We start from the raw sequence: 144,179 nt of genomic DNA, 5'->3' as shown, positions 1-144,179 counted from the left end.
ACGCGACCCCAGCCGGATTTGCGCATCATCGACGGGGGCCACCACGACCCGATCATCCCTGCGCGACAGATTATATTCGACATCGTTGAAACGTTACCAAAACAGCTGCATCGTGAACGACAATTAACGAACCGGTGGAGCGCCGCGAAGCATGAATTTTTCTCGTGCAACAAGTTGGCCCACAATGACGGTTCCGCGCCGCGTGACGTCTTACGAGGGGGGAGGTCTCACCCCCGTAAGAATTCGGTAAACCGTTTACTAACGGATCGATGAATCGCTCAAAATATTTGTCGCGCTTGTCAGACCTTTGTCGAAACGACGAAAGCACACGGCAAATCCGGTTGCCGCGTATACACCGGATCATCTTCCGGGGACAAGCTTGTTGGGGACAGTTTTGGATTAGTCTCTTTCTCTCTCTGTCTCTCTCTGGTTTTTCTGATTCTGCTTTTTCTTTTTTCTTTTTTTTTGTCGGGGTATATAGCAAGTGGTATATAGAACGTTTCTCGGTTTGATCCGTACGTGGAAAGGACACGATTGTTGTACACGCTTGTTCATGTTGAGACGTTTATTTTTTGAGAGAGATGAGGAGGAGGTCGCGGTTGAAATCTTCTTGTATTCCTTTGAGATGTTTGACAAAATAATATATAATATTGTAAACGTGCGTCTAAATCGTTAAGAGATGTCGGGAATATTTGCAAGAAATTATTCCTATTGTTTTTAATTTTATAAATTCGAAATAAAATTTCGAACGACACCACGAGAGTTTCTCGAGGGAAGAACGTTAAATTTTGCGCTCTTTTCTTTCTTCTAGTAGACAGTGGAAAGAAAATCTCACATTGCGAATTCATTTTCTCTCTTTTTTTTTCTTTTTTTTTTTTTCTCAAATTATCAATTAAACAAATTATCCGAGTTTCAAAGATCGTTCGTTCCGGGTATCGACACGTGCCGGCTCGTTAGAAATCATTTCTCACGGCGGGGAACGCGTGCAGCCCTCCGGGTTAGATCTATTTACGGGAAGCGAGACGTTGTTGCACCTGGTGCCGCCGAACACGGCGGCGTTCCCGCGCCGGTCCACGGATTAACCCCCTTATGTGGAATGGACGAGTCCCGATGAACGTTCGTCTATGTTATTAGAATAGCACCGCGTTTAATGAGTAATGAGACGATTTACTACGGGCATGCGGGAATGTTGCTTTCGATGCTTGGTAATTTCGTAGCGAGTTCACGAATGCGGGACATTTTACTATGCGGAGGGGAAAATGTTAGCTAAAAAAAAAAGAAAAAAAGGAAAAAAGAAGAAAAAAGAACCAACTGGTAAATCTCTGGATCGAGAATTGGAAGAAAAACAGATTTTTTTTCGAATAATACTCTCTTTCTTCGATTTTTAATTTGATTTTAATTTGATTTTTAATCCTTTCTTTTTTTAAATGTAAATGTAATTATAGATTAATAAATTGATAACGTATGTTTTTCTTTTTATTCGATCGTTTGAGTCATCTTTAACAATTTTCGTGAAAGCACGATAATATTACTTGCTAATTTCTAAAAGAAACTAGTTTAAGGTAAGACTACCAGCAGACCAGTAAAATATATGTACATAAATTAAATAACGAATTCTGAATGTTTGGTCGAACTGGCAATTAAGAATTACGTAGGCAGGTATATTTTGCGTATATGGTTGGCAAAAAATAATTGGAATCAAATTATCCGTAAAAACGGATGTATACCTTTCGTTCTGCCAACACCTTTTCTTTCTTTTTTTTTTTTTTTATTATCGTTACAAACGCAAATATTTTTTCATCTTCTTTCGATTGAATAAAAAATTTTCAATCCGATAAAACCAAAATTTAATCAAAACGAAAGAACGGGAGTTAGAGTTGTTATAACTTCTGCCCCGGCATTGCTCTATTATATTATATTATATAGTATTTTCCGATACTTCGCACCTAATACCCGAATTTATCGATGCAATACATCGCGATTACGATGCAATTTGTAACAATAACGATAGTGTTAATTACAGCCATTCTGATAATTGGTTTAAATTGTTCGAATGATCTTTCGTGGAAACCAATGAGCTATAAATGAGAAAAAAAATAGAAAAAAAATATGTGCCCTGTATTACTATATTCACCACCTTATTTTCCACCCTTAACAACCTCCATTTCCGAAAATATCGAGACTCTTTTATCGAGGAATATTAATTAACTCGGATCGATTAATCGACTTGCTTTTCATTTTTCATCCATTCCATGATATGATTAAATAAATTAAAAGGGAAGGAGGGAAAAAATTAAGGAAATCGGATGCATTTTTAAGGAAAAGGGGAATCGATTGATTCGTCGTATAATCAACAAACACGAGTTTGAAAAATCGCTTCATTCCGCGGATTCGTCCGATCCAGCAAGGACACGTTCCAAACGTGCGCTTCCCTTCAGGATCTCTCTTTTCGTTTCTTCAGATCCGTGTACACTTGTTGAGCGCAACATTTTCCCTGGATCCGCGCCGTCTCGTTTTCGATACGTATAGGAATGTTTTATCGCGTGCGCATCAAGCATCGCAGGGGCACGCAATTGCTAAACAACGAAATTGTCGATGAATTATTTATGTCAGCGGCGTTTTCAACGACTTCTTGGAAACGGTGGATCCCAATTAGAATCCCCATTAACAATTCAAATCTGGAATATATAGAATATTTATAAAAAAAAGGAAGAAAACGATTCTCTGTTGCATTCTCTCGAAAAATCGCCGCCTGGGACAAAATAGTAGCGATTGTCGATATCAAATAACTTTGTAAAATTATTCAATTCGAATTGTATTGGAAAGAATAATTTTGCAAAAATACTCTCACTTACAATAGTAAATTATTAGTACATTTATACGATTAATGAAATTCATTTTAATAAGATACGTGAAAATTGTCACCTGTCAACCTTGCGTAAATGCAAATATTTCGTACACATTTTACTATATATAATAATATAATTTTATAATATATAATAATATAATTTTACTATACACCGAAGTACATTAAACATTAGCCCAATGCGATAAAAGTTTGGCGAGAAAAGAAAAAATTCGTAGCTTAAAATTATCATTCGAAACCTCGAGACCATCTCCTCTCAAGAATAAACCCATTCGAAATAAAATAAATCCGATGAAAAACCGATGATAATCTCGCGCAACAACTGCACAATTCCCATTCCCGCGTTCGAACTCGAAACCTGGAGAAAAATCTTCGCCAACATCGTGGCGAGATATAATACACATCCACAATCGGGATACAACTTTCCCGTCCTGCGGGCCCCGCCATCCGGACAAATTGCGTTGCACTCTAATTATACAACCCTGCACGCACACCCGGGCCCCCTCCCCCTACTACCCGCCGGCATCCCGAGACTCGTTCTCTCTCCAAGATTCCCTAAACGGCGTTGGGCTCGCGCGTTCCTCTGAAAAATCCCCGCTGAATGGGCGAGCACGGACGAGGAGGGGGTGAGCGTGGCGCGCTGAGGATGGAAAAACGCCACGCTCGGGACAAAGACGGGGATATGATGCCCGTTTCGCGTAAGCGGATCGGCGTCCGCCTCTTTTTTGCCAGGTCTCACCTTGCTCGACGGAAAAAGGCCGAGCCTTTTCGAGGAGAGGAAAGGAGGGGAGGGGGGTGGGTGGGCAGGAGGAGGCGAAAGCCGGGGATATATACGAACCCCGTAGGGCAGAAGCAATTCTCCGCCGTTTCTTCCGTCGTGCTGTTTCCATCGAAAGGATTTTTCTCCCCTTGCAGCGACCGCACTCCCGATCGAGGAAGGGGGAGGGGGCACGCGCGCGAGGCCATTCGTGGAAGAATAAATCGCTGCATGAGTTCCTCGAACATCGTCACGGTTGGTCTTCATTAACCCTCGCGCGACGATCCTGTTTCGCTTGGCCGAGGCTAATGAGTCCGGGGTCCGGGGTTTTTCCCCCGCCAATCGTTGATACTGGATTTTGTGGCCACGCGCGCTGTGCCAAGGAATCGATGCCTACCGATTTTAGAACGGTCGAGAGTGGAGGGGAGGAGGAGGGAAGGGGTACTCTCGCGATCCTTTCTTTTCTCCTCGCGCGGGACGTTCTTTTCGAGGGGATGCGTTCGTTCGAGATTTTCTTCCTATGTTGAGAATCCGCGAGAGGAGTGAATAATTTTAGATTATAAGAGAAAGCGTCAGAACGAATCGAACATCTCTCTCTCTCTCTCTCTCTCGTCAATTTTGTTTGATTGTTTGCGTTTCGAGATAAAAAAAAAGAAGAAGAAGAAGAAGAAGAGAGATTGGAGAGTTTCGAGAAAATATTATTATTCGAGGAGGTAGACATTTTGAAGAGATATTTCTACGCCCTGTCGTAAATCCTCTTTCTTTATTACTATATAAAAATAGTCGTTATTAAAGTTTTTAAGAAAGCGTACTTTAATTCATTCATTCGAGTCCTTCGAGATAAGAAAGTGCGCGTAAATGCATTTTATCTTTAAAATGACCCTATACAGGATGTACCGCCTGAAACGTTACAAGGTGTCTTCTTTCCCCGAAACTATTAAAAGGGGACAAATTTTGTTTCGGTTTATATTAGAACTCCCTGATGTCGTTTACATAACTTATAGTGATGGTACCAGCATCTACTATAAAGGGAAACGGAGCGTATTATGATTCATAAATATTTATGTATTTAAACATCGTGTTTCTCTTCGAGCTCGATAATAATCGTTTCGCGTACCATTATTACGAACAATTAAACAGTTAATGCTACAACAAGTTTTGTATAATAACAAATATTGATGAAAGATAATTAAATACAGGGAAGATATAATAATACCTACATATTATGTGGTATAATGTAATATCAACGAAACAAAGGAAAACAAAGAGAGAATAAATTATCGGGGAGACGGGCTTGAATTATTTATCATAATTTTTTTCAAGAATCATTTAAATTATATCCATTTTACGATTTTTAATATTGATTCTTCCAATGATATTAAATTTCTCTATTTCATTTTTTCATAAGATAAACAGAAAAATAATAAAACTTTAACTTTAGCAAAAAAAAAAAAAAAAAAAAACTCTTTTTACGAGATAAGAGAAATTACAAAGATTTTATACAAAGTTGATCGATATTTATATCGACAGGCGAACGCTTTCGAAAGTACGAACGTATACAAAAATGGTATCGGTATAGATGTATCATTAGCGATTCTCCACGTTTGAGCAGAGGCAACAATCAAAAAGGTTCGCGGCCCTGTTCAAATAGACAAATGCGCGGAAGGCGTCGTGCGACTGCGAAATGCGTCGCGACGCCTTGCTGGCGTGTATCTGACCGTCATAATATTTGGAATTGTCCGAGGTCTGGTTGAACGGGGTCGGTCTCCCGGGTTACAATCGGCCGTTGTGAATGCAAATGCAGCGTCCCGACGTCGATTCGCGACGCTGCGCATCCGTCAGACATTCTGGTGCTGCTTATTAACGTACGTAGAATCGGTATTTTCGCAAAACCGAAATTCCTCTCTTTCTTATATCTTTCCCCTCCATTGTCTTTTTTTTTTTTTTTTTTTTCGTTTTCGACGGAAGAAAATCTATTGAAAATTGCGGAAAAAGAAAAATAAGAAATTAGACAGAAAAAAAAGAATGTCCATCTGATTGTCAATGATATTAAAACGAATGATATCCTGTTTTTATCCTCGTTCCTTGATTATTCGTATAATTATTGTCGAAGAAGCGAAGATTTGGAGATTCGAAAGTGTGAACGATGAAGAAGAACGTAAACTCTATATATAATTTCTGTAGTTTCGCGTTAATTATCGTACGATGGAAAGTAAGGAGGAGGAGGATCGAAAAAGATGGCTCTAATTATAATTTCAAATCGAATCGATTGGCACGAAAACCGGACTCCAGGACACGATTTCATTCACCGGGCCAGATTTCCACGAACGAATATCACGGTGCCGTGATCTGGCACGCGGAGGTTTATTATCTTAACGCGAGAACAAATCAACGTACGATGATGGAAGATCGTTTACCGGGGAAGTTAATGAATAATCTGCGGTTTCGGATTCTCGAAACGGAACCATTAATCTTTTAATATCACTGGCAACATTAACGACCCACCCAAGGCTGCCACCAGAAACAATTTCGACTATAAATTCGCCGTTGTTTTGACGTATCTGTCGCGAAATGTTATAAATGGGATGTATACTAATTATGACACGTAACATCGCAACTTGCTAGTTACGAAATTCTGAAATTCTCTGCATTTATTCTTCCAATACCAATACTCTTCAAACTTTTAATTTTAACGTATATACGAATTAATAATAACCCTTTGAATCTGGATCTTCGCATAAGATTCTTCTAGCAACGATGTAAAATCGAAATTTATCATTACCTTGCTTCTAATCCTAAAGAAAACTTCTTCGTCAACCTTCCCTGCTATATTATCCCAAATTACCCTCAAATCGAACGAATTCCGATCAAACTCGTTTCATTTCGAGCAAATTATTCTTCGTTATTCCAACTTTAACTTCAACTTTTATCTTTATTTTCCCTTTTTCGAAGAAACTTCTCCAGCCACGCAAAATCCCCCTCAGAAAGAAACAACAAATTCCAACTCGAACTCGCCTCACGAGTAAATTATTACTTCCTTATTTACTTGAATGATGATAAAAAGGGAAAGAAGAACGATATATCGATAGCGAAATATAATATAATGTAAAATTTCGAGCAGTAAATCGAAAATTTTACAGCGCCGCCGCCTGGTCGGAGCACGAGGGGTATATTGTCCGGGCGAGTTCTCGCGGGCGAGATAGGATCGGCGCGCAAATTTACGGCCGTCTTCCATCAGATACGCGGAAATCCCTCAAACTTTGATGACGGCTATTCGAAGCTTTTTAAATGTTCATGCTTACAAACTGGTTCACCGGTGTAAGGACCATAAAAGCCAATATGGGGATGGGGGATCCCGGTGAGCCGGAACACCCTTTACGCTCACCCGTACCTTTATCTTTATCGTTATGCGTCGTTGTTTCAAGCTCTTTATGTCTGACAGGGGGCTCCCATTAACGTTTGATTTACAACTTTCTACAAATCTATAAAGGAGCCCTCCCTCACCCTCCCTTCCAGGGTATAGATTTCTTTCGTTTTCGTCGATCCAAGATTTCCTCCCTCCTGCCCTGGCTACGATTTCGAGATTCGTCGCTGTAAACTATATTTCGCTCGTGAAACGATGGTTAATGATTCGGGTTTCACGTGAATTGAACGTTACGTTTTCATCAGCTGAGGGTAAAACTTGTAATCTTTTTGTGATCCAAGCAGATGAAAAGCTTCTTTCCGCTCTTAATTCTTCTTATATCTTGAAATTCGATTTAAAAAAAAAAGAACTATGTATCGGGTTTTAAGAATAGGATTAAAGTCTAAAGAGAATTTATTGGATGTAAAAATATAATAGGTATTAAATTTTAAATTTGTAATAAAGATTGTGACCGTTTAAATTTCTTGCGTTGTCACAAGAAAATGTGAAACGTATTAAATTTCAAGATAATATATTACTATCCTTTCGAATCTCGTAAAATTATAATTATTGCTCTTCGATATTTCAAAAATTCTTTTCCCTCCAATAATCCTTTTTCTCTCTCTTTCTTTTTTTTTTTATTCTAATAATAGGATAACGAGGGGGGGGGATGGGGAAAGTTTAGAAGATTTCATGAGATTCGTCTAAGAAGATGGTGCACCAGCCCCGCTGTCGAAAGTAAAAGTATCTTTAACCGATCCCTGTAGGATCAGATCCCCCTTGCTCTGTTGTCACCTCCGTTCCACAGGCGGAGAACAATATTTGGCCTGGAGGGCCGTGGCCAGATCGGCAGGCACGATAAAATTATACATCGGGGCCCATAAACGGGCCCGAAAGTTGGCCGTTAAAATTAAAATCTGCCGTAAGACGTTGTCCACCGATGAATTACGACTAAGCCGTATCTTACGAGGACCACCCTTGCATTATTTGCTTCGTCACCTCCGACGATTAAGCTTTTTCCCCTTAATAATTTTCACTTTCGTGAAAGCTATTTCGATCAACTTCATTTATTTAAAGAGGATATATAAAAATCGATACAAACTGGATTTTTTTCTAATAAAATATATCTTAGATTTTTACGACGACGATATTTCTTTCTTTCAATTAATTCTCATAATAATGCACGAGAAAAACATTCTACAAGTTTTCGTACGCTCGAATTTTGCATAACGAGATGTATAAATATCCGTCTGGTAATAAGATACAACAGATAAAGAAAGAAAAAAAAATTGAAATATTCTCCGCTTAAACATCTTAACAAAATACCAAGAAGGATGATCTCGATCCACGATCTACGATCATCTTTTTCCTTCGCTCACCCTCGCGCGCGAAAAATCACGTTGGACAGGAGGAAGGGGAGAGGGGGCGCTGATAAACTGGACTCTATCTACGCCTCGAATCGTCTGTTCCTTTATCGACTATAAACCGAAGGGGGGGGGGGAGAAAGGCGAGACGTGGTAGTAGAAGGTTGCAGGAATAAAGGCCTCATTGCCGTTTACCCATAAAATCGGCGGCATCGCGTCCGCTGCCTCGTTGCTTGCATATAATATGCCAGCTAGTAATAAACTCCCTGTGGCGTGTCTGCGAGACGATTGGGCATTGCTTTTCGTTTTATTATCACTTTATTATTACCGCGGCTTTGCCTTTATAGCCGTATTAAGGCCGGAACGCGCGCGGGGCCGTTCCTCCGGGGGCCTTCCAACTGCGCGCGCGCGTGAGAGAGACCCGGCGCAGTGATTCATTTCTGCCGATCGTTCGTGGGACGCGGCCACTCTTTACCACTCTATCAATTATAGCACGCCAATGAACCCGAGCCGAGTTTTTAAAGACTCGAGAGACCGGGTCGGCCTCGGTAGCGCCTCGAGGTGTTCGTTTCTGCGCGGTTAATGACGCGGTTCGTGGCGGGGGCGGGGAGGGAGGGGGGAGCTTGATTTTGTCGTGGTGCTGGCAACACGGCAATCGTTATGCGTCACATTGTGCAAAGAGAGAAGATGTATAGGTTTAGGTATAGGTTTATCGAGAGAACGGTAATTTTATTTATTATTCGCGATTAAAGTTGTAGATTGAGTTTTGGTTGAGTCCCGTGCATTTGATATTGTTCGAGAAGTTACAGATTGTGTGAGGTATTAGGATTTCGAGGTATTGAGATAGAATTCTGCTCGATTTATTTGATTTTATTCGGGAAATTTGGCAAGGTATAGGAGGAACGATATCGATTGTGATAATTTTTGTCGTATGCGGAGGAGTGAAGATTTATTGTAAATTTTAATTGAATACGTTTAATATTTATTTTGAAGATTTAAATGTTGTTTCTTAATACTTCATATTTTAACGATTGGTAGTTTCAAATGTATTCTGTATTCAACAGTCACGCTTTGCATTCTATCGCTGTTCTAACTACGTTGTTCTACATGCAGTGGCTTATATGGCATGCATTAAATCTACAATCTACCTGATAATGGTAACTGTATTCGCTGTTATTTATACAATTTCCATCCTATAAATTCCCTATTTATTCAAATTCTTTTTCTTTTCAATAATTTCAACTATTAAAAAAAAAAAAAAATACATCTCAATTTATTGCTCTCTTGAATAAAATTAAAGTCAAAAATACTTTCGAAAAATTCTATTTTCAAAAAATTGTTCATTTCTTCCCTTCTTCGCCTTTCTTTCTTCCTTTCATCGATTACACAAATACACCGTATATAATTTCACCGATCATCAAAAACGCCCGTTCTTCTTTACACCAATTTACGAAGCAAGAACGAGAAGGAGAAAGAGATCAGTGACTCTCGAAATTAATTTCCCCTAGGTATTCCCCAAGGCGACTGTGAGCCGGCGAAGAAGGCAACGGCACCAGAAACAGCGTGAAATCGATAGAATAAGAATGAGATGAATATGAGAGCGAGGAACAGGACCCGGAGGCTACCGAGAGATCGAACGAGAGGAACGAGTTGGCGAAGGGTAGGAAGGATAAAACGAAAACGTGGAGCAGGGGGTCAAAGGTGAGGCCCGGCCTCTCACACTGGCCGGCCTCAGAGATCCAATCAGGTTCCTTGCTAAGCTCCTTCATCCTTAGCCCTCGACTGGCGTCATGCTCTCATTATACTCGTATCGCGAGGTGCGATTAGAGGTGCAAATTTGTTGGAATCGTCGTCGCTGAGCTCGGTCTCAGGCTTCCCCCGGCTGTGTCGTGAGTCCTCCTGTGTGTGGATCGTTCCCTCGAACACGTTCCAATGTTATTTGTAGCTCGGAATTGTTGCCAGGAATCGATGAAATTGGTGGGAAGGATTAATCGCTATTTTGTGAGAGGTATTTATACTATCGTGTACGTGTTGCTCGGAAATTTGAAAAAAAAAAAAAAGAAGACGAACGCAGGATATTTCGATATAATAATTTAGAAAATAATGCATCGATCGTTAAGAATTAAATTTGTAAGAAATTTTCAATAATTATGAATTCACTATTATCTGTGTAAATTAAAATTAACGGTTAATATATTTTATTGGAAAGAATTCCTTTATAGTGATAAGTACATGATATAGGAGTAAGTAAAAATCAAACAATGATGTAAACGTGTAAAAATGAATAAATAATGGAAACTAGTGGAAATTAACATTAATATAAAAACATGAAAAAAATCATAGTTACTGCGTTCCATTCGCGGATTTTCTCTTTTCATTAATTCTTCGCATTAAAATTCTAATGCGATTTAATAATTCATATAGGAGATACACTACTAGGCAACTTCTGGCGAAGAGCAGAAACGCGAAAAGCGACGATGTGAACGCCGATCCATTGAAGAAGAAAGGGTCCCTCTCTCGCGTGTTAAGTTGGTTCACGTTGAAAAACGAACAGCCGCGCGCGGATAAAGATCTTTATGCAGAGCGGAGGGCTGGAGTAACAGCGGGTCGTTAGAGAGTCTGAATCGGGCAGCCACGGGCATTTATAATTTTCACTTCTGTATTTGATGAAATGAATTTACATTTGACCATCCGCGCGCCACCGCGCGCGCCATAAATACGCGATTTTATTTCGCGGCAAGGATTTTACGAATCCTGGTTGATTCTAAAGCGAGATAGCTCGCTCGATCATGCGAGCTTATTATAACGGCTCTCGTTTGCTTGTTTTTTCTCGGGATTCGCGGTGGTATCGCCAGATGCCGTTTTCCTTGTTTCAAAATTTCGATTGGTCGCGAATTGTCGCAGATCTTTCGAAAGAATCTTCGTCGAAGAATCTTTCCTTCTTCTATCGAAAATCATCTCGCTCGTTGCGTTGCGAAAAGGGGAAACCAGTTTTTTTAATGGAGGCGTAAAAGAAGATTTAAAAGGAATAATTAATACAATAAGATCGAAGTAAAAAGAATCTTAACGAGTTAATAGCCGATCTCATATCGGTCGAAATTGTCTCCGATATTTTTTTTAACTCCTTTTATCGGAATAATCAATCAACAAAAATAAATAAATAAATCCCTCCATTTCTCTCCCTGTATTAATCTTCGCTTCGATCCAGATTCTTCAGAAACGGCTCAAAAATAAGCGAAACCCCAAATCGGCAAAATCAAACGGACAAAGAATCGACCGGATTCATCCTCCTTGAATACAAGTATATATATACGCAAGTTCGATTTGCAGAATTCCATAAAAATGATCATCATCCAGTTTTACATGGAAGGCATCGGTCGTCACTCCTTATCCGCGATCCCGGCCGCTTCCGCGAAAAAGTCGTCGTCTGCCGCCGCGGACCGGTGTCCGCTTCAATTTTTCCATTTTCTTGCGGCGCGGCGACGAGAGGCGAGGCGAGGCGAGGCGAGGCGAGGCGAGGCGCGGCGCGGTGGCAGCGCGAAGAGAGAGGGGGCGGAGGGTGAGGAAGGTGAGGGGCGCACGGTAGCAGCTACGTATCGACGCTCGGGATCGATGAGGATCGATAGCGACGCGGTCGAGACACGATCGAAGCTTCCTGGGTCGGCGCGTCCCGCGGCAGGACCACCGGCATCGAGCCGGTTGCATACGTTTAAAAAGAACGTTGGACGGCCCGTTGTTGTTTTTAATTATGTTTATAATCAACACGCGGCGTGTCTATGGTAATCGGTGCCCGCCTATTCGAGATTTACGGCTCGCCCCTCGATTCGAAAAACTCATGACTACCCTCTCCCCTCTCTCGTTGCTATAATCGTTGCTTTTTAAACGACGCGTCGTTTTTTCCCCCCTCTCTCTCTCTCTCTCTTATCCTTGAAATTGATTAGACGTGACACGATTGCACTATGAATTTTTGAAAGGATTATTTTACGACGAGCGAGAATGAACGATAATTGGATATTTCTTATAATTCTATTTAAGATAAAAATATCGTCAAAACAAAAATTTATAATTAAATCCACAAATTCATCCTATTATCGAGAAATACAAAACTCCAAAAAGAAAAAAGACTACTCGTTCAAAAAGGAAGCGTCATTGTTCCCCGAACAAGAAAGAAGAGAATCCAAAAATTATCGAAATACGTTATAAAAAAAAAAAAAAAACAGCAATCCCTTCCACGGGTGGATGGGATGAATTTCCTCTCCGTGGGTCCCCGTCCGATCGTTCAAATTTTAATTCCGTTTTTTTTCCCCGAATTACATCTTGTTGATTTAAACCCGCGCCGACTGCGACAAGCGACTGACCCGCGTAAATTGGACGTCACCGGCACGCAACGGGCAGCCCCGTGAAAAAATGAATCATGCCCCCCTCTCAGGAGCGAGGGGAGGGGGTAACGCCGTGGGGGCAGGGTGGCAGGGGAGGCGAGATTCGCCTAAGGGGTCCCGGTCATGCGAGGTTACACACGTGTACCCCGCCAGCAACGACAGCGACGCCCGCTAATGACGCCCGGAGATACCAGCGATACCTCTAATTAATTCTTCCTATCTTCTCGATATACAAATGCCCACTGTTCATGCCGATTGCCAGGCCAGTGTCGATGGAAGAGATTTATCGCGTTCCGTGACCGAAGGGTTGCCGGGGGAAGGCCCCGCGTTTTGTTGCAAGTTTCGCTGATTTTTTGACGGATACCATTCGAAACTGGTGGTTTGGGAAAGGATTTATCAGGAAATATACCTGTGTTCCATTGTTCGATCGTAATTTTTTATCGTTTTTTTTTTTTTTTATTCTTCCTCTTAAATTGAGAATAAATTGAGATTAAATTTGAGAATAATATAGAAACGTGGTTGGTGTTTTGAAGAGATATTTCTTCAGAAAGATTCGAACGAGTTTCGTCTCATTTTGAAATGGTAATCGTCTTGAAAATTTATACAAAAGCAACGTATTTGATACAATTGAACGTGTAAAAATTCCACGTTCTATCTTCCTTCCTTTCTATCCTTTCCAACAAATAAAAAAATTATAGATATATCTCGTTGTAGTACATATAAAAAAAAAATCATTCCATCCGTCCACTTACATCCTCGTCGAACGCGAACGAGCGTGCAGAGGGAGAGGTGTGGCAATTTTCAGCAGAGATCAGAGAAGAAATAAAAATTCACGTGGCGCGGTGTAAAGAAAAGCTTCGATCCGCGCGCAATCGTGAATAGTGAACGAGCGCGATATATCGTAAATCGATAAATTCGTACCATCAAATTTCCTTAGGCGGGCGAAAGTCACCAACCGGATATGTTTCGAACGGGTTTGCTGGCCACAGACATGTTGGATAAAATTCACGTGTCCCGCTTGGCCGGGCAGGCATACAGGCGACAACGTGTGCCGACATTAAAGCATAAAGTATCGCGCGACAGCCGTGTAAACGAGACATTGCTTTGATGCCCGTGACGACAGAGAAAGGGTTAGAAAAAGAAGGGAAGAGCGGCCGAGCGCGAGAGCGAGAGAGAGAGGGAGAATCGGCGTGGATAGACGGAGAGGGGAAAAGAGAGAGGAAGGGAGAAGGAGAGAGGGACGAAGAGGGAAAGAGAAAAAGGGGATAGGGCGCTGGTTGAGGAGGACGGATGGAGACGAAGGAAGGTGAAACACCGATAGAGGTGCTCAGTCAGGGCAATGGAGTTTGAAACAACGTCCTTGCATCCTGAATCGACCAAAGTGGAGTAGAAGGCTGCAAGTTTTGTCCGTTCAAGGTTATTCAGGGGCAAGCCCCGCTTATACTTGTTCGACATTTCGGCGTTTCTTCTCTCCGCCGAAATATCTCTTTAACGAACGATATTAAACTGCTCGTTTATCGATATAACGAGTATTTTTTTTTAATTAATTCGTATGGAATTAAGATAATTGATACTCGATACTACAATATAAATCAAGGATAAGAAAATATTGTAGGGGAAAAGAAAATAATTTCTTGGGTTGGGTTCTAATAAGATACATAATGCAAATATTGGAATATCATTTACGGTTTATTACGAATAATCGGGAATATATTATGCGATTCGAATATCATCATTTACATGTGAATTTAATAAGTCGATCGAGTTATATAAAAAAAAAAAAATTAATCTTTCGCATCGAAGAAAACGAAGGAAAAGTGAAAATTTCGGATAGAAGTGTGGATGTTCTCTCGATCGCGTTTACTCTCCGGCGTTCGCTCTCCGGTCGGTTCCTTTCAACCGGTTCCCAGAGAGTCCAGGCGCCGACCTTAACAACAATTTAATCACGCCGTCATCGAGGATAGGCGGGAATCGTTTGTTTGGCCCCCTATTAGGCAATAATAACCGGGGTGCGGCGGCTCGTGCCCGCGAGATAATTTATTCCCGTCGGAGGCGCCCTGGGGCCCCGCCACGCCCAGAAGCACGTTCTGCAGCTCCATCGGCTCGTGCCGCTGCTTCTTTATGACGGCGGGGCCCTGAAACGAGCGCGTCATAAACACACCCCCTTGTTCGGACAGATTTTGTCAAGGCACGGGGAGGAAGCGTGGCAGACCTGTTTCGTTTCCTGTCCCGTTTCCCCCAAAAATACTCTCGTATATTCTTATTGGTGCGTGTCTCTTTTAAGAAACGAGACGAAAAGAATAAAACAACTTTTTGTCTTGCTAATTTCCAAATTTCTAATAATAAATAAAATTGAAATATCCCCTTGAATCTTTTCGAGAAATGCGTATAAACGAACGAAACGAAGAATTTTGTTGAAAAAAAAAAAAATATTTAAATATTGATAAATTGAAAACTCCTGAAAAAAAGAAGAAGAAGAACAGGAGGAATTTTCTACTTCCTATTCGCTTCAGTTTTGCACGGTTCCGTTCTAAGGATTCGTCAAAGGCCAATCACTCCTTCGAACACCTCGGCTCTCCTCTCCTCGGCGATCCTCCGATCCTGCGAGTCTAGCAATCAAACGCAGCACGCACAGCCATCAGAAACGTCTTCGTCACTGATGCAAGCTCCCCCGTCCACTCCCGAGGGATCGATCGGAAAAAAAGGTCTGTTCGATGAGGAGGGGCCCGGGAGCCACGAAGACTGACTTGGACGCTCTTTGATTCGGCTTCAGCCGCGGTTCTCGTCGCCAAGGCCGCCTCGAATCTGGACGCATAAACATGCCAGGATCGTGGGACGTCACTCCCCATAATAACAATAAGAATCTGTCGGTCCCGTTCCCGCCGCAATGGGCCCCGATAAGGCCCTCTCGCTCCCTCGGGAGCCCGGAGATCCCACGTGATTACGACCGCGGGAGCGTCTTCACAAATCACTCCGACCGCTTCGAGACCTCTCCTTCCGTTCCTTCCGCCCCTCCGACCCCTTGCACAGATATTCCTCTCCGCCTCTCCGCCTCCTTCCTTCCTTCCTTCCTTCCTTCCTTCTTCCTCTTTCGCTCCCTCGAAAAGAGAGAGAGAGAGAGAGAGAAAGGGAGGGAGGGGGGCTGCGCTCGCTCCCTCGATGTCGCGAGCTATTCCATTTGCGGTGCGCTCCTGCGCAACTTGCCAATAAGTTACGTCCGGTAGCCTCGTTTCGCTTATCGGAGGACACTTAACCGCGCCGCCGAGGAATGCGTGGGCCGCGGATTGATGGGGGGGCAGAATACGCGCCACGGAATGTCAAGAGTTTTTGAGCTCGCGACGCGTACGGCCGCGAGTCCGCCGACCATTTCGAATCGGGTAAGCACCGAGCTTTTCTATTCTACAGGGGGTGGAGACGCTGGAATCAAGCCCAGGTCAACTGTTCTCGTTTAAGGAGGAGGATTTTTTTTATCGAATTAATCTCTCGAGAGACAGACGCTTCGAGTTATGTATTCTCGGAGAACGAAGTAACAAATAACCTCTTACTATTTATATTATAAATATTTTCAATTTTCCAATTTTCCGAACCACGTGTTATGGAATCGTTCCATATGATAACGAGCGATTTCTTAAGATCGAATCGGATAAAACCTATACCTATACCCGCACATTATTTTAAACGAGAGAGAGAGAGAGAGAGAGAGAAGAGGGTAACATTACACGTGCATTTAATGCAAAATATCCTTTTCGGGTATTACTATCGGGCACGGTGACGCGAAATCGGAAGAATGCAAAGGATCGGCCTCCCTGTCCCGCGCCGCCTAATAAAACATTCACTCACTTTATCCACTTAAAAAAGTCCGGGGTCCGAAGGAAACAGAGGGATGAGACGCCCGATTATAGCCGATCGCTTTGCCAACGAACGCTGAGACACGTTCGAAGATAATATTGGGAGAGGAAGGAAGGGGGAGGGAGGAGGGCACCGTCCCCCGTCCGGCGGAGGGAGAGGATGGAGATCGCCCCCGCATAACACAGCGGCAGCGTTCGACGTCGCGCCGCCGCGGAGCCAATTAAATAAATATTCGTTGACATCACGGCCGCGTCGCTTCTACAAACTGGCCCTCTTCGCTCTCGTCCGAAAGGAACTCTCCCCGCCTCCCTGTTCATCCTGCTACCCCCTCCTCCCCTCCCATCCTTTCGATCCCGGTAAGATGCTTCCGAGGAGGCAGAAGCAATCTCACAGCTTCGAAACATTTTAACGATTCCCTTGAAATTTTTCGTCGCGTGAATCATGCAGCGATTAAACGATATTTTTATATTTTTATATTTATGAAAAGTGTTTCTAGATTCGGAACAGAGATCGATATCTTAGGATCAGGTGGTCAAAGTTCGTTTAACGATTCGTTTTGCGAAAAATTGATCGAGATAAATGTGTAACGTAAACGGAAAGAAGAGGGATTTTAGAGACGAGGAATGAAGGATAAGTAGATAAACATCTTTTTTATTATTGTAAATTAAGATTAAATGGAAAATTTTTTTACCTCACAATAATAGAGCCTCGTACATTTTCTCGTGAAATGCTGTGACAAAATTTGTAAATACTGTAAATTTAACTTAATAAATTAGAATTTATATTTTTAAAACGTTTCGAATCGAGCACACCTGTGATAAATAAATCTCACCTACTAATGAAAAATATTAAAATCGCTTTGAACTTGCGCGTAATATACGTTTCAAAACACCTTAGAACAAGTATTCCGGCTCGCATCTCTACTCAAACATGTATCCCCGAAATCGATCCCCTTATTATCCCCGGATCGCGTTCCCATCTCTCGAAAATGCCCCATCTCGAAAAATCCCAATCACCAGGGCCGTTTAAAACCGTTGCCCCGAGGATCGCGTTCGTTCAAGTCGTCGAGGAAAAATGTTACCCCAAACCGTCCGTGGGCGTGCGCCCGCGTTGTCCAAAGCCCTCTATGACACCCTGTCCTTTCCCGAAGGTGTCGGTAGATGTTCCAGGAGGCCGTGCGGCGGGGACAACCGAGATATATCGTCCGGCCGGCTGTTAATAAGACGAGACAATGCCGGGGCCCCGGGTTTGTGGTGTGCGTGTGTGCTTGGCCTGGTCTCACGAGAGAGGCCACGGGCGTTCATATGTTTATTAGCCGGACCCCGCATAAATAACGCGGCTATAAGAACGAGAGAAGAAAGGGTGAAAGGAGGAGAAGAAGGAGGAGGAGGAGGAGGAGGAGGAGGAGGAGGGGAGGGTGGGCCGGGCGAGGGCCCTCGAAGAGATCGGCCGAGTAAATTGTCACACGCTCTCTCCGTTCTGAGGGAACAGGGAATTGGGGTGGTGGGCCCGGAGGGGGAGGGAGGGGAGGCCCGATCGGCCGGGAAGAAAGAGGAGCGGGTGGAGAGAAAGATCCTATCCCGGAGGCTGGACCCCGCAGAAAACGGGCCTAGTGATGAGCTCAAGACGCTTCGAGTCGGTTCTGCGACCGGTTCAATCTCTGCCAGACATTTCGATGAGCGGTTCGACGAGCGTGATGAGTAATCGTCGATCAAGATACAGGTATCGATTTCATCGATCGAGCTCAACGATACCATGCTTATTAATACTAAGGATTAAATGAATTCCGATAGGAGAGAGAGAGATATACACATTGAAATCGATCGTTTTAATTGATGATTGATGAGTTTTTTATAAGCTTTATGAATATGCGATAACGTCTCGCGTAATTTTTCACACGAGAATGATATATATATATATATACGAAGTGATACAAATATATACGTGTTTAAATTAATCAACGTACTGGGAGATACTACGATTATTTCACGAAATTATTTTACTGCTCGTTCGTTTATTTAGATCGTTCCAAGATATTTTTATATCGGAGATACTTTACGGAAAGTTTCGTGTAAATCGAGGAATTGCACGATGCGAGGTAAGAACAGGAAGGAATCGAATGCCCATCACTAGAAGCGAACTGTCCCCGGGACAGGGGACAGTGAGGGCCCGAGGGCCTCGAGAAGGGATGGGGAGGGGGGAGGAGGAAAGACGGGAGGGGAAGATGGACCGAGAGCCGGGCCTACCTAATTTACCTCCCAGATAATGCGGCATAATTAAAGCAAAATGTAACGTCGCTGGCAATTAAAACAAATTTATGCGACCGAGATCCGCGATCGGCCGACCTGGGCCCCTTTCTGCCGGCCTTGGCCGCGTCCCTGCCTCCCGTCGCCGCCATCGCGAGTCCCCGACGGGCATTATTATTGTTATTGCCCCTGAGAATGGGGAGGGAGATATTGGCAGACGAGTGTCCGGGAAATGTTGAATCGGGTTGGGGGTGAAAAGATCGAACGCTCGAGGAGGACACTTGAAAAGGAACCGTGATGAACGAATGATGGAAGTTGTAATCTGGATTGGAAAGAGAGAGAGAGAGATATTTGCGTTATACATCTTGTATTTCTTTATTAGATTGGCATAACGAGACACCTAAGTATGTAAAAGTGTAATTTTTTTCTTCTTAATAAAAAAAGGAATTAAGAAAATGGTCTGGGTTATTATAATCTATTAAAATTTTCTTTTTCTTTTTTAATTTATCGTCTAGCTATATATATATATATATATGTCGGCGACTTTGTTCTGGAGTACGGAAGATTCGAGATAAGCACTGGACATTATAAAAAGGTAGATTATTGAGCCTACAAGCTATATTTCGTTGGTATACCGGATACGTAAGTTGAAATTCCTTTAACACCTTTATTCGAATTTCTCGGAATGCGTTAGAATAGAACCATTTGATTTAAATCTTATGTAATTTGAATGGATTCCTGTTTAACGAATCAAATCTTAACTGTTTGTTATAATTTCTTTTTTTTTAATCTTCTCACGATATCGATACTTTCTCTTTTTTTTTTTTTTTTTTTTTTTAGCTTCATAAATATTTAAAAGTATCTTAATCGAACATGATAATTCAATAGTTAATTTGAAAATTAACGATTTTCGAGAATAAAATTAAAGGGATAAATAAATATGATGTTGCGAAATAAATAATTAATATAGAAACGGCGAGTGTAAATGTACGACGAGGCAACAACAAGAAGCAATAATCTTGATCGTTGATCAGAAAAAAATGAACGAAATAATTTCTCGCTTCTTCTCTCCTCTCGATCGTTACAAAGCTCTCCGCGAAACCAGGAATCGCATGATTTCGCGGTACTCCATGGGCAGAACGGCAAAAGGAGCGGCAGGTATTCTCGCAGCGACCTTCGTGGGCAAAAAGTCGAAGTGCGCGAGAAAGAACGAAGAAGGAGGCAAAGAAGAGGAGCGGGAGAGCTCGAAGTCGCGTAAGAAAGCGATCTGACGTAGCCCGCTCCTCCTCGGAAGACACGATCTACCATTTCGCCGCGACCATTTCGAACCAAAATTTGCTCGAGGAAACCGGTTTCTCGAGCATTAATCTTTTCCCCATTTCAAAATTAATTTATAAGCCGCGATTTGATCGAATCAACTCCAAACAATCGAGATATTACGATAATTTTTCCGTTTAATAATAATTCCTTTTTCTTTTTTTTCTCAAATTTAACATCGTCACGACCCATTTTCATCGCGCACGAAACTTCAACGAATTAAACTTAAACGAATTAAACGAAGACTATGAAAGTTCAAAATATAACTCCAATCCAATAAGTATCCAAAGTTTTATTTCACCTCAACAATTGGTAAAGAAATATCTCGTGTCTTCCAAAAAAAAAAAAAAAAAAAAAGAAAATGTAAATCACAAGCAACCATCGAGATTCGAGAAGTTTACTTCGAATTTCTGCCCGACAGACTCGAATCCAAAAGCAATTTCGAGCACATAGGGGAATTCACGATCGTTTTTGCCGCAACACTTTCGAGTAACGACTGTTACCTAAATGATCGAAGCATCAGGGAGTCCAGAACAAAGTCCCTCATACAGGGAATTCTCGGCTTTACGACCGTATTTGTTGGCCGTACCAGGCTTTTGATCCCGTCAGCATGCGAGATGTCCACGCGGACAGTGTATCCACCTTTACACCTGTATTTGTATATATGGAGGTTACCGCCTAACGTATATGGGGAGACCGGTGGAACCAGGCCGGTCGCGCTCGTCATATCCAGTAAAGCAGCGCGACTAGTAATGGGACTAGTCCCATGACACAGCTATTAATATTGATGCCTATCAATTCTCGTCTATCATGTTTGAAGAAAACAAACGGATTTATTGATATCCTTTCATTAATTAACTCCGGGCCAGATACACAGAAACGGATTTCTAAACATATATCTCTTACATATAATACCCGTTCACAAGTGTTGGGACATTTATGGAAGCAACGAGGTAAACCTCGTCCGATCATTAGGAAGTTATTAAAATTTCTAAGAATTATTATCTCGTCTGAAATCTCGTGATTGTGGAAATCCATATAGGGTATCCATTAAAATTTCTCAGAATTATTATCCCATTTGAAACTTTAAATTTATAACGAGACCGCGTATGGAATACGTATTACGTATATCACGATAAAAATTAATATTTTCCCTATACTCGATCTGACCATTCGTTATTCCAATTCTTATGTTTATTGATTAAAAAAAAAAAAAAAAATTCAATTTTCATATACCAAATAAGAACTCAACTCTCGAACTCGCTCTCTTCCCCTTTTCTAAAAAATAGAAGAAAGAAAAACCTGCAATTGGTAAAATGCAAAAATTAATATATCCTACCATCGGGAACAACGTTAACATTCTCGAGTCGGAGCGAGCCCGGCGAGTATACCGGCGCCCATTTCCCCGCGACGAGGGAGGAGGAAGAAACAACCAATAAATCCGATTCTCAATATCTCGATCCCTAACGATCCAGATCGGTAACTGCACGATCTTATTAGCGACGCAAGTCCCTTGGCAAAAAGAGGGGGAGCCCCTCGGAGCCGGTTGCCGGGGCGAAATTCATGCGCAACGCTCGCTCCTCCCCGCTCCCCGCTAGGGAAGGAAGAGGAGAAGAAAGAAAGAAAGAAGAAAAGGGGGCCGCCTTGGTCGCTGAAATATCCGTAGATAAATTGACGTCAAATCGGATTTTATTGCGGGGCGGAGGGAAGGGAGGGAGGGGAGCTGGACGCGAAGAAAGGTGATAGAAAACAGGTCCGGTCTCGCCTCGAGCGAGCCGCAACTATTTCGTGTTTTTCTTCGGGGGTATCCGACGCGCCGCTATCGCTGCGCCATCTGCCTGACAAACCCCGCGCGCCACCATCCTCATGAATACGTCATATCTATTCTTTTGGTGTATAAGGGAACGCGGCCACCATAAACCCGTGCGCCTCTCTCTCTCTCTCTCTCTCTCTCTCTCTCTCTCTCTCTCTCTCTCTCTCCCTCTCCCTTCCTCTCCCCCCCCCGTCCCAAACTCGCCCGAATTCTACCAATTCGGAATTCGAAGGGACCAGGCCGTGAGACTTCGACCTGCTGTAACCCCATCGGCGTCGGGATCTCGTCTCGAAGGGGTCCATCGGCTACCGGGCCCCCGATTCTACGGCTACGGTAGAACGAAGGGCTAATTTATTCGAGACTTTCGCCTCGTTTCGCCTCGTGTCGTGAACCGGCGTCTCGTCTTTTGTTTCGCCGTTTTGATCGCCTTTCGAAGCTCGCGCTCGCGATGGCCGGCAAAACTCCATTCTTCTCGTTCCTTGCAACGGGGGGGGGTTGTTTTTTTGTCAGTCAAAGTGAAATTGACCTCAAAGTCAGTTGTGGAGATCGTTTGCATTGGTTTCGTTCCTCGCGGCAGGGGGATTTTATGTATTCGCTCTAATTTCGGAAGAGTTTGTGGATTAGTTAGTTTTAAATGGAAAATGAGCTGGATCGATTTATTAAATCTGGATTGAATCTGGAAAATTTCAGGAGGGTTTATATTTATCGTGGGGATTCGATGATTGGGAGAGATTGTCGTTGCAGGTGTTATATGTGCAGTGGGGAGAATAATGGGGAGAAATTGAATTGCTTTCTTTGAATATTGATTTAATTAGAGATTATTTTTTTGTTTTCGCGGAATTTAATTTTAGACATGGTGATAGTATGGATCTGTTGATCGAATATATACTCGTTTTCGGAGATAAATTGGTATTTTGCAGACGATCATTAATTAAATTAGATGAAATTATTCTTTCAAAAGGAAAACCATTATTAGTTCGGGTTATTTATTCGGATATATATTTACCGTTTGATATTGCATCATTTGTTATCCGAATGTTAAAATATAATATAGGATTAAATATATTTGAATCATTGATTCATAAACTATTTTTTAAAAAAACTCTTAATTTTAGATGATTCGTCGATATTGCTCAACATATAGTAAATATTTTTATTATGAAAATCTATATTACAAATATGATATTGAAAATCTTAAAAAAACAAATTCAAACGCAGAGAAAAATTATCTTACGAAAGTTTTTAAAAATGTTTAAACTTTTATGTTTACAATAGAGCAAAAATCAAATAAATTTCTATTATCACATCCTTTCGATCGACAAATCAAGAGAGCCTTAAAAAAAAAAAAAGAATTTGACACGATTCAACGATAAAAATTTTGTTTCTCGAACAAAGCGAAACGGGCATCCTCGCAGAAGCGAATGAACAATCGAAACGAATGGAAGAAAGGAGGAGAGAACGGAAGATTGTCCGTGAAAGCACGACTCTTTATCCAGCGGCCTAATTGAATGCAGCGCAATCTAAACGAGGTCGATTTGCCGAGCCTCCACCCCTCCGAGGGGTGTTAACACCCTAGGCAGAGACCCGCCACCTGCTGCAGCGGGTTTTCTGCGGTCCTTTAACCCTTTAACAACTTGCTGAAATGTTCAGAAAGGATAAAACGAAAGTTCATACGCTATTGTTTTACAAATCGTATCTGAAACAGTAAACGAAAACAGGGTCTCGCCAGAAGTCGGTTTCAAACTGAAGATGAGAGATTCGTGTGAAGCGTGATTTTCTTTCCAATTTTTATGCGATATTTAAAATTACTCTCACGAGTAAAATAATAAAGCATATAGCTTTTTTAAATTTTACGAATTCGAACACGTTTCTTAGAATATAAATTTTATTTAACATAAACTTTATATATTTGTATTTTATTCTAAAAATATACTATTTTTTTATCATTGATATATTTATATTACACACTCTTTTCACATAAATGAAAAATCCTTATAATCGATTTTAACGAAAGATTTCAATTAAAAGGCACTTGCACACCCCTGACCATTAATTTTTGGATGCCCAAGGATCACGATTTAAGAACTACAATTCTAAAGTTTCTACAGTTTCGTTTACAAAGAACATTCGCAGCAAAGTCAAAATGTAAACGCAGCCTAACCTTAACCTATCTTCTTTCAAATCAACTTTCTATCCCTCCATAGAATTCGAGGCGAGAAAACCTTCAATACCAAATTATTTATTTGCAGGGGAACTTGAAGGAAAAAAGAAAGGTGATGTTTGGGAAAGACACGTGGAACAGGTAGGCGAAGGTTAAGAAACTCACCACCGCAGGTGTCAAAATCTAGCGCCGGCGCCTATTCGACCATTCTTTCCCCCATTTTTGTACCTGCAAGCTGCAGGTTCCCTCGTGGTTGCGCAAAAATTACGGCCCGTAAAACTGATCCTAAACAAAAGAAGTGGCGTCCGAGTGTTAATGCTTTAACCGTGTTCCGTGGGGGTGTGTTTGTTGTTCGTTTAACGCATCCGCACCTGAATTTTATGTCTCACAATGCGAGTACAAATACACCATCTACATTTGTATGCCAGGAAAACGCGCGTTTTGTGAACTGGCTCGTGGCGGTTTCCGCGAATATTGCTCTTCTTTCGAGCTTTGAATAAGAATTGGGCTTCGAATTTTGGGGGAATGGAGAAACAGATCGTTCTTTGATAAACATACTCGTGTATACATATAAGTAAGTATTTTGAGAAAATTTCGAGAGAGAAATAAAAAAAAATGATTTTTTGATGCAAACTTTTGAACAAATGGAAAGATAATCGCTCTTTTGGTATGCTATTTCGAGAAAATTTTGAGAAAGAATTATATATAGAATTAGTAATGAAAAAAGAGGATAGTGAATAGATATCGGATAATAGAAATCAATAGACGTAGTATAAAAGAATAGATCTCGTTATGACATCATAATGTTGTATACTATATTAAAATGCCATTGCGGATGAGCGATTATACTTCTAAAAATGTCTTATTTCTAAACATAGAATCGTATTCAATAAAATAATATATATAAAATAAAATATATATTGTGAAATCCATGATATTATAGTGCAATAATATAATATAACGTGAATATTAATCTTAACCATATTGTAAAATAATTATTTACAAACAGATACTCTCTTCATTAGAATATACTATAATGTTAAAGTATTAACTCTTACACTTTTAAATTTAAGTCACGCAATCAGGCTAACTCGGATCGTAGATAAAAAGAAACGAAAGAGAAGGTAGAACGGTTTAAGGAAATTTAACTTTTTACGTTCAATTCTACGAGGTACAATTTTCCACTTTGTTCCTCATTTTTCAAAGACAATTCCATCGATTCTTTCCATCCTTAAGAAACATAAATGTATCATATCAATCGCGAACTTTTCAACTATGATAAAAAAATTAACATATTATCTCAAATCAAATTTCATCGAAACATCCAAACGTAAGATATTTCAAATTTCTTCAACCCTTGCATCTTTTCAAAGCTCGACCTTCCACCATCGCATAACCAACCATCCCGTTCATCATTCCATCATCGACTCTCTATGACCGAATATCTCGTAGCCACGGAACGCTCGGCTCAAAGATCCCGGAGCATCGTCACCGCAAAGAAGCTTGAATCGTACAAAAGCGTAAACCCCCAAAGAAACCCCCGGTTGCTCCCTCCGTGAGGCCGGGTACCACCGCCACCACACCAGGATTCAAGGTGCAGCCCGGAAGGATCGGCACACAGGCACACAAGGAGAAAGGGAGGATGGAACGTGTATATACTTTTCAGCGATAAAAGTGCACGCAACCAGCGGATGGATCTTCGCCCAGCACTTGGACCTTCTCGCCTTACACCCGCCCTCTTCCTTCTTCGAATCGTCGATACTCCTACGATCCACCTGTTCCCCCCCTCCGGGATCGCATGATAGAGTATAACCGGCCGCCTTCAAAGCGGAACGGAGCCGGGTAAAAGGGAGCTGAGGGAGAGGGAGGGGGGCTCTCGAAGATTAAAGCGCGCTGACACCTTAAAGACGAGGCCAGAATGGGCTGTGCCGAGCCGCTGGTAGGGGCGAGTCGGCTTTTTTAGGAGAGAACGTTAAGGGTTGAATGTACCCACCAGGGCCTCTGGTGTCCGCCAGCCACGGAAATTCGGATTCGAATGGAACGATTGTGGACTTTTGGTATGAGCTCTGTTAAAAACCTTCTCTCTCTCTCTTTCTCTCTCTCTTTCTCTCTCACGGTTGTTAAGTTTTTGTCATTAGGTAAATGGAATCGCGACGAGGATCGTTTATTATGAAAGTGGTATAGGTGTATATTTTTATTCGTATCGTGATATTTAAAAGTTGACAGATAGATTGTAAAATCAAGTTTGGTAATGATCAAAGTATAATATATAATACATATTAATGACAATTAATTTGCGTGTGAATGAAACGTTTAGAGAAAATTATATCTAAATTATTGTTTTCTAATTGAAAAAAAAAATACTCATTCGTCTGAGTAGTAAGATCCAAATCTCCTTGAATTATCTCATATATCACGCTACATTATAAATATACACGTTTAATTATCATTAATCATTTTCAAATCGAAAAATCATTTATTTCTTTGTGCGTCAAGGACCCTATATGACAAAAGATTAATGGAATTAACAAAAAGATAATTTTAAAAAGCACGTTTATAAAAAAAAAACATCCATTACATAAGTGTTCATAAAATAAACATAACGTGATTCCATAAGTGATCGGTCAATTTCCAAGGTTAGGGTTTCCCGGCGCTGAAAGGTAACGCGAAGCAACGGGTGAAACGTAAGCAAAACATCAATACTTCCGTCCGCGTCCGATAATGCCGAACGAAAGCGGATCGCGGAAAGGCCGACGCCGCTTCGAACGCCGGTAAGCTCGCAACGTTTCCCCGGCGTTGCTATAAAAACCGCGTCAGCGCGACGAGAATACAATCGGCACGCGCGGTGGGGAAGCCGTGGAATATTCACGCGGCATATAAAATCATAGAGACACGAGTGGCTCGCTATAATAATGCATAAGGGGGCGGGGTCTGGTCTGACGCAAGCCACGCCCCGCGCAGCCGGCCGCGTGGTGGGGGAACACACGCCGGAAGGGGAACCGGCCGCCACCGGGCTCGAGTGGGGAGTTACAGAAACACAACCGAAGCTGAAGCAGAAAATCATCCGAACCCGTCACGCGGAAATTCTCTCGCTTTTCCTTCGGCCTCCCGCTGCACTTAACGAAAACTGTCGATAAGTAATGAACGTGTACGATCGGTGCTTCGGATCGATGATACGAGAAAATTGTTCACAGTCTTTTCTTGTCGTTGCATCGGTGTGGGTTTATATACGTGTCGATATGTCTGACAATAAATTCCTAAACCATTTGCCGTTAAGCTTCTACTTATATGTATGAAAATATTTCGTCGAAGGTATACCGATGATGTGATGTTTAGAAGATTGTTCTAATTGTGAATTTAATTTTTGACACGAGTTGAAGAAAAATAGATGTTCGAGGAAATTAGATATAAGTAGAACGAAATACACGGAGGAACGAAGATAGTGAATTTTTAGTGTCAGATAGAACTCATCCCTTGAAAATTCATCAACTTATAATTTTTATAAATTCATTATCTCAAACAATAGGATCGTAAGAAAGTTTGTATCCTCATATACTCGCAATTATTTATACCATACTTTTCGATCTCGAGTTTCAATTCTTATTTATGATACTGATGGAACAGCGAGGCGCGAATCCTCTCAATAACCTCATAGATTTCTCAGTCCTATTCCCCCCCCTTTTGATAGCGTTCAAAGCGTTTCATTCCCCATCGAATGCTGCTCGTTATGCCGTAATAACGGTCGTGGCCGACGAACAAATGGCGGCAGCGAAGCCGGAGATGGTAACGAAATCGTTAAAACAAATACGCTTGTATACAGCATATATAAAATTACCTCGATTCCGCGAAGTAGAGCGCGCGATTCACGGTGGATAGACGGCCTGGCCTGGCTTGGCTTGGCTTGGCCTGGCATGGCCTGGCCTGGCCTGTTCGGTTGGTAGTCGTAGTCCAGCAGGAGAGAGAACTTTCGGAATTAGTATTTTCATAGTTAAACGCGTCGTCCCGCATAGGCTGCATCAAGTTCCCACGTTCCGAGGCAAGAAGCGATTAATTTACCATCACATATATACGTAAGCTGAATAGCAACGGAAGTCGAACGCTTCACGGTGTACGAATACTTTTTTTCGGCCACTATACTTATCGAATTGATTCAGATTCATGAGTACACATTGAACTTGATCCCACCCCTGGCGAGCGGCGGCCGCGTTGGAGAGGGCTCGGGGCGGTGGTGGGGGCGGCGGTCGCCGCGGTGGTGGGGAGGAAAGCGCGCGCAGGCCTCTCCCCTCCGCCCCCCACCAGGGCGCGACGGTCAGCGCAGGAGAGGGGCGCCGCGACGTCAGGCCCAGAGCTGGTCCGTCCGTCGTCCGGCCGACTCGAGGCACCAGAGCCGCGGATTTCGCGCGAGATATAGAACCATAAACACACACACATAAATATATATATATATATACATATATATACACAGGTTCGCACACGTACGTAGGCCACGCACGCACGCACGCACGCACGCACGCACGCAGCCAGGCAACTACGTACTACTCGGCCAGGCAGCCAGGCACGAACGAACGAACGAACGCACGCACGCACGCACGCACGCACGCACGCACGGACGCGGTGTCCCGCGTGGACAGACGGACAGAGTCGCTCGGTGGTACACGTGCGCACACACAGCCGGTGTGTGTATCGTGGATGGTACACGGGTATAAAGAAAGGAAAAGAAAGGAAAAAAAGTTCAGTGTGTGACACGAAATAGTGTGGAACAGAAAGAGAGTCGCGTCCCACGTGCCGTTTTCGGAGAAACTCGAAAGAGAGATTTATTGTAAGTGCCCGCGGTGTTTCCGGGATGATGATGGCTCGAGTGTGTTATTACTGGCCAAGTTGAAACCGCCGCGTTTCTTCCGCATGGGATCGTTCAGGAAGTGGATTAGCGCGCGCGGGGAGGTGTGGCTCCCTGACAGTGTCGATGGTGAAGTACTACAGAACCAGTGATTCGGTTAAACCGCGACCGGAATCGCCGAGTGCGGAACCGACGAGGTCCTCGCCGTGGCGTGGACCGATCGCGCGTCGGACCGTCTGAGCGAGATTTTTTTTTTTTTACCTGCCCCCCGATATATACACAAACCCTCCCCCGGCAAACCGGATCACCGATCGCCAACAATCGACAGAGATCAACAGGCAAGAAGGGATGTCACGGAGAAAGCAAGCCCGACCGAGCCGTGCCCACCTCGAGGAGGATCTTGTCCAGGGCCCACTGCTGATCAATCCCGTTCGAAACGTGAACGTAACCCGTAAGTGCAAACATCATCGGTGCGAAATTCGTAGGGAAGTAAAAAGAAAGAAAAAAAAAAAAAAGGAAAGAAAAGAAAAGAAACGGAAAGAAAAGCCGGGAAAAGAAAGGGAAGAGAAATTACGGGTGTGTGCGCGCGCTCTCTCTATCGCGCCCGCTTCCAGTGCTCTTGTGAGTTAGGTTAGGCGAGAAAAAGGGCCGGTCGAGTACACTTCTTCTCGAGTAGTGTCGAGCCGTTTCTCGTTAATTTCACCGTATGTCGCCGCGTAATAGGCGAAATTAACAGTGAATCGAATTCTACGAAAATATTCGGTTTTTGTCTGTTCCAATCATTGTGAGATCTGTTACCGGTTAGAGAGATGTGTCATGAAGGATGTTTGTATTTTTTCTTTTGTTATTTTTCTTTCGCGATTAAAAGTGACAGAATCCTGAGATAAATGATTATAATACGAGTATATGAACAGTTTCGATGTTGTAAGGCTTCTATGAACGACATGTGGCGCGTTCAAAGTTCGTTTGGAAATTTTGAAAATTGAAAATTGATAGCATCGACAGTGTTTGGTGTTATCCGTCAGAGTTCGATTCATTATTAATCGGAGAGATTCTATATTTTTTGTGAGTTTTAGAATTTCTGAAGGCCCTGAACAAACGTTTCAAATGTGTTTAAATGCTTGATCTATACTAGTAACGTTACTAGTGTTTAGTGAAAACTTTATAACGTTTGTTAGATTCTTTTTTGTTTTTTCCTTTTTTCAACCAATGTGAAAAAAAATTTCTTTTACGTCAATACTTTCAAATTAACACCAGTTTTTCCATGAAACGAATTACAAATTATTTATTTTGCAATAATAACCCTCGAGTATTCTTTTTCCCCTCGTTCAACAATATCTATCCGAGATTTTTCTCTATTATCACCCCTGATCTAAGATTCATTTGATCTCTTGAAAACTTTCTAAAAGATCTTCCATCCGGATAAGCAAGACATTTTCCATCAGGTATTGAATTTTACATTGTACTTCGGGTAGATCATCCAATTGACGTCACAAAAAAAAAGTTACCGACGAAACGTCCTTTTTTTTAAATTACCTTCTTCAAAATTCTACGTATTCCTCGATTTAGATAAGAACCAATATCAAATTCTACTAATCTGTTAAACTTTTCTAATAAAAATTATCCATCAAAATACCTGTCAACTCACACGTCATTAACAACCGTTATTAGTATAATTTAATTAATACCATAGTACAGAAATATATCATCAAAGTATTCCCATCGAATTTTTACGTTGAATGAAACAAGCAACGCGAAGTGGAGACAAATAACGAAACGGAGGCAATGCAATGGTAGCCGTCGGCGGCAATCAACCGCGAGTGTCATCGAAACTCGTTTCACAGAAGCTCTCCGTCGGATTTCTCGCGTCGCGACACGTGAACCGATCGTTCCGGATCTCCCGTTCACGCCTCGTGCTCGCTTTCAAAATTCGCAACAAATCATCCCCGTCTCTTCTCTGGTTTCGATCGAGCCGAGAAAGAAAACGAGAAATTTTCGCGCACTCGGAGAGCGAGGGATCGAAGCGAGGGGCAAACTGCCAGATGAAGAGAACCAACAACTTTTCCGTGAAACGCGAGCGCCCGGTAAGAAAATATCGGTAAGAGTGAGGATTTCGAAGTCGATCGCCACGCGGGGCTCGTTTTCAAAGTGGCAGCGGCGCGACTCCGGGCTGAGAAAACGCGAGCCGGGGACAGGTTTCTCGTTTCTCGGGTGCGATGACCCGCTCGAAAACGCAACGAGCGCTAAAGCCACTTGTCACTTATGTCCACGCGCGCTGCGGGCGTTATTAGACGCGTACGATTAGGAGCGGGATTAACGCGTGGGATTCTCGTTTTCGTCGATTCAAATCGGGAACGCCATTGTCCAGGATGCTTTTTTCGACACCGTTCGAGGATAACTTGTAAAAAGAGGCGAATTTTTTACGAATCGATATCGAATTATTTTCGGTGATAATTTATTTTACGTGGTGGATCCAGAGATCGTTGATTCGATTGCAATTAGATATTGAAAATTGTTGTTGATTCTCAAAGGAAATGAAGAGAATTTATTTAAATACATAGTTGATTTAGAGATGATTATTCGAATTAAAGAAAATTGTTTTTCTATTGTGGAATAATGAAGCAGATTCGAATTGCTTTGTTTTGATATTTAATGAGAATTCTCCATTGTAGTTTCTCGATACCCCAGTTGCGATAGTTTACTTTGTTTTTACGCCCGATATGAATTGTTCTCGCTAGATCTTTTATTGCTCCAATCCTTTCTTAAAGAAAATAAAGATGTTTCGAAAGATATTTGATTGTTATTTTATATTATATTTTATATATGATTATATATATGATCATATATATTTTATATATGATTGTTATTGTTATAATTGATTGTTATTTCTTATTCTTATTTATTACATTTTCATAATTGATTCCATTGTTGTCTAAAGATAATTACTGTAATTAAAGAAAATTGCCTTTTTTTTTTATAGAAAATGAAGAAAAGTCGAATTATTTTGTTTTGATATTCAATAGATTTTTAATTTTTATTTTTTATTTTTTAACAAATATTTCTTAACTTCTCCTTTGCAATGGACCATTTAGGAATATAATATTTTTCTTCCTAATTGTTTCTAATTTTATTATTTTTAGGAAGAAAACGAATGTGGATTTTCTGAAGTTATCCTTATAATTTTTCCTCTCTTCATTTGACGTAATAGATTAGCTTCTTCTCGACGTTATATTTTATCTTCACGGTAGATTTTTGATTATTTAAGGTTAATTTATCGAACGTTCCAATTACGATTCGAATTATTTTGTATCGTCATTTGATAGAATTTCTCCGTGAAATTTGTAATGCTCTCCTTTTCTTTGTTTGTAAGCTTCGATTTATCTCTTCATATTCACTTCGTCTCGTTTTTCACGGTAAATTTCTCATTATTTAGGGTTAGTTTTTCGAACGCTCTAATTGTGATAGTGTTACGAGGGTAAAGGGAAGCATTCTACAAAGAAAATGATTTCGAATTCGGAATTTCCAATATAAATTCTCCGCGAGATTCGAGCGTTCTTTTTCCTTTGACGTGGTTAGTCGCATCTTGATTCTATAGTTTTAAGTGTTAATTGTTAAAACTACGATGAAAATCTTAAATTAACGCGTTAGATTGATGAATTAGGATTTATTTATAATTGTTGGTAAATATTGTCCGTCTTCCTTGATTTCGACGAAGAAAATTTAAAAATTAAAAAATGTTAAAATTAGAAAATAACTAAATATCGATAAAAGGATATGAATATCGTTGAAATGATAATTTTTCTCACGTCAATTTTCATACGTAATAAAGAAAAGAAAACTTGAATGAGCAGTGTAAACGAAAAAAAAAAAAAAAAAAAAAAAAGGAAAAAAAAAGTGAAATTAACATATGTCTGATAATATTTATGTCAAACAATAGAAATAAATTTCACTCCCCAAATTAACTCCAACGTTCAATAACATTATCGATTCAATTCCTTTGTTTCGTTTCACCTCTATTCTTCATTCATTATCGATAAAATTGCAAACTTCTTAGAAGCCATCAGAAACGTTCTTTTCGAATAATAAAATATTCTTCTTTTCTTTCAAATCGTACGATTCTTATTCCATAGGCTATTTTAATACCGTAGTATTTCACCCGATAATAGATGTTCATCGTATTTCCTCGCATCGAACGAGGCTTCGAATAATAAAGATGGTCGTTCGCACAATCGTGGAGATTTGCAGCCAACTCGATGAAATTATTAGGCTGTTTTGCGTTCTCCTTGGATTTGGCGAAGTTTAGGCGGCCTTGACTCCTAAGGAGCAATTTTCCAGTCACGAAGAAGTTGAGGATTCGTGAATAACAACGACACGCTCTTTAGCTCACACGAAGATAGTCTCTGGTGATATTTTTTTAATCTGGCATAACATCTAGTGTTAGCGAAAGTTGTGAATAAATGGAATAACGCCATTGAGAGCATTTTTGCAGAACTTCGAGACGAGACGTTTTTTGCACAATTGAAAATTGCAATTACATTATTGCAAATTTAATAATAATAATAATATAATCAAATTTTAATTTTAATCGTCGAAATGTCTACAATTTTAATTATAATTTTTCGAATATTTTTTTTTTTTATTTCACTCTTAAACGGTATTCGCTTTTAATTAAAAGAAACACGCCCCCTTAAAGTTTTCTCCAATTGTCTCGACACGACTTTTCAACTGGATTTCGTATTTCTTCTGGATGGAAAGTTATTTGTTACCGAGTTTCATCGAAATTAGTGTCTTCAATTTTCGTCGTATTCTTTAAAAGTAATTTCCAACTAGTTCGTTATTCAGTTTTTGCAAGTAAACTTTTCATTCTTTTCGCAGGGTTCGAAGGCTTTGACTAGTTTCACGCTCAGTTCATATTACACGGGACAACAATCTAGCTTCTCCCGATGATTTTACGGATTTCTCATACCGGTTTCTCTTCTTTATGAAGCGTAATTACGCCAATTTTTTTTTTCGTCCAATTCTTTCTGCATTCGTATTCGTTACAATAAATACCGGCTGGATAAACAAATGAGCGTGGCAAATGAAACGGGAGCAGTTGGAGTAGGAAAAGTTTCAGCGACAAATCGCAAGAAATTTCTTTATGAATCGAATATGAATTGAAATTTAAATAAATTTAAATAATAAATTTTAACCAAATTTAAATTTAATAAATAAAAAATATTTTTCCTATAATTCTTCTATAATTGGAACTTTTTATTCAGAATATTATATTATTTCATCAATTGTATTCCACATTTTATGAAAGGATTAATTTGATAAATAAAACATGAAATGAAAATATAAATATTCTTTTCATTTTTCTATAGGAATAATTAAATTTAACTTTTTATATAATTTTATACACTTGATTTTCTAAAATACTAAATATATATTGTATATATATATTTTTATTATTATAATGATAAATTTAATTTGAAGATCTTTATATCAATTTTCTTTTATAATTTTAAAACGTCGATATAATGGGCAGCTAATGAGTTAATACTTCGTTGAGAATTTCTTCAAACTGATTGTTTGCATTTCTCACGCTGAAGGTTTCATAAGTCATCAGAAGAAGCTTCTTCGTGTTTCGCAAACAAATAATTCTTCACATTCTTCATTTTCGAAAAACCGAAAGAAATAATCTGGAACACGATTTGTTTCAACGTATGAATATATTGATTAAATTCTAATAACAAAGTATTTCATTCAAATAATTTTAATTTCAAAATGGGTTTTTTGCATATTCATTTTAATTGAATTGTCCAACTTCGACTATTTCAACTTTTCTTTTCGCTCTTTTTCATTTCGTTTCAGGACAGATTTTTTCGGAAAGAACGAAACAATTGTTACAAACAATATTTACGAAGCAATTACTTTTACTTTCCTTTCGTTAATTTTCCAATGATGATAAAGTGAATTACTCTTTCTCGTAAGCAATTTTTGTCCAGGAACAAGGAAAGTAAAAGGTTTTGCAGAATGATAATGCAGACTGGGCGAGTTTTTTAAAGGTTTCGATCAGCTTTAATAAAATTAGAAGGCGACAAAGACTTTTAGCCTAAAGTTAACTGTTTAGCTGCGACGGCATAAGTCACTTTCCACTCCCCGTTGAAATTTAAACATTCGCCATTTTAGAATAACGCGTTTGAACAGTGATCGTAATTTCCAAATCGTCCTATTATCTATCATTGATAACAACGTATTAAAAAAATTTCAACAAAAACATTACATTAAAAATAAATATTTCAGTTTAAAATTGGTATGTGACCTAATATTCGATGGAGAAAATTAAACCGACCATTAACTGTAACTATTATTTTTCAAAACATATAACACACTCCTCGAAGTAAAGTATTTTTTTAACCACAAATAAATCGATCCTATAATAATAATAATAATAATATACAGAATACATAACAGATTAAAAAAAAAAAATGAACTTAATTTTCAACAAGTGAGATTAATCTCACTTCTACAACAGAATTCTACGTGTCAATTGTTCATCAATTGTCCATTATCAATATCATTTTTCGAATATCCATCGAATTTTTTATTGAATCTCCGTACAAAATTTTTCTCAACCATAAGTGAATACTTACTCATAATATTTACTCACCAATTATCGAAGGAACAAATACAAAAGAAAATGTTTTCAAATAATAACACTTTCTCTGGATACTACTGGTGCACACACAGTGGCATCCACACTCGTTGTTGGGAACGTGTATCACGATCTATTACGAAACTATTCGCTTCAATACTATTGTACACATACACAAACACGATTAACATATAACCACGAGAGTCACAATCTCGTGCAATATCGAAACTGTACCGGTGCCGGTGAATAGAGTTTCCCCAGGAATTTTTATTCGATAAAGTCGACCGGCTAATTGATTACTCGTACGTGTACCATACGAAGCGGTGAAATTCCTTTGAGATCGAATTCTGTGCGGGCAGGAAGGACGGAAGGGAGGGTGGGCAGAGGAGGATAAAAAAAAGAGAGAAGAGAAGAGAAGAGGAGGAAAGGAAAGGAAAGGAAAGGAAAGGAAAGAAAAGAAAAGGAAAAAAAAAAAAAAAGGGAATCGTTCGCGTGAAATTTCACGGAACCCTCGTGAATCTCACGCGGCACGCAGTTCGAAAAGAAACGCAGATAAGAAGCGCACCGGTGAATGGCGCGATGATAGGCTTTGCTGGATCCTCGTATTTTTTGCCCCTAGCTGGTTCCAGTATTTGTAATGCTAAACTGTGCGATGGAGGGGGTGGATATCGCGAGGAATTTGATGGAACGACGACACCGAAACCGGATTCGACGTCGGGTCGAAAAAAAAAAAAAAAAAAAAGAAAAAGAAAAGAGAAAGAAAGGAAAAAAGAAAATTGGAAATTGCGGTGTTATGTTGGACCGAATTCGAATTTGTCGAAATCGTTAATCGAGCTACTATTTCGGTGATCGGTGGTGTCGATTTGAATTGAGAAGTTACAAATTTTTCGAGAATGAATTTTTTTTTTCTTCTTCTTCTTCTTCTTCTTCTTCTTTGCCACCTGTGACTCGTATTTATCGATTTCGTTTTACGAACTTCCTTCATTTTTATTATCAATAGTCGTCGAGGTCGATACCGGATATTTATTGGTATTGTAAACTTGTAACTTAACTCACAATAGAAACAATAGTGATTTTCTAATTGGTAAGATTTACAAATTTCGAATTTAACGTAAGTTTTTGCTTGATTTATTAGCAGTGTTATTGCGAGCGACGATACAGGAGATTCTATCGATATTGAAATTTCATTGATGATAATGAAACGATGAGAAATTGTAATTTCATTAGTAAGAGTCTGGTAATAGAAACTCGTGCGTATCTTTATTAATAATGAAGCAGTAGTGATTTAATGATGAAACAATAGTGAAGTAATAGGAATTTTTTTTAATTTCGTTAATAATAGTGAAGAGTATTGAAAAATTTCGTTACTTAATTAAATAATAATTATATATATATATATAATTAGCAGACAAAGATAATGCAAAGAGATCGAATTCCTGACCTCTTTTATTATTAAATTTAACGTTTTATGCTTAAGTGCGGGCAAATATAAATTTAGTCGAAAGATATCGAGATTAGAGCACTGAGGTCAAACGTTTCCTATTTTAGAAATTACCTTCTTCGTGTGAAATGAAAATGATCCCTCTATGCCGCGCAATTTATCAAATTATATAAATAGATTTGAATTATTCAATTTACGAGGAAGCTGTTGAATAAGAAATATTTCATTTATTGCAACGATTAAAATTTTCTTTTCGAAATTATTATTCGAGAAAGAATTCGATTTTTCTTTGATTTTGTTTTGACGTGTATAGAAATTATTTTATTTATAAAAAGAAATCAGGTTATATGTTAGTTTATTTCAGTTCTTGTAATAAAAAATTGCTTCGTCCCGTCGAGTTATTATCGTCGCATTGAATTTTTTGTTTGTTCGCGAAAAAAACTGCAATGAAAATTTCGCGTTACCAAAAATTTCGTGGTTATATTAAACATTATAAACTTTACGATCATCGTTACAATGTGAAATTTACGTTCGATAATAAATTGGAGGAAAATGTGGCGACGAATTCAAATAGGGATCAGCTCATTTTTGACATTTGAAACTGAAGCAACTTGAATATTCTTCAAAATATTATTTTTACATTGAAAATTCCTCAAGATTCTATTCTTTATCCAAAAATAAATTTTTCCTAAAATCGTTTCACATGCCTGATTCGATAATTTTCGAGGAACACGATCTCAAAAATAGATTTTGTGCGTATGAAGAAAACGCGACAATGAGTCACGAGAAAAAAGTTTCAATGATAAACACGCCTTTCCAAAGTTTCCGCAAACATTTGTAAGTTATTAGTTTTCGATCGATAATAAGGGATATCACCGATCATAGTGCACATTGATGATTTTTCGTGGAAAAATCTTATCTTCTTTTTTTTTTTTTTTAAACACGTATCGAAAGATGGACGTCGATAGATGTCACGACTTTGCGCCATTTTTAATGATGATTATACCCATTGATCTCCATCCAAACTTAACCTAATAATCTTTTTCCGATCGCGACAGGAAAATTCGAATGGCAAGAAGAAACGAAAAGAGAACGAGGAAAAATCTTTCTTTCCCTCCTCTTAAACGAATTTTCAAAGAAAACGGAAATATCATTTATATGGCCAATTCAAAATTTAAAGTGAAAAATTGTCAGAATTGTCTCATCACGTATGAAAATTTTGTTGCGAAACGAGAAGGAAGACACTGTACGACTTTTGAACGTGACTGTCCGACTCCATTACGTGCACTATCGTAATACCGTATAACAGTGTTGAAGGTAATCCTCAACACGACTCTAAATTATAGCAAATACGTTTTACGATCATTCCAAGCTACATTGAATCAACTTACAACCAAGTTCCAACGAAACTTTTCCAATCATAATATCCCAATAACCGTCCGACTTAACACCGGTTGCAAATCTATCAGTAGCAATGAATATTACAGCCCGACTGATATTACCGGTTTATCTAGCAAATTGCCGTTACAACAATGCTCTACTTTCCACCAATCGAATTTGCAAAATCACCATTACTATCGTTCTGCCCACCTATACGACTTATACTACCCATTTGCCGGTTCGCCTGATAATAAACACGCTCATTCACGTTCAAATTGATTCGTCACGAGTGAAAATTTTTTTCCTCCTCCCTCCTCCCCTCACAGACACGAGCCACCGTTTATTAGACAGATCTTTTAGAAATCATCCGAGTTGATTATTTTTTTTTTTTTTTTTTTTCTTAAATTTCTCGAATTGTCGAAACTCGATCAACCGAGTAGTCGAGAAATGCCTACGCCGCTATTATTATCAGTGGATACGATTCTGCTCGGCCAGAATCCAGAGAGGTTCAGTTTTCCAGCCGCTTGGCAAACGCTTGGATTATTTATTTCACGCAAATTGGCCGGCGCTTATGCGTTCTTCAATTAAACGATAAACAGAGATATCGTCGGGCCGAGTGGGATACGAATTGCCGAACGTCCAGAAGTCCGTGTTTCTCGATTAATCCTTGGACAGCGGCGCGCAGCATCCTTCCCGGCTTTTTTATCCAACCGCCGCCATTCGTAATGACAAATTGTCGCGGAACTATTGCGCGCGCGACGCGAACGGTTTAATCATAATTCACGGCCGATTAAACGTTATTTCGACGTCATTCGAAATACATTATCGGGCACGAGTGGTGGTGTTGGCAATGTTTAATGTATGGTGTGGTAATTAATGATTAGGGATTAAAGTCGGAACGTGTGATCGTTAATCTTGATCGACTATGAAATTTTTATTCAGACGTATGACCGAGGTTAATGGTTCAAATACGTGTTTATCTAGTGGTTCTAGTTGATTAAGAATTAAGTTATTTATTTAATCCTCGAGTAGATTAATTATCGATGGGGGTAAAAATTCTCTCTCTCTCTCTCTCTCTCTCTCTCTAATCGTGAAATTAAGAATTGTTTATTGTATCTAACAAGATTTAGTTTCCTTTTGGTTACCAAATTTGTTAGCGTTGTTGCAAGTGAAGTTTGGTTAATTAATATTAGTTTAATTGTACGTTTTAAGAAATATACAATGGTATACATGGTTAAGGTGAAAGGTTTTTCGATGCAAACAAGTGTGTTTAAATGTTATTTATTAGCCGGTGAACGATAAAAATAAAATGAAATAGTGTAAATAAAATATATATATATATATATATATGCTCTTCTCCTTGAATACAAAATGGAATCTACTCTACTCATTAGGAGATTTTAAATACAAATTTCTAAATTTTTACATAATAACGGGTCTGTTAAGAAATCAATTAAAAGAGATTATCTGATTTATCATCATTTTTATGTTAATGAGATATGACGATGTTAAATCAGTCAAGCCCAATTTAATCGATCCCAGACGTTGAAATTGTCGCATTTTTCGAGTTCAACTTTTGAAAAATTTTTAAAGATTTTTATCTTGATCGTAAAAATTAAATATGAGGAATATTAATCGTTGTACATTACTATTTTATCGATTGACACAACAAATTCCATTTTGATTACACAATTAGGTATTTCTGCATCTTATAAAATATACAATATAAATATAAATTTTAGCAAAATTGAATTATATTTTTTGTAAATTCATCTTTTTTAATTTTTTCCAATGATAAAAATCTATCTTTTTCCTCGCATTCTCAGTTCAATTCTTGGACATATTTTATCACCAAGTTAATAATTTCGTTATTCAGTTTGTACAATTACAAATTACAAATTCGCAACAATTTTGTAATTTGTAATTTTGACACTGCGAATAATTTTAACGAATATTTCATCGGAATAAATTTTCAAGATTTAAATAAAAAACTATCTTACTTTTTACACTCGTATTTATTCTTCGTTCGTTCGCTCAATCCTCGAACTAAGACGATTAAAAACATCTCTGCGTGCAACCATTTTTCATTTTATCCCATTTTCTTTTTCCTTCGAACTTACATCGAACGAAATGATAAAAAATTATCGAAAAACACCGAACAGTTTTTGACAATTGTTACGTCATCCCGCGCTCCCCTTTCCCCTCCCCCTAAGAATCGTACTTATTGTATTCCCGATTGAATTCAAATCGCGGTGAGCACAGCGATGTGTAACGGGTTGGCCACGATTAAATCGACGAATCGAGGAATCGAAGTCGTGAGCCCCGACAGGAAAGAAACTTGTAAATGCCAAAGAATTGGGGGACTTTCTTTCCCGCTAATTGAACGATCCCCCTTGTGACATTATATTAGGTGCGAACCGCGAATAATACGGGTTATAATAGCGGAGAGAATACGGTCTCTCTGAAGTGAAACTTTCAACTCGTGCGGACTTCGTCGTAAAATCTTCCCGACGATATCGAATATATTTACTTACTGTCTTCCGTTCGATTGCACTTGCGTGCCGAATATTTGTATTTATTATTCAAATTTATATCGGAACGAATGGAGTCGCGATACTTGTTGAAACTTATTCCACAGGTGATAAATAAAATTTGTATTCCTTTTAAATCGTTATTGTAACGATTCCTATTAGTTTCTAGTTTTCGAATTTAATACATTGGAACTTATTCAATCCAATTAACACGTTGATATGAATTTTTTTCTTACTTTTTTCTTTCTTTTTTTTTCATTTTTATTATGTTTAAATATTTTAAACAGAACAGAAATTAAAACTTCTCTTTCGTTGTCTCGATTAAATTTCTCAGAGGGAGGGAGTTATAATTTTTTCCTCATTCGTTTGATTACAATTGTTGCATATTTTATAAAATTAATAAAGCACAGTTAATTAACGAGTAAATAGTTAGTTGTAATTGCTTTGTAATTATTGTAAGTCTAATTTTTAAAGAAGTTGATAATGATGAGTCTCGCGATTGTGACGAGATATGTAACAATTCTTCCTTTTTTTTTTTAAATATATATCATCATCGAACGTACGTAAAAATTAATGACACTCGTATTAGTTTCTGAGAAAACGTTATTATAACATTGAAAAATAAATTTTTACAATCGCATGGACAAATTGCGGGATAATGCGACCCGACCATGTGTTAAACCCACGGTTAAATACATAATATGAAATTTACATAGATATTGAACCTGGACTACTAAAAATTCTCGAAAGAGGCTGGACAGCTTTTATTTCCAAGTTTCATTTTATTATGCCATAAATTAAACAAGTTATAAAATTTTTATTCAAGGCACGCGGAGCATCGGCTAACCTATTGGTGAAGCGTTAATATTTTTTCCACGATGGAAGGAAGCATCGTCCATCCATGCGTTTACACCGAATTTTTTGATTTCTTGAAACGTGAAAAAGAGAAGAAAGAGAGGAAAAACAAGCATAACACGAATTATTTGCGCGCATTAATTAATTTGTTGAAAGGGGGATTGAATTAAATTCAATCGCTTAAAATAATTGCTATATATATATATATATATATACTATATATGGATACACGTTTCAATTATTGCGTAAAATTATCCAAAGATAAAGTAAACTTTCGTTTCTCGCATTATTTTTTAATAACTTGATTCTATATCGCGTTCACGTTAAAAAACAAATTACTGATTAATAGCTCTAACTATAACGAAACTCTCGTTTGAACTACTAGCTATAAATCACTATAGAAAACGGAGAAAGTCAATTCTTCACAAGGAACAATCTTGGAAAGTAATTCGAAGAATTATGTGGAAAAAAAAAAAAAGAAAAATGATTTTGTAAGTACAAGTTCCTATCTAGTTTCCAAGATAAGAAAGCGTGAAATGGTATACGATGAACGCGAAAGATCATGTTGCTATAACGAGCTTAACATTAGAGCAAATAGTTTTTATCGTCAAGATCAAAAATTCTGTAAACTGAAAACTATAAGTATTTACGATGTATCATATCTGCATTCATCTTTTATCTTTTTTTTTTTTTTTTTTTCTTTTCTTTTATTCAATCTTCGCCAAAGAGATTACAGTTCTAGATGAATTATTAGTTTTAATACATACATATATGTAAATGTATTTTAAAATATGCTATAGCGAATGAAATTCTAGAGCCAATTAGTTCATTGTACCATGCTCTATCGCATATTTTAAACTGAGCCTATGCAACGTGAAGGAGCCTAGGATACGTACGGAGAAAAGACAAAAAAAGAAAAAAAAGAGAGGAAAAAGAAGAAAGAAAAATAAATCTCGACTAAACGCCGCGTTGCGCTCCAACAAGGTATAAATTCCGGCCGTAAATTTCCGCTGGTGTTGCGTTAACAATATTATATGTGTTATAAGATAACGATATCAATTGAATTTCATTGGAATAAACCGATCCATCCTGAAATTCTTCCTCCCTTCCCCCTTCTTTCTTCCTCTCTAAAAAACTTTTTTCATCTTCCTCTATTATTGCCAAAGTTAAAACGCACGTTTTCGAAAACGTGCGCCTCGCAAGAAACGGAAGTGGAAGAAGCTGTGTGGACGGAAGGAAGGGAAGAGGGCGCCATTTAGAGCTATGCTAATAATGGACGATCTGTATTGGAAAAAATTTTCGAATCTATTCCATTAGTCGCGCGGTAGCGGCGCGCGAATCCTTTGGACGAATCATTAGTTGACGACAGTTTTGTTAAACAGTTTTGCTGTTACGGACGAAAGACCACGGACAGACGAATGGTGGAGCAATCGTGTCGAGTGGCATGGTGTTGACAACGCATTAAGGGGGTGTGCCGGGTGTGTAATACGCGTGACAAGCGACTAAGCACCGTCTAATGTCGAGGTTGACTGCATATTAATAGATCCCAATATAAGTGTCGCTCGGCATCGTTACGTTCGCCGTTTGTTCCGCGAGTTGCGCGGGCCATTCGAGCTTGGTCGACCGTTACACCTTTCTTTTCTTCCTCTTTTTATTTTCTTCCATTTCTTCTTCTTCTTCTTCTTCTTCTTCTTCTTTTTGTTTTTTGTTTCTTCTTTTGGTTTTGAAAAATGGAATGTGAAGAAGACGCGATCAATATTGCAATATTGTTGCACACTCTTCTATCTACGTTTATAATTGAGAAATAGAAAGTGGAAACGCAAATACTTTCCGCAAATAACTTTATAAACTTTCGAAACATAAAAATACAAATATTTAATCCTTCGAGCGTTTTAATGGCAACGATATATATATATATTTTTTTTTTTTTTTTCGTGAATTAAAACGACTCGGTTGGTAAACCGATACTATCAATTTACGTTGCAAATGTATGTCGACTGTAGTAACAACTTCAACATACTCATACTCATAGTATTAAACGGTAACAAGGATCTACTTAACTAACAGTCCGATTATGATTTAATTTGCAATTCGAGCGAGTTCTAGTCGCGGAGGGACTAGATAATATATAAGTATGGTCTGTTTTACGAATCGGCTTACGATAATAGTCTACTTTGTGTATCGGCGCATAAAGTAATCTAATTTGCAAATTGGCCGTTAGTAGTCCAGTTTCCAAATTGACTTATAATAATAATCTAATTTGCATGTCTATCGATACCGATTGTTCATGCGAATGAATCATCGAGAACTTTCACGATGCGACGTAATAATCGTCAATGAAAAATTATTACAAACCATATATACCAATATGATCGAATTATATATACGTTCCATAAATTCCAATTTTATTTATCTCGTATCTTAATCCATCACAACATGTTGAAATTATAATTTCACATAAAATATCAATCCTCCTTAGTTGAATCCCGCAATCGTTCACTTCCTCTCTAAAAAAACTTTTTTCATCTTCCTCTATCATTGCCAAAGTTAAAACGCACGTTTCGAAAACGTGCGCCTCGCAAGAAACGGAAGTGGAAGAAGCTGTGTGGACGGAAGGAAGGGAAGAGGGCGCCATTTAGAGCTATGCTAATATGGACGATCTGTATTGGAAAAAATTTTCGAATCTATTCCATTCGAATCTGGTTCGCGAGATCTGTAAAATTCTGTGGACGATCCACCGTTTTGCGAAAAAAGCGTTCAAAGCGCCTCGAATAAATATCCCTTCCATGATCGGCCGTTGCCTATTCGCAACGTCGAATTCGCGGCCCAACGGAGCGAGGAAAATTCCTAAAATTCTGAGGGGGTGGTCGCGGTCCGGGGCGAGAAGGAAACGAGGAGGAGACGAGGCGAAGAACAGGCGGGAAGGAAAGCGCCACCCCTGTGAGGAACAATTCGCGATGGTTAAAGCCGGCAAACCAGTTCCAAGATCGTAAATTAATCGGTCGGATTCCGGGCGTTTTTCATCGGGCCGCGAAATATACGCCTGCTCGTGCTCCTCGCCCGATATTTTCGTGTATTGCGGCCGTGGGGACGTGGCGGTGGTTCGCACGGCGGATGCCGCTATTTCGGAGCCGCAATAGGTATTCGCGAGAAATATGCAAATGCAGGGAGGAAACAGGCGGTGCGCTCACGAATTCTCACGAATCAACAAACCGGCCCCTGTGGTGATCATCGTTAGTGGCTGTCGGTCGACGATCCCGAACCTGGCTATTGATAGACCGATTTATCGTGTCACGAAACGTGCACACGCTAGAACCACTTATGCATTTGGCCGAGGAGAGGGGGCAAATGTATATGCGCGTCCATCCAAGCGCGTGTATGTCATGCGCGAGAGGAGAGGAAATGGTGGTTCCGAGTTTCCGAGGACGGACTTTTATTTTATTTTCGATATATCTCTGTGTTTCCAGTTGTTTAATTTAATTGGGAGATCTCGATCGGAGATTTCTATTTGCGAGAGAGGTGTGAGAAGGATGATATCGAGGTTTCTTTCTTTTTTTTTTTTTTTTTTTTTGGTTAGTTTAGAGAGAGTACGTTGTGTGTTCTTTTGGAATTATATAAGTTGGGTATATGAAAAATTAATAACCGGAGAAATTTAATTTTTTTCATTCTTTATTTTTTATCTCGTTTATCGATATATACATCTCAATTCGTTTCCGAACGTAATACGCGAGAGATATTTATTCAAATGAAATATAAATAAATCTCGAATTTAATTGATTTAATTCATCGAATTCCTTTGGAAAGGACTACTAATGTATTTATATCTGCATCGATTTTATATATTATTCTTATAATATTTGCATAATTATTCGAGGAATTGGAATATCACGTGTCGGCCCAATGTGGCCAATAATCGAAACGAGAGAACAAAACGAGAAACAACAGAAACGAGGTAACACACCAATGACACGAATGCCGAGTAAGTTCCCCGATAAAATTTCATTCGAAACTCTGGAAACTCTGGGGAGGAAATATTCGTTCGATATTGGCCTCGTGAAAGCGGATGGAATAAGAAAATAGTATCTTGAATCTTCTACAAAAGAATCTAATTACCGTGTATCGAATTAACCAGTCGCTCGAAAATGCCATCGTAACGGCTCCGTTCTCCGTTACACGCACGCGATCCGCGTGGGGAGGAGGAGGGGTGTGCAACCGAAGTTTCGAGAAAACTCGCCGCTCGTGAAAACGGCCGGAGAAACGGCGAGGTACGACAATGACGTTCCGAAGACGATCGATATCGATCGAGCCGGGAAAATGGTGGAAAAATATGCAGTCGAGGGGGAAAGGAGGGGAAAAGAGGGGAGGGGAGGGGAGGAGAAGGCGGGAGGAGGGAGAGGAGTGGAAGAGGAGAAGAGATCGGTGGCGGAGGACGATAAAAAGAGGGAGAAAGAAGGAGGATGAATGGCAGAGCGGTATGGAATCTGGGAAATGCACACTCGCTTCTTTTCTTTTTTTCTTTTCCTTCTTTTTTCTTTTTCTTTTTTTTTTTTTTTCTTTTTTTTCTTTTCCCCTCCAGTCGACAAAGCCGACTTACCGGTTTCTTGACCTCGGTCGCGAATATTTTCGGTGTCATTATCGCATGATTCTCTGATGTACGAGCTATTGTGAACGATCGAGAGGAAGGAGGGATGAGAGGAGAGGGAGTGGAAAAGCATGTCGTGCGGTTTATGATCGATTTAGACGCGATGCGTTGATGATAAATTATGAATTGATCGACGATAAAACTTTACTTATTATTTACTTATTACCTACGTCTTTGTGCTATGTTTATTATTTAAAAAAAAAGAAAGGATATATTTGAAAGAATAAAATATTAGAAAATGAATATGGTGGAAATTCAAATTGCTTTCCCTTGTTGAATTTTGTTTGGATGTGATTGTAAAACGTAAGATAGAGATCGAATAAGAGTTAAATTGGTAAGTCAAAGTCTCGCTGTTTTTAAAAATCGTAAATCTTGATCCGACGTAGTCGTATACGCGCTTGCAGAATTTCTCCGAAAGTTTCGCGATAAAAGTCATTGGAGAATGATTGAAAGTTTTTTTTACAATTTTTATTAAGGATTTATATTATCTTCCATCGTTTTTATTAACCCTAAAAATGTATGGTAGTTTCCAGTTATAATAAATGTGTATTTCATTCTAAGGAAAATTAAAAATTGAATTAAGAATTTAAAAAAAGTCCAGTTTTTCATTTCTTTAATTATACCTTCGCTCAAAAATTGTCATCTTTAAGGCCTAAAAATTCGAAGAAACTCAAAATGGAAACGGAAAATTTATATTTGAATCTTTTTATAGGATACAAGTATCCTATTTTTTGATTTGAAAAATTCAGATCTTTCAAATAAAAACTGATTTACACACACAATTCTCACAATTTTTACATCGAATAATTCTATTTCTCTAGAATACCACAGAAAGAAAGAAATTATTCCAAATTATTAATCATTCTCCCGATTTTACATTTTTCTATTCTCGATTTCAACTTCATTTTCCTTTCCTTTAATAAAATAAAACTCATTCAAAAAAAATTATTTCTCGTCAAATCTACGATTTCCATGATTCCAACAGACGATAGGAATCGAGCATTTTACACGGAAACGCGCAATTTTAATTATAAATTGATTTTATCGAGTTATGACTTTATTAGATATCAGAGGCATTATAATTTCACGTGTGCCTCACCGTAAAATGTTTTCGCTGATCGTGGCCCGATAAATCCGCGGTTCCACTATAGAGACATCGAAAGTTATGACGTTCTTCGGCCGCAATTAGCGGAATCACGTTCTGAAAAGAGGCCTTTACGACGATGGCGTGTTGCGCGAAATTTATGATCGAGTCCTCTCCCGGTACCCAGGAGAGTTCGATCCACCTTGTTAATTATTTCCAATAGATTCGACGACGGATTATCGATAATTTAACGCGAATTAAAATATATATATATATACGAACAATACGATCTTTCGTTTGGAATATTTTTTTTTATTTTTCGCTTCGATGATTTTTTAATGCACCGATGATTTGCGATTGTAAATTTTCAATCGTGATTAATTTATAGTAGTTTAGATTAAATCGTGCCGTTCAATGGAAAAAAAGAAATGATAAATTAAAAATTGTTGCGTTATATTTTAAGTAATAATGAAAGGATGCAGAAGGAGGAATAATTCTTTGCCGGAAAGAAGAAAATTGGGAATAAAAGTTTCGCGCGATACACGTCAGTCGTATGGGCATCAAGTTACAATCAACTTGGATGATCACTCGGTACGTGAGAAAGTTTCCCAGCCTCGGAAGGGTACGTGGAATAGTGGAACAAGCCTGATACTGTCCATGTCGAATCGCGATCAATTTGTTCACGAAAATCTGCCTGTCAATCTCGGCCGTTCCTGACGCATGCAAGAAGGAGCAATCACGATAACCGAACGAAACGAGGATTATCCCGTCCCTAATGCCCGTTGTCTTTTATTCTCTCGGATCCTTGTTACTTCTACTGCACTTTTCTACAAAATATATCCGTCTAATCTCGCTCCTCCGCATAATTTTTTTTTTTAACTCCACGTATAATATATTTATCGAATCTATCCTATCATTATCACAAAATATCGAAACTAGTGCAGTTTAAAATTTCTATTCAACGTTTCATCCTTTCTTCGCTCACTATTCGTAAAAGAAAAATATTAAACTTTTCCAACTAACGAAAGAATTAAAAAAAACAAAAGGATATTTCCTTGAAATAAAAGTACTCACAAGACAGATAAAAATCTGAGACGGGGAGTAAAAAGATTATGTAAAAATATCAGAATCTAATGGGAAAAATAAAGCAGGGATCTTTACTCGCGGAACGGTAACGAACGGGAAAGAGAGCGCGAGAGAGGGTTGGAAAGCCGCTCCGGAGGATTTACGAAGCGGCCGGTACACTTTGACGCCGCGCCTCGAATCGAGCAAAAAGGGGGCTGAATATGACCCGTCATAGTGGCTCGCATTAAGCCGCCTTCGATAATTGGCGACCTTCGCCTCTTCCGCGAAGGAATGCCGCGCTGAAGGTTTTGCGCGAAACCGCCAAAGCGGAGCCCCCTCCCTCCCTTCCCTTCTCCTCCTCGACGACGACTCCTTTCCCCCATCGGGCCGTGATATAACCGCGGCCAGATATAAATAATATTAGTGGATAATTACCGTGGGCTTCGCCACGTCGAAGGTGCTGTGTCCTGTGTACGAGTGGAATTCCTGGAGGGCGGTTTCCTTTTTTTGCCCGTAGGCATTTAATAAATCGCCATTTCGCCGGATACGGGAAAGAAATCGCTCTCGGAGTTTCTTCCATCTCTTCTTCTTTGAATTTTTACCGATTATTATTCTTATTGTTTCCGCCATTATATTCTGCTATGCGAAATATAATACGGGATACTTTCTTTTTTTTTTTTTTTTTTTTGTACGCTATAATATTAAACTTATGCGATACTTATGGGATATTGGGCGGATCTCGTGCTTCTATCTTGTTCTTTGAATTATTATATTTTTTTGTATCGTATATATGTAAAATATTTTTTGAATTTCGGTAAATTTTCTTCTTTCTAAATTTTTTTAGAAGATGAATGGTTTAAATAGATGTTTTCTTTTTTTTTTTTTTTTCTTTTCGATCGATCAAATAGTCTCGAAATGATCGAAAATTTTGTGATTCATGTTGATTATTTATGAGGTATTATGGATTTAAATATAGAGCTGGCCTTGAACCGGACTGATGAATAATTTTAGTAAAATTACTAGGTATTCGGTATAATAATTTCTATGAGATTATCATAAATAATGCAATCACTTGTATAATGTGATACGATATAGATATAATTTATGATAACGAATTGATAATTATCGATTCACGAGATTGATTAACCTCGGGGTAATGAGAATTATGATGATATTATTTTTTTTATTATTAATATTCAATTTCTATTTTGTATTTCATATTCAAATTTATATATATATATATATATATATTGTAATTTATTTATTTATCGTAATAAAATTTCTTATATAATAAATGAAGAGATCTCTTGAAGATTTTATATAAAACATTTATTTATATTTTATATCGTAAAGATAATAAAAATATCAATGAGAATTATTTCAGTTTAAAAATAGGAAATGTGGAAATATACTGGGATATGAATCTTCTTTAAATATATAGCAAACTTGTGAATACAATTTTAAAGACAAGACAAAACATATTGATAAAAAAAGAAATTCGTAAAAAATGAAAAAAAAGAAAATATAAGAAGAATATAAGAAACGTTTATATTTCACGTTTAAAACAATAAATTATGACCTAATCAATATGAAAATGGGTAACATTTATCATTCTATTTATTGATCTGCTCTGAGTCAAAGTAAACGATCAATAACAGGAAAAACGATAACTTAAGCATATACGCTTTAAAATATTTATCTTCGTTGATGATTAGTTGTCAAACTATATTCGAAATTAAAGAGAATGAAATAAATAAAAACATTAAAAGAAAAATGCGTTTAAAAGTAAAAATAAAATGAGTAAACTTTAATTAGAAAAATAAGTATATTTATTTAGAGAGAGGGCGGGGGAAAAAAAAGACAGATTTGGTTGGAACGTAAAAAGCTATCCCCTTTTTTCGAAAGCAAATTGGTATGTGTTTCGTACTGAGTGAAAGAATACAATGATTACTGGACGATATGGCGCTGAACGAGATATGAAAAGCCTGGTACAAGTGAAGCTTTTCACAATTTAAAAGCGAGCTGAAACGTACATTGCCGAAAGGCTCTTTGAAAAGCTTTTAAATTTTCGATTTTTCGTTGATATCGTCGTTTCACCTCTCTTTCATTTCTAAGTTACTAGTCTATTGAATCTATTATCTTCTCGTGAAAAATTGTTACCAAATGTTGATAGAATAAGAACACTATTCAAAAATAATGGAAATATAACACATTTTATGTACCGTTGGAATAAAAGTGCCATTATAAATGAAACTAAAAACTGATAAAACGTCGAATGATTATTTTAATTAAAATTATTTTTTTGAAAAATGTTGCAAATGATGCAAAGAGTATTGAATTATTCAATCGTCAATATCCATAAAATTCCAAAGAAGAATTGTATAAAACTAACGAAGAACGATATAAGAAATGATAATTTTCCATTTATTCATCGCAGAATATTTAAATATAAATGAGAAAATTTTATCATATATTAATAAAAATTTATATTATCATAGTATTCGTTTTACAATTTAAAATATAATTTAAATTCAACTTCGAAAGAAAATTAATAAAAATGTTTACGCGACAATAGATACCGTACAATATTATTTTTACAAAATAGATAATTTACGAGCTTTTTTTGGTGTAGAACGATGTTGTTCAACCGCGGAACAATTATATTTACTGTCCAACAACTACAGTAGGAGTGTAACACAGCTGCTGCGGAATAATTATAGAACAGAGAAGAAGCATAGAATGACTATTGTAGAACAATTACGTAGTAAGTTTCGTTAAAATAATTATGCGAAATATCAAGAAAATTTAAAACGAAATCGTTGAAATGTGGCCGTATATTAAATTAATCACAGAACAAGAGAAGGGAGCTGCGTTCTCGAATCATTATTGGACATCTTGTTAATCATCTTTTTCGAGTGATTCATGTGTATGAAATATTCTTGCCTCGACTATCGCGATTATAATAGTTCTCTTCTCTATAAGTAATATCGCTATTATTAACTTACTTCTCTGCTTGTAACATTGGTTATTATTTGTGCGTCATTGGCATCATTATATTTATTATATATTTTTAAACCTCTTTTCGAATATTAATCATTATTCGTTACAATCACGTTTCTTTAAATTAAATTAAATTGACCATTTCTTCGATAACAATTTCCGCTCAAATAAATTCAAATATATCATTAAAAACAACAACAACTAAAACTTAAACAGAAATTCAAAATATTTCATCCTTCAAATACCACTAAATTTTATATCTTTTACATAACAATACAAATAAATCATTTTATATATTTTGCGCATTTAAATTTTCCATAAATATAATATAAACATCCACAATTTAGATTATTTTCAAAAGTAAATTACGGGTCGAAAATTCTACTATATTACGTGAGCAGAATAAAAAAAGACTTCAAAACAATTGCAAGCATATATTAAACAACTGGTAAACGGACCATCAATCATCTTTCTCGAGCAATTCCGTATATGCATGCGAAGAGTAGTATTTATCTGGCCTAAATCTACCCACTGCGGCACGGCCATAGTGTCGCTTGTAAGTGGATACGCCTGGGACGATGGGAGCTCAGCTCTCGCCTCTTCATCCTCCATTCTTTTTCCTTCAACACTGCTCTCCCCCGCCTCTCTCTCTCTTAACCAGATTCATCCTCATAACTTTCATTCAGAACCCGACCGAAGGAATTGCGGCCTGGCGACTCTTTCTCCGAGAGAACCAGACGCCTGGTCGTCTCTTTCGCTCAATGCACAGAAATCATCAGACGGTGATTTGGTCCTCCTATCTTCGATTGCTTCGAAGACGATTTCTTTCGTTTTTGGTAGAAACGCGTGACAATTCGTGTCGATGATGTAGAAATTGATTTTGAATGGAAATTTTTCCAATCAGAGGGGAAAAGAGATATAAAAATTTCTTTTCTCGCTAACTAAAATTCTTCATTAATTTAATTTAACGTCACTTAACAACGTAGAAAATAAAATTGGACTGTTTTCTATTTCGTTATTAAGTTCTCATTAGAGCCAAAAAATACTTGGCTTACGTTTTTCACAATTTATTCATGAGCGTTTGAAACAAGGTTACTCGAGTTGTATCAACTCATTTTGACCAATCGTATAATAATTCCAATATCAGAAATATTCCTCTCTAATCAGCATCATAGAAAAATTTGTCAAGGATCTGTTATACCGTTCATCTAAAATCAACAAGTCCACGAAACGAAAGTGCAACGTTCGCTCTCATTAATAATCCTGCACAAAAATGTCGGCAATTTTTAACGGCAATTTTGATTTCCGTGAACTTAGATTAGGATATTAAGTCGGCCGATTCTGAATCTCGCGCGTGAGGAACTTTTCACGGAGGCAGAGCACAGGGAAACCAATTTCGTACATCGTTCACTGGCATAGGTGAAGGGCAGCAGCCCAATTGGCTTGGCGCCAAGCGAGCGTTTTCAACGCGCGAACAGAGCCGGGACAACTTGTTTCAGGCCTTCGTCCAATGATCAGAGGGGACGTCATAATATCGCTGCAGTTGTGATTGCCGTAAATAACCATTTGCTGATCGCTGCCGGCGAAAGGATGACTCGGATTGGGTCCGCTTCGAGCTATCCAATCGAACGATCCTTCGCCGGATCCGTTCCCGATTTCTCGAAACTCTGATCTCGTTAAATAGAGCATATTATCAGATTGTTTGGGGATGATTTGATCGAATTCTTAATATATCGACACTTGTTGCTTTATTGAAAATAAACAAAGTATTGTTTCGATACAAAATTTTTATAATTAACATTTTGATGTTAAGTTTATTAACATTGTTACTTTATAACAAGATAATCAATGAAATAATATTGTTATAATAATAAGTTGTGTTCACTCAGTTTTCGAGTGTATTATTTATTCTTCGAATAGAAGAATTGTTATTTATTTACAGATTTGTGAAATTAGACATTCCAATTATAAATATATATATATATATGTAGAAGATTTTATTTATATTTATTTTATAATGTATGTTGAGGTTACTTATGAGCGACAGATATACATTTGTTTTCTTTCTTTTTCGCTTTATTAAGAATTATATCAGTCCTCTAAGTGGTTTGTAATATAAATGAGACGAAAGTATTTATATAATATCGCATTCATTTCATTCTTCCACGTGTCAGTTTCGCGATTTTAAAATTCAAAATTTATTATGCATACCGTAGAAATGAAACGAGGTGTTGATTGTCGCGAAAAGGAAAAGAAAAAAAATTGAAGCATAAATTGTCTTTTAAATTAACGAGCAATAATAATATCGTATAATTACACCGATGATGTAAGTATACCATCATACCATCATATAATAAGATGCTTCTGTGAATTCTTTGAATTAGGAATTCTTCCGTGAACATTTTATTCCAATTTTTTTCTTTTTCTCCTTTTTTTGTAGTTCTTCCTACTTCGCACGTGTTTACTCGTTATCCCTGTTTCTACTATAACATTACATATAATCGTGTAAAATAAAATAAAAAAAAAATCGTATTACGCAACAGATGTATTAAAATTTTCTCTTCAAAGAAACGAAATGATGACGAACGGTAGGAATGATCATCGTGGACAAAAATCACGAGTCCATTAATTCCGATTACGAATCGAACAATTTGACAATATTCTAGTCGAAAAAGCGGCGCGGATTCGCGGATCCGGAAGATTAGAGGAGCGAGAGGCGAGGGTGCGATTATGACACGCGGGGACGTTGAAGAGGGGGGGGGGAGGGGGGTTGCGTGGCGCGAGGACGAAATTGGCTGGGACGCGCGGCGAACCGGCGTCACATCAAACGCCGCTCGTTTAAGGGTGCTATATTATTCAGCCCCAAGCGAAAGGGTTATCATCGACGAGGCCGTATTTGCCTAATAACCGGCGGCGAGGCGGAACTGAACCGAGGCTGCGCGCTCCTTTCCATTTCGCACCCTCTCCTCCCCCCTCCACAGCTCGACTTTCGACCTTTTTCCTTTCCTCGTCGAAATGGTTATCGCAATGGTATTAATAATGATATTAATCTAATGTTTTTTGCAATATTTTTCAATGTAGTTTTTGTTCAACTTGAGGATTAAGGATTGAGATCGATTCGTGCAATATTTATATATTACGCTATTAACGAGATATCGAGAGAATTTGCGAGTCTACAAAAGATAAAAGGGAATTGAATTAATGTTGAGCTAGCAATAACAATTCAATCCCCTTTTATCTATCGGAATCAAGCATAATAGAATAAAATGATAAAATGCTTGAATTTGCATACATTTGTAAACAATGTAGATATGACGTAATAAATATTCAATAAATATTCAGATTTCCCTTTACATTTACATTTTTTAAATCTCCATATTGAAATATAATGAATAATTGGCTGAAAAAATTTATACGTAGATATTATGTATTCGATACATAACAAACTATTTCGAAACCGTGTGAACTTAAAGAAATTCGTTACACGTGTAAATCCGGTGACCCTCGAAAATTCATTCATCCTGTCAAAATATATATCGGAATATTCAACGAATCGAAATCTCCTCTCCGACGTGTCCCTTTCCACAAATCAAACTATTCCGTCATAATAGTTTACACGAAAACAGTGCAAAAATTACATCGAATAATCGGCCTCTCTTCCCTACTTCTCTCCCCTCCTTCTCCAAAGAAGAAGAAGAAGAATAAGAAAAAAGAAAGAAATCACCGAATTCATTCAGGATGGAACGAAAAGCCTCTTAGCTTCACGAGATCTATCGTGAAAAAAGAAAGAAAGAAAGAAAGAAAGAAAGAAAGAAAGAAAGAGAAAGAAAAAAAAACGCGTGTCCCTTTTTCGACAATGGACTTCATAATCGCACCGTGTCCACTGTGCATGTATGCGCGTTATGAGAATGATTCTTCATAAACATTGGACGGATAGGAGAGAAATAGAGGAGGGAGAAAATGGAATAATATCGCGAGAGTGTACACAATACGTTCAAATGTTTCCGATTGAGCGGATATCGCGAAATAATGACAATCCTCGAGCCGCAACATCGACAACGGCCGGAGGCCGACTAATGGGGAGGAGAGCATCCCCCCTGGCCCGTGTTTCGTGCGCATCGTGGGCTGGGGCGCTCTCTTTGCACCGTTTTCCAGCTGACTTGGCTAAACTGGATCGCATTAGCACACAGTTTCCACCCTTCGACGCGAATGGGAGAGATTAGCATCTCTGGTTTTTTCTCTTTCCCTTCCTCCACCGTTGACCCCCCACCCCACGTGATCCAAAATCACCCCTCGGAGCGGAGATCGGTACCAGGTGCTTACGAGCGTGTCGCGAATATGCGAATATTCTCTTGGGATTCTTTTTTCTTTTTCTTTTTTTCTTTCTCTCTCTCTCTCTCTCTCTTTCGAACGGGGCGTTTAACGAACCCGTGATGGGATTTCGACGCTTTTCTGGTTGGATAGTTTTATATAGTCCGTTGAAGATCGGATGTTGGAAATATGGATGTTCAATTTTGCAAGTGTAAATTATTAACAATTGATTTTTACGATGATTAAATAAATATCTTGAAACGATCGGTAATTACAATCTTGTTCTCGATTAAGTTAAAGAGAATTTAGGAAGAAATGATCGTACAACGATTATGGATTTCTTTTCCTACGGATAAGTAGTAAATTAGGAAAAACGAAGCTTAATTGAGTATTTCGAGATAACGTAAGTAACTAATTTCACGTAATTTCTTATTAGGGTGCTTAATAAATTGATCAATAACATCTCATTTAACGTTCTACATTGTTTCCTATGCTCTTTCGTAACTTTTAATGAAAATATATCCTAATGACGACTATCTCTTCCTATAAACTCGATAAAATAATTATATTTAAGTGTTTACTTAAATTTCACTTCATTCCCGAGATAAAATTCTGAAATACTGGATTTCATCTCGTAAAATTTTGTTTCACAAAAAACGCACCAATGAATCGAAATCGTTTCCCAGACGACATCTGTCGTGTGTCGCCAATGAATTTTCATTCGACCACTCTGCACTTATACACTCGCCTCGAAGACACAGAATGGAACAACTGGTGGTCACTATGCGGCCCGAGTATCGACTCGCTCAATGAAAACCATAAGAGAGGCTCTCTTTCCTCCACATATAATCTATTGCTTCGTTTCATCAGTGTTATTCACAACTGAAGTTCTTTCTTTCTTTTAAAAAAATTACATTTCTACAATTATCCTATTTATTGCCTTATAAACTCAAATATAATCAAACTCAAAAATTTGATAAATATCCTAAATGATCATATCTACAAACACAAAACTTCCAAGATCATCGATGATCCATGATCCATCCTCCTCCAAAACCAAAATATCAACCATCGTTTCAAAAATACAAATTACATACAAAGTTCGGCAAATCTTCTATACATCTTGGAGCAGAAAAAAACCTCCAAGATCGTCGCGAGGCTCGTCAATTATTTATCTCTATACGCAAAGCCAAATATTCGTCGAACAATCGTCGAAATATATATATTTAAAAATTTCGGACAAATCTTCGACGCAAACCACACACATCCACCCCTAGACAAGAAGAGCTCGAGGATGATCGGTGGTGGACGAGGGCCCCCGTCAGTCCCACGGATCACGAGATTTCCGTAATCGGAGAAGTAACGGGGCAAGTGGGGAGGAGGAGGGAGGGGGGGGGAGAGGAGGAAGAAAAAAAATGGCGTCCCAAGCGGCGGAACGCTTTGAGCTGTCCGACCATTGGACGGACAAATAAACGGGCCATGCGGAGGAAACCCGAATGCGAATTGTAATACAGGATGCTGGGAAGGGGTATGGAGGACCGAGAGGAGCCAGCCGACAGGCCAAAATGGATTGTTATTGGCCGAGGATTCAACCCTTCGGGCCCCGCCACTCGCATGATATGCTAACGAGCGCGTGAACGCGTTTCGAGGGGGGATGAAACCCTTTGCGCGAAAGGGGTTGGAAGGGTGGCCGAAAATCCAATCCCTTAGCGTATCTGCCATAGGAAGCCGTACCATATCCGATTCTCTTCCAGCTTTGCACAGCTATATAGATTCTGATCGTTCGTTCCTGAAGTCCGATTTTTCGTGCTAATGTGAATACTAGTGAATTTCTTCTTACGAACTTTACGAACGAGGAAAGGAGAAGGAGATGGGTTGCGGATATGGATCGTTGGATGAATTTGAGATCAATCTGAGATCAATGCTAGTTAGCTAATTCAATCGCTTTTGCAATTGGGGGAGGGGAAGGGATAATTGTAGAAGAGGGAAAAGAAGGGACAGGCATTTGCATTGAAAGAATCGGCTCGTTTAATTATGTGCTTTTTTAACGAGGTTGTAGAATTATTTTCATTAAAGAGAATACAAACGTAGAAACGTTAATTAAATTAACTGAAATCTGCCAATTATTACAGGAAATTAAATTATCGCGAATTATTCGCAATACATACCGATCATACTTATTATAAATTTTTAAACCCGAATGCACGTTTCTTTATTCATCACGACATTATATCCTCCCCGTTATGCGTAACATTCGATCGCGAAAGATTTAGCGTCGCAAAGATTCCATCAAGTTTGAATGCGTGTAACGCGGCGCGAAACGAGGCTCGAAAACAAGCGCGAAACACAGTCCGTGCACCTCGGAGGAGATCGTCGTACGCGATTTGGCTTGGATCCAAGGTCAAACGGATTCAGATATTTCCAGGCAACCGTTCCCTCCCTTATCAGCGTGGCAAGCGCGATATACGATAAGCTTATGCCCCCCAAATCACCTGTAAAATATCATAATTGTCCGGCACAGGCGTAAAATCTTGATTGGCGACCGCAAGCGGCGGCGTCGTCGAGCCGTTTTAATGCCGTGACTTTACAACGGCACTGAGTCACTTAACACGGACACCGACCGTTGAATCGCCGCCGCGTCTTTCTCGAGATAGCCACGAGGTGTTTCTCGGGCGAAAATTCCGCCGGCTTCGAGGGAAGGGGGACGGGGGAGAGGAGGAGGAGGAGGAGGAGGAGGGAGGAGGGAGGAGGGCATCGCGCGGTGGCAGTTCCTCTTATCTCTAAGCGGTCGGGACATCCAATTTTTCTTTTAACGCGACGCGACGTCATTGTGCTTTCCACGTAATAAAAGGGGATTTAGATGTAACAAGTCACTTTCGATTACGTGAAGGTTGATCAAGGAAGATTTAATTGTTTGCCGTGTAGTTTTTCAAGATTTATTGAGATAACAAGGAAATATTTTTATACTTTAATTTAAAATCGAATAATTAAGAAATTTTAATTTTAAAGCCTACGATGATCTATTGAATTTAGTTACAATTATATAATTATGTTCGTAGAATTTAATATACGATAGTAATAAGTATCTTTTTTTAAGGACGATTTAAATTTATTATAAAATATTTTTCATTCTGTTGATATGAAAGATACGATGGAACAGAATTGGAAATTGTTCAAAGATTTGATTGCTCGAACGATCGAAGATACACATTATATATTTATTGGATACACCTTTCGATGTATATATATATATTTGATTCTCCTTTCTAATTAATAATATAATACAAAACTGGCTACTGACTGCAATTTAACCAACAATTAGAATAAAAAGAAACTAGATCGATGGACTGAGATCCACTATCACTGGTCCTCGACGAAAGTTTTTATTATTAAACATAACTTTTTTCAATTATTTTATTCCGATCTATAGGATGTTCTATGCGGTTATTCCAAAAGTTGCACAATCTCCATCAACCCTGCGTATCGCAAACCGAATAACCGAAAATTTCCATCATCCAATTTGCAACAAACTTTCCTTCCTCCCAACATCAAATATTCCGTTCATTCCTTGCTCGATCAACCTCGAGGATACCATCAACTTGCAAGACGGACAGAACAATAAAACCCCCTCTCCCCCTCCCCCTCCTTCCTCGATCGTCTCACCCCCACCATCCGCCCTTCTTAATCCACTCATATGCTCCATAACCGGCTCCAGGATCGAGGCATAACAAGCGGTCGAACGTTCTGTAACGAGTACCGAATTAAACATCAGTACCTGGCTCCTGCAAGAATCTCTCGAGACGAGAACGGTCGCGATCAGATAACGCGACCGATCGCTCTACCCCCTCCCCAAAATAGAACGAGAAGAGGGGAGGGAGGAGAAAGAGAGAGAGAGAGAGAGAGAGAGTAAGAGAGAAGTTTCAAGGGAGTCTGACTCAGGATTGACAGGATGTCGCGGTAAAACTCTGTGTTTACACACCGGTTTTCGCCAGGATGCACCGATATTGGGCACGTTTTTCGAGGGCACCCCATATTATCCCCCATTATTAGCCGGTCCTTCTTTTTGTCGTTTTAAAATGTAATACGTTCCTTGCCCCCGGCTGCCTGTCGCAACTGGGTGTCGCGATCGCTTTTCCCATTCGAAATTTCTGTGCCGGAAAATTTGTCGTTCCCCGATTTTGTCCTCGTCGTGTCGTTTCAGTCTTTCGGTTCGGATTCTCTCTCTCTCTCTCTCTCTCTCTCTCTCGTGTTCTGTCCGCGTACAGGATTACCTCGGCAAACAACGACGAGGACAATGAGGCCGAGGAGAGGACTTGAATGGAGCCGCGGCCCGCTTAGAAGGGAGAGGGGTGGGGTGGCACAGTTAAAATTGTCATCCACGGTGTGCCCAGAGAGGTTTTTTTGCTTGTCATCAGCCGCGTAGTAGGTATCGAATTTTCTATCCGTCCTGATGTGTAAGTGTGTGTGCGTGTACGTGGCCCTCCTTCCAAGGAGGAATTTTGCTTCGTTTCGTGGTGGAAGCTTCGTGGTAGAAAGAAGGAGGGTGGGATGAAAGGGACAAGGGGGTTGAAAATGGTGATTTAGGTTTTGGGATGATTCCGGGAGGGGCGGGCTTTGTCTTTATTCCTTTTTGGACGAGAGGATCGCAGGATGTGTGCGCGATGGCGTACCACCGAGGGTGGAGAGATGTTTATTTATGAAGGAGCGGGATATATGCGTTTTTTCGAAGGAAGGTTGATCGCCATTGTGCGAACATATGTTATTGTATACGCGTTTTAGAAGAGAAAGCCTCGAAGGCTTGGTTGGATATATTGATAGATTCGGGATTTTTAAGCCGAATGATGATGTTATTGTATGAGGATGATTATAGGAATGTTCAATCGAATGAATTGAAAGTAAGTAGAAAAAAGGTAAAGAGCGTTTTATTTTTTTCGTTGGTAACAGAAAAAGAATTGAATTGAAAATTCATTGTATATACGTATGTATCAAAAATGAAACGCAAGTGGATATTGATCGAGTAACTGTCAATTCTTATAGATAGATTCTGTCATATAGGTAACCGCGAAAATAGATTATCATTAATAAGAATTTATATATAACCCGACAAAATTAGTCATTGTTGTCGTTACGTATATACACGTCTCCTGTAAATAGAACATCACTCGTTACACAAATAGACGATTCTCCACTTTTAATTTAAGAACCGAGATAAATTGATCGGGAAGAAGTGCTAATTATAATAATTCGATGTTATAAAAATGCATTATTTCTGTCATATATGAAAATTTTTCTACTATCCAAACTACCAATTTCTCATCGCCTCTCAAATCTTTTTCCCGTGCCACGTACGTATTCCATTCAACTTCTTGCCGCGATACTTATTCACAACATTCTTATTTACAACGAGATCCCTCAAGATTATCTCGTAGCTCATGCGAGACACCATAAAGCGTCGAACGTAGGGGATCGGTCGATCGTTTAACAAGAAAGTCAGTCACCGACCCCCGGTTGTGTGTCATTATCAGAACGCGAAAACGTGTCTCGCACGGAACGCACTATTTCACGTCGCTGCGTTGAATCGTTATACCATCGGATAATGAGAAAAATCAGCGTTTCAACTCCGTTCGTTAACTCGCCGTTCCTTTTCAATTTATAATCTTCGCGATTATTTACCGGTGCGTCATCTCGTTTAATTGAGTTGCCGGTCCCTCGAAGCCGATGCGAAAAGCCTGGTCGCCGTGATTTACATGTCTCTCGCGATCGATCGCCTCCATAATCTATAATTGACCGGCGCGCAACCTGATCGATGCAAGATACCGATTGCTTTTGCGCAACGCACGGATCTTTCAGAGGTAACGTTGCAAAAAATTTTACTCTTATTTTCTTTCTTTCTTTCTTTCTATTTATCTTTTTTCTCGAGCAAGACACGTCGGAGGAAATGCACAGACGTAAGATCGGTATAGACTCGATAGAAATGTACCGATTCGAAGTGATTTCTGATCGTAACTTTTCTTGTGACGCAAAATTGACTGTTAATGATTTTAAGGATTAATTAAACGATATTGTAAAGATGGTTGATCGAGTAATTTTTTTACAACACCGATCTATTTTTTTTTTGTTTTGTTTACTACGGCTTTGATATAAATCTTTCTTTGTTGGATTTCGAAATTTTAATTTAATTTTACAAAATTATTCGAATGAGTGGTGTTGCGAATTAAGATATAAAGAAATGTAGCGTCGAAATGTATTCACAATTGCTTATTCCAATTTACATCGCAAACAAAGTGATAAGCGACAAACTTAAGAAATAAATATGGAAATTGTTTGTTTCAACATGAATATGAATACTCCATTGTGCTCATTTCCTTCTTAAATTATTCCTTCTTAAGTTAAGTTATCTTAAATATTGAATATCCAAGAAATCGAATATTTTTATAATTTCAGTTTCTATCTATACACAATTCTGCATTCATCTGGATATCATTTTTTCGTAAAACTCCGTTGTTAAGTAAAAAGTATTTAAAAAATTGTATTTTCAAAAGTTCAATTTTCTCGAAAACTTTTTAATCGGGAAGTAATCCATTTTTCGATTACAGAATTTCAAATTTGATTTAAAGACCAAAAAAAATGTTATTCTTTTTTTTTTTTACCTTGATGTGCACCAATATAAACCACTATACAACGTGAAGGAATTGTATTTTCAAAAGTCCAATTTTCTCGAAAACTAAGTTTTAAACAAAAAAATTACATTCCATATTTTCTCTTATTTTAACATAATTCACTCGTATTTAATCAGGAAATAATCCATTTTTCGATTACAGAATTTCAAATTTGATTTAAAGATCAAAAAAAATATTATTCTTTTTTTTTTTTACCTTCTATCATGATTTCATACCCCTTCGATGTGCACCAATATAAATCACTATACAACGCAATCATTATCAATGAAAAAAATAACTCTCAACATATTACAAGATTACTTTTCCTTTACACTTATTCTAGTATAGACCACAATTTCCATCGAAATTCCCATAGAAGTAAAAGAACCCGTGTATCCTTAATTCCCGCGAGAGAATTTATCTGCTCGCGTGACAGGGAACGGGAGAAGGGGAGGGCGAAGAAAAAAAAGAAAAGAAAAGAAAAGAAAAGAAAAGAGAAGGAAAAGGCATGCACGGCGACGGGAATTTTCGAAAGTGACGGTGAAAATTGGCGTCGGTCGGAGGCCGGCATCCGCGAAATTGTCGCGGCTGCACGCGTAGCTACGCGTGTACCAACAACCCGGCCCGTGTATTTCCGGCACACCGCGCACGCGAGCCACGTACGCGCACGCAGGTGTCGCGCGTTCAAGCGCGTGCAAATCTGATTCCTGCTGTCACCGATAGCGTTGGAATGGCCCTGCCCCCTGCGCTTGCCCGCGCTAGGCCTTCTCCTGGCCTTCGAATACCGAACAAAACGGACCACATTTTCCATTAAGGATAGTAAATGGTTAACAAACAATAAGAGTATAGGTAGTAATTGCGTTAGAGCGGACTATTGTCACGCATTCTTCCCACGGCAAAAGTTTGAGAGAGTGGTTCGTTGTTTGAAATTTTAAAATATATTGCTGTGACTTCTGTTATCTTTTTTTTTTTTTTTTTTTTTTTTTTACGTAAGATACGTATATGTATATTATATTAAGATTTGAATCGTACGATGATTTTAGTTTATTAATAATATTAATAATTGAAAATTATAAATTATATAGGTTATACGTAGATTTCTTTTTTACGGTTAAGGTTAAAGAGCTGCAAATAGATGTCGAATGGGAAGAAGAATCGATCGATGATACGATACTTCATCTAATTTTATTCAATCCCTTACTAGACTTATAAATCTAGATCTTTAATTTTATATTAAGAAGAACGGTATGAGTAATTAAAATAATACGCATTCGCGTACGGATATAAATAAAAACTATAATAAAATCGATTGTTAAATAATAATATGACGAGAATAGGCAATATACCTGGTCGAATTCGAAACGCAAATGAAATATCAGAACAGAAAGGATAAACGTAAACGGGCAATCAAACAATTGAACGGATGATTCACAGCTCGTTACCGAAGCAGCAACAAAGTGCCAAGAGTCGCGAACAAAGCGGCTTCCCGTCTCGACAATCCGACGGGACAAAAGGGAAGTCGAATGAAACGAAGAACGGGTAAGTTGCAACGATTGCAACACCAGTTTCCAATTGAACGCGACACCTCGTTCGAGGAATATTGCCGTGACCAATAACTTCCCGGCCAGCTTGAAACGTCGACCTTTAAACTCGAGCGTTGCTTGTTTTTTCTTTTTTTTTTCCCCTCCTCCTTTTGCTTTTTTCCTTTTTTTTTTTTTTTTTCAAAGGCAGACACGAGAGCGACGAGTAAGAGAGAGAGGGAGGGAGAGAGCGATAGAGAGCAGAGAGAAGGGAAACGAGGCGGAGGAGGAAGAGGAGAGAAACCGGCGTCGATCACGGCGACGCGACAGTCGCAGCTAAAGCCAAAGCACGACGAGCCGTGGCTAATTGCCGCGCGCAACAAAAAGCTCGCTCGCTCGCTCCTCTTCGCTCGCTCTCCTCCCGGCACACGCGTGCGCCACCGTCACGCTCGCGTATTTTCATCGGCACGCACGCGAGCTGCATCTGCCCGACGCGGTTCGTGCGCCTCTGCGAATCTTTCTCTTTCCTCCACTTCTCGCTGTTTCCCCGATTTTCTCTTCCTTAATTTTCAGAGAGATATTTTTTTTTGTACTTTTTGTGTTTTTCAACCCTCTTCGAATCCTCTCCTCTTTTCCTAATTTTCCTATTTTCCTCGAGTCGAACGAGATATTTTTTTCCATTTATTTTTCGATCCTCTCCTCCTTCCACTCTCTCCCTAATTTTACTTTCCTCTAATTTGCAATTATTTAATAGAAAGGAATTCTTTTTACTTACTTTCGTTCTTCTATTTCAAATATCAGAGATATGAGTTGAGTGTTGAAGAAATGAAAAATGTGACGAATAGCTTTATGAGTTAAATTTATGGAAATTCTTTCCGTGTCTCTTCGTTCCTTCCTTCTCTTTATTCTTCTTTGGCGGGGGCGAGATCGATTTATCATAGCTCGATGAACGAAACTGACCTTCTACGAAGAAGTTTCGTGGGTGGTTGGCGCGAATCGTGTTACCTTAACGAGGTTAACGAGCAATGTGACTGTAACCTTAATTTGCTTATTGTTACGTGGAAATTTTAATCGCGTATATAAAAATCAATGAAATCAAAAAAAAAAAGAAGAATAAAATTACATAAGACTCGAATAAACGAAAATTATAAATCTATAAAAAAATAACGAGATACAGAATCTAAAAATCTTCTTGCGAAAAATCTAAAGTTGACGACAATAATAACAATAAATTATTTAAAAAAGATTAAAGAATACTGATTATTCAACTAATCCTAGCAAACGTTCAAATCATTGAAAAATGATCGATCAAATACAGGAATGAATATAAAAAAAAAGCATATGCAAGCAAATGTGAATATATAATCTCAGAGAGGCATGTATAAATATAATAGGAAACGTTTAAAACACCAGGATAAAATAATGAAAAATAGAGATATACCTACATAAATAAAAAGAGAGAGAAAAAAACTGAAGAGAAGAATTTTCACGAATGCGGAATCAATGGAAAATTGATTGTTCGAGTTTCTCGAAGATTGTAACACCATGTGCGCCTACGTTCACTTGGCTTGTGCACGCCTCCTGCTATCCAGGATTCTTTCGATGGGACAACAAGGAATGATTGTAACGCGTTATGTGCGTGGCTCGATGCTTCGATCATTCCCCGTGGGAAGCATAGGCGTATATAGAGAGCACGCAACGATGTTGGAAAGAAAAAAAAAAAAAAAAAATAAAAATAAACCGATCCGGAGAAAAACAAAAAAAGGAGGACAGTTCTCTTTTATTTACAGGAATGAAGTGAAAAACTTGATGGACTCGAGATCTCGAGGTTTTATACGCGGATTGGATGGAAGGAAATTGATATCGAGAGAATGAATCGTGCTTTCTTTCTGAAATAGGTCAGTCAGGCTAACTGCGTTCTTTTTCGCTGTTATTATTAGGCTGTTGCATACGAGACATCATGTAGCATTTGTAATATGTATCTCTTTTTATCTATGGCATTAATTATTATTATTAATTTTTTTTTTTCGATGTTGATGACAATGTTTAATTGCACACAAAGATTTGTTCTATAAAGATCCTGTATTACTCACCATTAATTTTCCAACACCGAATGATATTTTTATCATCGATGAACAATCTTGCCTTTATTGTAAGTAATTATCCTCTTTGTGAGAATAAATATGGCATGCATAACGAGTTAACAAACAGCCTTAAACCGTTCATTAAAATGAATCGATCTCGCAAAACTAAATAAATTACTCGCCCCTCGTAAAGTAAAGTAGCAAAAGCTAATTTCAAACTCAAGAATACGATCGAGAGACGCTAAAAATTCTCCCTCTCTCTCTCTCTCTCTCTCTCTCTCTCGAGTTACTCCTCGCCTCCTATATTGGAAGAAAATTCGCTCTCAATGACAATTCGCGCTCAACGTATCACAGTAGTAGTAGTGGAGAAATAACTCTCCTTTTTTCTTTTTGCTGTAAAATGTCGAGACCCGCGTCCCAAAACTTGGTCCACGCTGAGAGATAAGATTGACCCGTTTGCTCGGCCCATCGTCAGGATGCACCCTTCGCCCCTTGGAGAGGGAGGGTGTCTCCCTCTCACGAGACCAAGGAGACTCGGCGTCTATTTATAAAAGTGCATTTCGGATGGGCGCGCACACAATAGTGACGCGTTCGATGCGACGCGACGGGGCGAGCGGCCGATAAATCAGAGCGGCGCGGCGCGCGTAGATCACGAAACGCGCTCTCTTTTATTTTCATTTCGCGTGTTGAAAACGAAAATAGCGCGAGATACGAGGCCCGCTCCCTCGAATTCTTGCCCCGGCCACCCTTCACGGGAACGTTCGAGTCCCGAGTCGAGCCGCATCCTCGACATTCTGACCGATTTATTAAAACTGCGTTCAAGCCCGCAATTAACTTGATCCATTCGTTCCGCCGTTTATTTGAAATTGAGAAGGGAAACGATCCTCACAATGTTGCACCCGGATTCTATGATAATTTTCCGCCAAGGGTGGAAGAAGATCTATGCGACTATGGAAAGGCCTAAATTTTCTCCCCTTCCCTTCCCCTTCAAAATTTTAATCGTTTCTCCTCAACTTCGTTGAGAGGCTTTTGATGAATCAAGAGTAACGTTGTTTTTTCTTTTTTTTTTCCCTTTGTAATTATTTCGTTATTTCTCAACGTTCGATCGAATTATAATTTTCAACAACGTTCGTGTATCCTCGGGGAATGGAGGAGTTATGAAAGGAAAAATCTCAAAAGAGGCGGAAAGAAAAAACGAGCGATCTTTCTCTTAAAGCAAACGGTACAATTAAGCTCGAATATCGACGCCGCCCTACGTGTTCCCGACACCGACGCCGATATTAGTTTCCATCCGCAGAATTGCCTAATATCCCGCCGCCTGAAGGTGAAAAACAGGACGAAGGGGGAAGATTGAAAGGTTCGGGGGCGGCGGAGTGTTTGCCGAGTAACGCGAGACCTGAAACGGACTGCCATCCGTTTCCCGCGGCACCCCTGATTTTTCAAACCCTTATTGATATAATGTAATATTAATGCTCGAAACGCTAGTCCCGGCACGCTTACTCTCGATAAATATTGGAGTGTATCCGCGGCAAGGAAAATAGCGGTATACCAGCCGGGAAAATTGTATTCCCACTCGTTGGGAAAACAACTCGACTGCTGCTTTCTCTATAATCACGATGGATATTATTTTATAGCAATGATAATCGCGTGGAATTTTTAACATAATATGTGTAAAATTTTTTTTATTTTAGAAAATTTCGGAAAATTTTCTAAAAATTTCTCGATGCGTTTTATAACTAATATTGTAAAATGTAGAAAATAATTTATATATATAGATATGGAATAATTTTGAAATATTTTGGATAATTAAGTATCGAATTATTCGTGGTCATTTAATGAATGCATTTTTTTTTTTAAGGAAAAAGTAATTTTCTTAAAAAAATAAAATCAATCTTAATTAGAAAAATTTGTTATCGAAATGAAGGATTGATCGTTTCACTTACAACATTTTTAAACGTATATAAATATATGATATTATCGCTACATAAATAAATTTTATTGAATTTGTCGAGATTTTTACAAATTAAAATTCCGGATAAGATTAAAATCTGTTCTTTTTATCACGATTGTAACTCTCGTTTATTCCACGAGCCGTAAAATGAGTTAAGTATATTTAAAATAGATTTAAAACATTTCATTAAATTTTATTACTTTTCTCGCGTCCACCGGATTCTAAATAATATATGGGCTTAGCCGGAAAATGCTCTCATCGATATGACACTTATACTGGGATACGCGAGTAAACTTATCCACAGGATCGTTGAGTTAAGGATGCATCAAACTTTACGATCGTAGATAAAATCTGAATATCGATATCTTTCAACGAATCCTCGCCTATGAAAAATGTATAAAAGACCGGTTCCATTTATCATTCTCGGCAAAATCTTAATTTCGAGATAGTGAATGTATACTTTCTTTCTTTTTTTTCCTTTTTTTTTTTTTTTTCTCTCCTTTTAAATACCATAAGAAATTTCTCGAAATTACGAGATATAATAATAATAATAATACGAAAACAGTTCAAACAGTTAACAAGTATATTATAAATAACTTTGAAATATTATAAATAACTGTCATCAAAAAAGGAAAAAAAAAAAAAGGAAACGTGAGATAAAAAGTATACGATAAAGCTAGTATACGATATGTATTATATTACAACAAAATATATTATCATACGGATGGAAACCAATAAAAAGTAGGATATCAAATTTTACAGCAAATCTGGGGATAGACTGTAATAATCGTAAAAGAAAATTACACGCGAAAAAACACACAAAAAAAAAGTGTAATAAATGCAAAAGTAATTCTTGTTTATTCAAAAAGTTGGCCGCCAGTTCGATTTCATTTTCCATCGTGAAAATTCAGAAGGGTGCGTGCCGCCCCTATCGGGAAGATTGTTAAGTTTCTTATGCAAAGGCGGATCGTCCTCTCCCTGCCCCCCTTCCTCCCTCCCATGACTTAATGGGCTGGAAAATTATTATGATGAAATCTCAGCTGGCCCAACCCTCTCGTGTAACCGAGCCGGAGTTAACCACCCCTCAACCTCCTTCTCCACGTTCCAAAGGGGTTGTTCTCGATCGGCCGGGGTTCGATCCTTTACGCAACTTCTTACGACGCGTGTTAAGCTTCCTCGAGGAAGCAAGGGTGCAATGAAATTATGGCGTTTTTTACTGGCAACGCTATGCCGGAAATCGTGGAAGTTGTTTTATAGTTTAGACAGGGTTGCGTGATTTTCTTTTTAATTAGTTTTATGTATGTGTACGTGTCTTTATCGTTTGTTCTATCCCTTCTTCTTGTTTCTATTTTGATATTTTTATTATTTTTAAAAGAATCGTTGGTTTTGTAAATCTTAATAATGAGAAAAATGGATTATAAATTGGTACGTGAGTTATTAAAGGAAAATGACGAATTAATGAATCAATGGAATGAAAATTGTGCTTTCAATGGTTCCTCAACGTCGTTATCAAGATATTCCACCATGTAAATCTGATCTTAACAAAGCCAATCATCGTCGTATTTCACTGTCGCAAAAGTGTCACATAAAAGTCGCATCTATCTCTCCAAACAGAATACATTTCCACCGACAGAGTTCCCCCAAAGAAAAGCATGATTTCTCCCACATAGTGGCTCTCAACCACGATATATCAAATATAACACGAAACACGAAATATCTAATACAATTATTTTTATCCAAAGTCGAGGTCATCACCAGTTTCAAAAATCAAGAATACTCGCACGCTTTTACCATCTAATAAACGATTCTAAATTAATCCTTCATAATCTTTCACTTCTCCAAATATTGACTAGTTTCCTCAACAATTTTTCTATTTCTCCAAACATTAACATTTCGATCCTCTCATCGATTTCAAAAATTCTATATTCCTTTTTTTCCTTCTTTTCCAAATTTCAACCTCGTCGTCGACGTTGCGTCGTTATCGGCGCAAAATCACGAGGAGGAGATTGTTGGTGGAAAGGAGAGATGTGAATGCGGGGCAACGGTATCGAAAATGCTGCGCTCCCGTCAAACAGAGCGCGATATCTAGCCGTCGCTTGTATATTTTCCGTACGTGTGTATAGGAGGCGCGTGTGTGGCGGGCTACAGACAGGGTGAGCCGGGTTGCGCGATGAATTACGACCGCTGGGCCGGCGAGCTAGCTGCACCACTAAAATCCCGACTGATATATTATTACGTATTATTGCTCCTGTTCGGTTATTTATACCCATATAACATAATGCCACGCGAGATTCCGGGAAGTCGGCGATACGTTACCGCTCGCGGTTCCCCAGGGATCGGGACCTCATTTTCCGCATCGGTCATAACTTAGAATCGAGCACCCGTCGAATATCATCATCATTTCTAACCCCTTCTTATCTCGTTTGAACGAGTTTGGATTCCTCGGTTCTCGTGGGTTTCAATGTATCTTCGTTGTTTCCACCGAATAATGAGTGAAGAATATTTGTCGCTTCGATTGATTGAAAAATGAAAGATGGCCGTTTATTTAACGTATCGTTTAAACGTGGGAAACGATATAGAGGAAATCGTGAATTTAGTTGGGAGTAAATTTTTTAAAATCGTAATTTTTATTCTGTATTTTTATTCTCCGTTTAATTATAAGAAATAAACGAAAATTCTTTTGAACGCAATTTTAAAATTCTTTCGAATAAAATTTGTTTATTTAATTATTATTCGTTCTAAATCTTATCCTTGCTCGATAGATTATTTATTTACCCGTGGAAAAATTTAATCCGCGGGATTAATTTGCCGGATCACGAAATTCCCCTAGGATCTTTATTACACGAATCGTGTACACGCGTGTCAAGAAAGGAACGGCCGTTTACGCGGGGCCACGCGTATACACCGTGTAAAAACAAACCGCGCATCCGTGAATAACTCTAGCCACTTCATAGCTAACTTTTAAAATCCGTATTATCGCTACTTCAGGTATGCAAACGTAAACAAATCTCCATCGGAAGGAAACTTCATTTCCTCCGAGAATAGACGGAAACGAGAATAAAACGGCAAACACGTCGTCGTCCTCCCTAGCGACCAATTACCGAATCCAAAGTGAAGATTTTCGAACGTACATATATATATATAAACCTGAATAAAGTATATTTTCTCGCGATTCCATTAGAGCGAGAGAGCCACGAGAAAATAAATGGAAAAAAAAAAGAAAGAGAGGAAGAAAAATAAAAATCTGCCGAAACCAATTATCCAATGGCAACAATCCCTTGTTCCCTTTGCAAGTTCCCTCGCGAAATATAATCACGAGGCTGGTGGAAAGATCTCGTGTACGAATCGAAGGGATGGAGGGGGGAAGAGAGAAACAGATATATATATATATATATATGGCGGAGGGGGATTTCGTAGGAGGCCAGGGAACGCACACGTCGATCCCGCGGTTTTTATGAGGAGAGGATCTCCGGCGTTACGACTGGAGATCTTCAAATATTTACTCGAAACGCGGACGTCCTTCCGTCGTCGAGTAGCGGCCCGATAAACGCCGAGGTCTGGCCGCCTCCAGACGACTTCTGGATTTGTTTTGTGACTTCGTTTTAACCGCACGTGCTATGGAATTTCGTCATCTGGCAACGGGCTGCCGGTCCTTTTTCCACAAGAATGGCCGGTTTCTTGCCCAGGCCCCCCCGTACTACCACGGTGTCTTTATCCCCGGGATCGCGAGAACTTGAATTTCTCGGCCAGGAAACGATTTTCTCATTTTATTTCCCTTCTTCGCCCCCTTTTCTCCTCTACTCGCTCTATTCCTTTCTTCCTTTCTCTCTTTCTTTCCTTATATATTATTTACTCGGATCGTCTTTACGTTCACAGACGCACGATTGATTATCGGCTTCGAAAAATAACAAAGTTTAATTACATTCAATTCCTAGAGATACTGTCAACGAGATTGACGGGTTAAAAAGAAACTGCGAACGCATCCCTGAAAACGGAAGATCGAAGAAGAAAAGAAAAAAGAATTACCGATTGATTTCGTTTCCTCGAGTCAAATTTTCCCATTCGTCGAATTCAAAGCTTCGAAATCTTCGTTTAAAACTTTCGTAGGGAAATCCGTTTCTCGAAAGGATTAAGCCGAATTCGCGACGAGGGAAGAAGAGGAGAGAGGGAGAGAGATGGAGAAGAAAAAAAGAAAGAAAGAGAGAGAGAGAGAGAGAGAAAGAGAGAAAGGAGAGAAGATCGGTGGAATTTCGCGCATAATCGTTTTCTGCAATTCAAAGACGCGCCGCGATGAATAATGATAATCCCCGGTCGGTGCTTCGCGAACTATTTAAGCGTCCCGAAGTAGAATCTAATTCTACCCGGCCACAATTTGCATTAACTACGCCCGGCCGTAACATTGTTCTCATTTCCCCGGGAACGCATAATTTATACATCGGCTATTTTTGAGCGGCCGTGTCGCGGACCGTGTCGATGAACTTGTTCCAAGTCCAACCGGGGAGAATCGGCCACCAGATATTCATTTGCCTGACGAGTTCCCTATTTTTCGAACGAACCTAGACCGTCGAAACTATCCTCGAGTTACGTGGCTTTTTTCTTATTTTTTCTTTTTTTTTTTTTTTTTTTGAATAGATTTTAAGAGTTTATAATTTTTTTCCAAGGTCAATCTTGGAATGGTGGGGTAATTTTTTAATTCATCTAAAAAATTGGATTTGGATGCTGTCTTTTATTTATTATGTAAAAGATTCTGAAAAAATTCAAAGGTTGTATCTTCAATTATCTATCTTTGGATTTATACGCTTGGATGTTTCAATTAACTAATTTTTCTTTTTTGTCGAATTAAGAAAATCTCCTAAATCTTCTAAATTTTTATAGATATTTTTAGTATCTTAATAGATTTTTTTTTTTTTTGAGATTTGAAGTCTTTACGAAATACTGTAATTTAGTAATAGGAATTAAAATTTCAATAACAAATAAAAAACTATTGTAGAGAAATTATTTTCTACATTTAGAGATTATTGTTTCTTGGAAATCTCTAAAAATCTGTCGAATTGTCTCTTTCTTTCTTTCGTTCTTCAAGAATCGAAGAGGAGGAAAAAGAACGTCGTCTAAAAATATGTAATTTTTTTAGAAAAAAAAAAAAAAAAAGGAAAGAAAGAAAGAAAGGAAAGGGAAAAGAAAAAAGAAAAGAAAAAACAGGGCGATATATATCGAACGCAAAGTTTCGTCGATCGCGAACGACGTTTTTCCAGGGTAAAATGAACGTTCTCGACGGTGGAAAAAAATACTGCCACGATTCCGGGCGTATTGTGCGATCTTTACGGTCGATTTTCGTCAAAACTTTCGTCCGGTAATCCGTCCGATCGTAAAATCCTGCGACGCATGTCACAACAGAACTGTAATCGCAGGTAGTCCCATTTTCAGTTTGCTTTCCCCGCGACAACCATGAATTACGATGATACTTTGGTTTCAAGGATGTTTCTTACTATGTGATACTCTCAATTTTTTATCATATCCAATTGCACTTTCATTCGTCCATTATTGAACGAAAAACATTTTTAATAACATTCGGATTATTAAATAAATTACAAATTCGAAATTAAAGATTAATTTATTTTATAAGATTATTAAGATTAAAAAATATAATACATATTTGTATTATTTATATTATATATTAATATTAATCTACTAGATGAAACGAAAGAAAAAATTTAATGTTTTCAGATTGTAGATATTGTAATTTATTCGTAGATATATCAATATGATTGCACGATAATGTTTATTTTAATTTCTCGAAAGCAATTTACACTCTTCCTTTTTTCCCCATCGTCGTGATTTTAAATACTTGTAATAATTGGTAAATATTATCGTTATTTTAATTGCCTTTTATTCTCGTACGAGATATATATAAATGTTATATTTGTTACGTTATCGAGAAATTTCGATTAATTAAATGTATTGAAGTATCGTCGAAACGATAAGAATATTCTCAGAAAATAATATTTTATAGATTGAAAGATCCGATAAGCGAAAAAAAGTCGGATGAAACGTAGTAATTTCGATAAGGGGGGGAGGTTAAAGGATGATTACGAAAAAGCATTGGAACATTCGATAAGCGAATATTTTTTATTCGAACAAATGGGATCGTCAATTCGTGTCGCAATTAACGCCGCGCTTTTTACGAGTTGATAAAAAGCAGAAAAAGCGCGCCACCGGCTTGGAGCATTTTTTTCTTCGCGGTCAACCCCCTTTGAGCTCACCAGTCTGGGATATTTACATCGGTATATTTAGTCCGACGCCCACGTTCATAACAGTTTATGTCCGCTATCGCTTTTGTCGCGAGGGAAAAAAAAATACAAGCGCGTAAAAAAGGGCGACGATGACATGAGAACCGATTTTCGCCATTACCAGTCGATTCTTAAAATCGAACGAGCACCGTGTCGTCCGATTTTTTTTTTTTTTTTTTTCCTAATTTAATAAAACATTCAACGTAGAATGATATGGTTTTAAAAATCATGAATAAATTACGATTACGTGTGTATTGTATTGTATTGTACGACGAAACATCGATACTCAGATATTTTCTCAAATATCGAGAATAATCGAGATCGATCGAAACATTTTTCTTTGCCTTTGAAATGAATTTAAATAGATTTTATTTTTTTTTTTTTTTCTTTTTTTGTCTTCTTTTCACAAAGAAGAATTCTATGCAAAGAAGATGTTCAATTCGGTGTATCAGTTATTAATATAATAGAAGAGGCGAACGTCTTAAACAAATAGGCATAATTCCAGTGCAGTCCGCGACGTACAACACCTGTCCGTGACCGGCATACGTACACTCGCAATTATCAAGCTCAGCTCACCGTTTTATATCATGAGAAATCGCGTCACGTACATCCGCATCGTGTTACGTATTGCCGTCGGCCCAACCAGAGAGCGTCATTAGAGGCGATCATAAACCCATAAGAATCATCAGGATGCATCTACGAATGAAATGATTTAAAAATAAAAAAGGGGGAAAGAGAAAACAATTATTGTCTTCTTGATGAGGAGGAAATATGACTATGTGTGTCTGACAATGAAACACCATCCGGCAGCAGAATATTCATTCGAGTTGATACTTAGAAAAAAAATTCATTCTTTAAGAATGAATAAAATTTATTCTTAAGAATCATCAAGTATACTCCCCCTCGAATACATTCGTTATTTTCTTCTAACGCTAACATAAAAATCGCGAGATTGTTATTAAGTAGACTCTATGCATTTTATTTTAGAAACAAGATACATTATTAATTATTCTTCTAAGAACGAAAATAAATTCTAAAAAATTTATCAGGTAATTAAGAAAGAATGTTGCATCCTTTCTTGCAAATTTCATTTTCACGCAAAACGTTAGAAAGGAGATATCTTTTGAACGAACCACTTTACGTACGAAAAATTTTTTATTCCTCTTCACAAGTGTGTCTTACAACATTGTCGATGAAATTAGCAACTTCCGCGAGACTTCCGGCGGACACCGATAACGCACACCACGGTTGCACGGTAATTTTTCTGCTAGACGAATCTTTACACGATCTCCCCATTCAATGAAAATCTCAGACAGATTTATCTCGGGAAAAGCAAGCCGCGCTTTCCTTCCTCTACGCTTCCTTGCTAATTTTAACTACGCTGGATAAGAGGACAAGGGTGGCAGGCAAGTGGTTTGTTGCCAACGTATCGTTGCCAACGATTGATATTCGTCGGATATTCACCGATTTTTTTTTTTTTTTTAATTCTCAATTCTTTTATTTTTATTTTCTTATTGTCTGATAATGATGTCGCGATCCGTCTTCTATCTAATCATTCTCTGCTATTTTTTTTTTAATTCTTCTTCAATAAATTTTATAGAAAAATGTTAATTTCATCTCGTTTAAAATGTATTCATTTTTCTTATAATTCGAGCAATGTTGGATCAATTTCCATTATTTTACCTTCGACCGTATATAGATTGCACATTAAATTTAAATCATGCAATGGAAATCGGCTTTTTTCAAAGTTGTTCGACAATTTCCAATCTTGAACCAGTTGAACGGTCCTTATAAAAACGGCGTGTCCTTATACGAAGCAATGTTTGATCCTTGATATCGGTTCGACTCCAAAAGACAAATTAAGCATTCGTTGTTTTTCTCTACGCCATAAGTAGACATTTGTTTTGTTTTCCTACGATTTCTCCTTCTGCTTTTTTCATTCCTTTTTTCTTTTCTTTTCTTTTTTTTTTTTTTTTTTTTTTTTTTTTTTTTTTATTTTGAATTCCACAAATTTTCTTTCTTTGATCGACTTATCGACAGCTACCATGTGCGTTTATTGCGAAAAACTTTTGCGAAGAAATAAAAATTTCGGATCATGATAGAATACTTAAATATTCATAAATTATTGACATTGTTTAAACAAATAACTATTTAACTTAAAAAGCATAATTTATCTCCTGCTCAAAAGCGACATTCAAAAATAGATAAGATAGCTTGCATGTTAAAATGCACAAAAATATTAATATATACGCGAACTCAAGTTTCTTTCTAGAAGATCAATTTGAATCTTCACATAAATGGTTCTTATCTTCGATATTTATATGCAAATTAATGTAACTGATAAATAATCTCAGCAAAATAGCATTAAGAAGTAAAACTGAATATTATAAACTGAATATCCTTTTGTTCAGAATTATCAAATGCAACGAAAAATAAAAAAAAAAATAAACAATAATTTTAACTCGATACAACAATACTTGCATAAAAAAAATAGGAAAAAGGATAAAAAAAGAAAAGAAAATAAAGAAAACTCGGTATAAACCAAGACTAAGTCGCGTTACTCAAAAACCCATCAATTAAAACACCATAAAGTGTCGCAGAGATCGTTTCTGAGACAATTCGGTCTGCGGGACATTGGGAAAATAAGTGAAGAGGAAAATAAGGGAAAGGAAGGCTAACGTTTCTTCGAGGGCTCATCGTGAAAGCAATTCCACAACCGACGACGAATCTCTCTCGCTATTGATAGAACCCCATAGACAACGGGCGCGGCTGGTTTTTCCTGAAACATGTAAAAGTTCCACGGCACCATCCAACGTCCAGAAATAGGCGCGCGCCTACAACCGAAAAACGAGATGGCCCGATTTTATTTATGGCCTTGTTACACCCCTGAAACCGAACCGGCCACGCGCCACCCCCGATATCCACCAATCCCCTTCTCCTCCTCCTCCTCCTCTTTCTCCTCCGTGACCTCCGGGTTCAAAAGCAGTTTGTGAAGCAATCCTACCACGAAAGGGCTCGAATTCGGTGAATTTGATCCCTTGCACAGGGTTTTCCGACAGGCTTCGGCAGGGTCAATTGACCGAACGGATCCTTGCCAATGTTGGCGTATCGTTGACACGTGGCTTCGAGCATTAAGATTGTATCTCCTAATTGCAGGAAAATTTTTGCGGAATTTAAATGGTTGAATACACGTGTCAAGCATTTTCTTGAAAGGGAATAATTTTTAAATAATCATACTATTAATCGTGTATTGATCTTTGTATTTTGGAATTATCTGTCCAACAAAGAGTACAAACTTAATAATTCTTTTCCTATAACATTTTTCGAATATCCTTATAATCCTATTTTAAATCTAACAGGTTGTTAAACCATGTCAAACTGATGATTTTTATAAATAAATACAAGAGTTGAGGATATAATTGTTTGAAATAAATGATGGTTATTAAAAGAAAACCATCCGTTTCAAAAATTCTCGATAACTGGAAGTTTGACGAGGAACGACACAAAATTCTGACACAGTCCTTAAGGCAGCGCCTCTTATCCCTCGTACTTCGTAACGTAAACAGGGAAAAATCCAAGGAACGCATACCAAGGGGTATCACTCATCAACGGGGCTTATAAATAACTTTTCCCTGTGAAAACATTTAAAAATAATCGAGCGTAATCGAAAGCAAAACTCGGCTAAGGGGATTTCGGGGGTTTGGGTGGCAGGAGGAAGTCGCGTGGCTGAATTTCGGGAACAGGGAAAACAGAGACGACGAAGGCAGCTGCTTACCCTTCTCACCCTCTTCGCCCACTTTTCGAGGATAAACGCGGGGAAATGACGAGAAATTCTGCGTGGCCTGTCTATTAGACGGTGTTTGCTCTTCGACATCGCGCTTCGATTGTCGTCGATTCCACCAACCAGGAATAAAATTCCTCTTTTTTAAATATCCTCCTCTGGAAACATCCTCTTTAACGTTTCAGTTATTTTCCAACATTTTTATATCTCCTCCCTTCTCCGATGAAAACTTTTACTCAATAACTTCAAGTAAAAAGTAGCCTCAACATCTCAAAAGAAAATATCTTTTTTTACAGATTTAATTTTTAATCATTCAAATTTCAACTTTCGTTTAAAATCATTCGCTCGACTTAACCTCTAAAATAAAAATGATCTTTCCATTCTTAACCTAACCGTCGTCTCGATTTAAACTTTCTCTTTCTCACCGCATTTCAAAATCCGATCCGCCGCCAAATGAAAATCCAATCCGTCAACAAAGCGCGCAAATTTTCCTTCCACCCAAATAACAGAACAAACGAAGGGTAAATAGATTTTCGCAATCAAGCGGCGATTCCTGTCGCAAGCCGCGATCGTCGGTCGCCACAATGCAGGGACCGATCCCATAGGTGCAGCTTGCGTGGGCGTTGATTAGCCCCGCAAAAGGAGAGAGAAAGAGAAAGAGAGAGAAAGAAAGAAAGAGAGAGAGAGAGAGGAAAGAGGGGAGGGTAGAGGAACCCGGCCCCGTTTTCTCTACTCCCTTGGCCGATTATAAAATATTCCGCAGGTAGAGAGAGAGAGAGAGAGAGAGAGAGAGAGACGGGAGGCAGGCTGAGAATAATGGGGGATAATGGTGAAAGGAGCGGAGGACTTTATCAATGGGAATTGGTGTGGTTCTAATGGGCACGAGACTGGACAATGGTCCGCGCAGGGCGGATGGTCAACGTTGGCCTCGTGTCGCCCCCACTTTTTGTTTCTCGTCCTGTCGATGGTCAGCTGCGAACACCCCCGCAGCTGCTCCGTTTGTCCGACAATTTTCGAAACCCTGACCGATTCTATGCCTCTTCTCCATGGTTATTCCTCCCGCTCGACAATCGCTCTCCAACGATATATACGTGCTCTCGGCCCATTAGCCACGGGGACCAGGGGAGAGCGGGGGGAGAAGAGGAGTTTAAGGAAGATTTTTTCTTCGTGCGAAAACGGGGGCCTCTCGTTGACCCCCTCCCCCCAAGTGAAAAGTTAGGGAAAAGGTTTTGAAAATAAATGAATACCGCTGTAGGAAGGATTGAAATACATTACACATTTTTCGCCTATTGTGAATAATGGAAGGTTTGGGCACAGTTTTTCGAAATAAATGTTAGAAAGGGTCGAGATATGGAAAGAGCATAATTCATTATTTCTCTGCTTATTTTTACACAATGAAAGTTGAAAGTTGAACGTATTGATCGAGGAAGATTTTTTTTTTCTTTCTTGGTGTAAGTTTAAGCGATAAATAAAATTTGTCACGGTTATTCAACATCGATCTTTCTCGTTTTTGTAACTTGTAAGATTGTATTTCGGTTATCAGAAGAAAAATAAAGGTTTTTCTCGTTTGAGACTTTGAGAAAGCTGGAAAATTTGACGTGGACGACTCAATCGAATATTTCAACCATCACGATTCTCGTGTCTAACAGCTTTTCAAGCGTAGTCCGTGTATTCGGAGAATTAATCACACCCTGGAGGAAGGGTTGGTCATCAAGGGGCGCGGGGACGGGGGAGTTGTACGGAGACAGATAGCCCGGGAGTTCCTCTTAGACCGCATCAACCCTTTGCATAATATCTGACTTGAATATCTGCTCGGCCGAAGTTAATTTTTAGAACCTTCTCGTGTGCGAGATAGAAAACGACATGGATCTCGAATTTCCTGTCATTTATTTATTTATCTATTGGACATTTAGTATGAATTATTTCGAATTAGTATGAATTATACGAATATTTGAGAAAATTTTAAAGGTGGTTTCTCTTATTTTCCAAAGAATTTTCGCGATTGTTAAAAATACAGCTATGTATTTATTTTAAAAATGTTTCGTAAATTTTTTGATAAAATCATTGCAATAATTTTACGTAGATGGATAGTTTTAGACGATTGGTTGCTCTTGTGAGTTTCTAAGAAATTCGATCATGATTAAAATAGAATTAGAAATTTTCGGTAACTTTTCGATAATTAATTAAATCGATATTCGTTGATGAATGAAAATATTTGAAAAGGTTATTATAGTTTATGCTTATAAATAGATGATAAATCTGATTTCGTTTGGAAAGGAAAATATAGATATTAGTTTAGAAGTACAGATGATTTGTTTAGATCCAAGCAATGTTAAACATGTCAAGAAAAAATAAATATTGAAATTTTTGAAACGAATAAAGTGTGTTTTCGAATTTCTAAATATTTATTTTAGATAATATATGCAATAAATGAATGTTAGAATTTTAGTCACGTTCCACTTTCCTTTTAACGACGTATAAAACAAGACTATTAACACCTGAATTTAATTACACATGATTACACGTGAATATATGCGTAATTTTAAACATATGCGAAATTTAATACAGAATTTATGATACCGTGATTGCAATATTTTACTCTATTCTTGTCTGTAATAACCGAGCTTAATATCCTCCATTTAAATAAACAAGATTTTATACCAATTCCAACGGAATAACAGTTCAAAATACTGTTTCAAAGATGAAACATTTCACCAATTAAAAACAAGAGGTAAATAATTCGAACGAAAATAATGGTTGAATCATTAACCGTCATTTTAGCCCGTGGAAACAATTTAATTGCTGTTCTTCGACCATCATGAAAAGTTTTCAGGGCTTTGAATATAAGATAATTCAAAAATAGACTCAAATTTTAATGCATTTTGCCAATTTTGAAAAAAATATCTTGCTCCTTTTTGGCTAAGAAAATAGAATTAGAATATTATTTTATTTAAAGAATAATTCCCACCATAAAAGTAATTAAAATGATGATAGTTTCATATATTTTTAAAGATAATTGTTAGAAAAAAGAAATAATAATAAATTAATTTGCAACGATGTTGTTTCTTGATTGGATTCTAAAATTTACGAAAATATTATTATTAAATTTAGCAAAATTAGTAAATTTAGGGGCTGTTGCCAAATCTTAATGTCAGCAATTTTCATCTAACATTTATCTATCATAGAGTTAATCGTGTGCAATCTTGTGTAATCCTAAAATTAACTTACACGTAACGCTTTATACTTTCAACATTTGCATACGCGTTGAATGGACATTCTTTGTTACATTAACGAAATTATAAATCTCTTTTATTAGAGACCTTTCATAAATTTTCATACCTCCTCGAATTCGAAGCTTTGTAAATTTCACCCGATGATAAGGAGAAATATTTCGAAAAGGAAAGAATTTTCTTATAACAATATCGTGACGTGAAAGCAGCACTTTATTCATTCCCATACTTTTTTTCCTCAACGTAATATAGGATATTTTAGAATCACCGTGTATATCGTAGCATGTAAAGTAATGGCTTTCTGTTCTGATGGCTGTACGTCGATAACAGTAAATCTCTTAGCGCAGCTGGTAGTGAGACATCGTCGTGAAATTCGCTTTGCATTGCATCGTGAAATTAATATCATTCCGCTTTCTGCGCTTGTTCTTTCCTTTTTTACATCAAACATCAAACTAGCTATGAAAATACGAAATTATAGCGTATTAACAGTTGTACAAGTAGCTCTAAAAATCTTCTCAGAATTTTTCTATTGAAATTCGAGACGATTAAAAATTTCGTTCAAGAAATTCGCACGTTTCAACGACATACGAATCGTAAAAATTTTTGATAGAGATCATTATGAGAGAATGAGGTTGAAACAACCGTATCGAAATTTATCATTCGTTTCGACGAATTTTCATTTTTTTTTTTTTCTTTTTTTGATACGATATCAAAATATTTTTACACGATTATCACGATTATTCGACAAATGACAAAATGGAAAGTGGACGGCGTTAATGAGGTGTCGGAAGAGCATGCAAAAACCACGAATCACGCCAGTTCTCGCGATTTAAAATCGTTCCGCGAATACCTGGCTGTAAATCATCGAGGGGAGTGATCCTGAATGACGTCCGAGAATTTCGTTCACGTGCATAACTCAGTTTTCAAATGGTGAGTTAAAGCCAATGGCAATTATCGCGAACCGACTAAACGAGTGGCATTAATCGTCGCTCATTGGACATTGCCAATCGAGCGGATAAAACTTGGCCTGGTCAAAGCGTAAATCTTACTAATCGAGCGAATCCACGCGCCTCTATGAAAGAGGTAAAAGAGGAAAACTTGCCGTTTAATTCGTCCTTTCTTTCTAAATCGAATGTATAACGATTTTAATAAACTCGCGAGGGAAGGATCGTGGAAAGATTAGAATACAGTTGACGCTAATGCAGTGATGCTTGGAGGAAGAATCCTCGAAGGGGATCGAAAAAATTAAATTTTAAGAAATAGCGATGTAATTTTTTCGTTTTTTTTTTTTGTCGCGATTTAAACTTTAACAAATGCCGATCCCTTCTTATATATGTAACATTGATTTATTTTAATTAAACGCGCTATGTTAATTTATAAACAAACATGAGCTAAATTTTAACGCTAAAAATAAATTAAACAGTAATAAACGTTAATTAACCGAAGTTAAAAACTTTTACTCGCAACAAGCATTAATTATGCATACATGCAAAGCATGTCCCGAGTCGTATCATTAATTTTTACCGTCACAATTTAAGTTTATATTTTATACCTTACGATAACGTGAAAAATAATAATTTAATTTAGTCAAATGTTATAAAAAATATTGCAAATGCATAAACTCAACGAGGGGGAACGAAACAATCGATGAAATAAATCGTCTAATTAATATATCTATGCCGAATAACGATGCCGAAAACTTTTTCTAATTTAAATTTCTTCTTCATCGAATAGAATAAATCTCTCAAAAGATTTCTCAAATATGTATCCCAAGATCAAACGTTTCGATCGACAATTTATTTCAAAAAAAAAAAAAAAAAAAAAAAAAAAGAAGAGAAAGATCCTCACTAACGAATCGTTAGCAAAATTGAAGAAAACATATTGAAATATTTCATCTCGCGCGAGATACTTCACACGAAGATAATAATCTCGAAACAGTCGTGTGTCGTTAAAATTTTTCATCCGAGTTCATAAACGACAACTTAAAACCTCGCGTAAATCGTATCTCTATATATCCTTACTTCCAGACCAGATCACTACTGCTTGAAAAAACAAAGAGAGAAAGAGAAAGAGAGAGAGAGAGAGAAAGGAAGAACCAATCTCGTTTCATCTCTCTTACACACTTTCACGCTCGAAGAAGCGACAGAATAATCCCAGTCTGGTTATACACGATCAACTCATTGAGCATCCAATTAATACTATCCCCAACGATTCTCGAAATATCGAATAACCTGCCGATCAACTCGTTCGAAACAAGTGGCCCGATTTTTTTCAAACGGAACCGTGTTTCGACCGGTTTTCCAACCGTGCAGTAGATTTGAACAGCATCTCGTCACGTTTTCTCGCCTCTCGTCCGTTCGCCAGAACGCTCGTCGAACGCCAGAGGACGGAGGAGGAGGATGGGAGGACGCTTAATTACCATGTATCGTTGTAAAATCGCGAACCGTCCACACGATCGTTCGTGTTAGAGAGCCAAAGTCTGGGACGATGAAAGAAACGGAGACGAGTCGCAATCTTATCTATATACACCTGGTAAATAGGGGAGGGGGAGGAGAGGGGGGAGAAGGGGGCAATAGAAAAAAAGAAACGGTTCTCTCGTTCTGTTATAACTTTGCCCGATCTGTTACAGAGGTATGAGTGAATTAGTGCCGGCAGATTGACCCGTTGGTCAAACGACGTTTAAATTATGGCCAGAACGATATTCAAGCGCGTTGCCACGCAATGATCCCGCTCACGAGTGGTGGTTCTCCATCCCCTTTGACCTGCACGCTCCTTCGGGAGTTCTACCACCGGGCCGGATGAAGATTAGGTTAACTAAATGGTTCAATTATGGGTTTCCGAGATGCGTAACTGATCGGTGCATTTCGTGAGTCCCCTTTTCTTTTGTCTTTGCTGGAAACATGTTTGACGAGTTAAGGTGCTGTCGTGACTTTTAGATCGTAAAATATATATTTTTTTTTTTTTTTCCTTTTTTAAATATCGTTGATGCGCGTCGACAAGTTTTTTTTTTCCAATATTTTCTAGAAATTTTAATTTAAATTTAAATTTAGTCGACTGGACTTTACTTCGAAAAAATCGATATTTTAATTTTTATGTAGCATGAGAGAGGAAAGAAATTCAGAATCGTTCGAAGATACTTAAGTAGCCCCGTGAAATTGCGAGCACGTTGCAGGTGTCCAAGTTAATACTCTTTTTTCTTCCTTCCAATTTATATGATTCGATCGGGCCTCCGCAGAGAGCATTTAAATAATAATCCGTCTCGTAAAAGGCCCCTTCTCGATCCTAACGCGAGCACGCACGTCAGCAATTTAACACGCACGCCCTCTTTCCTCGTGTTCCCTCACGAGCCACGCCTTTTGCTCGTTATTGCCGCGATGATTATTACGATTATTACGCCTTCGTTTGCGGTTTCCAAGCCAAACAACCATGACAACACGTTACCATATTATTTATCAAGAATGGATTTTATTTAAAAATCCGTTCCCCTTCTCTCTTCGTTCCTTATTAAAAATTACAAAATCACGATTATCGTATGCATTACGAACAACCTAAGGTCATCGAATCCATCTACGTATTACGTTCCACGCCGAATAATTCAAATAAACCTGGGAAACTCGATCCTAAACAAGTCCTCTTCCATTCTCGACGCAACACCACTCTCTCTCTCTCTCTCTCTCTCTCTCGCGTTCGCGCATCGATCGAAAAGCAAAGAGTACTACTCTTCTTCGGAGAGGATTAGATCGGAATTGATTCCTCCTCTTGCCAGATAAACCGCGCGTTAACCACAGCTCCGTACCTCGTGTACGTCGATACCTAGCGATTTTTCACGCGGGCCCATCCCGAGTGTACCGGGATCCACACACGTACGCGATCGACAGGGAAAGAGGATAGGAGGATACAGAAAAGGGTGTATTCGACGCCCGCGGAGGGCCGCCGAAAGGCGAACCGCCAAGAAACTCGACCGGCCGCGATTACAAATAACGATAAATTCCCCGGGACCAAGCACCGGTAACATTAAAACCCTCTCACACTCCGTGTTCCGTCCGTGAATTGGTGTAGCTCGCTGTCCCACGGGGAAGTTCGCGCGAGGAACGATCATGATTTCGCCCGGGACGAGATAAGGGTTTCGCGTATGACATGACCGGAGAGAGAGAGAGAGAGAGAGAAAGAGAGAAAGACACCTCTCTCCCCCCCCTCCGCCTCGCCGTGCCAGAAAGTTCTCCACCGCTAGATTGGAATCCATAGGTGGACTTGTAGCCGTAGCCCGCGCTCTTGGTCCGCGAGCATCGATCGGCCTTCTTTATTCATTTGCAAACGAATAAATAAGCGCGCACACCGAGGGACGGTGTACGAGGCCGGTCGATAAGATAGAGCCCTGTAAATCTGCTGGTTACTTAACAGGTCGCCGAACGATCTTCGCCCTCCTCCATCCCCGGCCCAACCTCATCGCGGCCGCCTCCACCTTCCCCTCCGCCCCCCCTCCATCTTCTTTCACCTTCCCCTCCCACCCCCTCTAAGCCCGGTCATCGCGCCGGCCCGCGAGGTTCTTTATTACTTCATGCTCGGCGGACGGTGTTTTTGTTTCTGAGCTGCCTTCGTTTAAAGATAACAAAGGCTGGACACGGTTAACGCGTTACTGATCGCCTAACAAACACCGCGGATTCCTATAACTCCTGCCACACCGATGAAAATGTTCGAGATTTGAACTAGGGGAGGAAAGTGTATTTAGCGGGGAACCGGGTATCGTGTACTCGGGAGGGGCGAGGGGAGAATAGGGGGGAATAGGAGATGTCGAGGAGTGTTGCTTTGAAAGAGGTTTCGCGGGTAAGATTGTGTAGAGAGGACTTGCCCTCCTTGTTGGGTAAATTTTAAATAGTATTTCTTTGGATTTTTCATCTTTGAAGAAATGATTTTACGCCATTTTACGATCTTAATCTTTTGGAAATTTGAGAAATTAATTTTTATCGCGTTTCTTTGGTATATTTGCTCGAGATATTAGCTATCTTTTCTGGCGTGTTACGTGATTTATGATTTATCCAAAAATTCTGTGAATAGTCTTCATCTTTTAAAGCTCGAATCGAACGTGTAACTATCTCTTACGTTTTTACAAAATTCCACGATTATCTTAAACATCGAAAAATCGTTTTATAAAATCTTATGTAAAATATGATCATTTTACGAAATTTATTTAAATTAAAAATATAAATTTCAAATTACGTTTGTTAAGAAAAATTCGATACGTCAATTTAAAAGAAAAGTAAAGCAAGGAATATATCACTTTACACTTATCTACTTTTAAAACTGTCAAAGTCCAATCACAATTCTCCTAAAACGCAACCCCCCCTATTAAATAAACCTCTCAACAACTCGTAATATCTCAAAATCTAAACCACTTCGATAAACAAAATATGCCATTATTTCCATTTACACATCTCCATGATCGAGGGGGAGTGAATAGCCGTGGACACTCCTATATAAAGGGTACCACGTTCACCCTCCATCGACCCACCTTTACTCCATTCCTTCTCGAGAGAGGGGCCCCCCAGCGAAGAAGAAAAACGATCCGGCCGTAACTCATCGTGCGGGCAGCAGTCACTCGCGAACAAAGGGAGGCCGGTCGCGAAGATCGCGAGCGGGGTGTTGAACGGGAGGGGGAGAGGGGGCCTAGGTTGCAAATATGGCAATCGTAATGGAAGGAGACTTCCATCTTGCGCTTTAGTGTCTACCCGGAGATAGATTAACCGTGTGCAACCGCGGCTATGCCTGGCTGCCGCCCCCACCGCCCCTCACGCGGCCCATACAAAAGTATAATATGTACTACTATATCGTCTGTCCTTTCCTCACCGCCGCCGGCGTGGAGAACCTTCCGTACCCCTTCCACTTTGTTCCGGTACCCCACTCGGCTGGGGCCGGCGACTGCGACGGATCGGCGGCGGAGTGGGAGGAGGCGGAGGAGGCAAAGCCGGCGGGCGGTGGTGGTTCATTACACGGCACGAACACCTTGGCCCCGGTGAGAAAGTGTGCATCCACATGCACGCGGTGCAAGGCAGCCGCGTATGCAACGAGTAAGAAAGCGTATTAGGTACGCAGGCATGCGATCCCGGGTAAAGGAGGGCGGTCCGAGGAGACAGGTGCGAGCCAATCGCGGCCCGCCACGTGCAATTTCCCTCGGCGTCTCTCTTTCCCCGTTCATTTCTCATTCCTCCTCTGCTATCTCTTCCCTGCCTGCTTGCCTCCCTTCTTCCTCTTGCCTCCGCGCCGTCACCACCGCCACCGCCACCGCCACTGCCGCCGCCGCCGCCGCCGCCACACCGAGCCGCGCTGCTAACTTATTTAAACGAGACTCGACCCCGTCACTACGAGTACGAATCCCTTTCGTATTCGGCACCGATGCGCCGTGACTCGAGAAAGAGAAAGAGAGAGAGAGAGAGAGAGCAACGACCCCCGCAACGATTCTTCGCCCGCTGCCTTTTATCGATCGGCCTCCTTTGTCCCGCGACCTTGTACCTCCACGGGATGCAACCTCTATGCCTCTTGGAAAAACCTACTTCAATCGCACGATTGTCCGTGTCGTTGGTCCTCTCTTTGTCGTTGGTGCCCCTTGCGCCCTGTGCCGAAGGACCTAGTCCAATCGGAGTTCTCTTGATCCAATTATGCTACGTTCGAGATCCAGAACCGAATCGTTTTGGAAATTTTCGAATGGATTCTTTGAGCAAACAGTTAGAGAAAATAGTTGGATAAAAGGATAGGAAAACTTTTTTGCTCTTATGATTTTATTTATATGTCTTAATAGATGCGCCATTATCTATCGTTAATTTAGGGATTGAGCGATCAGTTTTCCAAAGAAACTTCATAATCGATGTATGTATGCAAACTATGGACATAGATATAGAAACGAAAAATGCATTACTCACTTTTATGCTAATGTATTCTCGAATAATCTATCAACGAATCTCATCAGCGGAGATCGAAGATTTTTCCGAAAAGGAAATTGCCTTCGAGATATCGTGCTCGTGAAAGTCAAAGAATAACTCTATCAGCGTAGCATGTCTCTCCTGGCAAATTCGTAGCTTCTTCCAAATGAAATGTTTATACTCTTCCTGAGCAGGAAACAGGCTGTAGCCGTTGCTGCTGCTCCTCGGACGTGAATTATGACTTCCGACCTATTTTCGCATTGTCGCGGAGTCCGGGGGCCTCGTTAACCTCCGTTGGAGCGCGGCTTTCTTCCAGTTTATGATTTACTGGCGTGTATAAATCATCCGCCGGGGGCCCAAGGTTGTATTTTCGACAAAAGTCACTCGGGTTGCTTGCGCCACGAGCCGGGACAGTTGGCCAGGACGTTACGCAACCAACCACTGAATGCCAGCACGAGCTTTTGACCTGCAGGAAGTCGGCCGTCCGACAAAAGGAACCACGCGGATTATTGCCTTGTATCTGAATCCCTACCGCAACCACCTGCGTATTGGTCGTTGCACTATATCAGAAGTTTTTATGATTTGGCCTCTCAATTTTTAATATTAACGGCCGGTAATAAATTTTAAAATGAGTTGTGAGACAATCCTCTTATTATGTTGGCAATGAATGGTGATAAGTGGGTTTTGAAGAATTTTACATCTCGATTTATATGATCGAAGAAGAAATTTCTTTCATTTCAAAATTTTTTTTCTTCAGAGATTAACACTTCTTTTCATGAAAGAGTGAAAATATTTTATTTGAGTAAATGATAGTTTTATATAGTAATTTTAATCGATTAAATAAAAAGTGAAATTTTGCTCGAAATAGTAAAATCGAACGTTTCTATGGTAAAATGAAATGGATAGTCTTGAAGAGGTCAAAAGCTGATCGCGAAGCCATATGAAATACAGTATTCGCACTCGATAACATGTAATCGAATTAAAGCTATTTTATGCCCAGTATAGATAATCCGGCAAGGCTTTATTCAGCTACTGCGTTCGACACGCCCAGCTGTTTCTTTGTTTGAAAAGTTACGTTCTAGTCAGTGCTGTATTTGTACTCTGCGAAGCCTGTTACCAACCGATTAATTGGCAACGAATTAAGATAGTCTTTTGATAAACTGTCGATCTTTATTTTAGCATGATTTTATAATCAATCGTCTTAACGTTACGCGAAATATCATTTTTCGTCAGAAAATTAGTGATCCTTGAGAAAAACGATGAAATTAAAATTTTTTGGACTATAGAATAATAAGAAAATTTTTTGAAAAATTTAATAAATATTTTTCCCAGATATTATACTAGATATAACAAATGTCACAATAGATTTATGCGGAACACGTTCTTTTTTTTCGTGAAAAAAAGATACCTATATACTAGTTTAGAAAGTACACAAGCCTAATGGCATTTATCTTGTCCTAACATTTCCAGGGACAGAGAATTTGTGAAATCTTTTTTGTCCTGAATCTTGGGATACACAGGAAGCAATACATCAACAATTTTGTAACTTTTCCAGGAAATGTTTCTTGGACATTTTAACAAAAAAGAAACAAATATTTTCAAACTATTAATTCCTTGATCGATATCTCTTTTAATACAATTCTTATTAAACTATTTCTTATTAAAACTATTTAGAAAATGGTATTGTATTTTAAGAATACCATGCTATTGTATATAAGAATATCATGATAAATAAAACGCTAAAACGAACAGCTGTGAACGGAAATTTAGATCCCATAAAGAAGGCGTCAATAAGAAACAATTTATCTTTCCTACTTATTTTAAGCACCACTGTCTTCCAACTATTTCCACAAGCTCGCTATGCATACCTCTTTCACCGTCAGATTCTTAAATCTCCATTCTCCTTTCCGAATTAAGAATTCCCTCCAAAAGAAAAAAAAAAGGAAAGAAAGAAAAGAAAAGAGAAGAAAAGAAAAGAAAAAAAAAAGAGATGTCTAGACGCATTCCAGAGAGAACCAAAGGAACTCTATCCGTTCGCCTCGAATTCACGCTTTCATGCCCCCCAACGCTAGTTGAGTAGCGCGTCGCGTGGAACAAAATCGAAAGCCGGGTACGCTTTGGAGCGCGCGTCACTCCAGCGCACAGCAGCGCCGTGAATCCGGAAGTTGGCCGGCGTAGGTGGAACCTAAGGAGAGGGGTTTCCCTCCGTATAATAATTAATAACCGGTCGGTGAGTGGTTCGCGCAGGCCCCGCCCCTTACCCCCTGATTTATGAACCGCGCCGCCTTCCTTGTCATAACCGTGTGTACAGGCTTGCGCGCGGTGGAGGGAGGGCAGGTGGAGGTGGTGGGGTGGTGGGTGGCGAGGTGGGGGAAAGGGTGACGCGTGACGTTGCGCGACGGTACCTACGCCCAGGCCGGCTCTTTACCAAGCGATCAGTCGGTTCTCGTCCTTGCCGGATGACACCGGTCGACACGCGGGCGTTCGGCCGAAACTTAATCGTAAGTTTTGCGCGCCACCGCGAGTCGGCGCCACGCACGAGACTCCTTTTCTCCGCGGATACGTGGAGAAAACATGCAGCTCATGAGATGGAGCATCACGCGCCGCCTCGAGTGCAGGGGGATCAAACAGGGGACATCCAGGCTATCGTGCCCCCGATTTTCCGGTACGCAACGATGACCTTGAACCGCGTATCACGACGCGTCACGCTTCCCGCGAATTCTACCCCTCCCTCTCCCCCCTCCTTGCCTCTCTTCTTCCCTCTGTAACACGTTTTACCGGTCGATAAAACTTTTGTCCCGCGCGCGCAAAAAAAAAAAAAAAAAAAAAAAAGAAAAAAAAAGAAAAAGAAAAGAGTGACGCGAAGTTTTGGATTTCAGAATCTTTTAGTGGATTAGTGGCGAGGTCAACTCAGGTGGCGAGTGAAACGTTAAATGGTGCGATTCGAACGGGTCTTGGATGCCTTGATGGGAATAGTAATCGCGCGATTTCCATTTTTCATTGGCCCCGGTGCGCGTATTAAAAAGTTTCCATCGGTACGGGTTTCACGCGTTGCGTCGCGGAATACTAATCGCCGTGCCGCCGTTTCTTATCATTGACACGAATGGGGACGATCCTCCTCACGTTGGCCTTTGTCGCATTTTTTTTTTTTATCGTGAATTCGTATTTTTTTTATGTAGTGTAAAATTAAATGTGGATGGATTGTTATTTAGTTTCTGAAGGAATTATAGGCACGTAGGTTCCGTGATCAGTGTCGGTAAGCTTGGGTGGTAAATAAAATCGGAGCGACTTCGATTAACGATTCTGACTCGGTTTCACCGGCACATTGTACATTCTAACTATTACAAGCCGACCTGCCAAGCGTTCGACCGTTCCAGCCTTGGCGACTGGTTGCTTTAATCGTGAAGCGAAATTTTATGAGCTTTCATCTTCGCGTGGTGAACTGTTTCCTCGGAGTGATGTTTTTTTCGATTTAGACAATCTCGAAATGTCATTTCTTTCCATCATTTCTTTCTCAGATGATTCAAAGAATTGTATTTAAACTTGTTGCATGGTATAGATATTTTTCTTATTTTTTTCGTGGTATACATATATATATATACTTTTTTTCATATTTTTTTCTTTATTATATCGAATATTTCAATTTGATGCATTTCTAAATTTTTTCTTTTTTTTCTTTTTAAAAAAATTTCCATAAAGTTTGAATTATATAAGACTAAAAAGTGAAATGGAATTCATGTAAACCTTTATTCTTCGCATTATTTCCTATCTTAATTGTTTGTTTGTCAGAATTGCAGCGTAATTAGTTTCGTAGACTAGTTTTATGCATTGTTCAAAATAATGTTACCGTTGTAACGCAAAGCCAGTTAAGGAATACTTAAAACTTTAAATACATTTTTATTATTGAACATAACGTTATTTTATCGATTCAACACGATTGACTTGTAATCTCTTCGTCATATTTGTCACGTACAAATAATAAAATGCTTCGCTCGATCTAACAACATGTTCATACATTCTAATTACAAAATATTAAGATCCAGGTCTTGAACTATTATATACTACCAATGAAAACCATACTTCTATTTTTTAATTCTCATATTATTTCGAACGAAATAATTATTATTATTTCCTTTTATTTCTATATATATATATATATATATTAAAAAGCAAATGCATTGGATTTCTTATATTGAATATTCAATATGCTACTTTTAATCTTATCAATACGTTAATCTTATCGATACTTTATTTATTATAAATTACGCGATAGTTATTTTGAAATATTGATTTCTCGAATCGTGTAATATGAATATATTTTTTACTTAAATTTTTTAGTTTAGCAGTTGAAAAATTAAAAAAAAAAAATCATTCCAGAAAATATTTAATACATATAAAATTTAATATCTGATCATCGTATCGAAAAAAATATTTTTCAATAAACAAAAAATATTTATCCTTTTTATTCGAGTTTATTTTTCTCAAATTTAATATTCTTAACGCGTTATAAAAACCTCTTGGATCGATGATTAGATTTAGGATAACGAACGAGAATAACATCCGTAGAGCGTTTCCAATCGTGCCATTTACTCCTCTTAATATGTAAAGTCCGTTCGTCGAATGCTTCTTGTTGCATCGGTAACGTGATTAACTGTTTGAAATTCATAGAACATACAGTATCTCAAACGAGCAACGCTCTTTATACATTTTTTTTTTCGTCATTAGTGCGATACATACAAATGATTTAAACATTGAATACAGATGAAACTGGCATGGCTTCTTCGCGTAGATGGTTGTTCTCCCTACCACAGGAAGCAACGCGTACCTCAAACAGGCTTCTATCTTCGTATCGCGATTAAACATAGAAAAAAAAAGAAAAAAAAAAATTGAATAATTTAATAAGATTCAAGTTTGTCAGTCTTCACTCGGGTGAACACTGTGTTGTATATCCTTATAAACGAATACTATGAAATGCTATACTAGGAAATGCTTCCTCTTCCATCGAAATCTTTTAATTACATTCGGATATAGCGTGATTTATAATTCATTATATTTTCAATTTTTACGTTAACATGCTTAGATTTACTCGTTGAAACGATTCACTTTGAAATTCGCGTACGAGATAAGTAATTTCGACTCGATAGAGGATAAAAGTGAATGATCGAGTAATTAATTATATGTTACAGGAGAGGAAAATGATTTTACGTCGGATGGAGAAGAGAGTGGCGGTGCAGGAGCTGGCGGAGACGAAGCCGTGGACCTCACGGCTGCCAGGTCTCATCAAGACGAGGATGACAAGGATCAGGAAGACGTTTTGGAGGAGGATGAGGAGGAAGGCGTGGACGAGCAGGACGATCAAGAGGACGACGAGGAAGGATCGAGGAAGCAAATGCATCATAGGCAGGATGCTGAGAATAACAATAATTTCGTGGAAGGTGGGACACCGGCCGGCTTATTCCCACCGGCTGGAACTAGTCACGTCACCTTGGAAGCCCTTCAGAACACGAAAGTGGCGGTCGCTCAGTTCGCAGCGACAGCGTTGGCCGGTGGCGCGGACACCGAGGCTGCTCTCCAAGATTTGGCGCTGCTGCAAAGCACCCTGTACACCCTGCAGCATCAACAAGTGTTCCAGTTGCAGTTGATCAGTCAACTCCAGCAGCAACTGTCCATAACGCATAATCAAACGGTGCAACAGCAAGCACCGGGCGAGCCGTCGGACAGCAAAGAGATATCACCGTCGCCGATCATTCAGCCCAAACCTTTATCGAGCCTTACTTCGCCTCCCTCGTCGCGCCCGCCGAGCCACCAGCAAACCTCGCCAGCTCCGATGACGCCCAACCTCGCCCAGGAACGGCCCACACCGACCAGCAGCGCGTCCCCGTTGAACCTTCCCCTGGCTTCGACGAACGCGACAGGCACGACCGCGACCACCAGCACCAGCAGCCAGGTGCCTATGTCTCATCAGATTCCGCCTCTCTGCTCGATCAGTTCTTCCTTAGCTTCGTCGATAATAACCAACACCGATCCCCCACCGTTGCACGAGCCGAATACCCTGGAGATGCTGCAGAAGAGAGCCCAGGAAGTTCTGGACAACGCCAGCCAAGGACTGCTGGCGAACAACCTGGCCGACGAGTTGGCGTTCAGGGGAGGGAAAGGCTCCCGCCTCTCCCCGTACGACTCAAAGTCCGGAAGCGGTCGCGGGGAGCCGTTCTTCAAGCATCGTTGCCGGTATTGCGGCAAGGTGTTCGGCAGCGACTCGGCGCTTCAGATCCACATACGATCGCACACAGGTGAGCGACCCTTTAAATGCAACGTCTGCGGCAGCCGCTTCACCACGAAAGGGAACCTCAAGGTCCACTTCCAGAGGCATACGGCCAAGTTTCCACATGTTAAGATGAACCCGAATCCCGTTCCGGAACACCTGGACAAGTACCATCCACCCCTGCTACAGCAAATCGCCTCTGGTCAGAGACCGATGCCGTCCCCGCCACCGCCACCGCCCTCTCACCATCCCTCCTTCCACCCGGCGGCGGCCCACGGTTTTTTACCCCCCCAACCTCCCCTGCCGCTCAGCCTAGCCCTTCCCGGTATGCCGCCCCTGTACAGATCGCCGGTTGTTGCTCATCGGGACGATCAGGACGTGCCGGAGAACTTGAGTAAACCCGTTACCACTGCCCCGACCACGTCCCCACATTCCCCCGCGGTTGTGTCCAACTCTCGTCATTCCTTTCACGACAATCACCTCCACCATCATCACCACCATCACCAACAACAACAACAACAACAACAACAACAACAACATCATCATCATCATCAACAACAACAACAACAACAACAACAACAACAGCAGCAGCAGCAGCTACAAAAGCAGCAACAACTCGAGCAAAGGGACGAGATCAAGCTCGAGCACCGATCGCCTATGCAGGACCAGTATCAACACCAACGGCCCACGAGTCACGAGCCCGCCGAGAGGATAACGCCTAAGAAAGAGCCGGAGGAGGCCGAGGAGCCGACGGAGGAGGATAGCGAGGATTTCGAAGAGACGACCAGACGGTATTTGAATTCACCCCAATCCTCTGTCAATCCACCCTCTCAACCGCAAACTTACGAAGACTGTAGCATGGACAGTAAGATGAGCGGCCGACTCGAAGGTGACGCCGACATGGAGGTGGACGAGGAGATCGAGGAACAGCCCGAAAATTTGTCCGGTCGGGGAACGATTAATCGTTTGCCGCAGCACATTGTCGCGTATCCCGGAGCATCCCCCGCGAGCAGTAGCGCGAGCAGCGGTAGCCTTCAAACATCCTTCGCGGGGATTCTGTTCCCAGGGCCGCCCGCGCATCACCAAATACCGCACCATCCAGCCCCAACTACGGTAAACACGTCCGCCGTCAATACGAACGAGATGATCGACCCGGCCAAGGATCCAGCCATCTATTCCAGCCTGTTGCCACGGCCGGGCAGCAACGACAACTCGTGGGAAAGTTTGATCGAGATCACCAAGACCTCGGAAACGTCCAAGTTGCAGCAACTGGTGGACAACATCGAGCACAAATTGACCGATCCGAACCAGTGCGTGATTTGCCACAGAGTCTTGTCCTGCAAAAGCGCGTTGCAGATGCATTACAGGACCCACACGGGCGAGCGGCCGTTCAAGTGCAAGATCTGCGGCCGGGCGTTCACCACAAAGGGTAACTTGAAGACTCACATGGGCGTGCACAGGGCGAAGCCGCCGCTCAGGGTGTTGCATCAGTGCCCCGTTTGCCACAAGAAATTCACGAACGCGCTGGTGTTGCAGCAACACATACGGCTGCACACCGGCGAGCCGACGGAGCTCAGCCCGGAGCAGATTCAAGCCGGCGAGGTGAACGAGTTCCCGCCCGGCTATCCGCCCCACCCGCTGGCATCCTTCCTCCCGCAGGGCTTTCCACCCATTCACCCTGCCGGAGCCGGCTTCCCCTTGAGTTTCCCCCCGACACGGCAACAGGCGTTGGAAAGACAGGCTCAGGAGAACGACGTGGACGGGAAGGACGAGCCGCAGCATCAGCATCAGCATCAGCATCAGCATCAGCACCAGCACCAGCATCAACACCAGCATCAGCATCAGCATCAACATCAGCATCAGCATCAGCATCAGCATCAGCTTCAGCTTCAACATCAGCAACAACAGCAGCAACAGCAGAGGTACACGGGCGAGGAGCACAGCGAGGAAGCGGATGATCAGGATGACGAGGAGGATGATCGTAGGGAGGAAGACGAGAGGTGTGCCATGAATCGCGATGGTCGTGGCGACGTGGAGGACGAGCAGGATCGCGAGAGCGAGGATAACGAGCACAAAGAGATCTCTTTACCGAGTTTCTCCACTTCTTTAGCAGCTCTGGAGAACCAAGTTCGAACGATCACAACGACGGCCACGTCGACGGCAGGGAATATGGCCAGGTCGCCCCCGTTTCACCGGTACAACGGGAGCGAGAAGAGCAACAGCCCGATGAATTCGGGGGCCCCGTTGGACTTGACACCCCGGGCATCGTCCACTCCCGCTTCGGTGGCTTCCGTGCCAACGCCACCTCCGCAAACCACGACCCAACACCCGCACCCGTTCGGCATGTTCGCAGGCCTGCTGCAAGCGGTCTCATCGTCGCCGTCTACCAGCAGCATCGGTTCGTCGAGCATAAACAGCGTGAGCTCGATGAACGCCGTGACTCCTGGAAGCGGCGCCGCCGGACCCTTGGCTTCCCTGACCACGTCAGCCGTGTTGGCTGCCACGTCGACCTACAATCCGCTCGGCCTGGCTGTCGGAGGGCCAGCAGGTAGGCGCTGCTAGCATCAGGGCGAGCTGCAGTTCCTGCTACACCTCCCGATCGATCTGACACGATTCACTGATCCTGACCAACTGCCAGTCTGACTGATTCGTCCACCTTTATCCAAGCTCTGTATATCGACGTATCCTGTTTGTGGTGTAGCCGGACCTAGCACTCCCACCCTCCCGCTTGACTCTTTTTATTATCTGTTCGAACACCTCTGTTTCGATATTTCTCTATGTTTCTATTTCTCTCTCTCTCTCTCTCTCTCTGTATCTTTGTCTCTCTACCTCTGTTGTTCTTGTTTTCTTTCTCTTTTTCTTTCTCTCTTCTCTCTTTTCTCTCTCTCTCTCTCTTTCTCTTTCAATTCGAGTCACTCTTCGACATAGAAAAGAAAAGTATATACGGATATAGATACAGAGTTTGCGTGCACAAATATCAATTTTGTATCCCTTTTTTTGCGCAAAGAAAAGATCTAGAAACTATGGATATTTGATATATAAATAAATAAATTTCTTTGGAAAAACGGATTGCTGCCTGTACGATTCATTTCAATCCTTCCGTTCAAACTGCCAACAACGCCAACGTTGACTGTAACGTTGTTTTCGAGCTAGCTTGGATAACGATCGGGTTCGGGTTCCGGAGGCTCGCGTTGACCAGCGTCTCGGCTCTAAGCCGCGTGTCCTAAACGATTATTAGATTAAAACCTCTCTCTCTTCCTCCTCTCGCGTTCGTGACGGATAGTTTACGCTCGAATCGCGGGTTACAAATTGCTTTCACGGACGGTAGAAGCGTGTGAAAGTGTCGGGAAGCAATTGTAAAGAGGTACGATCTGTTACAGTGCGTGGAAACACCACATGTAATATCTGCTACAAGACATTTGCGTGCAACTCCGCGCTGGAGATCCATTACCGGAGCCATACGAAGGAACGACCTTTCAAATGCACCATATGCGACAGAGGATTTTCGACCAAGGTACAGTGAATTTGAATGCGTTCGATGGATCGGGAGGATCGAATTGGACGCGTCCATCCCTCAGAATTGTTTGCTGCTCACCGAACGAATCTCGAAGGGGGATCGTGCAGCGAGTGGATCGATGGGAATTTCGATTCGAACGACAAGAAAGATTTTGTTCTAATCCTTATCGCACCAATTCTTGAGATTCTTTAATGGATCATTTAAGGATAGATTAAAAAGTTTCGAAAAGGTAGTAATAATTTTAACAGAGATTGATAGAGATCGTTGGAGATCAAAGGTGTGTAAATTTGTTCCCCTAGATATTTTTATTTCTTTTTTTTTTATGATTATGATATTTAATAGCTACTTTTTACGTTTTAATTTTAAGTAATAATTTGTTGTTACGCTCTTGCAATTGGTTACGTACGGAATATAAATTTTTAAGTTCGAGATTTAAAATTTTTGAACCGATTTTATGGAGTTTTACCTGATAATTTCACACGGATTGAAATATCGAGAAAATTAGGATTATAAAAAATATAATTTCTAAGCTTTTTCTTAATCGTCCATTTACTCTCCTCTCCTCCTCAATAAAATAATAAAATATTTACAACAAACAAATCTGTTTAATTATACTACTAGAACTGAAATTTCATCGACCATTTCAAGAGTAACAAATACAACGAAATCTTATAAAAAAGAATAATTATAAATATTTATAAAAAGATATATTATAAATCGTTGCACGATTCTTTCACGAGAAACATTCATCGCTTCGTCGCTTTTTAGAAACGGAAATTAGTATTTTTAACTAGAGCAATACTAACGCAAAAGCACACTTTTAATTTTTTCCAAAAATTCATCACAATTCGCTCATCGATCATTTGCAAGAATAAGTAAATAAATAAATAAATAATTAAATAAAAATCATTGGATCACGATGAACACGAAGCCTATAGGCTCAGCTCTGTATCTTTGTTTTTTTCTACGATAATTTCAGAACGATGGTTCCGGGCAGCAAGCATGCGTCTGTGCGTCTCAACCGTTGCCCGCTAACAGTTCGATCACTTCACCCGATCCTCAATTCGGATCACCGTGCGCCAGTAGTCGAGAAAAAGCGAAACGCAGGCGGCGGCGGCGACCTGAGGATCGGAAGAACCGGGGGCGGAAAGGAGCTGGAGGGGGGCGGGGGCTTACGCCTGTCTATCCTGCCATCCGCCTACCCCCGCTGATGTCGCCCGCCCTCGGACTTCTACCCTCGGCGCACAGCCTCCTGGTAAGAGCCTGCTGAATTTTGACACATGAACACAATGAAATATGATGACACCACTGTGCATCTTTATTTCCGCTTTCGATCTAATCTCCATACATATACAATTTCCATTCTATCGGATGGAATGCGACAATGAATGAATTTTTGTCCATTGTGAGATTATTAAAACAAGATAGAAAAAAAAAATCTAAACTAAACTACTTAACGTTTATAAACACGAATAAAATAGTAGCAAGTAAATGATGCGAAACAGCGAGAAATGGTGCAAAGTGGTGTAATCGAAGAAGTGATTGAACTCGACGCAAGTCCGGCCTGCTCACAATGTAACCAATCGTTATTTTCTTTCCCGCAGGGGAATATGAAGCAGCACATGCTGACCCACAAGATCCGAGACATGCCGCCCCATCTGTTCAGCGACTCGAAGCAACAGCAACAGCAGCAGCAGCAGCAACAACAACAGCAGCAACACCAGCAACAGTCTCAGGAGCACGAGACCTCGAGAAGTCCTATGTGCGCCGAGGACTCGAGCTTACCGCCGCCTCCGCCGCCTCCGCCACCTCCTCCCCCGATGCCTCCTACCTCGATAGAGCAGAGCATCGCCGTGAAGAGATCTCCGCCCGAGGGAGAGCTGCCAGCGCCAAAGAGACCAGCCAGTAAGTAAGCTTGGGAACTGATTCTGAAAAGCGTTTCTGTTCGGTCTGCTTCTTCATCGAGCACAATTCGAGAAACGGTCCAAGAGAAGCTTGGCTTGGCAGAGTTGTACCCGTTTGTTTCGCTAAAACGTGTATATATGTATATATATATATATATATATCACATTCGAGCTTGAGAAAGCTGCCGATAGTCGCGAGAATCGACGAGCGTTGTTTTGTTTCAATATATATTTCAGCTTCGCTTATACTTGTGCACCACCAGCCTGTGCTTTTCTCCGCATCACCGCTCTTTCTTTATATATATATATATATATATATATATTACGCGCCCCTCTCTTTCTTTCTTTCTCTCTTTCTCTCTTTCTCTTCTGTCTTTCCTTGGTGGCAGGTTACGCTCTCCTCTTCTTTCATCTCTCGATTATTTCGTCTCTTCCGTCTGACGAATATCTTTCTCTGATCTACATATATATATATATATATATGTATTTCGTAACGAATCATCGATCTCAGTCCGATCGAAACTACACCATCACTGTTTCCCCCTCTTTGCCCCGAAACCACAGACAGACACACATACACACACAGATACATTTCGAAGAAAAGAGACAAGCTTGAAGAAGTACCTCGCTCTACTTGTGTCAGGGTCTGTTCAGAGAAAATGTGTATGTATTTCCAGGCGTGCCGAGCAAACACTTGTGCCAGATTTGCAATAAGAATTTCTCCTCATCTTCGGCGCTCCAGATCCATATGAGAACTCACACGGGCGACAAACCGTTCCGATGCACCGTCTGCCAGAAGGCCTTCACCACCAAGGGCAATCTCAAGGTATACACCGTCATTTTCTCCCCTTTTCTCTCTTCTTTCTATGTCTATCCGTGTCTTTATCTCTCCTTCGTATTCTCTTCTCTCTCTCTCTCACTCTTTGTCTCATTCTCTCTTCTATCTGTCTCTTTCTCTTTTGTCTGCCTTCTATCTCTCTATCTTTATCTCTATCTCTTTCTCTCTCTCTCTCTCTCTCTCCGCTGTATCCCCCGTGTCTCTGGATTCTTCGAGTTTTATTCACTAACACTAGCTAGCTGCTACCGCTTGTACTAACGCTAATGCGTAACGTACAAAACGTGAAGGTATTACGAAGAATAATCGCAAGCTCGATGAAAGATCAGCGACACATAAGTACAACACACACATGGTGGAGCCTAGTTGACCAAACGCACACGGTTCTTTTGATCCGCAGGTGCACATGGGCACGCATATGTGGACCAACGGGGCTTCCCGACGAGGCCGTCGAATGTCCCTGGATCTGCCTCCCCTACCCATCACCCCCAAGGACTCGGAGTTCCTCCAGCGACGGCCGGATCTTTTCTATCCCTATCTACCCGCGCCATTCCTTAACGGAGTACAGCAGAAAGTGAGTGGTTGTGTATCTTTAAAAATTAATCGAGCCGTTTCTCCGATTATGTTTAATCCGATTAATTTCATATTTATCTCCTTTATATATTTCCTTTTCATTCGTGAATTTGAGAGGTTTAATTGGGTGAAATTGATCCATTCAAGGAAAATTGCATTGTTAAGCAATTTCGATTCTCGAAAATCGAAAATTATAATTTCATGACAAATTACGATGAAGCATCGATTTTATAAATTTTGAGATATCAAGATTTCGATACCGAGCCTCAGAATTCGGTTATATATTTTTATTTATTGTGTATTCGATAATATATTTTTTTTTGTTCTTTTTTTTCTAAGTAAATATTATTTATGATGATTTGAAGTATGCTTCTTTTAAAGTAATGTCAATATATTTGCTAATCTCCGACCCAATTTTTAAAACTGATATAATTGTAATTGTTTCAGTTTCGAGCTAAAAAGAATAGAGTTTAAAATTTTTTAAGTTCGAGATAAAATGAGTATTTTAAAAAAAAATGTCGAGTATATAATCAATTTAATTGGTTTTAAAATAATATTTGATTATTTCAACTATCTCTATTCTCAAGGAAGGTATATTACAATACATGTAATATATTTATAATATATTAAAATATTTTTTAATCTTTCTAACAAGACTTCCACATATTAATTATCGTTTTATTAGACAAATAGAAATATTTTTAAATTATTGTTCAAAAACAGCGTTGCTATTCTACAATATATACTTCATATGAGTAATAGATTCTCTTCAAAAAACGAATAAAAACACTTAAAATTGTGGCAATTGATCAACTTTTATCATCTCCCGCATATTACCCAAACCCATCTAAACAAAGACAAAGGCAAACAATCGAATCTCAATTTACATAAATCGTCAAGACCCCCTCCTCTAATCAGACAGATAAAGGCCCTCCCCCTCTCACGAAAGGTGTCGAAAGATGGTTAACCCATCATCAGGCAGAGCGGAAAAATCCAGTATACCCCTACGCCCTTAACGATTTATTCTTTTCTTTCGTTTTTGTAGGTAATTGCCTCCGAATAAACCTAACCAGTCGGCATGCATTACTTACAGCTGAACGAGATCTCGGTGATACAGAGTAACAACGGGTTACCGAGCCACTCGGTGGCCGCAGGCAAATACGCGGGATTGTTCGGCTCTGTGTACGCTGCTGGCGCCGGATTCCCACTGGATAAGCAGCCAATGGCGGCGTCCAGCAACGGGCCGTCGTTGCTCGACGGCAAATCCTCCATTCCATCCGGATCCATGCTCTTCCAGACACCGTCGCCCTCCCACTCGCCCGGCACGCCAGGCTCCAACGGGAGCAATCAGAACAGCGCCAACGTGTCCTCGTGGACGGGTGACGCTCTTCAGCACCAGCTCTTCGACCGAGAACCGCCCGCCAGGTCGGAAGGAAACTCGACACCGCCATCCGCTCGACTTCCGCCACCCCCCGCGGCCAGGGGTGAGGGACTGGCCACGTGAACCTCGTTAAACACCACCGATAACGCATACCCTTCTTTCTCGAGGCTTCACGTTTTCGGCGATTGAACTCCGTCCTGGCTGTTACAGACGAGACATAAGTAGAGAGAGAAAGAGAGAAAGAGAGAGAGAGAGAGAGAGTGTGTGTGTGTGAGAGAGAGAGAGAGAGAGAGAGAGAGAGAGAGAGAGAGAGAGAGAGAAAGAGAAAAGAATAAGAAAATAGGAAGGGAAACGTTGACGAAGGAGCCGGAGGCAGTAGTAGCAGTGTTGGTTTCAGTGCATTTTCGCGAGCCCAAAGACTCGGGAACCGAACGTCCGACGACATATCCTTCTTGATCCCCAGAGCCAGAGCAGATACCATGTTCCTATTGTCACACTAGTCTTAAACGCGTTCGAGAGAGGACTTTCCCCCCCCCCCCCCCCCTCCCCCCTCCCTCACCCCAGAGCAAGAGATGGTCGGTCTGTTCGCCGTATCCGTTCGCCTTGTTTCTGGCGAATGTGGTCCGTTTTCGGAATTTTCCTCCCTCTCCCCTCCCCAACCCCACCCCCGCGACACGTGCTTTCGCACGAGGTACCGGCGGATGTGACGCCTAGACTGAGCCCCCCTTTCACACGGCCGTAAGACACGTGGCGCCACAACGCCGGCCCTCCACAACTCTGACCGTCCATGCGCGACAGTGATGGTCACCTCACTCTTAGATATATCGTACATTATTATTATTACTATTATTATTATTATTATTATTATTATTATTATTATTATTATTATTATTATTATTATTATTATTATTATTATTATTATTATTATTATTATTATTATTATTATTATTATTACTATTATTACTATTATTACTATTATTATTATTATTATTCTTATTCTTCTTATTATTATTATTATTAAAAACGTATCTGGACGAAATATACCGTGTGATCGGATAATCTCGAACCTCTCTCCGCGTTCTCGAACGCGATATTTATATAATTTCGGTAGCGGTATGCGTGTATCGTTTGCAAGATGTTTGATGCCGCTTTTAAAAATTTACACCTCGGGTCCGATCACTTTTGGCATTTAACTACTTGGCATTTGTTTCCGCGTCGTTATTGATGAGAACGAGAAGAATGTTTTTCGAGGTAAACACGATCATACGTTATATTTCGTACACGAGAGATATAAATATATAAATAAATAAATAAATAAAGGAAGAAAGGAAGAAAGAAAGAAAAAAAGAAAGAAAGAAAGAAAGAAAGAAAGATGATGATATATGTATATATTATATTGATGACGAAGGGTGAATGACGCGAGTTGTATACACGTGCGAGTACATGCGTCGCTTTTTTTTTTTTTTTTTTTTTTGTTTTTTCTTCAAGAAGGAGGTCGTTTTTTAGATGTTTTTCAAGCGGGCCCGGCAGCGCCCTCGCTGTGATATGAGAGGAGCAGCCTGCAATCATTTAAACCAATGTACTTATACTTTGTATCATAGTATTATTATTTACACTCGATGTACAGCACGAACCGTGTCCCGTCGTTATTTTATACGGAAAGACAGCCAACGTCTATTTGTGTTCCCCGATATACCCATCGTGTCTCTTCCTAGATCGAATCCTCGATTCATTTTCAAATGCATCGTTGTTCGTTTAACTCTCGATGCGATGTTAATCCGACGTGTATGTATGTTGTGTATGGAGTGGAGGAAATTTTTCTTTCTTCTGTTTCTTTTATGTTTTTCCTTCTGTCTATTTTTTTTTTTTTTTTTTTTTAATACTAAATTTTCCTTCCTTATATACCGAAAAATTGACTTCCCTCGCGTTTGTTTCTAAATTACGATGAAAGTAGAATTTGTTTGTTGATCGTGAAAATCTTTGAATTTTACGAAAATTTTTATATCTCGTGTATAAAATATCGTGTAAAAAAATGTGCATTTATTAATTTTCAAATAGTAATTCAATCGAATAAATAAATAAATAGTAAATTCAATCGAATAAATAAAATTCAATGAATCGTACGATAAACCGAAGCGAGGGAAGTCATTGCAATACGTAAAATCATTCGTTTAAAGATTTATTCATTATTATCAATTAATTAATAAAATTATTATCAATGGAAATCGAAATCAAAACTAATCACGGGTTCGAATACGATAATAATATCCGTTATTATCGATTTTATACAAATTTTATTCTTAACGAGCAACAAATGAATAATTTGAATCGCATTATCGTTGTCGCGCGTTTGAGAATCTGAGAATAACGTTGATTGAAGGTGCATGCATCGTGGACTGTGCAATCGATCACATTCGTTCATACTCGAAAAAGTAATACTCTCGTGTAATAATGGCTTTCCTGTATGTTCTCACGTTTAATCATGAAATGCGAAACGAAAGATAAATAAATAAATAAATAAATAGAAATAAATAAAAATAATAATAGGCGAGATACGATACGCATGTGTAAAAAGAAAACGTGTAAAAAGTAACAGATAGCAGCATACGTGTGTCCAGTAAGCACTTTACCGTAATTTATCTAATTTTTAACTTTAGCTTAGGAGTAATTTCTAAAGAGCTCCGTCGATTCGAGGACTCTAATGCGAAAAATGACAGAAACCACAGTGTTTTCGATCTCGACGGTGGCTTTGTGTCAATCAAAAAGTGAAAAAAAGGATTCATCTTAACGATCGAAGACGTCAGATATATAAATTTAATTGATGACGAAATCTGTTTTGATTTAATCAAAATATAAAAATTGGAGATAATATCAATAGTTGTAATTTAAAAATTAATTTTTATTTTAAAAAGCAATAAAGGATTATAAAAAAAATTCATATCCATACCATTCAAGTTTTCGATATTGAAAAATAAGATCGATACGATTATATCAAAGATAAGAGAGAGAGGAAAAAAAGGATGAAATTCGAAGTGTGTTGATGGATTGAAAAGAAATAAAAAAATATCTGATGTCTTCAATCGTAAGAAATAAAGTGAACAATTTTGTACGACGAGTGTGCAAAATAGATAGCTCAAAGTGATGTACACATCGAATAAAGGGTACGAATATTTTTAAGCATTCGTACATACGTCTTAAAAATATACCGTACGAGAATAAAGTTTGATCACAATAGTGATTCAAGAGAAATTGAATCCACACCAATAGCGATATTTCTTTTTTTACGAATCGATTCATCGAGATGCATATCGACAAACATATTGTTATATCTGTGCGGCGGTTATCCGTTCATTTTATAAAAGTAAACCAGAACTGAAACAGGAACAATAAGAGGAAAAAAAAACAAAAAACAAAAAAAAAAATAGTTGCGATAATTACAATCTTTTAAAGAGGTGGAATAGTTCGATTTTTGATTCAGCTAAGGGATGAAATGAAAAGAAAGATAGAAAAATGGGAAAGAGAATAAAGAAATTGAACGTAAATCCGATATATAAAAAAAAGAAAAGAGAGAAAAAAATAAGAGAAAAAAGAAGAAAAAGAAGTGATGCATCCAATGCTAGGAGAGAGCGTTCGAGAGTCTAAAAGGTAGTTTTTAGAAAAGAAAAAGAAAAAAAAAAAAAAAAAAAAANNNAAAAAAAAAAAAAGGAAAAAAAAATCAAAAGTTTCCTCCAAGAGCGATGATCGTATACATATATGTATGCGTGTATATAAATACTGTTGTAAATAACAAACATGCGATTAAGTATAATGGCGAATGATGTCGGGATAGAGAAATCGATGTAAATCGTTAGTATGCTATTAAAAAAAAAAAAAAAATGTTTCGTAAGTTAAGTGGAACGTTTACACGTTTGAAAAGCGCGGGTTTTTCGCGCTCATGCGCAATGATCGTTTTTAACTATAGAATAGACGAAAAAGATGGGAAAGGGAGCACGGAAAGGCTGGCAGCTATTCCCCGATTGCAAGTCCTGTGAAGTTGTCCAAAATAAAGTATTGCTTGTACGATCTTAGATTTTTCTGTACATATTGTATAATCTATGTATAAACATGATTCTTGCTAGTTGCGAAACCTGTCTCATTGTAGTTAAATTACGTTACGGATCATTATATCTATATCACTTCAACAATAAACAATTATTATGAGAACGAGTTGTATTGGCTGTTTTCATTTTTGTTCTGATAAATGAATATATTATATTAATTTATTCTATTAAATGTAATTTTCTTTGAATTATATTCTTGAAACGTATAATTAATCTTATCATAGATTTAAATTAAGAAATTAAAAAAAATGTGTCTTTCATTGTTCTGTAATTCTAATCTCAATCGAATATGTTAAATCACGCGATATCTGAAATATTTAAATTATAGTTTTGCAATAATCTCCACTCAGAGATGATTTATTAATTTTAACAATAACTGACATTATATAATGATTTTTAAATTTATATTTTACTAATATAATAATTTATAATACATATATAAAATATATGTACATGTAAATATAAAAATATAAAAATTTACATATATAAAATATAATATACATTCTTAAATATGTACGTAAAAATTAAATTAAATAAATTCTGTTAAGATTTTTAATCAACAAGTTCAATAACGATGCAATAAAACTAATCAGAAATCGATAGCATCTTTTGAGCGCATAAATTCGTAGAGTAAATATAGATAAAAAAAACAAATAATGAGAGGAGAATACAGATAACTTAAAAATGGTACATTAAGCGCCATCTCTGGAGTACCGCAGATACTATAAACAAAGAGAACAAACAGTGGAAAAAGAACAGAGATATAATAAAATTTAGTTCTTAGCGCCATCTCTAGAGTATTTTCAGATTCAAGAATGTTTTCAGTATTCAAGAGATGGCGCCAATATGTCGCTTTTATTCTATATCTATCTTTCTCGCATTATTTGCTTTCCTTGTAACATGTGTTTCATCTGCGGTACCAGAGATGGCGCCAGTAACCGCTTTTATTCTATCTCTATCTTTCTCGCATTATTTGCTTTCCTTGTCAACATATGTTTCACTTGCGACACCAGAGATGGCGCCAGTAACCGCTTTTATTCTATTTCTATCTTTCTCGCATTATTTGCTTTCCTTGTTCCTTTCAATACGTGTTCAAAATTAATATTAATTTCTGATTAATTATTATTATTCAATTTATTGATTAAAAATCTTAATAAATCCTATTTTACTTACTATTTTCATCATAAATATATCTAATTTAAAATTAATATTATACGATAATAAGTATATAAATTTACTTTCTATATTCTTAAAGTTTAATTAATATTTTATAGTTTCAATTCATTTATTTTAGATTAATATCTTTAGAAAGTAACTCACTTATTCCAAAAAATATGTGACTTATCATTTACAGATAACGTATTGACATAGCAACTTTCCATCTGCCCATAATAATGATAAAATATAACGATACTAGCAAATAAAATGAAACATGAATAAATATATTTTAAATATTTGTGAATAAAATATATTTTCTAAAATTCGTAAATGTAATTTTAATTTATAAAATTGAATATGTATAACTTCTATATTTTTAGAGAATAAAATTAAAAGTATATTCCTATAGTATCGATTTTCAATTTACAGTTAAAATATTTTAAATATTATAGGAAAAATGATTATAAAGTAATCAATCTATTTTGTATATCATCTAGGATATTAATTCTGCATATTCCATTTATAAATTTATTTCATTTAATAATTTTTACGCTTACAATTACGATATCGTTTGAAGGTATAATAAATACAGTACAAAGCATTTATCTTTTGAGTTTAAATTAGAATATGACGTACAAAGTACGAAATCTTGCCACAAAAAAGACATATAACGTGGTAAAATAAAATAAATCGAATAGTTTAATCTAATTTTAATCAGATCGTTTTTTTTGAATTATTGTTCATTGTGTATATTTGAAAGATAAATACTAATGATATAATCGATATGTTTTAAAATTAACGATTGCAATTAAATTTAAACAAAAATTTACATTAGAAATGAAGAACAATTGCAAAATATTAATATCACATTATTTTATTATAACTTATAAGTTATATATTTTAAAATAAATATTTTTTAAATGTGATATATTATCAGATATCTTTAAATTATCAAATTCTCAAATATTTTCTGAGAAAACATTAGAAAAAAATGAATAACAAATAAAAAATATTTCATTTAAATGCATCAAACAAAAAAAAAATATATGTAATAATATAAATATCATAAATATATCATATATATGATAAAATCTATACTCGTTTATGAATTATCAACAAAAAAAAGAGTAATAAACAATTACGTGAAATGAAATAATGAAATGATTCGAATCTATCCCTGGATTTAACTCAATCCAGAAACAAGAGAAATGTCATTCCTCATTGTTTACTCTTCTTTTTCTTTCCTTTCACGAATAATACCGAGATCATCGAATCACACACAAATCTCGAGAAAACATATTCATATAAATCAATCCGATTCAAAATTAAGATAAATTACCGAAATACCTTAAATACCTTCTCCTAGAACTCGAGCTATTCGAAGATAAACGACACGACTTAATCGGAATAATCACATAGAAAGGATATTTCAATTCGTATATCGATAAAACATTTCATATCATTTAAATTCGAACGAGCTCGAGAATGAAATAATTCGACAAGCGAAGACAAGAAGTTTTCTCTCGTTGCACCGCAATTCAGAACGCTTGAATAACCTGAACGACGACATTACAGACCCGTTTCAACGCGATATATATAAAAGCCCGCCAATTTCGAAAGCGCACGCGCGCACGCGCTCAACGATCCTTTTGACCGACAGTTCTCTTACCATTTCGTGATTGACAGTCGTATCGCGATTCGAAAGTTTCGAAAGAGCGATCGAGGGAACGATCGCAAGTGCATGCGTGCACTGTTTGTTGAACCGGAACCGTACGTGTTGTCGCCCGTGATCCCGACTTCCACTCATGCTTAAAATTATCCAATTTCTCTATTATCGTTGTATAACCAGGGTACGTGCGTGCAGCGGGAATGCTTATTATTTGCCACACCTTGCCAGCCAGAAGAAAATACTTTAACGATCGCGCGCTCCACGCCGCATCGACGTTTCGTTTTGAAAACTTCGCGTAACGACGCTCGTGCATCGACCTGTCGTTCCATCATCTCGACCTTTTCAACTGGATGCTGAACGATGCCGCGTTGATTTATTTGCGTGATCGACGCCAACGGAACGAAGAACGATCGCTTTGACGAATTTTCTTTAATAGAGTTCAATACTTTCCTTCGTCGAGGAAGGAACATTTATGCAAGATGGATAAAAATGAAGAATTGGAGTTGTTATTATTATAAATTAAGAAGTTGAGCAAGATTCTTTGGTATATTTGAAATTTTAATTTTTTGGATTCTCTTATCTTGGATGTCGAGTGAGATTAAAAAAGAATATTTGGTCGATACGCGCTATTCGAGATAAATTCGTGAACCAATCATCGTGATAATGTCGATCATAAAAGTGTGACAGCTTTGTTTTCGAGTCTTTTCTCGAAAAATAAAGAAATATCTTCGATACAATTTTTCTTTTCCGAAACAAACGTAATTTTCTGTATACGATCTATTTTTATTAATGATCTTGGGTATAAAGATACCCCCTAAAATTTTCTATTTTTCTCATCAATTAAATATAACGTTCAAAACGATAGGATAGAAAATAAATATCCTTCCTTTAAAGGGAATTTGTTACGAAGCTCGAATCAGCTTCGACACGATGTAAATAAACATAGATAATACAAAGAATTCGATAAGAGGAGGATCTATTTTGGAACGATGACGGCGTAGTAAACTGTCTCAAACAATCTATCTCCGTCAGGGGCGGCGATTTACATACAACAAGGCACCGCAATGATTGCTTTCAGAATACATTAGCTCGTGTGCTCTGGATACAAGGGAACAAGCAAACAAAGTACAATCGAACCTGGACCGTGTACTAGCGTCGAAGACATATCGAAGGAGTAACAATCGAATTCAAATCGTCGTCGTCGTAGTCGTCGTCGTCGTCGTCGTCGTCGCGGGGTTCAATTGCTGGGGTCCGGTTGGAAACAGCGCAAGGCTTTCAGGATCGGTTTTCTTGCGCAATGTTTTACTACAAAGCGGCATCACACGCCTGTTATACATAGATAAATTTCCCCTTTGAAGTTGTAACCAAGTCGATTTCGGTTCAATTTGTTGGAATTTAAATTTACTTCCTTTGTACACGTTAGTGGTCAGCGCAAAAGAATTTGGAATTTTCATTCGATAAGAGAACAACACGTTGCCGATACAAGGCAATACTTGGGAAACGATTTCAAGATATCCATATTTAAAATACAATAAAAAAAAAAAAAAAAAAGAACGTAACTTTCACGTTCGATTTCACGATTCGAACGAAATATTTAATAAAACGCGAGGAAAAGAAATTTTAATTTCAACTTTAATCAAAAGGGAAGATGAACGCGAATCTATAGCTCCATATTTAAAATACGATAAACTTTCACGAGGAATTATTAATAATTCGAACGAATTATTATTTCGATAAAAGAAATTTTAATTTCAACTTTCGTCGAGGAGGAAAGATGAATAACATTATCCCCTAATCAGAACATAACAAACATCAAGGAGGGGATCAAGTGAATTACACAACGTACCTTGGCTTACACATCCACGAAATAATTCTACCGTTGCATCGCATACATAAGTGTTACTACGTATCTACGTAAGTACGCGTGACTAAGTTTCCGCAGCCGTAGATTAAGCCTTGAACGGTCCCGGCCTATCGCGGGCCCTATTAGAATTACTTTCAAGCACCCATTGTGATCCCCTCGTTTCCATAGATTGCCGGCACAAAAGAAATATAGCGTAGGACACGGGCGATAGGGGCCCTCGGCTATTGCCACACACGTGGCTGATAACCCGTACGATCTTCGGCCGAGGCAAAGACGCTGTAATTGCACGGGCTCCGCATTTTTCCACCCACAGAGGAGCACCCCACTGCTCCATCCTATCTCTGTCCCTTATTCTTCCCGCCTATAGGAGTCTCTCTCTCTCTCTCCCTCTCTTTATATAAGCGTCTCCATCCTCTCCATTCGCCATTCGCTATATTTCGCCTCGTACTAGTTATCGGTATCAGGTCTGGCCGAGCTTGGACCAACTTGGAAATTCTGCTTTCGCGGTTCATTCATTCTTCCAGCCTTTGTTGGCGGGATAGGAGAGGTAGGCTGCTTTCCGTTTTCATTGATGTATATACGAATCGGTTTCGATACTTGATAGTTGCTCGATTGATCGAGAATAGAATATGTGTTTATCTCGAAATGAAGCTTGTATTTGTGATGAGTAATTAAGAATTCAAATTATTAATATTTTTAAGACTTTTAAGAAGAGGAAGAGGAAGATTTAAAGATTTCTTTTTTTAGAAATTTAGAAAGTGCCGATTTTTATTTTGATACAGAGAAAAAATTTAATCGTTCTATCTTAACAAATTTATTAAAACAATACTTTAATTCTAATATTTAATTTAATTTAATATTAGAATAATTAATAATTAATAATTAATTTAATTCTTTAATATAATCAAAGATTTGGATTTTTCTAAATCAGTCCAATAAATCATCTAAGAAAACAGTAGCTCGACACTTAAAACCCCTCCCTTTCTCCCTCCTTCCTCCATTTGTCCGCGCTCGATACACGAAATCCTCGAACTGCTTCGAACTGTTTAACCTCTCCTCGGTTGATAAATTACCTGAACAGGCGAGGGGACAGGATGGCTCGCGTCTCTCTCTTTCTCTCCCACAAGATTCACGAAGCGATATTAAACGATAAAGCCGTTGCTGAAATTTACGAGTCACGAAAAGTATAAAACAGCGTGTCACTATAAAACCGGGAGGCATTATTACCGATAAAACGTCCTCCGTCACCGGGGCCAGGCCGAATCGTGAGTCGAATCCTGGTAATCGAAGCAATTTTCTCGTCTAAACGGATACAAATAGTAGCAGCGATAATGCAGCGACACGATTGTGTGTATCGTATGGTGCCTTCATGATTTAATGGACGTGGAAGTCGGTGGTGAACAGGTAACGGGTGTTTTACGGTAATATTATACGAAGTTTACTCGGCCATGCTTACTTCCACGACATTGCAACGCGGCATTGTATCTTCAATCGGTGGAAACAGTGACTTCCTTCGAGTGACCGCCGCCATTTTCGACGAAACGACGGATCCCTTGGCGCGATTATACGATTATTCATCCTCGAGTATAAAAGAAATCCTTCCAAATCCTTGTTTTCTTCAGTTTCTGAAAAATTCTTAATTTCTTGTCACTAAAGTGTTCGAGTGATTTCGATACATTGCTCGTTTGAATTTATTATCGTGAAAGATGATGCGCTCGATGTTCGAAAATTTTTCACTCCAAATTCCACGGCAATTACGAAAGCGAAACACATTCGTTCACGATAGATATCTTCTAAGCATTATATATATATATATATATATATATATATATATATATATAATATAATCGAATCGAATCTCTCGAGTTATTGGCTACATAGCCGTGCCACGGAGGCATTCATAACTATTATTAGCAATTTTCCTTGTCGAAATCTCCCTCTCTCCCCTCCCCCTGCTGGCAATAATCGCGACTCGTACGATATATGAACGTTGTAGAACAAAAAGTCGCTCGAGTGGGTGAAGACGAGGTGGAGTGGGGAAAGTTTGTAGGGACGCGTTGTAAAAGCGTGTGTGTAATACCTGTAATCCCGTGCCTTCGAATGGATCGTTCGAAAAGAATGAAACGAGGTACGCACATGTAACAACCGTGGACGAAATTTCCATAATTAGTAGGTGGCAAAGGTACAACTATTAGCACGCGAAAGTTGGCAAGTTGGTAACTGATTTGCATGGAAACCGTGGTCCACGGCTCGTATCAACACGGGTCCGTCCTACTTTCGTTATTACTTCATCAGAGAGTGTATTTTCTTCTCTCGAATGAGAAGAGAAATTAATTCCGTGTAAAACGTTGTTGCTGTTGTTGTTCTTGTTCGCTGGGGGAGGGAGAGGGATCGACGCGTGATCGGTCGATTTATGGGGAGGGAGGGAGAGGGTAATTTATGCGGAACCGAAGGGAAGAAGGAGATCGAAAATAATGATCGATATATATATAAATTTGCCTCTCGTCCAATATATTCCCTCGTTCGATCGTTATATTCATTTTCCGGAATTTATATTGGACTAATTTGGCCTGGTTAACGATCCTAAAGTGCGGGAAATCGGGGTGTCGAGAAATTGGAACGTGTTGCCCACTCATCAGATTCTCGCAATTTTGTCTTCTTAACGGCCCTCGGATGACACGAAACAAATTTTATGTCGATGTACCGTCCGATATTTTCGCGTTAAAGATATCAGGCTCGGCGTTTTATCTTGATTTTTACGAGGTTGATGTAACGTGATCGCCGATACGTTACGTATCGAAAAAATTACCTCTTAGATGGTAAATATTTTTGTCAGATTTTTTTTTTTCTTAGGATTCTAAATGTCTTTTTCTTCTTTTTAATTGCAATTTTTATTCCAATTATCTTGAAATTTTAAATATAATGAATTTAATAAATCGTTATTTTTAACTTTCCTCTGGTTAAACATTAAAATTTTATCCATTTTTCAATAATTTACTTCTTAAAATTGAATTCTATATTCCTCAACATAAGAAGAAAAACGATTGAAATAAATCTTTTAAATATAATTAAAAATTTCCAATTTTTTTTATTAAATTTAAAATTTAAATCCGAAATTTGTTAAAAAAGCGTTATTTTCCAATCAAAATTTTTAAAGAGTCTCTCCTCTCGTTTCGACTAGTTATCGCGTTTATGGAATATGATTTAGAGAGAGGAGGAACGCCCAATGGAAATTATAGCATCTTGGGTTTCCATAATGCCGAGATTTGCCGCTTCTGGAGCCACCTAATCCAACTGCATGCAAGAAGATCCTCTTATCTTGAGGACACGTTCCCTCGCAGAGTAAGACGATTATCTTCGAAACCTCGCGTGAAGGGATATCCCCCAGCCTCCTTGGTGAAATTCGAAGAACCACACGATGTTATTTGTACCCCACTGCTATTTTGCCCGCTGCACATTTTTTAATTACCCTTAAGCCTACGTATCTCGATGATCGCTGACACGATCCCTGCTAGAACGAAATTCTCGAATATCGAACAAGACGAATGGAAACTCGAAGATGGAATAATGCTGAACCATAAAAGATGATTTTGAGTCGGTTCTAATGACCAACAAAAAAAGAAAAAAATTGATGATGGAATTATTGACAAGAGTAGAAAAAATCTTTGGAATAATTTTGGACAACGTGTGCAACGTTCTTCTGTTTCGCAGAAGCAAAAAAAGTTGCAGAGATGCAATGGAAAATTTAAAATTAAATTTGTCTAACCGCATCTTCCTTTACTCTTCTTCCTTGGTGAAAATACGTTTCTCTTTGTTTTATATATTCCGTCTTCTTTTCTTTCCTTCGTATCATTTTCATAATTTCTTTAATTTTGATGCGTCTTCGTTGACACCGCGAATTTCGGTTCATTCAAGACACTCTTATTTTTGCTTTGTCTTCATCGATTCTATCGTTTTTTTGTTATACGCGACAATATGAAAAATGTTATTAAAAACATGAAAAATGTTATTTAAAGCGAGCTCGATAAAGCATCAGAATATTTCTACGTTAACGTTATATTTAATTCTTTCTCACGTTCTACCGTATAACAACTCGTGGATGGATGATCCATCAACGAATAAGTTTACGTGTCAGAGTTATTACGTGTTTTTCGTAAATATCTATCATTGGCGAAAATGGGCGGAAGATTGCAGGTGCGTGGAAACCGTAACATCGAAAATCATACCCGCTTGGAGAAGATTGCGTATGGAGTAAAGTCGAAGCCAAGTTCTTTTTCGTCGATTTTTGGTCGAAACGAATAGTTGGGATACGGGTGTTCAAGGTGAACCGGCCGCCACCTGTTCCATTATAATTTTGACTCGGTAATCCGTGGATCTATTCCACGTGGACCAATAACATCCATCGTGAAACGCAATCGAAAAACAGGATCGTCGAACAATGGTTGAACCATTTTCTGTGATGTTGGAAGAAAGAACAATCGTTGGATGAATCCAGATTGAAAAATACTCGAGAATTAATTAAAAGATGGAAATCGTTGGATAATATTGATGAACGTTAAAAAATATATATCAAGGAATGAAGATGTAATCACGTAACTAATTCTTTTATTTTTTCTTTTTATTTCAAGAAGATATAGAAAAATTTGCCAAAATATTTAAATCCTTAAATATTCATTCAAGGTTCCACGCGCTAAGGGAGCCTAAGTGAAATTCAAAGCTGAAGTTTGTACACACGTTCCACCCTCGTCAGAACGTCGAACCAGTCACCGAATCAGATCGTTTTACCGGTGAGAAATTATTTTCCGGGCTCGGCCGGGCCCGAGTATCGATCCGCGGATTTAATTGCACAGGAGCAGGGTATCTTACGGTTTATAGCAGAAGGTTAGATTCTGATCCTCCATAATCCCTCTTCAAACTGGTAACCCGAGATGTTTCAGTATTATGAGGGGAGGTTTCTTGGACATCGGAGAACCCTTTCAAATTTACATTTGTTTACTTATACGTGTATCTTGGGGGCTATCCTATCGATTGCAAAGATCAGCAAGTCACAGGCTAAATTATGCATACGAAAAAGAAACACGCGGAAGATTATATAAATAGGAAAGAAAGAAAAAAATAAGCGGTCTGATTGATGCGAAATTATGCATACAGAGAGGAATATACGATTTAACCTATGCAAAAATTGCATGCAAATTAAATACGCGTAAAGGGGTGTACGGTTTAATCGATGCATTTATATCGATCCCCTAATATCTCTTAAAATCATTAACCCTTTTGATTCTCGATCTCTTTAATCTTTAATCGAATATTTAAACTCGTTCCAATATTCCACAATTTCGCGACTGTGTATTATATTTGCAACTCTGCCCAAACACAAACAATAATATCCTATCAGTTGCAACTCTCCACCCACCCATAGTTTGAACATCGCATCCAATGCGGGTCGAATCCGTGCAACAATCAAAGGACCAAGAGTTTCAGCTTTGGTTCGAACTCGAAGTTTCGAATCAGAGGTCACGAGCTGCATATTTACCATTGTATTAAGCTAGATATTATAAATAATTAATGGTTAATCCATACGTGAGACATCGAATAAATAAATGAAGATCAGAAAATATATTATTTATGGAAAAGAATATTTAAGCCACCGTCTCTCTAAACTATCCAACTTTCGAAACTAATATATTCCTGACGAACTACCGCAAATACAAAATCTCGACGTCATCCAACGTCATCTCTCACCTTAATCTTCAGAGAGAGAGAGAGAGAGAGACTTGATTTACAATCTTCTCTCGCATCGATTCATCAACGTGGTGGCAGCAACCACCGATGGCGACTGTAGAGAACAGCGTCAGACGTTCTCCTCGCCACGGAATTGTGCTGAATTCGTGCCGGCAAGACGACGAGGCACGAGTGATTTGCATCGAACTCGCAATTCAGGGAGGAGCGAGCATAACGGTTAGCCACTCGATGCCGCTTGGTCACCGGTAATTAACAGGCTCTGTGAACCACGTATGAATCGAGTGGCCGCGCGCGACGTGCCTCCGAGGCTGTGTCAAGATGTTCTCCCAGTCGGTCTTTCTTGCGCCCTCTGCTCTCTGCCATTTCGTCCACGATTAATTGTCACGGAAACGTTGTTGTTTCATCGAAACTCGAAACCTCCTCTGAATACCTATGATACGCTACACGATATATCGTCTCTATCGAGGCTATTTTTGCCTCTCTCTAATTATGAGAAATTTTTGGATCGAATTTTATGAGTATGCGGTTGATCGTTAGATTTATGAGACTGTTTACTTTGTATATCGTTGAAATTTCCTAAAAGAAATTTCCTCGCCTATAAAAGACATCTTAAACAACTGTTCGCGTCGAAGAACACACAACACGATCCATAGAGTCGTTATAACAGCGTATCATTTGCAGCAAGTTGAGGAAGAAGAAGAAGAAGAAGAAGATGGCGTCGAGACGCTTATATAAATTGCCGTACCATTTCCAATTTCAAACAAGTGTGTCGCCAGTTTCTGAAACGGAAACGCGATTCCACCTGATACTAAGCGCTATCTTCTCGCGCCACCCAGTATTGTGTTCCTCCCCGTGCGAAATCCATTCGCTTTTTGTTAGAGGAGATTCCGTGTGGAGGCGGAGAGAAGAGTGGGTCGGAGAGAACGGCGACGACAGCGTTCTATTTAATTAAGTTTGCATTGTATCGAAGTGCATGGCTGCAGGAAAAGATCGTTATCGAACTTTCGCGAGATATGACGCTGCGGCTGGCCCACCACACTTATCAGGGCCGATCTGCCGTAGCAAATGAACGGTCGCGTTCGAACGCTCACTCCTAACGAGATCGAGAGCTTCCAACTCCTTCTCCTTCTCTTTTTCTTCTTCTTCTTCGTTCCTATCAGTGTCCTCGTTCCAAAGGACGGAACGTCTTTTCACACGCAGAAATCTCTCCCTCCATTACATTCGTGGGAATAGCCTCGAGTCGAGCGCCAACGACATCTGTATGGCGCGCGGGTATAATTAACGTTCCCCGCGAAGCGACATCTGACGTTGTGTTAGGGAATCTCGTTTTATGGAACAAATGTCCCTTAGTTGCGTGCCTCGTCCCGTACTTCCACGTGTAGATATATTGAAACGATAGATAGGAAACGGCGACGATGAGCCTCTGTTACTGGCGGCAACATTGACGGGAACGGAATTGGAGAAGAAACGACGCGCTGGACAAAGATGAAACGGAATTGTTTCGGCGATCCAGTTCGAGCCAGTATCTGGATGATAAACGAGTGTTTCACGGGTATGATTTAATATGATTAAAATCTATATGGATTGGAAACGATCGTCGAACAGCACACGAAAAATCAAGCGGAATTGAAAAAATTGATTTCTAGATTCGAGAAACGTGGTGCTCGATCATTACATTAAAAAGGTTGTCGCAATACGTGTCGTGTTTTCAGCGGCGCGTATTATTGCGAGTTATTAGCCCGAAGCATCACGTGCGTCGCGTTAAACGCAAGGATTATTTGCATTCGTAAAAGAGATGTATCGTAAAAAAGTAAACTGTTTCAACAATGAAACCGTCGTAAAATATTGGAGGAAATATGCGATGTTGTGTTTCTCCACGGTGGCACGTCCGTTTGAAAAATCTTTATTACGGGTAATTAAAGCTGGTACGTGTGGTACGCGTGACCAGACGTGTACGAAAATTTTTATATCGCGGGCTAATTGAAACAAGGATCGGGTAATCTGTGGAAAAATGAAAAAGTTCTCGTAAACCGCTTTTAATAATCCCTTCAACCATTATGAAGTAAACTTATGCGAAGAATAATATTTCAAGTATAAATCTCGCCAAAGTTTCCCGCGTTTTAAAGATAGCAGATGGTAAGGGAAAGTTTTATCGTTCGAGGATGCAAGAAGGAAATTCAAGTTTTAAAGACTATTTATTTGTTATGTATAAGTTCGCTGATATACTGATAATATTATTTTGAGAAGAGTTCGTTCAACGTTTATGAATAATTTACATATAAGAACCAAAGACTAGGGTGTATTAAAAATATTTTTATAGCTGTTCTGGAAAATTTTAAGCATCTTTATCGATATTAGTTAATTAATATTGATAGAAATAAATAAAAAAAAATATCAATCGTACGTCAAAATTTTTTTTTATTTCTCATCCACATTTTGATTTCGATTTTAATATCGTTCATTGTACAGCGTTTAAACGGAAAAAAATTCGCAAATTGACAAGGTCAATGTTCACTTTCGAACATATAACGTTAATCTATGATACATACATGCAGTCAGTTTTCGATATTAAATGTTTCGTCAATTGTATTTCTGTAAAATGCGAATGTCCGTTGTCAAATGCATTTACCGAGCACACGTTGAACAAAAAATTAAACGCGGAAGTGTTGCGCCGAATTTTCTCATTGTAACATTTATGAATTGGATTTATTTTGCAGAAATGCAAGGACAATCGTTATATTCTTTATTATGCAAAACTTTATTCAGATAATATTTGGAAAAGAGGATTGTGGATGGATTCGATTTTAACTCTGTTTTCCATTAACATTATATCTGTAAACGTAATTACAATGGCGAAAGAATAATGGGACTTTTCTTCGTTTAATTTTGTTATTTGATACCTTTCCCTTGTCTGACAAATATCAAGTTTGAAATTCAACGTGACGAAAGTAATGAAGGCGAAGCGTGAAAGATCTCTATTTTGTTAAAAAAAAATTATAAAGATTTTTAAACATTGACTTTTAAATTGAAATTTTGTATAAATTTAAAAAAATATATATTTTAATAATTTCGCTTTATCGATTATTTCAAATTTTATCTTATTAATATTATTAAAAAATAGCTACCATTCACTGCATTTGTATGCAAATAACTCTTATTTCATTCGAAATAACCATATGATAAATACACTTTTGACACAAGATGTCGATAATTCACGGATTAGGCGAGTCACGGTTATTATCGATCATGTTAAATCCGGATTACAACAATATTATATCTATGATTATCGGAGCAAGCATAAAGGATCTATCTATTTGTAATTAAATCAGAGGTGGAGATCATTGATAATAAAATTCTAATATTCGAACGTACAAGAAATACATCTAAATGATTAATTTATCAAAAATCGGAAACGATAAACACGATTAGCCGATTAGATTTTAAATTTATATTCTTATAATTTAATTCGATCGAAAACGTATCTAACGTACATGTTAAGCAAAATTATCGTTATTAACGTATTACATTTGACATTTTTCTTTTTTTTTCAAACTCTCACAGCTCTTTGATCTTGGTTTCGAAAATAAATAAATTTTCTTTAACAATTTAAACCGAAACGAAAAACCTAATCGTTTAAGTGACATACCATTTTAACCGGATGCTCCAGAATAATAAAACGTAACTACCATACACGTCGTTCGTTTAATAATAACCCGGTTAACGAAAGAAAATTGCTCGAGTTGTTATTATTTGTACAATAGAATTAGTACAAAGGCAAACATACAAATTTGTTTCCATTCGGAATTACGGCAGTAAGCACAGTAGCTTGCAAAGATCGTCGTAGCTTGTCACATCGTCATAACTGTACGGTTAAATGCCTTTTCATGGCAGTAATGAAATTCTCGAAAGATTAATTCGAAAAATTTTCATGCGTCACGCGATTTAACGAGGATACAGCAACATGTGTTTCAGTTTCGGGTGTACGTACGTATGTACGTACAACACTCCTTGCAACCACGTGTATTTTATCTACGACTCGAATCGTAAAAAAATACGGCTCTAATGAGCCGGTCAGCATCGTTAAACTGGCCCTTTAAAGATTCAGCGATGATAAATCATCGTGATTACGTGTCAAGATATCAGTCTCTCTTTTTCATCCCCGGCAATCGTCGATAGATACAAATTAAAAGGACATCATCTTCGTATCGCGATGTTATTAATTAGGATATTTATACCATCATCGAATTCTTTCCTTTCTTTTTTTTTTTTTTTGTGAATCTTACCTAGGTATCGAATAATTTTTATATTTTATTAATTTTGTATAATAAAGATCTAGAAAAAACGATATATCTAAGAATATATATCTCATTGATCCGATTATTTTTAAAATTGATCGCTTAATCGGTGAAAAATTTACTATTTTAATCATCCATGCTTTATTTAAAGCTTTTTCACTTTTGATGGCCACGTAGTAAATAAAATTTACGATGACGATGTAAATAAAATTTAGCATCTGCAATTCAGATATAAATCGCAACTGACTCAACTTGATTGTAATGTAAATTCAATGTTATATTCAATGTTATTGTTAATATTCAAAATTTTCAACCTTATTTAATTCAATTCAATGCCTATTAAATCCAAGAGGAAAATACCTCGCTTCAGAATAAACTTGAAAAGTTCCACTATCGTCGTAAAATTGGTAAAGTTCCGGCTTATATACCGCCAACAAATAATCCAGTCGCCATGTTCTTTCCACCAGCTGTATCGCGTAGATACGCAAAGTAACATCATTCCCGTGAAACGTGTATCGTCAGAGCGACATTTGCTTTTTAGAAATTTGAAACGAAAAAAGACGACGCGTAAAATTTACACTAGAAATCGTACGAAACACTTAATTGCCTTTGTGCAATGTCACGAGAATGGCAAATGGTAATTTGTAAGATTCCTGTGTGTCCATGGACCGTATCTTAAGACGAGAATCTTGTAAATTTTATCAAAATAGCTTTGCTATAATTACCATGAAGAATTCAACGTCTTAAGATATTAATGTTACCAGTATTAACCGTTAATCGCGTGTTCATCTCCGATTCATTAGTTTTCAGTGACAGAGTTAGAGAAGAATCTAAGTTATTGATCGTTTTACGATCTAGAGATGAAATAAAAAAAAAAAGGAAACTCGTATTCAACGTAAGGTTACAAAATATAAAATGTTTGTTACAGTACTGTATTTTTGATAATAATTATTAAATTTAGAGTTTCCATTGTGAAATGAATGTTGTGAATTGAAGAAGAATAATATTCACGTATGTGATGATATTAACTTCATATGAGAAAGTGAATAGATACGTATCAAGAGAAGTTCTGAGAAGAAAATCCAAGTAAAAATAACTAAATCAATCGTGTTAGAAGTTGAAAGACAAAGTGACGAGATAAAAGAGAAAAGAAATTGAAATGTCATGAGATTCTATCGGTATCAAGCAATTGAACGTTCTTAACACACTTTACAATTAAGATTGACAATTGATAGAGATTATCTCGTGTACATTAAACATCCATCGTATTAAGTATGATTCAAATCTTGGAAGATACAAAACGATAAAAACGTTTGACGTTTAATAATTTTATCTGTTTTTATCCTCTTGCAATTCAACTTCATTCTTCAACAATTCTTCGTTAAACATCCATAAACACAAGAACTTTGAATTCATACGTAGAAATACGCAAGAAAAATATTCTCATAAATTCAAAATAAAATATCTGTTTATCCTCTTGCAATTCAACTTCATTCTTCAACAATTCTTCGTTAAACATCCATAAACACAAGAACTTTGAATTCATACGTAGAAACACGCAAGAAAAATATTCTCATAAATTCAAAATAAAACGTTAGATAAACCGAAAGCGAAACGAAAGAAATTATCAAGATTCGTAGAACGATCGGAAGACACGCTATCCAGCACAAAATTTCCCGGAAGAAATCCTTAAAACCGGTAACGATTCATCTTCCCTTTACCCGCGCTCAAGGCATTCTACAACTTTCAACAAAAAATGTCTCGTGTCTTAAACGTTGCGTATATATATATATACCTTGATTAATAGACTGTTCTCTCGGTTAAGAAGACAAAGTGTCGGTGCTATTCCACACCAGAAGAATTTCCCCTTAAACTTCCTCTCAAACGAGACAGACTTTCGGAAGCCCATCGTCCCTCGTGTGGGAGGATCGATTCGAGTTTTACTGGTCCACATCGAAAGAGGTTTCCAGAGGTTGGGCCCTATCTCGGCCGGGTTTAAGTAATTTGTCGTCGGCGATGGGTTAATGTTATCCATCACTAAGAGGGAATTTACGATGTAATAAGGCCGAAGACCGACTTCCACGATCTATCTCGAGGAAGAACCTCTTTCTTCCCCGATCCTCGATTCCGGAGCTTCCTCCAGTTCCTTATCACGGTCTCCATCGTGTCCTACGACTTTACTTGCCCTCTGGTTTGCGTTACTGGTTTTCACAGCCGTGATTTCACCGCTTGATGGATACGATGGTGATTTGGACAGGTAATTTTAATTAATTCATTTTTGGTTGGGAACGAAAAGGACTTTTTTTTTTTCTAATATAATCGAATTTGTTCGAGAAATTTGCGAGTTTTGTGCGTAAAATTTTAATCAAAGTAGGTTTTTATTCTCGCTTATGTAAATAGCGATAGTTTAGATAATATTATACGAGCGAATGAATAGAGATGATTCACAAGATTCATGAAAGCCGTTATAAGGATAATTTTAGATTTCCATCGAAACGTGAATCATAGATCTGTGAAATCTTACGTTAAACTTATGATTCAGATTTATTGGAATTGTGCAAAATCGATATGAACAAAATCCTAAGAAGTTTTAGACATTAAAGATTGTCAGCGAGAATGCGAAGGACTCCAAGAATCCCAGATCCCAAACGAGAAGAACCAAGAATATCTTCCAATTATTAAATTCAAGAAACGCGATCCGATGTAATTAAAATTTCTATCTCGCTTTAATAATTTAAACGATCAAATCAATCAATCGCAACAAAATTAAGAAAAAAAAAAAAATATCAACTCCAATCTCTAAAAGATGAATTTAGGAAATTTACAATTTACACGAACAGTCGGATATTAAAATAAAAATCATCTGTCATTTTTCTCCAAAACCAAAAACCAAAAACCACCTTGTCGAACCAGGAAGCTGCAAAGTATCGGACGCTCGAATCGCTCGAAGTTTGAAAAAAAAAAAAAAAAAAAAAAAAAAATGGAATGGAACAGTCACTTCCATCGATTTTGCTGAAAGTTTTTCCGAGACACGGGACGCCTCTCTCTAACCAACGTTGCACGAGTGCAACAACTACTGGCTTCCTCCTTTCCGCGAAAGTTTATCGGATTGCCGGGTCTCGAGTCGGGGGCCTCCCTTAAGTATCGTCAAGCGTGTCGTATCGAAAACATGACGAACGAGCAAAGGCTGTCGCGTGCAGGAAAAAAGCTGAAAGTTAATTTCAACCGAATAGGAGGAGAAGGAGGGGGTAGGGGGTGGAAATATACCCGATGGAATAAAAGTAAACACGGCTCTCACACGGTTTACGCAATCGGATTTATTCTCGATCTGGGACCGAGGCGAGAGGAGGATACTCTACGCCGGCCAGGATCACGATTCGTCACTTCCGTGTCGGTGATTTTTACGGGAATTACGCGATAGGCACGCGAGTTTTATCGCAAAATCCTACGCGAGGCGAGAATGAACGCGTTCGAAGATAAAGTTGGACGATCGTGTCGTGGCGATTTAAAAAAAAAAAAAAAAAAAAAAGAAAATCCAACTTTATCAACAGGGAGATACACCTTGTATAAAATCTATGAAGCGTTGCCACAAACTCAGATTAAATCCGATAAGCGTATTATCATTTAATGAATCGTGACTATCGTCGTTACACACGATGGGTGATTTTCCTTCTATAGGTTTTGCATATTTTCTATGTAATGTTGGTGATTTTTATATTATGTAAATTTGGTCGATAGTTGACCAAATGTATCGTGTAGTTCGTACGATTCTTGGAGGAAATTTCATGTAATTTTTTTATCGCGTGAAGTAATATTCATGAAAGATAAGGGTCCGTCGATTTTATGATGCAATAAATATAATAGAATGCGATAAAGAATGAGTCAGTTGGAATTCGCGGTCGGACGAGCGGAGAACGTAACGTTATTCGAGTCACGATTTATTCCGTAGATTAAAGATAGAAACGTAATCGGCAAGCTACGAACAATACAAGAATCGATAAAAAAGGATAATTAAAAATTATTGCTTTTAATCCAAAACTAAAAATATTTTACAAAAATATTCCTTGACCATTAGAAATAAAAATTCCATAAACGCATAAATCTCGCGTATTAAATTATTTAAACGCACCGATATATATATCGTATATATATTATATCGATTACGCACAATCAGCACCGTTCCAATTCATTTATTCCGCTTTCAATTAGTTGTGGTAATACGCTTTGAAAAACGATGCACACGTGCACAGCCACGTGGTGCTGCCCCCGGTAATCGTAAACAGAGATGAAAGTTATAGAAACTTATTTACAGGAATTCCGGTTTGCCTTAAAAACAAAACAAAAAAAAAGAAAAAAAGGTTCTCGACACAGGTTCTCGAACTCGCTTCTAATCCGCGAGCGATCGGGTCAACCTTCGTTAAGCACGATATGTCGTAGAGCTCCTCGAGCCGAGGAGCTGGTTCCACGCGCGTACGCGCATGTGCGTACAATAACGCGAGTCGCGTGATGATACCACAATTAATTAGTGCCTCCAGGAAGGCGAGTCGCGTTCGATGTCGTGTGCGACGTTACGAGGACGAGGTCTCGTTACTCTTGTTCCATTCCGTGATAACGGGTGGTCGGGTATAGTGGTCGAAATAAAAGGAAATCGAGTGATTCGCGGATCGTGTGGTCTGATCATCGTGTGCTGGTCACTCGTGTGAGCGGATACGATCAAAACACGATCAAAACACGATCAAAATATGGCGGCGAACGGCTCGTTTCTTATTCGGTTGCGAGGTCGAGTTTCAGATTTGGAGGGTTTTACGAGGAGAGGAAACGTAGATCGCAGGTGACAGGGATAGATTCCGTTTCGGTGAAATATACGCGAGGTGTTAAAGAAATAGCGAAGAGTTCGAAAGTTTGAGATCGGGTGAGTTAAATCGAGTGAGGTGAATGGCGATTTTTTTGATTTGATTGATAAATTGTAAATTTGTGCCTTGTATCGTGATGTATATTCTGTACGAAATGAAATTCGAATTTATATACAAAGATATATTATATTGTACGTAATTGGGAACAGTGTTCGATGCGAAATTGAAAATCATTTGAAGGTTATATTTGAGATTATAAGATTAAAATGTTTACAAGATGCTTCACTTACCGCGCAGTAATGGCCTTCATCCTCATTTTCGATTCTTCGACCTGTTATTTTCATAATTATTCGCTTTCTCGCAGCAACCTGCTCGGTCAGCTGTCTTCCTCGTATTTTAGTGGTTTTCTTGATGGCTCGTTATTCCGGCAAGCAAAAACTGTTGGATTTTAACACATTTTATTCGCGTGCACATCAATCATACCATTTTTTATAAATTCGCTATATTTATGAAAAGAACTTTTAAATATATTTAATTTTATTGCAGATAAATTTTTTCCACATATATATAATAATATATAATAAAAAAATATATCTTTAATAATATATCTTTAAATATATCTTTAAATTATACTTCAAATATTTCGTACATTAATAATTAAAAAATTTTAATGCATCTTTATCGAGGTTTGTATAAAATATTTCCTTTTCCATTTCTTCCTCTCAATATTATCCAAGATAGCTCGATAAAGAAAGAAAGGAGAGGGAGGGGGGAGAAAAGAAACAGAAAAATAACTCGGATATCTCATCCTTACGAATTACATAATGTCTTTAATGCCCTTTTTTCATAGAATGAAGTTTCAACTTTACAAAGATATTCGTAGAAGATTCTCAATTAGAAATAATCCGCGCTAAAGCAAAACTTTCTTCTAAAAACTTTCTTTTCCCCGTTTTCCATAGGAGAAAACACTTTTTACTCGAAGGTGGAAGAAAAGCCGCCGGCCTCATCGCGTCGAGTATCCATTTAGTATCGATTGACATTCAGTATCGATGTGAAATAATTCGAAGTCATTGCTCGGAAGATTGAACTACCATTATTGCTGTTGTTACACATGCCGTTACCCCTTCGTAGGGGTGAGTTTATGATCACATGAATGACGTGCCGCCCCGTTGTGTCCCGGACACGTAAAAGCAGTAATTGATAACGGAAGTGTAGGCGTCACACTTGGTTAATATCTCGATGTCGTGCACGTGACACAGATAACGCGTAACTTTAACAATCGTTTCTGAGTTTTTCTCCAAAAATACTTTTTTTTTCTTTTTTACAATTCCAAGTTATCCCATCAAACGAAGATGAATCAATAATTTAATCTTAAATCGAGTGAGCCCAATAACGCGAGATAGCCCAATCAACAAATTAATTTTAACCAATAGATCAATTTAAGATCAAATATCGCACATTCTCGGACAGACATTCTACAGATTAGAGCCAAGAGTCTGTCTCTCGAGAAGCACGCGTTAATAAAATCATCACTATTCACGCGTAACGCGAAGAACGCGATTCGCAGCGCGATTCAACCGTTGCCCCTGATACGAAAACGGGGATTCCACCGTATGAAAAGATCGTTCGATCGTGTCCACGACCACACCTAGTTTACGACAAATAAATAACCAGATAAAATACCATTTATGTCCGAGCGTTCGAACAACATCGTACTACAACAACCTGTCCAAGCGCACCAAGAAAAAGAGTAAGGATATTTCCACAACCGATGGAAACGTGGATCGTTTCTAGAATTTCTAGAATAACCAAATTTCTCTAAATCAGCACGGTTAATCGATCCATAGATGTGAAAACGCCAGAGTTACGTATTGATTCGTGGGTAAGTTTCAGGACTCGATCGAACGCCGTTCGATGTGTAAAAGGCGAAGTTCCTCAGCAACCTGAGCCTCCCCTGTTGATTCCCGCCTTCCTCGCGCCATTCAACTGTCATTAGAGTTATTTATCGGCGGCGAGATGAATTACAGCCGATATAAGTTGCGGACCGACTGCTTATGGCTGACCGCTGGTATTACCGGATGAGGCGCCATGAAATCTTAATAACGACGACAACCACGTCCGTCCGATCGTTTCGCTGTATCCAACCGTAGCAACCGTACCCTCTCGATATTGGACACCGCGAGAGCGTTGTTGGGAGAGCGTGAGCACACTTTGTGATGAAGGAAACGGGACTACTTGTAAGGGGATGCAACAAAAAGGAAGGGAAGAGAAGAGGATGTAATCTCGTCGTGCGGCGAGACGATTTCTCAGAAGATTGTTCAGGAGTCGGTTCTCTGCGGTCGGATATGAATAACGATATGGTTTTGGATGTATATTAAAATTTATTATTATTATTATTATTATTATTTTTTATGTTATAGATGGCGAAAAGAGATTGCTGTTCCATGTAAAATCGTACGGTTATAAAACCATGAAGAGTGAATGTATTTGGTTAAGGTGGTTTCATAAGTATTATTATGGGAAACTTTTGAACAATTTTGAAAAATATACATTCGTTAAACGTTTATCTACACTTTCGAGATCTAGCTCTATCTAGTGAATAAACTAAAATTCTAATTTGAGCTTTTGATAAGGTGGTTAAGGTAAGAAAAATATAAGAGGAAATATGCTTAAACCTTTTTTCTAATTAAATGATTTCCGTATGAAAAATAAAAAAAAAAAATATTTAACAATACGCTCTATCTACCATAATTTTACTAGTTCATTTTTTTCGGAGAAAGGTTCGGATAAAAATTGAATAGATATTAATAGGAATTAAAGACGGATCCAATTTCATGATCTAACAATAGGACTCATAAAATACGTACAATTAATTACAGTCGATGAACATTGATTAATATCATCTGATTAATTTCTATCATCTGAATCGCTTTGGCGACCATTCGACCGGCCAAATCAATTATTGTTTCGTTACTATGAATTATCAATCGAACTTGATGCTATTAATTTGTTCACTTGGTTCTTATGGATTGATTGGATAACAATGTTCAACAGGATGTACGTTTTTTCCTCTATTTACTTGCATTATCCAGATAGTTCATTTATTTGGCAGGCATAAATGTGAGTATTTTGTAAAAACGCATTATCATAAATAAATAATTGATAAAAATTTGTGTCGTTTTTAATATTATGGAAGAAAAAGAGGAATCTATGTATAATACATATTAAATATTATAAATAATAACTTGCAAGTTTCAAGGGTAATTGAAAATTGGATTAATTTTTAATCCAGAATCCACATTCATTATCAACATCTCGAAAATAAATCTTCACTTTACTTAAAAAATTAATTGCATTCCAAATACGACCATAATGAAGCCAATATAAATGTAATTTATATATATTACGACAGATCATACCTGCCATTAAATTTTTTATCATAAAACCAAACAACGATATATCCCAAAATAGAATATTGTTCTCAATAAAGATTAAAATAAAATTCACGTAATTGAACACAAACGGAAAGGGACTAAATTTTACTCCTATCCTTTCAACGAATGCAAAGTTCGTTGCATTTTTGTACGTATTATCCCAATTAAAAAGAAAAAAGAAAAAAGGATTATGCAAAACACGGATGCGTTCTAATATTTTCACGCAATAGAAAAATCGTAGATATTCAAATTTATTCATAACCCATTTCTATTTCGCGGACATAATTGATACTGCAAGCAGCGTCGGGGAATCCCGTCTAAAATTAAATTTATCGACGGGAGAGATGAATTTCACCGGAATTTTCTCGCAAGGGGGTGTAAAAAAAAAAAAAAAAAGGAAAGAGAGAGAAGGGAAAATGAGATTGCGTATCAAAATAAGAAACAAGCGCGACAAAAAGAGAAAAGAGAGAGAAAGAAAGAGAAATAGGATAAAAAAAGAAACGAAAGAAAAGAGAGAGAATAAAGGAGGAAGAAAACGAACGAGTTACCGTAATTTTCACTGAACTTCTCCACGAAACCCGACCACTTCGTTCTTTTTCGTTTCATTATAATGTTTCAACTTTCGTTAAAGGGAAGAAACGAAAGTAACGTTCCCCGTAAATGAAAAGGGAACGGAACGAATATTTCTGCGGTTATAATGAAAACTTGAACGTGTTGGCTCATTAGCCACGGTATTACGTGACTGTTTTAACGCAACCGCGATCAAATTCTTTCTTCTCTTGTTTATTTATTCCCCTTCTTTTTTTCTTTTTTATCTATTTATTTTTATCACTTTCCTTTCTTCGTGATCGATACGATCACGTACACAATCACGACGTGCGTGCGCGCGACAATACGAAATATGTTCAACGGCAGGAATTAACGTAACAAAAATGCACGCGCTGATACTTCTGGAATTGAAGTGGCGTGAAAAGTGCAGCAATTTAATTCAAAAAACGTTAACTCGTGACAATTCGCTTGTTACGAGATGGGATACAATTTTTTTCATTTCAAAATCTGTTTCGAGAACAGAATTGTATAATAGTAATTGACGATGAATGAAGACGATATATATATATTTTTTTTATTTAAAATTTATTTTTCGATTAGAATCGATTCTATCCGTTCGAATAATTGGAACAAGTTTTGGAGTGCACGATATGATTTTTTTTGTATAATTGTTCGTTTCGTTTCTCGAAAGTATATATATATATATATCTATTACGTTTTAGGATCAACCGTGTGTCAATCGGGGATTCAATACAGCAGGAAAGTAATTTAAGTTTGTCCAATTTACGGCAGGATGTTGGCTGTTCTTAATTCTACGTTATAGCGATTTCCAAGTTTTCCAACAATAGCCCTCGAAACAGTTTAATTGAAAAGCGGAAATAATCGGTGAACGTGCATGGCGTGCGCACCAACTCTCCCATTTTTGCGATTTATTAAACAGAAAAATTTATAAAAAAGATAGTAATTTTTTTTGTCTTTTAAAGAATTTGTTCCTTGTTTATTAAATAAATAATAGTCCTTTTTTTCGATTAAACAATTGTTTAAACAGAAATTATTTATCAATAATTTATATATATCAACCTAAAATAACGAAAAATTTTTTATTCTGACATTTGAAATCCTATCGTTTTTTCCTCCCCAAATATTTTTTATATTTTAGTTTTCACTTGTATATTTTTATCCATAAGACAATTTTACGCGATTTATCGATTCAATTCTCTTTATTAAAACGATATTTCCGCAATGATTAATATTTTCCATTTTTTTCCCCCACGATATAAGAATGCTCTTAAAAAAATTTTATTCGAAAAAAGATATATACATCTTTTTTCTAATCCAATTCGAAAATTACTATTTGAATTATTATCACTGTATATAAATGAACAATATTACGATAATAAAATAAAATATTGAATAAGAACAATATATATTATTTTTTGAGAGAAAGCGGTGACCTTGATTTCGTTTTCCGTGAAAGTTTTTTATTAAAATTTATTGTCGTGCCTTTTTTTATTGCCATTCCACTTCAATCTCGACAATCCAATAAGAGAGGAGGGGGAAAAAAATGGAAATTATCGTGTTATTACGGGAAATTACGTTCCCGTGATCGAAGCGAGACTGATATTAGATCCGAATCGATGTCGACGACGCACTTCTACGTGCTCTCCAATTGTCAGCTAGAATACAATCGTGATATCTCCATGTGCCAATCCATCGAATTCTGGCTGATTTGCCCACTTGCTTTGATTACTCTGTCAACCTACGTCGCGACGCCACGTTAATTTGCTCTGTATACTTTAAGAATATTGAACATCCTACAAACGATAAGTTTTTCCTGTTATATTTACATTTTCTTATCGTTAATAACAATTTTGTGGGAAGTGCGAGTGAAATATTAATAATATCGTGTTTGATAAATCATGATTCCCAATCGAATTATATAGAAATATACTTCTGTTTTTAATATTAAATAAATTCACGTGAAAATTGGATTTTGTTTGATAAAGCTTTGTAACGATGCAATCGATCCGTCAAAATTACGCGTTTATCGTTCATTTTCATCCCGACAAATTAAAGTTTCAAAAATATTATTTTCCAAAACGGTGAAACTGTAATCGAAAGTAGAATCGGATCTTCGACAAAAATTGGAAGAAGCATAAGCACCTCGAAAACTTATAAGATTCCAACTTTCAAACTAGAAATTAAAAAAAAAAAAAAAAAAAGAAAGAAAATTAAAGTTTCAATCGCATCGAGGAACAATCTGATATAGAAAAATCACTCGCACTTCTAAAACACAAATTGTCATTATCGTACAAATGTTTCTCTGCGTTAATCACAAAAATATTTCATATTACATTTCACAGGCAATCGTATCTCAACTTTTCACGTGAACCTAAGCTCTTACGTATTTATCCGCTTATTGTTACGCGTGTGCTCGTAACGAATGAATAACGAAGAAACAAGAGCAAAAATCCTCTGCGAATAAAAAATTGAAATTACCATCGAATATTGCGCGCGCTATGAAATAATACATCGACCCTTATTCGAAGATTCTTTCCGTTCGAATCGTTTCCATTCTTCTCACGGGGTTAGCCACGACGTGCAAAATTATTACACTCCACCTACGAGCAACTGGAAGTCGCATTCTCTCGCGAGGAACAAAGCGAGGACCCGACGTCTGCAGAAACACGTTACGGTAGCAGCAGTACCTTTGTGACTGTTAAGGTGAGCCGGCGGTATCGTGTAAAGGTAAGTGCATGCCTCGTGAAAATGCTTGATATTTTCTGAACGTCGCACAGATTTGAATAATAATTATTTTGCCCGTTTCTAAAGCTAAAAGCATTCTATTCGAATAATGGTGGAGATTATGTTCCTCTTTAACGAGTCATCAATGTATGAGCGTAATTGATATAATTTATTCGTGAAATTGTATTCGTGGAAATTGTTATTTTCTTATCGTTGACTGGTTATTCATTCAAATGTGAAGTTTTTGAGCACGTTTTTGACATTATTTAATGATAATAATTAAGGGAAAATATCAATTATATTGATGAAGATTCAAAGATTCATACGACGTGTTATTATTACCAGTGATGGTGAATTATCGTTATAATGGTATAAAAGTTTCGTTCTTCTTATTAATGTAAGTTATGAAATCCAAGGGGAGCTTATAAACACTGATTAATTGAACTTGCACAGAAACATCGCATTAAGCATGCTCAGGATACATTGAAAGTGAAATCTACCCCGCGGCGACAAACATTAATAAGGCGAGTAATGTTTTTATCAAAAAAGACGTCGTGATAAAGTTGTTTCTTTGATGGAAAAAAAAAAAAAAAATAAATGGATCTCAAGATCGCGAACGGTTCAATAATATCTAATTTCGTTGTCCATGTTAAAATTTTACAATTTATAATGTAAATAATTTGTTTTCACATCGCATAGTGAACATTCTTTAGAATATAAATTACTTGTTCTTTGACATTCTCGACAAATAAGTCGAGTTTAAGAAGCTATGGCATGTCCAAATACCGGAATTCAAATTATTCGTTCAATTTTGCTTAAAGTGGCATACCAAATAAGAAGGAAATACCCAGAGGTCCTGAAAAGAATTTCTAAGTCGTGAATATCGAATTTTATCCGGCTCCGTCAAATTCCTCCCCCATTTCGTGATGTTACGAAAACTCGATTTAATTATACACCCGTGGACCGTGGTCCGCTGTAACTTTTTAAATAAAAATCCAAAAATATTCCCTCTTAGAACACATCGAAGATTATTATCGAATTTCTTATTATCGAAATTCACACGAGCATTTACCATTTTACCGCACGGAGCATTAAATATCAGTTATACGACTTCGTTCAATTTCTATTTGATTTCATTCCGCGTGATCAAAGTGGATATTTTTCATAGAAATCATACACCACTTTTGCTCCGTACTGAAATTCACGCACCATAAACATATCAAATTCGCTGCACGAATTATACGTGAAATTGGATTCAGTCGCGATAGCTCTCGAACGTAACAAGTGTTCGAGAATATCTGGTGGAAAGAGAGCGAGGTGGAATAGAGAATAAAGAGAGAAAACGCGGCGCGCTCGCATGCAACAGAAAGGAAACGCAGTCTCGGCCATCTTTCTTTTTTTCTTTCTTTCTTTTTTTTTTTTTTTTTTTTTGATCGTTTTTGACGACTCTCCTCTCGATGGGTCGACGGTGGCCGTTAATTAGACCGGCTGGCGACTTGCCCTCGGCTGCACTTGGCAATTGCAACAGCGGCTTAAGAATTCAAGGTGGCGTAATCTCTCTTCTCGTGCGAGTACGAAGCTGAAGGAGGCACACACGCGCGCGCGCGCGCAGGTTAAAATAATTCAGCGTATTACATGCATAGTTTAGCACGCGAGCCAACGTCTGGCGTAGTAACCTTCTTCGCCATCTCTCCTTCTGTTTCCTTCCCCTTCCCCCTTTCACTCGATTCATATTTCCCTTTCCTCTCTCTTTCTCTCTCGCCCATGCTCACGCTCCCTTCCTCTTGCCCTTTTTCTATACTTGTCTCGAGCTTTCCCTCGTAAACACTGAAACCAACCATGCATACATTCTCCACCATGAAAATCGTTTACAAGCTCTCAAAGTGCCACATCGAACGTAGAAATTTATCTTGGCTGGCTATCGTCAGTTTCCAAGTGTCGGCGTTCACCGTAGGTAGGTGAGATATGGTAATCAACGGAATTAAAAAGTTTCAGAATTAAGAGATGTTTTTTCTCTTTTTTTTCTTTTTCTTTTCACGTCATTTAATTAAGATAAATTCGAGCGAGGATTAAACTGTTAGGGATTTCCCTTAATTGCTTTAATTAATGTACACATTCCAACTATTTTACAACTCCGATTTTCAACAAGAATTCTATGTCAGGATTCGTTTAATCGACGAGGATAAAACGGTACAGTGGCTACCGTAAAGTAATTACGTACGTTCCGTATATTTATCATAATATTTATACATTCCAAGAATGCTTATTCCACGATGTATTTTTGAACACGCTGCATTATCGTTTCTCCTATTTTTGTTTCTCCTATAAATTACAAACAATCATCATCATACCGTATCAACGGAACATTTCAGATTCAGATCCACAGGCAGAGATTATTCAAGATTTCCTTCTCGAGAAACGACTCCCGTCCCGGAAGCAATAAGAATTTCAACAATATTAATACGGAATATCTTCGAGCTCCGAGCCGATCGATCGAACGCATAAATTCCGCGCTCGAAATCCTGATGCGAGCCGCCTCGGCCCCCGAGGAGCACACGTTGCGCAATACGCTCGTTTCGTTCTTTTCCTGCGAAGACGCAGAATGGCCAGGCCCTTCCCCCTCCCCTCCCTCCCTCCCTCCCTCCTCGTTGATACAGGCGCAGACCCGCCGAGTATTTAATAATGTGCATTAAAAAATAATTGCGCATTCCGTAGAAAGGAGGCTTTTAAGCCGCGACATACATTACGAGCGCATGGCCGGGCCCAGTCGGATTCACAAAGGGTCCCGCCACACGGAATTTTTCATGAAGGTTAAACCCCTCTGAAATTACTTATTCGCTCCGGCCGTTCCGCTCGAATAAATATGCTTTGAAGTGTTACTCTGACCGCGTCGCTTTATTGCGAGCGTCGACGAGTGTCCGAGAAGCGCGCCACGGAAGGTTATACCCATTGGAAATTTACAACCGAGATCTCGAGAACTGTCGAGGACGTCTCTCGTTATCCCAATGAACAAAATGATGGCGAGGCGTATATAGGTATATATTCGAATTCTGATTAAAATGATTTCTTTTTGATCCCCCTTCCCCCGATTCTACGCGAAGATCCTTCGATATCGGCAAAAATAACTTACTTCGCGTATAATAATATTCTCGATATTTCATATATAATGTGACTATATATTTCTACCGAATATCCGATTCACATGGGTGGGTTAAGCCACATAATGATACGTGAAAAAATAAGATTTAAAACGATGGTCGTATCATTTATTCGAGCAGGGGCTCGGCCAGGCCATTTTTATCGTCACCGAGTGACATTATATTTTTTTCCCTGCCAACTATCTCCCCGAGCTTTTTACAATATCATTTTTACACCGCGGTTTTTAAAAAGACACCGTCGAATTGCCGATACTCGATACAGCCCGGCCGGTTCCACGGCGTTTCCTCGTGGAGGAAAAAAAAAAAAAAAAAAAGAAAAAAAGAAAAATTGTCACGTATCGGAATCAACGCGAATCGAATTCAGTGGAAAGAGATGATCTCGACCGCAATGCAACGAGAACGATGTCCCTCTGCAAGACGAGATCCCCGTGAGAATACGAATGGACCATTCGGTACAATAATATCGCGACCCTGCGGCTTCGTCGGGCGTTATTATCCGTCTCGAAACTCCCTCCGCGCGTTCCATCGGCCGCAATCTAAATCTTCTTTATAGTTATGACTTACCTGGTACGGTTGGTCAATACATCAATAAAATAAGCAAGATATATGCAGCATGATTCCTGAGTTTCGGATGATGATAAAAGAAATAAATGCTCGAGAACGTGGAGCGATTATTCGTCGAATAATATTAAATCCATTTTTGTACCCTTTCTTTCCTTTGGATAAAGTTATTGAACGAATGTTTAATAAATTTTAAATGCTCCAAAGAAAGAGTGAAAGAGTGTGGCAGTTTAAAATCAGGAGAGATGAGTGTACAGTGAATCATCCTATCCACAGGTTTTCAACGGTGATCGTGCAACAGCGTTCGTCGATGCACAATCCTTTGTCAATCTTTCGATCCTCAAATAACAGCCGTGACCTATTACACTCTGATACTCGACCCGTTTTGTTTCGTGGACGTGCGAGCGAGGACCGGTCCTCGTCTCGAAGGCGAGGAACATGTTGCATATGGATTTATGTGTTTCGAACACTTATTGCATCCTCTCGATAAATGATGACGGGGAGGATGATTAAGCGGGTGAATTTTCGGGACATCGATCTTTGTTTTTCTCCTTCTTCTCGCTCGCTCGTGTTCGTAAGATTTTGCCTGACAGGTGTTTCTTAAAGCATTAATTCTGACGTATTGCTGGACTAAGAGGGAAGCTAAGTGACGACAGGTCAGGATAAGCAACTCTTAGGTGCATTATGGCCTTTGAATATATATGTTGATGCTCGAAGAGAAACGAATTTCTTTTTGACTTATATTGAGATGCGTATTTACGCAAGTGAATAATGTAAATGTTTTTTTTTATATATATAACTAAAAGAGAAAGTAAAAAGAATTTAAAAAAAAAAGTTATTTAAATTTAATTTCAACGATAAATATAATTGTAGATCGTCTGATCTACAATTAAGAGTCCTAAATACTTAATAAATATCAAAGAACTATATATAATAATTTTCACAGATAATAATACTTCTCTTTTATCTTGAGAAGAAGCATTTTGTTTGACCTACAAACGGACTCCCCATCTAGGAATTTATCACGAAGTAACTTTATTCCCCGGAAACCATCTTTTTAAATATCCCATAAAGCCATTGACAGTAACACTGTCTCACAGTAACCGCAAAACATGCCGGTACTTCATAACACCCAAAGAACTATTTACATTTACCGCAAGAATCTATAAGAAGCAAGAATATCCTGATATCCTCTCCCCTTTCGACTTAAACTTTCAGTTCGTAAATGCATCAGAGTAGTATATATATATATATCCCTCCAAGGACAAAATACAAGACCGTTTCATTTTTCTCATTATCTTCCACCGACGTAAGAGCACTCGAAACTCATCTCTGGTCGGCGAGCGGTGCTCTTTAGGTCGCGTCGAGAAATTAATAATCCCGTGGCGGCGCCACTTTCGACCGTCCTCAACTGAACAGCTGCCATGAGGTCAGTATCGAAGAATTTCCGATAGCGTGTCGGTTAATTTGGATCCTCGCGAAAGGAAGAGTAAGAAGACGAAGACGAAGAAGAAGAAGGAAAAAAAGAAGGGAAGTTAAAGGAAAGAGAAAAAAATCAGGAGAGGCCTTCAACGCCGCTAACGATACCTCGTTCGTTTGAAAAATAACCGCATCGGCGGCTGGCTAAGTACCTCCTGCCTGTGTTGTCGACTATTCGTCATAATCTGTTCGCTTTCTTGTTGTACTTGGATCGTCCTCGCTCGTAATGACTTGGGTCGCCATGGGTCAGCCTCGTCGAATCTGGGGCAGAATTTTTTAAAGCGTTTCTCAGAAGATTTTCCTTGCTTCCGGTGAGCGGGCTCTTTGAGTGGATACTTGTGAAAAGTATTGCATCCCCTTGAATGCGGGTTAAACACGTAATTAATGTTAGGGCAGAGAAAAATCGAAGTTTATCGTTGACGATAGATTTGTTTCGAACAATGTTGAACAATGTTTCGCTTCAATTATTTTCAATATAAAATATTCGTTTGTATTTTTGTATTTGCATGTTCAAGTGCAAATGCATTGACCAGTTTATAACGTATTCGCTTTTTCGTGGTCTTATTACGCCTGCGTTTCAAAATATTCGATTTATAATTTTGAATGGTTTTCAAAATTGATTATTACATGCGCCGATAATGATTAATAATGTGTGAGTTTTGACAAAAAGTATTTAATGTTGAAATATTTAATACTTCAAATGTTAAAATATATGCATAGGTAAATTCATTCAGAATTCATTCAGAAATCAAATTATAGTATACGATTAGTGGTTCAATTTTTATAAAAAAAGTTGATCAAAGAATTACTTAATTTGATTTTTATACAATTTAATCACATTCGTAGATTTTCATCGTTTTAAATAAATTTATCTTCTTATTACAGTCAATAAAATTTATATCTTATATTTTTAATGAAAAGTAATAAAATTGTGAATCGTTGGATATTAATTTCAAAAAGAAGAAAACAAAGATTAAAATCTTTCCTCGATTCATTACGCAGTTTCTGTAATGATCTATATCGAAACCATTTCCACGTAAAGGAATCACGATTAATAGGTGAATTTCTCTCCTATGCGAAACACGTTTTTTCTCTTTACGTCAACGCATTTTTGCGGTCGTAATAAACAGGAAATCGCGATTCATTTCGCGATCATCATCCGTTTTCGTTCACGCGACGCGGGAAAATTTAATTAGAATGTTTTCTACTAATCGAAAGTATGCATGAATCAACGGAACGCGTAATTTCTGTAATTTGTGTGAAAATTATTATAATCGATTCCGTCATTTTACGTCGCTGTGCCACGGAAAAGGAGAAATTTTCACTCTCGGTAATCGACATGTATTAAACGATGCCGATTAAACATTATTGATTCATCGATAACGCATTAACACGATTTGATAAAAATTACAATTCGAGTGAAAAGATCGATTATAACAGATTAAAGTGTTAAATAAAGATTTTCTTTTTTTTACTTTATTAAATCAACTTTGTAGAAGTTAAGAGATAACAAAAAATTAATCCTTATCTAAATTTGCTGAATTTATTATTTTGAATTTATGTGGAATACAATGATGAAAAAGATAAAGATACGATAAGAAAAGGATAGAAAATTGAGTTTTATTTTGCTGATTTTTTCTTTTGGAATAAATATAAGTCTAATTATTATGATTTTGAAATTTCAGCTAGGATAACTAACAATAACTAAATCCACGATATTATTTTTCATCCTTTTTTTTTTATACCTATAATCCTAACAGTCCATAATATATCGTTTTTGAATATTTTCTTTTTTTCTTTTTTTCAATTCCAACTCTTTAAAAACGGATTCACATCGATACCATTCCAAAATTCACACATTGCCAATTGTTTCGGCTAGCTATTGTACTATAAAATGAATGTTCGACGTGGTTGGCCACGTACGCGTTAAACTTTATCCCTTGCAACCAAAACGGCGATAAAACACGCGACAAATGGGCCACCAAATAACGAACCCGTTGATATTTATTCTTAGTCTCACGGCAAGCAGAGTACCGCCCATCGGGTAAAATCTTATTCGTTGCCGACGACTCGATTCGTCGACACCCTCCCCCTTTAAAGACTGTTTTCGTACCCCCAGTTTAACGTTTTAATGAATGTAATTTCCGCAAAGCTGGATGAGTTTAATCTCCTCGTTCCTGTTATTCGACTCCACTAATTTCTGCCGAGCCTCGCGTTTCTATTTTCCACCATCCTTTCCCTCTCCTCGCCCGACCTCGTCTTTTGTGGCCGAGTTACGAAAGTTGGGATGAAAGCCGGATGAAGATTAAAATAAAAAGGGGAATTCTTTGAAAATACGGCGACATACTTTGGAGGTGATTAACGAAATATAACGATTTAAATTAGAGAATGGATTGAATTAGAAAGGTTTTTCAAGATTCTTGCTCATCACTTTTTAATTTTTCCAACATATAATTTACGATGAAAGTACTTTTTTAATGAAAATTGTCAGAAACCTTCGTTCATCCAACTTGTTTTTCAATGCTAAAGAAAAACGGTTTGCGACCGCGGAGAGCACTCGTGAAAGTGAGAGAGTGAAAATTTCTTTTGTTTTTGGATAGAATAGAGTGATGATTTTAAACGTGTACAAGGATTATGCGTGAAAATGATATTTTTATTAAAGCAAATTTACCACCTTCAATGAGAAAAAGTATGGAAGGAATGAACGACGATTATAACTATGATTTTCACGTTTCAAAGAATATTTTATACCTTTAAAACAAAATAAAAATTGATTCTTGAACCTGCTATCTTCTATCAAAAATATTCAAATGATTGAAAACGATAAAATCGTTCGGGTTGTTTCGGTTTAAATATTTTTCGTCCGTCCCCATTTTTTCGTTCGAGCGTGATTATTATTGATTCGTCAGAGATCGCTTTGCATAAGTTTGCAATGGTAGCACGCGCCCGTGCAAAAAGCAACGGAAACGAGCGCGGCGCATGCACACGGGAATATTAGCACGCGTTCCACCGATGGAATTTTTCGAACACGAACGTCACGAACGATGGAGAGGCACAAAGCATCTTATTTTTCAATTTCTTCGAGTTCGAATCGACTTTAAAATTGCTTTCTTTCGTTCTCAATGCTTTTCTGTGTTCTTTGTCTTGGAAGGGTTATAGACACGTGACTGTAAATGCTGTTTTATCGAATATTACGCAGTACTATCGAGCAATAGAAAAGTGGAAACATGTCGTAAAATAAGCTAATATGTTTGAAATCTTTTGAAGAAAATTTTGTAGTGATTTCTAATTTTTAGTAACTTACTTCCAACTTCAAAAATTTTTCTTATCCTTATAAATCTTTCTCCATGGATGTTTCAATCCAATTATATTTTTCTGTGATTGGAAAAATTTCTTAAATTTGAGGAATATTTAAGGAATGTTTTAAGAATATCTTAAGAATATTTTCAAAAAGGTCGAATGGATCGTATCTTTTGCGCAAAAAATGGCGTATTTAATTTTAATTTTGCGGCGCGTTTTACGAAGCATCAATTAAACATTCTTTGCCGAAATTTTGCAGACAGTCTGTAATTTTCGAGGTAACGAGGCGAAAGGAAAACCGCTTGTAACGAGGAAACCAACGTTTCGCGAACAAGCTGCATGAACTCGTGTTCGTTCTCGTGTGTGTATACAAAATTTCTGTCAGATTGCCCTAGTAGATTCTTACGTCGCAAAAGAAACAATTTCATCGTGCGGAACGTTAAAGCATGAGAGAATCCCTTTGTTTCCAGCATATTGAAAATATATGTGGAACAGGATTGAAATAATAGTTACTTGTAATATAGAATTTCTACGAAATTTTCAACAAATGAAATATAATGTGTTCAACGTGTATATGCACGCGACAAAACAGTAAAGTAGAATTGATGTATTGCAATTTAAGAAAATAATTACGAATGCATTAATCGTGTTTATTCACGGAGAATTTAATCAGCTTTTCGAATTTAATGGAAAAATTATTGATCTGTATATGATGAATCTGTAATTTCATTTAGTCAAGAAGCTGTTGTGAGATTAAATTAATTTTAAATTGATTTATTAATCTTTGATTTAAATGAATGAATAGGAAGTAATATCCTTTTTTTTTTATAAAAACAAATAAAGGATTTCTTGATGAATAAATCACTAAATTTGAAAAATCTAAATAATGAATCAAGTTTTTTTTAATAATAGAAAAATTATATTCGTATTATTGTATTAATTATACAATAAATTATATAGGAACAATAAAAAAATAAAATATTTATTCAAATTGTTGATTAAAAGACTTGAAAGTTGGTTTCTAGAGTATTCTTAAGTTCTTAATCAATTTCCCTTTCAGAAACTTCCCTTGCAAGAACAAAATGCAAAGTTCTTATTTAAACAACAAGAAAGTAGAAACAAGAGCAGATATTAAACTAAATGAATATACTTCATTAATCAACGAATTACGATGAATGCATTATTTATCAAAAATATAAATATGTAGAATATTTCTTTTAATAATTGGACGAGTATGCTTGGTTAATGATGTAGATTTATATTGATATTTGTTGGAATAATATTTCTGAATAAATTTGAGAGAAATATACACACATATACGATTGAAAAAAACGGAGAAAATCGCTTTTGTTTGTTTTGAGAATATTGAAAAATGTTTTTGATTTAACCGCATGAAATCTCGACGCTCCACCCTTTATGTGGTTTAGACACAATTTTGCATTTCACGAAATCCAACCATCCCAGAATATTCCCATTTTAGGTGAAATATCTCCCTTAATTTTTCTGTTTTTAGAGTATATTCCAAAGTGCGCATATCCGCGTTCAAACACAAAGATACTTTATTTAACGAGAAACGGATTCATAAAATCTACCATTTATTAGAAGGTAGAATTCTCGCAGTTTCAAATTCATTCATTGTGTCATAGCTGTTACAATTGTATGGATTATTTTTATAATAATTAATTTACTTGATTAATAAAATATTAAATATTTTGAATCCTATCAATGACTATTTTGATTTCTTTGCACTTGTATCTTTTTGATTAATGATCATAAATATTGGCAATTTTTATAATTAGAATTATAAAAATTAATTAAGAAACTTCTTGATAATGTATTAAAAATCACAGAAATGGTGCATAACAATTAAAATTACATTTAAAAAGAAAAGAAAGAAAATGTTATAAATTGTAATTCTTAACTGCATTATGTTAAAAACTGCAATTATTATTTTGTATTTTCTTACTAAATATGATTAATATAAATTTCTCTTCTAAGTTTAGTAACAATCTAATATCTAGGCGTTAACGATAGGCAAATGTGTACATAAATCAAAAATTTTTTCTAATTAATTTGCAAATTAAAATTCCATCAATGATTAATCATCTATAAAGCTCTAACATGAATACTCGAAGCAAAAGACAACTATAAAGTGCACATCAATTTTAATGTGCTATTAAATCACCGACACATACGATGGTATCAAAACATATTTTTTAATTTTTTATTATTAATAATTAAAACGTGTGAATCCTTTTAAAAATACAAATCTTTTTAAAATTAATACAAAATAATACAATTAAAAGAAGCCATGAAGTAAATTCTTTTTCATTACTAAATTTTTTAGGTGTTAAAAAATAAAATTTAATAAAAAAAATTGCAAATTACGTTAACATAACGTTAAAAATGGATTTAATATCTTTAAATCGTTTA

The 144,179-nt window shown here is 38.2% G+C and overlaps 1 protein-coding gene across 6 annotated transcripts; it reads left to right on the top strand.

The window, feature by feature from the left end:
* Nucleotides 1–28,645: 28,645 nt before the first annotated feature.
* Nucleotides 28,646–103,106, top strand: LOC122718779 (homeotic protein spalt-major-like). Of its 6 annotated transcripts, none has more exons than XM_043944100.1 (8): nt 28,646–29,443; nt 93,554–97,177; nt 98,010–98,143; nt 99,126–99,401; nt 99,751–100,051; nt 100,728–100,876; nt 101,286–101,459; nt 102,552–103,106. In XM_043944100.1, the coding sequence occupies exons 1-8, from the start codon at nt 29,341–29,343 to the stop codon at nt 102,960–102,962; spliced, it is 5,172 nt and encodes a 1,723-aa protein (XP_043800035.1). In that variant the 5' UTR covers nt 28,646–29,340; the 3' UTR covers nt 102,963–103,106. The 6 variants fall into 6 exon arrangements, with proteins under 6 accessions (XP_043800035.1, XP_043800038.1, XP_043800037.1 ...); XM_043944103.1 differs by having other exon boundaries at nt 102,504–102,591; XM_043944101.1 differs by lacking the exon at nt 28,646–29,443 and adding an exon at nt 90,852–91,032.
* Nucleotides 103,107–144,179: the final 41,073 nt, after the last annotated feature.

Source organism: Apis laboriosa, unplaced genomic scaffold (assembly GCF_014066325.1).
Source record: "Apis laboriosa isolate Shangri-la unplaced genomic scaffold, ASM1406632v1 scaffold68_cov148, whole genome shotgun sequence".
In the NCBI taxonomy this organism is placed as follows: domain Eukaryota; kingdom Metazoa; phylum Arthropoda; class Insecta; order Hymenoptera; family Apidae; genus Apis; species Apis laboriosa.
This window is presented reverse-complemented; position numbering and strand designations above follow the sequence as displayed.

Excerpts from the sequence above, each read along its gene's own strand:
- LOC122718779 (XM_043944100.1), top strand. The coding sequence starts at position 29,341 with ATGTCACGGAGAAAGCAAGCCCGACCGAGCCGTGCCCACCTCGAGGAG. Across the intron at positions 100,052-100,727 it reads AGCGCCAAAGAGACCAGCCA|GCGTGCCGAGCAAACACTTG; the intron begins GTAAGTAAGCTT and ends ATGTATTTCCAG. Across the intron at positions 100,877-101,285 it reads CCACCAAGGGCAATCTCAAG|GTGCACATGGGCACGCATAT; the intron begins GTATACACCGTC and ends TTTGATCCGCAG.